Source organism: Bombina bombina, chromosome 6 (genome assembly GCF_027579735.1).
Source record: "Bombina bombina isolate aBomBom1 chromosome 6, aBomBom1.pri, whole genome shotgun sequence".
Lineage (NCBI taxonomy): Eukaryota > Metazoa > Chordata > Amphibia > Anura > Bombinatoridae > Bombina > Bombina bombina.
Genome location: NC_069504.1, coordinates 1,075,733,932 through 1,075,878,110, shown reverse-complemented (window position 1 = coordinate 1,075,878,110; position 144,179 = coordinate 1,075,733,932).

Here is a 144,179-nt window from a genome sequence, read left to right as displayed (position 1 = left end):
TCTCTCTCTCTCTCTCTCTCTCTCTCTCTCTAACCCACTGTGTGTGATTGTGTCTCTTTCTCTCTCTCTAACCCTCTGTGTGTGATTGTCTCTCTTTCTCTAACCCTCTCTATGTGATTGTGTCTCTCTCTCTTTCTCTCTCTCTAACCCTCTGTGTGTGATTGTGTCTCTCTCTCTTTATTTCTCTCTCTCTAACCCTCTGTGTGTGATTGTGTGTCTCTTTCTCTCTAACACTCTGTGTGTGATTGTGTCTCTTTCTCTCTCTCTAACCCTCTGTGTGTGATTGTCTCTCTTTCTCTAACCCTCTCTATGTGATTGTGTCTCTCTCTCTTTCTCTCTCTCTAACCCTCTGTGTGTGATTGTGTCTCTCTCTCTTTATTTCTCTCTCTCTAACCCTCTGTGTGTGATTGTGTGTCTCTTTCTCTCTAACACTCTGTGTGTGATTGTGTCTCTCTCTCTATCTCTCTCTCTAACCCTCTGTGTGTGATTGTGTCTCTCTCTCTCTTTCTCTCTAACCCTCTGTGTCTCTCTCCCCCGTCTCCCTCTCCCCCCGAGTGCTTTTCTGTGTTTCTGTCTACCTTTTATTTATTTAATTATTTAATTGGTAGTGCCATCTGATGATGTGACTTTATTTAAAGGGGTGGGGTCAAGCGCCCCACCATCTTTAAATTTCACCAGCCGCCACTGGATCAAGACATTTTTATATTTACTGAATAATGAAAGAATCTATAAGCATAATATGCAGCATTAAAGTAAAAAGTATGTTTTAAAGATATTTTAATGGGCATGGATTTCTAGATCTCATAATCAGAGCAAGCATTGTGTTATCTGGCAAGAGTTTCTGTTACAATCCTTTTAGACTAAAATCAGATGTTTACTAAGTTGAGCAGTTTTCCAAGACACCATTAAAAGGGACATGAAACCCATATGTTTTCTTTCATGATTTAGAAAGAACATGCAATTTTAAATAACTTTCCAATTTACATCTAATATCTAATTTTCTTCATTCTTTTGATATCCTTTGTTGAAAATCATATCTAAATATGCTATGTAGCTGCTGATTGGTGGCTGCACATAGATACCTCATGTGATTGGCTCACCCATGTGCATAGCTATTTCTTTAACAAAGGATATCTAAAGAATGAAGGTGTATCCTAGCTACTGACTCACCAGCCTCTGACGTCACAGCACATCACTGAATTAGGGAGCATGTAGGGAGCTTGTAGAGTTAATTTTAGCATAAGTGTAGTGTAGTAGACAACCCAAAGTATTGATCTAGGCCCATTTTGGTATATTTCATGCCACCATTTCACCGCCAAATGCGATCAAATTAAAAAAAACGTTAAATTTTTCACAATTTTAGGTTTCTCACTGAAATAATTTACAAACAGCTTTTGCAATTATGGCACAAATGGTTGTAAATGCTTCTCTGGGATCCCCTTTGTTCAGAAATAGCAGACATATATGACTTTGGCGTTGCTTTCTGGTAATTAGAAGGCCGCTAAATGCTGCTGCGCATCACACGTGTATTATGGTTAGCAGTTAAGGGGTTAATTAGGTAGTTTGTAAGGAGCTTGCAGCGTTAATTTTAGCTTTAGTGTAGAGATCAGCCTCCCACCTGACACATCAGACCCCCTGATCCCTCCCAAAAGCTCCCTTCCCTCCCCTACCCCACAATTGTCCCCACCATCTTAAGTACTGGCAGAAAGTCTGCCAGTACTAAAATAAAAGGTTTTTAAATTTTTTTTTAGCATATTTACATATGCTGTGGTGTAGCATCCCCCCTTAGCCCCCAACCTCCCTGATCCCCCCCAAAACAGCTCTCTAACCCTCCCCATCTGCCTTATTGGTGGCCACCTTGGGTACTGGCAGCTCTCTGCTATTATTTCACAGCCAAAAAAGTGTTGTTTTTTTTTAAATGTACACTACTGTTACACCAGATATGAGTGGTGGCACTGGGCAAGTGGGCACAGTATACGATGTGAGCCTGACACACACGCTGGCAGACAGGCAACTGCAATTTGATTACACAGGGAAGAAAAAAAAAAAAAGCAGACTGATGTTCTAGCCCTAAAAAGGGCTTTTTTGGGTGCTGTCCTTACAGCAGAGATCAGATGAGTCTTCAGGACTGTAGTGGACACTGAATACACTAGCCTAGCTATCAATATCCCTATTAAATCAGCAGCAGCTACACTATCCCTCCTCTCACTAAGAATGCAACTTCCAAATGAATCTAAAATGGATGCTGTGCAGGAGGTGGGAGGGTCTGGGAGGGAGTGTCTGCCGCTGATTGGCTGTAATGTGTATGCTGACTGTGAGGTAAAGGGTCAAAGTTTACTCAATGATGAAGAACATGCTATGTTCGCCGGGAACTATTCGCCAGCGAACTATTCGCGACATCACTAATGATAAATGTAAATTGGAAAGTTGTGTAAAATTTCATGCCCTATCTGAATCATGAAAGTTTATTTTTGACTAGCCTGTCCCTTTGAAGGACTAGTAAACCTTACAAGAGATTTCTTTTGTGTTGCTATAGAATAACACATCAGCCAAGTCTTAACATTTTAATAACAAATTACCTTTTTAGTGCAATTGATTTTCAATAGCCAAAATCCACCCACAATTTGCCTTATTTGGGGGAGCACATCTGGGCTTTAGTCCACAGACTACAAGACTAGTCACTGTAATACAGTTAGTATAAAGTGAATTGTTTTGCAGATGTTATCTGATAAAGCCAATTAGGTACCGATGTGTAGCAGAGTTAGTATTGAGCCAGCAGGTTCCTTTCAAGTTCTGAGACTTTTTTCAGAGCTAAATTGCATAAAAGGGGGCAAAATAAATAATGAAAACATATCGCAAAGTTGTTTCATTACACATAACTAAGGCCTAGATTTGGAGTTCGGCGGTAGCCGTCAAAACCAGCGTTAGAGGCTCCTAACGCTGGTTTTGGCCGCCCGCTGGTATTTGGAGTCAGTGATTAAAGGGTCTAACGCTCACTTTTCAGCCGCGACTTTTCCATACCGCAGATCCCCCTACGCCATTTGCGTAGCCTATATTTTCAATGGGATCTTTCTAACGCTGGTATTTAGAGTCGTTTCTGAAGTGAGCGTTAGAGCTCTAACGACAAGATTCCAGCCGCCTAAAAATAGCAGGAGTTAAGAGCTTTCTGGCTAACGCCGGTTTATAAAGCTCTTAACTACTGTACCCTAAAGTACACTAACACCCATAAACTACCTATGTACCCCTAAACCGAGGTCCCCCCACACCGCCGCCACTCGATTAAAATTTTTAACCCCTAATCTGCCGACCGCCACCTACGTTATACTTATGTACCCCTAATCTGCTGCCCCTAACCCCGCCGACCCCTGTATTACATTTATTAACCCCTAACTTGCCCCCCACAACGTCGCCGCCAGCTACTGAAAATAATTAACCCCTAATCTTCCGACCGCAAATCGCCGCCACCTACGTTATCCCTATGTACCCCTAATCTGCTGCCCTAACATCGCCGACCCCTATATTATATTTATTAACCCCTAATCTGCCCCCCTCAACGTCGCCGACACCTGCCTACACTTATTAACCCCTAATCTGCCGACCGGACCTGAGCGCTACTATAATAAATGTATTAACCCCTAATCCGCCTCACTAACCCTATCATAAATAGTATTAACCCCTAATCTGCCCTCCCTAACATCGCCGACACCTAACTTCAATTATTAACCCCTAATCTGCCGACCGGAGCTCACCGCTATTCTAATAAATGTATTAACCCCTAAAGCTAAGTCTAACCCTAACACTAACACCCCCCTAAGTTAAATATAATTTTTATCCAACGAAATAAATTAACTCTTATTAAATAAATTATTCCTATTTAAAGCTAAATACTTACCTGTAAAATAAATCATAATATAGCTACAATATAAATTATAATTATATTATAGCTATTTTAGGATTAATATTTATTTTACAGGCAACTTTGTTATTATTTTAACCAGGTAAAATAGCTATTAAATAGTTAAGAACTATTTAATAGTTACCTAGTTAAAATAATAACAAATTTACCTGTAAAATAAATCCTAACCTAAGTTATAATTAAACCTAACACTACCCTATCAATAAAATAATTAAATAAACTACCTACAATTACCTACAATTAACCTAACACTACACTATCAATAAATTAATTAAACACAATTCCTACAAATAAATACAATTAAATAAACTAGCTAAAGTACAAAAAATAAAAAAGAACTAAGTTACAGAAAATAAAAAAATATTTACAAACATAAGAAAAATATTACAACAATTTTAAACTAATTACACCTACTCTAAGCCCCCTAATAAAATAACAAAGCCCCCCAAAATAAAAAATTCCCTACCCTATTCTAAATTAAAAAAGTTACAAGCTCTTTTACCTTACCAGCCCTGAACAGGGCCCTTTGCGGGGCATGCCCCAAGAAGTTCAGCTCTTTTGCCTGTAAAAAAAAACATACAATACCCCCCCCCCAACATTACAACCCACCACCCACATACCCCTAATCTAACCCAAACCCCCCTTAAATAAACCTAACACTAATCCCCTGAAGATCTTCCTACCTTGTCTTCACCATACCAGGTTCACCGATCCATCCTGGCTCCAAGATCTTCATCCAACCCAAGCGGGGGTTGGCGATCCATAATCCGGTGCTGAAGAGGTCCAGAAGAGGCTCCAAAGTCTTCCTCCTATCCGGCAAGAAGAGGACATCCGGACCGGCAAACATCTTCTCCAAGCGGCATCTTCGATCTTCTTCCATCCGGAGCGAAGCGGCAGGATCCTGAAGACCTCCAGCGCGGAACATCCATCCGGACCGACGACTGAACGACGAATGACTGTTCCTTTAAGGGACGTCATCCAAGATGGCGTCCCTCGAATTCCGATTGGCTGATAGGATTCTATCAGCCAATCGGAATTAAGGTAGGAATTTTCTGATTGGCTGATGGAATCAGCCAATCAGAATCTAGTTCAATCCGATTGGCCGATCCAATCAGCCAATCAGATTGAGCTCGCATTCTATTGGCTGATCGGAACAGCCAATAGAATGCGAGCTCAATCTGATTGGCTGATTGGATCAGCCAATCGGATTGAACTTGATTCTGATTGGCTGATTCCATCAGCCAATCAGAAAATTCCTACCTTAATTCCGATTGGCTGATAGAATCCTATCAGCCAATCGGAATTCGAGGGACGCCATCTTGGATGACGTCCCTTAAAGGAACAGTCATTCGTCGTTCAGTCGTCGGTCCGGATGGATGTTCAGCGCTGGAGGTCTTCAGGATCCTGCCGCTTCGCTCCGGATGGAAGAAGATCGAAGATGCCGCTTGGAGAAGATGTTTGCCGGTCCGGATGTCCTCTTCTTGCCGGATAGGAGGAAGACTTTGGAGCCTCTTCTGGACCGGATTATGGATCGCCAACCCCCGCTTGGGTTGGATGAAGATCTTGGAGCCAGGACGGATCGGTGATACCTGGATGGTGAAGACAAGGTAGGAAGATCTTCAGGGGATTAGTGTTAGGTTTATTTAAGGGGGGTTTGGGTTAGATTAGGGGTATGTGGGTGGTGGGTTGTAATGTTGGGGGGGGGGTATTGTATGTTTTTTTTTACAGGCAAAAGAGCTGAACTTCTTGGGGCATGCCCCGCAAAGGGCCCTGTTCAGGGCTGGTAAGGTAAAAGAGCTTGTAACTTTTTTAATTTAGAATAGGGTAGGGAATTTTTTATTTTGGGGGGCTTTGTTATTTTATTAGGGGGCTTAGAGTAGGTGTAATTAGTTTAAAATTGTTGTAATATTTTTCTTATGTTTGTAAATATTTTTTTATTTTCTGTAACTTAGTTCTTTTTTATTTTTTGTACTTTAGCTAGTTTATTTAATTGTATTTATTTGTAGGAATTGTGTTTAATTAATTTATTGATAGTGTAGTGTTAGGTTAATTGTAGGTAATTGTAGGTAGTTTATTTAATTATTTTATTGATAGGGTAGTGTTAGGTTTAATTATAACTTAGGTTAGGATTTATTTTACAGGTAAATTTGTTATTATTTTAACTAGGTAACTATTAAATAGTTCTTAACTATTTAATAGCTATTGTACCTGGTTAAAATAAATACAAAGTTACCTGTAAAATAAATATTAATCCTAAAATAGCTATAATATAATTATAATTTATATTGTAGCTATATTAGGATTTATTTTACAGGTAAGTATTTAGCTTTAAATAGGAATAAGTTATTTAATAAGAGTTAATTTATTTCGTTAGATAAATATTATATTTAACTTAGGGGGGTGTTAGTGTTAGGGTTAGACTTAGCTTTAGGGGTTAATCCATTTATTAGAATAGCGGTGAGCTCCGGTCGTCAGATTAGGGGTTAATAATTGAAGGTAGGTGTCGGCGATGTTAGGGAGGGCAGATTAGGGGTTAATACTATTTATGATAGGGTTAGTGAGGCGGATTAGGGGTTAATAACTTTATTATAGTAGCGCTCAGGTCCGCTCGGCAGATTAGGGGTTAATAAGTGTAGGCAGGTGTCGGCGACGTTGTGGGGGGCAGGTTAGGGGTTAATAAATATAATATAGGGGTCGGCGGTGTTAGGGGTAGCAGATTAGGGGTACATAGGGATAACGTAGGTGGCGGCGGTTTACGGAGCGGCAGATTAGGGGTTTAAAAAAATATGCAGGGGTCAGCGATAGCGGGGGCGGCAGATTAGGGGTTAATAAGTGTAAGGCTAGGGGTGTTTAGACTCGGGGTACATGTTAGAGTGTTAGGTGCAGACGTAGGAAGTGTTTCCCCATAGCAAACAATGGGGCTGCGTTAGGAGCTGAACGCGGCTTTTTTGCAGGTGTTAGGTTTTTTTTCAGCTCAAACAGCCCCATTGTTTCCTATGGGGGAATCGTGCACGAGCACGTTTTTGAGGCCGGCCGCGTCCGTAAGCAACTCTGGTATCGAGAGTTGCATTTGCGGTAAAAATGCTCTACGCTCCTTTTTTGGAGCCTAACGCAGCATTTGTTTGAACTCTCGATACCAGAGTTAATTTTATGGTGCGGCCAGAAAAAAAGCCTGCGGAGCGTTAACAGCCCTTTTACCGCCGAACTCCAAATCTAGGCCTAAGCATTTTATATGAAAATCTGAGTTTTTACTGTCCCTTTAATAATCAACAGGTGAACTATTTTAGATGCATTTGCCACTTTTAGATGTCATTTCTCTTATAAGCGCTCTTTGTTTCTGATGAGCAATATTAGTTTGAAACATAGGTCCCCTTTCTTCTGACCTTTAGAAAGTAAAATTCAGATAGCATTGTAGATAGATTTGCTCTAAAATATAATGTTATCATTAACTGTATAAAGTGTGATGCTTTATAGGCAAGATTTAGAAAAGGAAGTTAAATGAGAAAAAAAACATAACATCGTATGAGTTAATTGGACAGAAATGCTAAGGGCTGTATTTTGTTACCATATTTTATTTATAAACAAAATAATTTTTTACTACCATAGATTTAATAAAGATCTGCCTCTGGTATTTTGCCCCAAGACATGACCATGAGTTAATCTATTTCACATATTGCTGTGTAATTCATGCTTTTTGATTCATATTGTATTCCAATATTATTATTACTATTATTAAAATGACTATATTTTATTTGTATAGGGCTGGATAGAGGACTCGACTCACTGCATGAAAACCATGTAACAGCTGGCTTGAATATTTGCTTGAAGACCATGCAAATGCTTGAATCTTTGGGCCCCAATTTCACCCAATGGAAATATAGAATACATGCACATTGCATATTGCTTTCCCTACAATAAATGGAACCTGATGATCTAACAGTTTTCTTTTCCAATGAACATTCCTCCTTTTATTATCACTCTATCTTTATTTATTTTTTTCAACATCCTATGGTTTAGAGCAGGGTTCTTCAAACCACACACACTTTCATACAATACACACACCACAAACTCTCATACAACACACACACTCATACAAAACACACACACACCACACACTCTCATACAACACACACACTCTTATACAAAACAAACACACTTTCATACAACACACACAAGACTCAGACTTTCATACAACACACACACCACACACTCTCATACAACACACACGCTCATACAAAACACACACACACCACACACTCTCATACAACACACACACTCTTATACAAAACACACACACACCACACACTCTCATACAACACACACACTCTTATACAAAACACACACACGACACAGACTTTCATACAACACACACACCACACACCTCATACAACACACACCACACACACAGTCATACAACACACACACACCACACACACTTTCAAACAACACACACACACACACACACAAACCACACACTTAAGTACAAAACACACGCACCACACACACTCTCATATCACACACACACACACACACTCATATAACATACTCACACTCTCATATAACACACACTTATGTAACACACATAAGAGCATATTTATGATTGTGCAAGCGGACATGATACAATATAGCGGATCATGTCCGCTGCACATCGATAAATGCAAACAGCATATGCTCTCGGCATTTATCATTGCACCAGCAGTTCTGGGGAACTGCTGGTCCAATGCCGCCCCCTGCAGATTTGCGGCCAATCGTATTCGATCGGGTTGATTTCTGTTGATGTCTGTCCGCCGCCTCAGAGCAGGCGGACAAGTTATAGAGCAGTGGAGCTTGATAAATATGCCCCCATACACTCTCATATAACACACACACCACACATGCTCTCCTACAACACAACACACACCACATAAACAAGTCGCAACTCCGTAAACATGGTGTGGCGATCCAGTAATGGGTCCCGACCTGTGGTTTGAAGAACACTGGTTTAGAGGGTCACACCCGGCATAGGTATTTCACCTTATAATTCCAGAAGTTTGAGAGGATGTATTGCTCAAAGAGCTACATTGTATACAATATATGTAGTTTGATGTCCTCTCAATAACGATATTTGTTTAGTTCAGTGAACTTTGTTTTAGTGTCTCCACTAACATATATTTCAGAGCAGTATGTAGCAATACTCAGTTACAGGATAGGAGTAACCATAACTTGGGAATCATCAGTGTTTAAGTACTTTCGTTTTCTTAAAACAGTTTTTTTCAAGTTGGAGAAAGTAGCTCTGAACAATGTGTGATACTTAATAAAAAGAAAATGTCCAATATCTAGAAATAAAATTAAGATTAAAAAAAGGAGGAGCCAAGAAATTTTGAATCTGATTTGTGGTTTCTGAGTTTCTTCATGGTTCTATAACTAACACAAATAAATAGATCAACTTTTCTCTTAGGAAATATTTTTAATCCAAAGAGAAAAATACACTGGATATGTGGCTGACTTTATTGAAACCATTTATTACAGCATATGACTTGTGTTTTGTATCCACTGCAATCCCTTTAGTGTCTTAAATCTGATTAAGTAATGCATGGAAGATTAAAACATTTGGCAATAACTAAAGTCAGGCTTCTAAAATAAAGCACTGTCTCCAGTGATTGTTGGCTAAATCTTGTTGGGAATAAAACAAAATAAAATATAAATCCCAGATCAACAAAATAGCTTAAGGGATTTGATGCAAAAAAGAGAACATGATTCACAATTGTAAAAATGTAAGAAAATTACACTAATACTCTTCCAAAGTGGCTTATATAATATTATTGTATATTTTATCTATCTATCTATCTATCTATCTATCTATTTATCTGGCTGGCTGTCTGTCTGGTAAGAGAAAAAGGGAAAGATAGAAAGAGAAAAAGAATGAGTGAAAAATATATGGCAGTAGACTTTAGATGAGTAATGATTGAACCCATGCAATATCTTCTGAGCTCCTTTAGTTGGGTGACAACAATAGTACTTGTATTTTTTACTATTACTGTTCTCTAATAATTTGTGCAGCCTTAGAAGTGTCTTGTTCTCTCTTTCATTTAGGCAAAATATAACCTAGATTACGAGTTTTGCGCTAAACAGGGTGCGAAACGAACGCAACAAAAGTTACATTATTTCACCCCCCATATCGTTGCCATTACAAGTTTCTGAAAAGCCTCCTTGTGCGTGCGATATGGTGGCATTAAGCTCCATACCACACAAAAGCCAAGGGCTGCTTTGACGTACTTGTGCACGCTTTCTCCCATAGACATCAATGGGGAGAAAGTGTTAGAAAAAAAACTAACACCTGAAGTGCGGATTAGAGATCGCCGTAATGTAACCCCATTGATGTCTATGGGGAAAAAAAATTACGTTTAAACCTAACACCCTAACATAAACCCCAAGTCTAAACACCCCTAATCTGCAGACCTGACATCGCTGACACTAATAAAAGTTATTAACCCCTATTCCGCTGCTCCCGACATCGCTGCCACTATAATAAAGTTAACCCCTATTCCGCCGCTCCCCGACATCCCCGCCACTATAATAAAGTTATTAACCCTTAATCTGCCGCCCGACATCGCCGCCACTAAATAAAGTTATTAACCCCTAAACCTCTGGCCTCCCACATCTCCACCATTAAATAAACCTATTAACCCCTGAACCGCCAGCCTTCCCCCCACATCGCAAAACACTAACTTAAACTATTAACCCCTAAACCTAACACCCCCTAACTTGAAATTAAAATTACAATATAACTCTATTTAAATAAATAAAAACTTACCTGTGAAATAAATATAAACCTAACATTACACTATAAATTAACCTAACATAACTATTCTAATAAAATAAAAAAAACTACCAAATAAAATATCTAAATTACAAATTTAAAAAAAACTAACTACAAAAAATAAAAAAATTAAAAAAGTTTATCAATAATAATAATAAACAACACTAAAATCACGAAAAATAACACTAAGATAAAAAAATAAACAAAGTTATAAAAAAATAAAAACAATTACACCTAATCTGATAGCCCTATAAAAATAAAAAAGCCCCCCAAAATAAAAACACCCCCTAGCCTAAAATAAACTACCAAGCAATATCCCTTAAAAGGGCCTTTTGTAGGGCATTGCCCTAAATAAATCAGCTCTTTTACCTGTAAAAAAAATACAAAGTTCCCCCCAACAGTAAAACCCACCACCCAACCAACCCCCCAAAATAAAAATCCTAACTCTAAAAAAAACCTAAGCTACCTATTGCCCCTAAAGGGGCATTTGTATGGGCATTCAGCTCTTTTCCAAGTGCCCATCCCTAATGTAAAAAAAAAAACCCACCCAAAAAAACGCTAACCCCAGGAGATCTACTCACGGTTTCTGAAGTCCGGACATCCATCTCCATCTAGGCGGCGAGGTCTTCATCCAGGCGGCGAGGTCTTCATCCATCCCGGGGCTTCTTCTATCTTCATTCCTGTGGCATGGGGCGGAGCCATCCTGGAAGCTGATAATATCCTCCGTGGAGTGTCTTCTTCATACGGTCGCTGCCGTACACTGAAGTTGAATGCAAGGTAGCCGTTTCAAAATGGCATCCCTTGCATTCCTATTGGCTGATTTGAATGTTCAAATTCAAAACAGCCAGTAGGATGAGAGCTACTGAAATCCTATTTGTTGTTTAAATCAGCCAATAGGATTTCAGAAGCTCTAATCCTATTGGCTGAATTGAATTTGAAGAATCAAATCAGCCAATAGAAATGCAAGAGACACCATTTTGAAACGGCTACCTTGCATTCAACTTCAGTGTATGGCGATGTCGGGGAGCGGCGGCTTAGGGGTTCATATATTTAAATAGTTTTGGCGATGTGGGTGGGTGGCAGATTAGGGGTTGATAACTTTATTAGCCGCGATGTGGGTGGTTGGCAGATTAGGGGTTAATAGTTTTAATATAGTGATTGTGATGGGGGAGGGTTGTGGTTTAAGGGTTCATAGGTAGTTTATGGGTGTTAGTGTACTTTAACAGTTTAGTTATGAGTTTTGTGAAACATTTTTGTTACACAAAATCCATAACTACTGCTCTCAGATGGCGGTATGGATTGTGTTGGTAGAGGCTGTAATGCAAGCATTTTAGCCTCATCGCACAACCTGTAATACCGGCGCTATAGAAATCCTACGCAAAAACATAATTTTTTTGAGTGCAGGATTGACGTTGCGTTACAGGCTAAAATGCTTGCGGTATAACTATACCAACACGAATAGTGCGTTCCTGCTTTTACGCTGAAATTGCCATTTTTTTCAGCGTTAAAAGCCACAACGCAAAACTCGCAATCTAGGTGTATATTATTAATCTGATTTGGTAATCTTTTAGTATATTTTCATATTGCTTTTGTTATTGCCTAAAGCAGTGATGTCCAACTTCCTAACACATATGGGCTGTAGATCGAAGCCTTAAGGCTATATGGCTATTTAACCCACAAATAATGACATATTTCCTAAAAATGTCCAGTGGAACAGGATAAAATTTTAGTAAGGTACCAGGGTGCCCCTAAAGTGCCAATGACTAAGGGGTGAGCCCCGAAACGTTGTGTTTTGTTTCTCTTTTGTCCTAAATAAAGGATTATTTTTCTCTGGTGCTGCTGCCTTTTGTTTGCTTATATTGTGATTGGGACCTGTCTCTATCCCTGCAGCCTGCACAGTGTTGGAGCTGGTGTGTGCTGATCTCTCACACACTTTCTGTACCTAAAGTGCCAAAATGTGTTAAGGGCAATAAGTGATTTTTTATTGGTATACTGCTAGTTCAATCCTACCATTCATTGTTTTAACAATTATGCTACTGTGGAGCTTGTTAGCTGCATAATGACAGCCTTAAATTAAAGGTGACAGCATTTAAATGTCAAATTAAAAATAAAGTGTCAACATCCTAATCCTGCTATTAGGGTCCTGTTGTTATACCAATGCCACCAAACTTTCAGTTATTCTTTCTTTGACCTGGTGTAAACCATCCTTAAAGGGATATAAAACTGCTGTGTACAACTACAATAGAATAGTAAATACGCACTATCTCATTGCATTTTATCCTGTTCCTGCAGCTCTTTGTAAATCTGTTCTGTTCTAATACAGTAGCTTAAATGTGCCAGATACTGAGGCCTATATTTAACAAGGTCTGGCGGACCTGATCCGACAGTGCGGATCAGGTCCACCAGACCTCGCTGAATACGGAGAGCAATACGCTCTCCGTATTCAGCATTGCACCAACAGCTCACAAGAGCTGCTGGTGCAACGCCACCCCCTGCTGACTCGCGGCCAATCGGCTGCCAGCAGGGAGCTGTCAATCAACCCGATCGTACTCAATCGGGTTGAATTGCCGCAATGTCTGTCCGCCTGCTCAGAAGACTGAAGACTCGCCAGAAATACGGACCCACAAGCTCCCTACGGAGCTTGTTAAATGGGCCCCTGAAGCTCTACCTCTTTTTAATAGAGTCTGCCATCTTGGAGCTCTGGTTTTCTCACAGCCTGTGACATAAGCTGTACACATTTACAGATCAGTATTGTCTATTTATTTACACCTGTATAAAGTGCTTCAGGTTAGGGTGCATGATACAAAGCATGAGCTGTACATGGGGAAATAGGTTATCAGATGAACGATATTGTAAGTTCAGCTTTTTGCGCAACCCGACGCGTGCAAAAAGCTTACTTCTAGCACAATTTGCTCTCTAGCGTAAGAGCTACATTGTGCTCCACTCGTATTCTGGCCCTAAGTGTTTAAAATGACATGCTCTGAGCATTTTTCCTGCTGCTTTGGAGACCTTGTGGGCCAGGCTTATACGACCGCTGCTTTTTAACCTCTCTACCATTTCACTTATTTGGGTGATTAACAGACCAATCATGCATGAGCAGGGGGCAATGCTGCACAAGAAAATATGTACAGTGTCTGCTGCCTGCTCCCCATGATCAAGGGGAGACTGGTTCCCAAGTACGGTATCCTGTCCATGATTTGCTAAATGTGGCTCTCTATCTGCAACAAGCAAGTTTAATTTTAACTTTATTCTCGCTTTAAAGGTTATTATTTATATATGAATCAAAATAAATCAATGCACAAAAATACATCTGCAAATAAAGGAAAAGTTCTATGGAACTGTTGTTAGCTAATGTACATTGGTTTGCTGGTCATACTCACACCTTTTGAAAAAAAGTATCTTCAGTTTATGTATCTTATATGATTTGCAGTGGTTAATACGGATTAGACATGTGTGTTTTGTTTCAGACAAATTTGGGATTCGGACGAATTTTGGCTGATTCGGGGGTTCGGTTACGAAAATGAATAAATATTTTTCTGAATTTTCAGATCCATTATTCATATCCGGAATTTTTCATTGTTCCCTCCTAAACCGCAGTTCCCCAAAATTAACTCTAAGTCTATAATAAAGGTATTAACCCCTAAACCACCGTTCCCCGACATTACCGACACTAACTAAACCTAATAACCCCTAAACCGCCATCCCGAAACATCGCCGACATGAACTAAACCTTTTAACCCCAAAACCGCACCACCCCACATTTCCGATATGAACTAAAACTATCAACACTGCAACCCTGCCACTAAATAAAGCTATTAACCCCTAAACCGCACCCCCACATCGCCAACACTAACTAAACCTATTAACCCCTAAACCGCCGTTCCAAAACATCGCTGACACAAACTAAACCTATTAACCCCTAAACCGCACCACTCCAGATCGCCAACATGAACTAAAACTATCAACACCGCAACCCTGCCACTAAATAAAGCTATTAACCCCTAAACCACCCCCCCACATCGCCAGCACTAACTAAACCTATTAACAGCGCTGCGGAATCTGTTGGCGCTCTACAAATAACCGATAATAATAATAATAATATTAAACTCCTAAACCGCTATTCACAAACATCACCAATACTAACTAAACCTATTAACCCCTAAACCACTGGTCCCCTCATCGCAACAACCAAAATTAAACTATATTAACCCCTAAACCTAACACCCCATAACTTTAAACCTAACCCTAAGCCTAAACCTAACACCCCCTAACTAACATAATTAAAATATAACTAAATTAAAATGAAAATTATTAACTAAAAATACCTATTTAAATCTAAATACAAAGTAACTTACCTATATTAACCCCTAAATAGTGATGTTGCAAATTGTTCGCCGGCAAATAGTTCCCGGCGAACATAGCATGTTCGCGTTCGCCTCGGCGGGCGAACATATGCGATGTTCGATCCGCCCCCTATTCGTCATCATTGAGTAAACTTTGACCCTGTACCTCACAGTCAGAATACACATTACAGCGTAGCTGCTGTTGATTTAATAGGGAAATCGATAGCTAGGCTAGTGTATTCAGTGTCCGCTACAGTCCTGAAGGACTCATCTGATCTCTGCTGTAAGGACAGCACCCCAAAAGCCCTTTTTAGGGCTAGAACATCAGTCTGCTTTTTTTTTTTTTTCCTGTGTAATCTAATTGCAGTTGCCTGCTAGCCTGCCAGCGTGTGTGTCAGGCTCACAGCGTATACTGTACCCACTTGCCCAGTGCCACCACTCATATCTGGTGTAACAGTAGTGTACATTTAAAAAAAAAAAAACTTTTTTGACTGTGAAATAATAGCAGACAGCTGCCAGTAACCAAGATGGCCGCCAATAAGGCAGATGGGGAGGGTTAGAGAGCTGTTTTGGGGGGGATCAGGGTGGTTGGGGGCTAAGGGGGGATGCTACACCACAGCATATGTAAATATGCTAAAAAAAAAATAAAGGGATACTAACCCCTCATTTTTTTCTTTCATGATTCAGATAGAGCGTGCAATTTTAAGCAACTTTCTAATTTACTACTATTATCAATTTTTCTTTGTTCTTATGTTATCTTGATTTGAAAAGGCAGTAATAAAAGGTTATCAGCCGGCCCATTTTTTAGTTTAGCACCTTGGTAGAGCTGCTGATTGGTTTGCTACATTTAGCCACAAATCAGCAAGTGCTACCCATGTGCTGAACAAAAAATGGTCTGGCTCTAAAGCTTACAGTACTGCTTTTTCAAATCAAGATAGCATGAGAACAAAGAAAAATTGATAATAGGAGTAAATTAGAAAGGTGCTTAAAATCTCAGGCTCTATCTGAATCATGAAATAAAAAAATTGGGTTTAGTATCCCTTTAAAAACCTTTTATTTTAGTACTGGCAGACTTTCGGCCAGTACTTAAGATGGCAGGGACAATTGTGGGGTGGGGGAGGGAAGGGAGCTGTTTGGGAGGGATCAGGGGGTCTGATGTGTCAGGTGGGAGGCTGATCTCTACACTAAAGCTAAAATTAACCCTGCAAGCTCCCTACAAACTACCTAATTAACCCCTTCACTGCTAGCCATAATACACGTGTGATGCGCAGCAGCATTTAGCGGCCTTCTAATTACCAGAAAGCAACGCCAAAGTCATATATGTCTGCTATTTCTGAACAAAGGGGATCCCAGAGAAGCATTTACAACCATTTGTGCCATAATTGCACACGCTGTTTGTAAATAATTTCAGTGAGAAAGCTAAAATTGCGAAAAAATTTAAGTTTTTTTTTAAATTTGATCGCATTTGGCCGTGAAATGGTGGCATGAAATATACCAAAATGGGCCTAGATCAATACTTTGGGTTGTCTACTACACTACACTTAAGCTAAAATTAACTCTACAAGCTCCCTACATGCTCCCTAATTAACCCCTTCACTGCTGTGCATAAAACACGTGTGGTGCGCAGTGGCATTTAGCAGCCTTCTAATTACCAAAAAGCAACCCCAAAGCCATATAAGTCTGCTATTTCTGAACAAAGGGGATCCGAGAGAAGCATTTACAACCATTTATGCCATAATTGCATAAGTTGTTTGTAAATAATTTCTGTGAGAAACCTAAAGTTTGTGAAAAAGTGAACAATTTTTTTTTATTTGATCGCATTTGGCGGTGAAATGGTGGCATGAAATATACCAAAATGGGCCTAGATCAATACTTTGGGTTGTCTACTACACTACACTTAAGCTAAAATTAATTCTACAAGCTGCCTAGTGCCTACATGCTCCCTAATTAACCCCTTCACTGCTGGGCATAAAACACGTGTGGTGCGCAGTGGCATTTAGCAGCCTTCTAATTTCCAAAAAGCAATGCCAAAGCCATATAAGTCTGCTATAATGGCATGTCTGGCACACAGTGTTGGGGCAAGGGTCCATCTGACCACTGATACCTGGTCTGCAAAGCATGGTCAGGGCAGGTATATCCCCTACACTGCGCACTGTGAAGCGGGCGTAACCCTTACACGTAACCCTTACACTACCTGATCGATACATCATACCTGATGTTTTAAAGCACGTTATTCCAAACAATTTAGGAATGTTAGGTGATTTATGCCCTTTATGGATTAAAACCAGACTCTGCATCAACTATGTAATTTTCCATGGGAGTTTTGCTATGGATCCCCCTCCGGCATGCCACAGTCCAGGTGTTAGTGCCCTTGAAACAACTTTTCCATCACTATTATGGCCAGAAAGAGTCCCTGTGGGTTTTAAAATTCACCTGCCTATTGAAGTCTATTGAAGTCTATGGCGGTTCGCGACATCACTACCCCTAAATCTAACACCCCCTAACTTTAAACCTAACCCTAACCCTAAACCTATCCCTAAACCTTAACACCCCCTAACTTTAACATAATTAAACTTTAACATAATTAAACATAATTAACTAAATTAAAGTTACAATTATTAACTAATTGTACTTACCTGTGAAATAAAACCTAAGCTAGCTACAATATAACTAATAGTAATATTGTAGCTAGTTTAGGTTTTATTTTTATTTCACAGGTAAGTTATTTATTTTAACTAGGTAGATTAGTTAGTAAAAAGTAGTTATTATTAACTATTTACTACCTAGTTGAAATAAATACAAATTTACCTGTGAAAAAAATAAATCCTGAGCTGCCTTACACTAAAACATAACATTACAAAATAAAAAAAACCTACCATAACAAAAAATAACAAAAATTATCCAAAACAATAAAAATTATTCCTATTCTAATACACCTTTTTTTAAAAAAAAACCCCATCCCAAAATAAAAAAAAATCCCTAATCTAAAATAAAGTAACAAGGGCCTTTAAAAGGGCCTTTTGTTGGCCCTTAAAAGGGTCTTTAGTAGGGCATTGCCCTAAAGCTAACAGCTCTTTTGCTAAAAAAGAAAAACACAAAGACCCACTAACATTATAAACCCCCACCCCCAAACCCACAAAATAAAAATCAAGTTAAACCTAATCTACCCATTGCCCTGAAAAGGGAATTTGTATGGGCATTGCCCTTAAAAGGGTAATGAGCTATTTTACTGCCCTTAAAAGGGCATTTAGCTCTTTTAAGAGTGCCCACCCTAATCTAAAAAAACCCCACCCCAAAACGAAAAAAAAAAAAAAAACCCATTACACAAAATAACAAACAAATTATCAAAAATAATAAAAATTATGCCTATTCTAATACCCATTTAAAAAAAAAAAACACCCCAAAATAAAAAACCTAATCTATAATAAAATACCAATAGTCTTTAAAAGGGCCGTTTGTAGGGCATTGCCCTAAGTTAAACCTCCACCCCCTCAAACCCACAAAATAAAAAAACTATCTAAAAAAAACTAATCTACCCATTGCCCTTAAAAAGGGCATTTGTATGGGCATTGTCCTGAAAAGGGCATACAGCTCTTTTACTGCCCTTAAAAGGGCATTCAGCCTTTTTTAAAAGTGCCCATCCTAATCTAAAAACAAACACCCAAAAAAACCTTAAAAAAAAACCTAACACTAACCCCTCTTTAGGTACTCACAGTTGTTGAAGTCCCGCTTGAACGATCTTCATCCCGGCGGTTCCATCTTCATCCAGACGGCTCCATCTTCATCCATCACGGGACCGGCATCTTCTTCATCTCTGCAGAGGCAGAGCGGCGATGCGTGGAGGCGGAGGTCCAGGCCGAAGTCCGGGAGGAGGTCCAGGCGGAGGTCCATCAATCACATGTGGAGGTCCTCTTCATGCGATCGTCCGTCGCACACTGAGGATTCAAATGCAAGGTACCCCTTTTATACTGGGGGTACCATTGCATTCCTATTGGCTGAAAAATTTGAATCAGCCAATAGGAATTAGGGCTGCTAAAATCCTATTGGCTGTTCAAATAAGCCAATAGGATTTAAGCAGCTCTCATTTTATTGGCTGATTTGATTGCATGAAGAGGACCTCCATGTTGGATCGATGGACCCCCGTCGGGACCTCCTCCCGGACTTCGGCCTGCAACTGCGCCTCTGCTCATCGCCGCTCCACCTCTGCAGAGATGAAGAAGATGACGGTCCCTAAATCCTGGAAGAAGATGGAACCGCCAGGATGAAGATCATTCAAGCGGGACTTTAACAACTGTGAGTACCTAAAAAAGGGTTAGTGTTAGGTTTTTTTAAGGTTTTTTAGGAGTGTTTTTTTTTTTAAATTATGGTGGGCACTCTTAAAAGAGCTGAATGCCCTTTTGAGGGCAGTAAAAGAGCTGAATGCCCTTTTCAGGGCAATGCCCATACAAATGTACTTTTCAGGGCAATGGGTAGATTAGGTTTTTTAGATACTTTTTTTATTTTGTCTAAGTTCTATTGGTAGTTTATTATAGATTAGCTTTTTTATTTTGGGTTTTTTTAAAAAAATGGGTATTAGAATAGGAATAATTTTTATTATTTTTATAATTGGTTTGTTATTTTGTATAATTTCTTTTTCGTTTTGGGGTGGTTTTTTTTAGATTAAGGTGGGCACTCTTAAAAGAGCTGAATGCCATTTTAAGGGCAGTGCCCATACAAATGCCCTTTTCAGGGCAATGGGTAGATTAGGTTTAACTTTATTTTTATTTTGTGGGTTTGGGGGGTGGGGGTTTGTAATGTTAGTGGGTCTTTGTGTTTTTCTTTTTTAGCAAAAGGGCTGTTAACTTAAGGGCAATGCCCTACAAAAGGCCCTTGGTAGTTTATTATAGATTAGGGATTTTTTTTATTTTGGGGTATTAGAATAGTAATAATTTTTATCGTTTTGGATAATTTCATTTGTTATTTTTTGTAATGGTATTTTTTTTTTTAATTTTAGTGGGATTTTTTTTTGTAATGTTAGGTTTTAGTGTAAGGCAGCTTAGGTTTTATTTTTATTTCACAGGTAAGTTTGTATTTATTTTAACTAGGTAGTTAGTAAATAGTTAATAATAACTATTTTTTTTACTAACTAGTTTACCTAGTTAAAATAAATAACTTACCTGTGAAATAAAAATAAAAACTAAGCTAGCTACAATATAACTATTAGTTATATTGTAGCTATCTTAGGTTTCATTTCACAGGTAAGTTACTTTGTATTTAGATTTAAACAAGTATTATTTAGTTAATAATTTAAACTTTAATTTAGGTATATTTAAATTATGTTAAAGTTAGGGGGTGTTAGGTTTAGGGGTTAATATAGTTTAATTTAGGTTGTTGCGATGTGGGGGCCGGCGGTTTAGGGGTTAATTAATAGGTTTAGTTAGTGTTAGCGATGTGGGGGGTGCGGTTTAGGGGTTAATAGGTTTAGTTAGTGTTGGCGATGTCTGGGAACTGCGGTTTAGGGGTTAATAGGTTTAGTTAGTGTTGGCGATGTTTGGGAACTGCGCTTTAGGGGTTAATAGTTTTAGGTAGAGTTGGCGATGTGGGAGGGGTGCGGTTTAGGGGTTAATAGTTTTAGTTAGTGTCTGCGATGTTGGGGAACAGCTGTTTAGGGGTTAATACTTTATTTAGTGATTTATTTAGTGTTGACGATGTTTGGAAATGTCGGTTTAGGGGTTAATAGCTTTAGGTAGTGTTGGCGATCTGGGGGGTGCGGTTTAGGGGTTAAAAGGTTTAGTTCGTGTCGGCGATGTTAGAGAATTGCGGTTTCGTGGTTAATAACTTTATTTCGTTATTTAGTTAGTGTTGGCGATGTGGGGGTGGCGGTTTAGGGGTTAATAGGTTTAGGTAGTGTTAGTGATGTGGGGGCAGCAATTTAGGGGTTAATAGCTTTATTTAGTGGCGGCATGGGTGGCGGCAGCGATTTAACATAATTTTGTTTCGGTAATCGCCAGAACATAAGTTAGAAATAATGATTCGGTCCGTAATAAAGATTCGGTCTGACATTAATAATAATTTGGTAACGGTTTCAAAGGCATCCGAATTTCAAAATTTAGTATGACACAAATAAATCCCAAAACCGAATTACCGACACATACCAAATTATGCTGAATGTCTCGAACTGAATTTTTTTATAGCCCGAATCAAAACAAAATAAAGCGAACCGAATTTATCGATCAATCTAGTACGGATACAAAACTGTACTTCTGCACATATCAAGCAATTATTTTGCAGCGTGTAGGAAGGTCAACTTTCTTATGCCCCAGAATGCACTTCATCCTCTCTAGGTGCAGTAGAAAAACTATGATTTTCAGATTTAAGATAAAAGACAAATAAATACTGAAAGTTTTAAAGGACAACAGCCATTTAGCATCAGCAGTGCTGAGGTCATGTTTTGCTTTGCTGTGATCTCATGAAATTTCACTGAAATCTTGTGAGATTTCATAGTAAACTTCCTTAAACTGAATAGGAAAAGAACATGGCTGTGCCTGCACAAGACCAGATGCACACTCCCTTGCAAGTCCTGGGACTAGCATCCTGGTTGGCTGCTTAAAGTTTCTTTACAATGGTGGGTGAACACTTAGTAAATTTTGAGGTAAAATAGCTTACTTTTTAAATAGAGATGTTCAGGTGATATTTTTAGTCATTTTTTTACATCTATGCTGCACCCCTTTCAAGTGCTTTAATAGCTGTGTATCATGTCCCTTTAAACATAATTTAACTTATTAAGAGGATGTCAGTTCCGAGTATTTTTACCAGCCAGTAAGTTTTCCATTAAAGAGTAGTTAACTGCATTGCTTAATGGGAAAGTTGTCACTGATATCAATGGAATGCAGTTATTAACTTTCTTAAAAGTAGTTTCAATCCATTCATCTAAATAACCAATTATACTAATTTTAGATGCAATGGGGGCGAATTATCAAGCTTGATGCCCTTGTTTCCGCGCAAGCCTTTAGTCTTCCGCGGAATTGACCCCCCTAGCCGCGAATCTGCAGGAGGCGGCATTGCACAAGAACTGCTTGTGCAATGATAAATGCCGACAGCGTATGCTACATCGTATCATGTCCATCCGCACTTTAATAAATCGGCCCCAATGAATCAACTCCATACAAGTTTTAAGATATATTATTGGTTTTCTACTTTAATTAGTCACTTAATTAATATAGCACCCACAAGTAGTGATGTCGCGAATAGTTCACCTGCGAATAGTTCCCGGCAAACATAGCTTGTTCGTGTTCGCCGCGGTGGGCGAACATATGCAATGTTCGATCCGCCCCCTATTCGTCATTATTGAGTAATACTTTGACCCTGTACCTCACAGTCAGAAGACACATTCCAGCCAATCAGCAGCAGACCCTCCCTCCCAGACCCTCCTACCTCCTGGACAGCATCCATTTTAGATTAATTTGGAAGCTGCATTCTTAGTGAGAGGAGGGACAGTGTAGCTGCTGCTGATTTAATAGGGAAATCGATAGCTAGGCTAGTGTATTCAGTGTCCACTACAGTCCTGAAGGACTCATCTGATCTCTGCTGTAAGGACAGCACCCCAAAAAGCCCTTTTTAGGGCTAGAACATCAGTCTGCTTTTTTTTTTTTTTCTGTGTAATCTAATTGCAGTTGCCTGCCTGCCAGCGTGTGTGTCAGGCTCACAGCGTATACTGTGCCCACTTGCCCAGTGCCACCACTCATATCTGGTGTAACAGTAGTGTAGATTTAAAAAAACACTTTTTTGACTGTGAAATAATAGCAGTCAGTTTCCTTCACACGTGTGCGTTTCAGTGCCTGCCTGCCAGGGCACAGTGTCACCCCAGTGCAACTCATATCTGGTGTAACAGTAGTGTAGATTTAAAAAAAAACAACACTTTTTTGACTGTGTTAAATAATAGCAGTCAGTTTCCTTCACACGTGTGCGTTTCAGTGCCTGCCTGCCAGGGCACAGTGTCACCCCAGTGCAACTCATATCTGGTGTAACAGTAGTGTATATTTAAAAAAAACAACACTTTTTTGACTGTGTTAAATAATCGCAGTCAGTTTCCTTCACACGTGTGCGTTTCAGTGCCTGCTGGCCAGGGCACAGTGTCACCTTAGACCTTGAAGCCCACCTTAGACCTTTAAGCCCACCTCTTTCAGATTGCATTTTAACAGTTTTTCACCACTAGAGGGTGTTAGTTCACGTATTTCATATAGATAACACTGTGCTCGTGCACGAGAAGTTATCTGGGAGCAGGCACTGATTGGCTAGACTGCAAGTCTGTCAAAAGAACTGAAAAAGGGGCAGTTTGCAGAGGCTTAGATACAAGATAATCACAGAGGTTAAAAGTATATTATTATAAATGTGTTAGTTATGCAAAACTGGGAAATGGGTAATAAAGGGATTATCTATCTTTTGAAACAATAACAATTCTGGTGTAGACTGTCCCTTTAAACGGGGAGTTTGGTCTGTCACTGTGAAGCGGGCGTAACCCTTACACTACCTGATAGATACAACATCATACCTGATGTTTTAAAGCACGTTATTCCAAACAATTTAGCAATGTTAGGTGATTTATGCCCTTTATGGATTAAAACCAGACTCTGCATCAACTATGTAATTTTCCATGGGAGTTTTGCCATGGATCCCCCTCCGGCATGCCACAGTCCAGGTGTTAGTACCCTTGAAACAACTTTTCCATCACTATTGTGGCCAAAAAGAGTCCCTGTGGGTTTTAAAATTCGCCTGCCTATTGAAGTCTATGGCGGTTTGCCCGGTTTGCCTGTTCGCAAACAGTTGCGGAAGTTCGCGCCCGCCGTTCGCGAACGGAAAAATTTAGGTTTGCGACATCACTACCCACAAGTAATTGTGTTTAAACTCTCCCAAGTCAAAATGTATGAAGATAATGATCTAGATTCCAAGTGGAATACAATCAAGTGCCTGGTTCATTATACTTTGACCTGGTATTAAAGAAAGGTTTACCAAAAAAAGTTCTCCCCTTTAATTTGTTCCCAATGTTCCATTTAACTTGCTGGAGTGTATTCAATTGATTACAATTCCATCCTTTAAACTTATTTCAGCATTTGAAACAGTAGATTTAGGGCTAGATTAATAGTGGAGTGCTATCTGTTGCGCGCAAGCATTATCAGGTTTTTGTCTGCTTTTTGCACACATCGGAAATAGCAGGCTTATTACGAATTGAAAGTATACGCGTTCGCTTGATAGCTTGCATAAAGGGTAGGGGAGGATTAAAGTTGCACTAAACACAACATAAATACACTTAAAAGTAAAATTACACTTAAATGAACACTATCTGATGAAAAAATTATATTAAAAAAGTTATAAGTTCACGAAGATATATGGTATAAGGTGATTGAAACAAACAGGGCTGCAAAGGGATTTGACATATACTGTATATGTCTAAATATGTGTATATATGTATGTATATTATTATCGGTTATTTGTAGAGCACCAACAGATTCCGCAGCACGAATGTGTACTGTATATGTGTATACATGTGCGTACATATGTATTTAAGTATTTATGTGTTTAACGTTATATGTACTGTACATATTTTGCATTCCAGTGTTCTTCGTTTACATGATAATGTCCTTTTTATTGTAAATGTATATATATATATATATATATATATATATATCTGTGTATACCTATACCTGTAAATCTATTCCTATAGCTATATAGGTGTAGCTATCTATTTTATATTAACTTTATCACATATATAAATAAGTATATAATTAATAATGAAAAATATATATTTTTATATGTAAAGAACACAGCTATGTAAAAAATATAAATATATTATATGAATTATTTAGAATATTTTACAGTATGTAAAATATTTTTTTTTTTTTTATTTTAAATTCTTTAATTGAGTATTTTTAAAAAGGCACAACAAATATTGACTGCCAAGTTACAAGTGGCACATAGTCATGTACAGACTTACATAGAAATGCATTTACAGAGTATACCAAAATTAATGGATAATATAGAGAGTAACATGGCATAAGCTTATGTATCCTCCATTTCTTTCATGTAATTAGCAAGAGTCCATGAGCTAGTGACGTATGGGATATACATTCCTACCAGGAGGGGCAAAGTTTCCCAAACCTCAAAATGCCTATAAATACACCCCTCACCACACCCACAATTCAGTTTTACAAACTTTGCCTCCGATGGAGGTGGTGAAGTAAGTTTGTGCTAGATTCTACGTTGATATTCGCTCCGCAGCAAGTTGGAGCTCGGTTTTCCTCTCAGCGTGCAGTGAATGTCAGAGGGATGTGAGGAGAGTATTGCCTATTTGAATGCAGTGATCTCCTTCTACGGGGTCTATTTCATAGGTTCTCTGTTATCGGTCGTAGAGATTCATCTCTTACCTCCCTTTTCAGATCGACGATATACTCTTATATATACCATTACCTCTGCTGATTCTCGTTTCAGTACTGGTTTGGCTTTCTACAAACATGTAGATGAGTGTCCTGGGGTAAGTAAATCTTATTTTCTGTGACACTCCAAGCTATGGTTGGGCACTTTATTTATAAAGTTCTAAATATATGTATTCAAACATTTATTTGCCTTGACTCAGAATGTTCAACTTTCCTTATTTTCAGACAGTCAGTTTCATATTTGGGATAATGCATTTGATTTAATCATTTTTTCTTACCTTCAAAAATTTGACTCTTCCCTGTGGGCTGTTAGGCTCGCGGGGGCTGAAAATGCTTCATTTTATTGCGTCATTCTTGGCGCGGACTTTTTTGGCGCAAAAAATTCGTTTCCGTTTCCGGCGTCATACGTGTCGCCTGAAGTTGCGTCATTTTTTGACGTTATTTTGCGCCAAAAATGTCGGCGTTCCGGATGTGGCGTCATTTTGGCGCCAAAAAGCATTTAGGTGCCAAATAATGTGGGCGTCTTATTGGCGCGAAAAATATGGGCGTCGCTTTTGTCTCCACATTATTTAAGTCTCATTTTTCATTGCTTCTGGTTGCTAGAAGCTTGTTCTTTGGCATTTTTTCCCATTCCTGAAACTGTCATTTAAGGAATTTGATCAATTTTGCTTTATATATATATGTTGTTTTTTCTCTTACATATTGCAAGATGTCTCACGTTGCATCTGAGCCAGAAGATACTACAGGAAAATCGCTGTCTAGTGCTGGATCTACCAAAGCTAAGCGTATCTGCTGTAAACTTTTGGTAGCTATTCCTCCAGCTGTTGTTTGTATTGATTGTCATGACAAACTTGTTAAAGCAGATAATATTTCCTTTAGTAAAGTACCATTGCCTGTTGCAGTTCCTTCAACATCTAAGGTGCAGAATGTTCCTGATAATATAAGAGATTTTGTTTCAGAATCCATAAAGAAGGCTATGTCTGTTATTTCTCCTTCTAGTAAACGTAAAAAATCTTTTAAAACTTTTCTCCCTACAGATGAATTTTTAAATGAACATCATCATTCTGATTCTGATGACTCTTCTGGTTCAGAGGATTCTGTCTCAGAGGTTGATGCTGATAAATCTTCATATTTATTTAAAATGGAATTTATTCGTTCTTTACTTAAAGAAGTACTAATTGCTTTAGAAATAGAGGATTCTGGTCCTCTTGATACTAATTCTAAACGTTTGGATAAGGTATTTAAAGCTCCTGTGGTTATTCCAGAAGTTTTTCCTGTTCCTAATGCTATTTCTGCAGTAATTTCCAAAGAATGGGATAAATTGGGTAATTCATTTACTCCTTCTAAACGTTTTAAGCGATTATATCCTGTGCCGTCTGACAGATTAGAATTTTGGGACAAAATCCCTAAAGTTGATGGGGCTATTTCTACCCTTGCTAAACGTACTACTATTCCTACGTCAGATGGTACTTCGTTTAAGGATCCTTTAGATAGGAAAATTGAATCCTTTCTAAGAAAAGCTTATCTGTGTTCAGGTAATCTTCTTAGACCTGCTATATCTTTGGCTGATGTTGCTGCAGCTTCAACTTTCTGGTTGGAAACTTTAGCGCAACAAGTAACACATCATGATTCTCATGATATTATTATTCTTCTACAGCATGCTAATAATTGTATCTGTGATGCCATTTTTGATATTATCAGAGTTGATGTCAGGTTTATGTCTCTAGCTATTTTAGCTAGAAGAGCTTTATGGCTTAAAACTTGGAATGCTGATATGGCTTCTAAATCTACTTTACTTTCCATTTCTTTCCAGGGTAACAAATTATTTGGTTCTCAGTTGGATTCCATTATTTCAACTGTTACTGGTGGGAAAGGAACTTTTTTACCACAGGATAAAAAATCTAAAGGTAAAAGCAGGGCTAATAATCGTTTTCGTTCCTTTCGTTTCAACAAAGAACAAAAGCCTGATCCTTCATCCTCAGGAGCAGTTTCAGTTTGGAAACCATCTCCAGTCTGGAATAAATCCAAGCCAGCTAGAAAGGCAAAGCCTGCTTCTAAGTCCACATGAAGGTGCGGCCCTCATTCCAGCTCAGCTGGTAGGGGGCAGGTTACGTTTTTTCAAGGAAATTTGGATCAATTCTGTTCACAATCTTTGGATTCAGAGCATTGTTTCAGAAGGGTACAGAATTGGATTCAAGATAAGACCTCCTGCAAAGAGATTTTTTCTTTCCCGTGTCCCAGTAAATCCAGTAAAAGCTCAAGCATTTCTGAAATGTGTTTCAGATGTAGAGTTGACTGGAGTAATTATGCCGGTTCCAGTTCCGGAACAGGGGATGGGGTTTTATTCAAATCTCTTCATTGTACCAAAGAAGGAGAATTCCTTCAGACCAGTTCTGGATCTAAAAATATTGAATCGTTATGTAAGAATACCAACGTTCAAGATGGTAACTGTAAGGACTATCTTGCCTTTTGTTCAGCAAGGGAATTATATGTCCACAATAGATTTACAGGATGCATATCTGCATATTCCGATTCATCCAGATCATTATCAGTTCCTGAGATTCTCTTTTCTGGACAAGCATTACCAGTTTGTGGCTCTGCCGTTTGGCCTAGCTACAGCTCCAAGAATTTTTACAAAGGTTCTCGGTGCCCTTCTGTCTGTAATCAGAGAACAGGGTATTGTGGTATTTCCTTATTTGGACGATATCTTGGTACTTGCTCAGTCTTTACATTTAGCAGAATCTCATACGAATCGACTTGTGTTGTTTCTTCAAGATCATGGTTGGAGGATCAATTTACCAAAAAGTTCTTTGATTCCTCAGACAAGGGTAACCTTTCTGGGTTTCCAGATGGATTCAGTGTCCATGACTCTGTCTTTAACAGACAAGAGATGTCTAAAATTGATTGCAGTTTGTCGAAACCTTCAGTCACAATCATTCCCTTCGGTAGCCTTATGCATGGAAATTCTAGGTCTTATGACTGCTGCATCGGACGCGATCCCCTTTGCTCGTTTTCACATGCGACCTCTTCAGCTCTGTATGCTGAAGCAATGGTGCAAGGATTACACAAAGATATCTCAATTAATATCTTTAAAACCGATTGTTCGACACTCTCTAACATGGTGGACAGATCACCATCGTTTAATTCAGGGGGCTTCTTTTGTGCTTCCGACCTGGACTGTAATTTCAACAGATGCAAGTCTCACAGGTTGGGGAGCTGTGTGGGGATCTCTGACGGCACAAGGAGTTTGGGAATCTCAGGAGGTGAGATTACCGATCAATATTTTGGAACTCCGTGCAATTTTCAGAGCTCTTCAGTTTTGGCCTCTTCTGAAGAGAGAATCGTTCATTTGTTTTCAAACAGACAATGTCACAACTGTGGCATACATCAATCATCAAGGAGGGACTCACAGTCCTCTGGCTATGAAAGAAGTATCTCGAATTTTGGTTTGGGCGGAATCCAGCTCCTGTCTAATCTCTGCGGTTCATATCCCAGGTATAGACAATTGGGAAGCGGATTATCTCAGTCGCCAAACGTTGCATCCGGGCGAATGGTCTCTTCACCCAGAGGTATTTCTTCAAATTGTTCAAATGTGGGAACTTCCAGAAATAGATCTGATGGCGTCCCATCTAAACAAGAAACTTCCCAGGTATCTGTCCAGATCCCGGGATCCTCAGGCGGAGGCAGTGGATGCATTATCACTTCCTTGGAAGTATCATCCTGCCTATATCTTTCCGCCTCTAGTTCTTCTTCCAAGAGTAATCTCCAAGATTCTGAAGGAATGCTCGTTTGTTCTGCTGGTAGCTCCGGCATGGCCTCACAGGTTTTGGTATGCGGATCTTGTCCGGATGGCCTCTTGCCAACCGTGGACTCTTCCGTTAAGACCAGACCTTCTGTCACAAGGTCCTTTTTTCCATCAGGATCTGAAATCCTTAAATTTAAAGGTATGGAGATTGAACGCTTGATTCTTGGTCAAAGAGGTTTCTCTGACTCTGTGATTAATACTATGTTACAGGCTCGTAAATCTGTATCTCGAGAGATATATTATAGAGTCTGGAAGACTTATATTTCTTGGTGTCTTTCTCATCATTTTTCTTGGCATTCTTTTAGAATACCGAGAATTTTACAGTTTCTTCAGGATGGTTTAGATAAGGGTTTGTCCGCAAGTTCTTTGAAAGGACAAATCTCTGCTCTTTCTGTTCTTTTTCACAGAAAGATTGCTATTCTTCCTGATATTCATTGTTTTGTACAAGCTTTGGTTCGTATAAAACCTGTTATTAAGTCAATTTCTCCTCCTTGGAGTTTGAATTTGGTTTTGGGAGCTCTTCAAGCTCCTCCGTTTGAACCTATGCATTCATTGGACATTAAATTACTTTCTTGGAAAGTTTTGTTCCTTTTGGCCATCTCTTCTGCCAGAAGAGTTTCTGAATTATCTGCTCTTTCTTGTGAGTCTCCTTTTCTGATTTTTCATTAGGATAAGGCGGTGTTGCGAACTTCTTTTGAATTTTTACCTAAAGTTGTGAATTCCAACAACATTAGTAGAGAAATTGTGGTTCCTTCATTATGTCCTAATCCTAAGAATTCTAAGGAGAAATCGTTGCATTCTTTGGATGTTGTTAGAGCTTTGAAATATTATGTTGAAGCTACGAAATCTTTCCGTAAGACTTCTAGTTTATTTGTTATCTTTTCCGGTTCTAGAAAAGGCCAGAAAGCTTCTGCCATTTCTTTGGCATCTTGGTTGAAATCTTTAATTCATCTTGCCTATGTTGAGTCGGGTAAAACTCCGCCTCAAAGAATTACAGCTCATTCTACTAGGTCAGTTTCTACTTCCTGGGCGTTTAGGAATGAAGCTTCGGTTGACCAGATTTGCAAAGCAGCAACTTGGTCCTCTTTGCATACTTTTACTAAATTCTACCATTTTGATGTATTTTCTTCTTCTGAAGCAGTTTTTGGTAGAAAAGTACTTCAGGCAGCGGTTTCAGTTTGAATCTTCTGCTTATGTTTTTCGTTAAACTTTATTTTTGGGTGTGGATTATTTTCAGCAGGAATTGGCTGTCTTTATTTTATCCCTCCCTCTCTAGTGACTCTTGTGTGGAAAGATCCACATCTTGGGTAGTCATTATCCCATACGTCACTAGCTCATGGACTCTTGCTAATTACATGAAAGAAAACATAATTTATGTAAGAACTTACCTGATAAATTCATTTCTTTCATATTAGCAAGAGTCCATGAGGCCCGCCCTTTTTTTGTGGTGGTTATGATTTTTGTATAAAGCACAATTATTCCAATTCCTTATTTTATATGCTTTCGCACTTTTTTATCACCCCACTTCTTGGCTATTCGTTAAACTGAATTGTGGGTGTGGTGAGGGGTGTATTTATAGGCATTTTGAGGTTTGGGAAACTTTGCCCCTCCTGGTAGGAATGTATATCCCATACGTCACTAGCTCATGGACTCTTGCTAATATGAAAGAAATGAATTTATCAGGTAAGTTCTTACATAAATTATGTTTTTACAATAATAAACTCTCCACAGGTCACTAGAGGTCGCTTTTGAACCCAAGACAAACATAGCCGTCAGCGAGGAGAGCTGAAAAAATATAAATAGAGCAATGATATAGGTGTGTGTTATATCGTTAATAGCTTTCATAAGGGACTAAATAGTATTATTATACAACGGGACCAGTGAAGATAAAAGCCTCATACCTCTAGGAGGCCCAACCCCTAAACATAGTGGAATGCTGGTGATGGGTTTTCAACATAAAAAACACCCAAGTGTATTTGCCCTAAAAGTAGGTCAACTCTCATCAAACCAGAGATGCTATAACACGAAGTGAGGAGCTTAAATAAAAGATAACATTTGGGATGACGCTCACTATTATGATAAGCGCTAAGATATTCAAGGTAACTCTTTTAAGGTATCTTATGGCCATCATTTAACAAAATATTAAACAAGATAGTCATATCATGAACCCCTAAAGGTCTAAATGTCACTGAATAGATGCCATATCTAATGGTCTGAGGGGGGGGGGGGGGAGGGGCAGATTGATAAACCTAAGAGGGTTAGTTAACAGGTTTGGCAGAGGATAGACACCATTTGGGGAGGAAATTAACTTGTTATATATAATAAAAACAGAATCAACAACATAGCCAACCAAAAGATCATACAATTATTCCAATATTAGTTAAAGCAACACCTACCAGTTAGGGAGACATTATAAATAAATGAATAGAGAAATCAGAAATAACCTATCATGGGTATGTGCCCGGTCTAGCGTTATTAACACAGAAAGAACATATTCTAAAAAAGGACAGGAAATATGAGAAAACAGACACTTTTGGGTTATTGTATGACTCAACCCAGTACCCATGACAGGACACCATAATTGCAAGAGATATAATTAATAAGAAACACCATAGTTAGTCTAAACTAAGTGATGTTACACTAAATTTCGACACTTTAGGACATTAGTAAATAGGCACTATGAGAGCTAGGATGGCAATTATTTGTATGCTAAGTATGAGTGCTCTCTAGTGTTGGTTGCTAGGATTTATCAGAACAATGAACACCCACAATTAAGAGCTCATGTGTACTAGGATTATATCTACATTATATCTAAAAGCATTTCTTCAACCAATGTGAAAGGAGAAGGCGTATATACTCAAATGGCATACTGAGAGGAGGCTCTGTCGCCGCACTACTTCAATTGCCAAGAACCTCCTACTATATATGATCCTCTAATTCCCTCACCGGCTGAGGGGAAGAGAGGGAAAAATTGACTAAATACTATGTAGTCACACCAATCTGATTACCTGTAGACTTGGTATATATATATATATATATATATATATATATATATACATATGAACAATGCTTATAGCTAAACACAAATAATAGTATGTTCAAATCAATGCTATGAGAATAGAAAAGAAAACAAAAAAACAAAAAATACAAAAGCTTTGTGGCTGCTTAGGGAAAAGAAAGACATTAGAAAAAGCCAACACACAAGTTAGGTATGAATGTTAACATCGCTAAGTGTGCCCTTTAGTGTAGCAAGGGAAAATACAAATCCTAACTCTCGGTAGAAGATAATGTCCACAAATAAAACAAGAGAGTAAACTATGAGCCTATAATAACTAATTTTGGCCTCAATATGCAGAAGGCACAGACATTGGAGTGAGAGCTGATCACCTATCCCACCCCTACTTTTAGGCCATAAGTTCCCATTGCAAACTGACAGCCAGATTACGAGTTTTGCGTTAGGAGCTATGCGGTGCTAATGAGCAGTTTTTTCTCACCGCTCACTTACATGCATCGCTGGTATTACGGGTTTTTACAAACCCGGCGTTAAAAGCCAAGAAGTGAGCATTGAGCAAAAATGTGCTCATTACCGCACTCCAATACTAGCGCTGCTTAAGTCAGCGGTGAGCTGGTCGTACGTGCTCGTGCACGATTTCCCCATAGGAATCAATGGGGAGAGCCGGCTGAGAAAAAGTCTAACATCTGCAAAAAAGCAGCGTAAATCTCAGTAACGCAGCCCCATTGATTCCTATGGGGACATAAAAGTTATGTTTACACATAACATGAACCCCGAGTCTAAACACCCCTAATCTTACACTATAAACCCTAAGATAGCTACAATGTAACTATTAGTTATATTGTAGCTAGCTTAGGGTTTATTTTATAGGTAAGTATTTAGTTTTAAATAGGAATTATTTAGGTAATAATATTAATATTTATTTAGATTTATTTAAATTATATTTAAGTTAGGGGGTATTAGGGTTAGGGTTAGACTTAGGTTTAGGGGTTAATAAATTTAGAATAGTGGCGGCGACGTTGGGGGTGGCAGATTAGAGGTTAATAAGTGTAGGTAGGTTGCAGCAACATTGGGGGCGGCAGATTAGGGGTTAATAAAAATAATGTAGGTGTCGGCGATGTTGGGAGCAGCAGATTAGGGGTTAATAAGTATAATGTAGGTGTTGGCGATGTTAGGGGCGGCAGATTAGGGGTCAATAATATTTAACTAGTGTTTGCGAGGCGGGAGTGAGGCGGTTTAGGGGTTAATATGTTTAATATAGTGGTGGCGATGTCCGGAGCGGCAGATTAGGGTTTACAAATTTTATTTTAGTGTTTGCGATGCGGGAGGGCCTCGGTTTAGGGGTTAATAGGTTGTTTATGGGTGTTAGTGTAGTTTTTAGCACTTTAGTTATGAGTTTTATGGTACAGCGTTGTACCATAAAACTCTTAACTACTGACTTTAAAATGCGTTAGGGATCTTGGAGGTAGAGGGTGTACAACTCACTTTTTGGCCTCCCAGGACAGACTCGTAATATCAGCGCTATGGACGTCCCATAGAAAAAAGACTTTATGAAGTTTACGTAAGTCGTTTTGCAGTAAGGCCAAAGAAGTGTGCGGTGCCCCTAAACCTGCAAGACTCGTCATAGCAGCGGTAGTGAAAATGCAGCATTAGGACCTGTTAACGCTGTTTTTTCAGCCTAACGCACAACTCGTAATCTATCCGTGAGTCTCCAAACTTTCGTTGCTAGATCCTCCGAATCTCCCATAGGGAAGAACTTGCGTGTAGTGAATCAGTGATGTCTCCCAGAGTGTTCCGCTGCTCTCACAAATACATATGTCCTCATAGACTGCCGCAGCTTCTCTGATAATGCCAAAGAGTCTGCAGTACATGTGAGATGGGGAGCTTCCGATGACCATTTCCACAACGCTCACCCAGGTGTGTAACGTGACTTTGCTGCTAGTAGGCAAAACTTCAGGAGGCATAGCAATGGAGGGTAAGTTGACCACAGTCCGCAGTGTAGCCTTGCAAATCGCCTGATGATAATCCAAATGAGTGCCCAGATCCTTCAATAAAGAGATAATTGCCTCCTGAGTGTTTGTCGGGCCTACAGAGTTATAAGACTCCTTTTTAGTGTCTCTGGCTGGTTTGATGACGTAGATGAAGGGCAGCAGCTGTCACTTTAACTGCAAGTCTTTGTCAGAGGATCTAGTCTCAGTTGTGATGTGAACACAGGCTCTCAGAGAATGTCCCGAATTTTCCAGTGCAAGCTTCTGCAAAATCAGGTCTAGGAGTGCCGCATAGGCCTCAGCATACAGTGTTGTTATGTGGTAGTCTCAGGGAATATTTGATCCACAAAAGGAAAGTTAAGGGTTCCACCGACCTCCACGATGTTTATACTTAGTAAAAGTATCTTGGCTATAGCTGGAGCTCAGTATAGATGCGACTGCTTGGTGAACTGCTGGTGCAATACAGCTCCCTGCAGATTCGCGACCAATCGGCCGCTAGCAGGGGGGTGTCAATCAACCGTGATCATATCCGATCGGGTTGATTTCTGTCCGCTGCCTCAGAGCAGGCAGACAGGTTATGGAGCAGCGGTCTTTAGAAACTTGTGTGACATCAAGCTCCATACAAAGCTTGATAAATAGGCCTCAAAGTTTATATACTCAAAGGGACACTGAACCCAATTTTTCATTTCATGATTCAGATAGAGCATGCAATTTTAAGCAACTTTCTAATTTACTCATATTATCAATTTTTCTTTGTTCTCTTGCTATCTTTATTTGAAAAAGAAGGCATCTAAGCTAAGGAGCCAGCCAATTTTTGGTTCAGACCCTGGACAGCATTTGTTTACTGGTGGGTGAATTTATCCACCAATCAGCAAGAACAACCCAGGTTGTTTACCAAAAATGGGCCGGCATCTAAACTTACATTCTTGCTTTTCAAATAAAGATACCAAGAGAATGAAGAAAATGTGATAATAGGAGTAAATTAGAAAGTTGCTTAAAATGTCATGCTTAATCTGAATCCCGAAAGAAAAAATGTGGGTTCAGTGTCTCTTTAAGTGTAGCCTATTGACAAGCTGTGTAAACATAGCAAGCAGAAGAAATTACACTTTTAGTTGGGTGTACTAGAGATAAATAATGAAATGTTAATTTTCCATTGTTCTCTCCAAGCCCCTGATTTTTTAAAGTTCTCTGAGCTGGTGAAATTCTATAAGAATGCTCGCCAGCCCTTCTATTTCCCTGGTCCGATTATACAAAATTACTTTTTACTGTGAAAACGCTAATGGGCGCATTCTGTAATTTCTTATTGGGAGGAGATGCATACATTACTAAAGTGCCCAATAAATTGGTATTTTAAAGATCTTACAAAACAAATAATTTAACCATTATAACACAACAAAATAGGCAGGGGAAAATTGTATTGTTAAGGTGCATCAAAATTCATAAGGAAATTGTTAAAAAAAATAGTTTTTTTCTCAAAAACTTAATGTGTAGATAAATCCCACATTAATCATATTTGCAGCATAAACCATAATTTAAGTACACTGGCTGTGCAAAAAAAAAAAAAAATTAATCAAGAAATTCATACTTAGAAGTACAAAATACAAAGTGTAATTGTTATGTTTTTACGTAAAATAGGCTGAACATGTTCCATGGGCATATATACAATTTTCTCTCAAGTCCCAGTGTAATTCTATAACCATTTTTGCACTACAGTTCTCACTGCTTTTTTTTCTGCCAGTTAAAAAGTAACGCGTTTTCACCAAAATACTCAAAGCACTAATTATTCTAAAAGAAAAATGTATGCATACAAAAATGACAGCAAATGTAAGGTACAGTGCACTGAAAACAGAGTAATTTTATTTGTATTAAGCATAATACATTTTTTAAAACACGCCACTCTCCCCCCGCAGTACGTCACCCTCCATTACAATACAAACGTTTACCTCTCATTATTTGTATGGGATTCATCTCTCCACTCACAGGGACAGAACCTTTTTTTTATTGAATTTCATGTCTAGACTGGCAATTTTTTTTTAATCTGGGCTTAAGTATTGGGCTTTGGTTTACAGACAGATATAAGATAAGGAAGCATGTGTGTGTACACAAAGTGATAGAATAAAGGGATCTAATTTTACCTACAAGCTCAACCACAAATCCAGGTATTTTATATAAACAAATAACCCTGAAAATGTAATGTCTCATGCATTTTATACTCTACAGCTAATATAACAAGTCCTTTGAAATTGCATTAAGGGAAAAAAATCAATTTAAAAGTATTTGGTTAAGAAGATTAAAGCATTTTTACAGACTGAAAGTTATTTTGCATGCCCTATACTTTATAGCAGCACTGTCTGCGCTCATATTACATGTAACTGGTTAAGTTTTGCTTCTTCAACAAAGGATATCAAGAAAAGTAAGCAAATGTAATAATAAAAGTAAAACGGAAAGTTGCTACTGTTTTTTTTATTTTTTTGTACTAGAAAAAGACAAGTTTTAATTTTAACTGTGCGTACAGCTCATGACAAGGGGAAAACAACTATTTGATTAGTAATTTTGATAACTGTTTAGTGAATCTACACCAGTGTGTGTATATCCATAGTGTCAGGATCATGGATCTTTAAACACAGGGAGTTTTTGGCTTACTAAATCTATTACAAGTCCTGCGAATGTGGATGACTCTTAATATATATGTATTGATGTATTTATACACTGTTCTCCCCCTCTCCCTCAAAGTGGCAGTCATCTATCACCCTCCTGGACCGACCTCCCAATTCATTGACAACTTTGCCACCTGTCTTCCCCACTTTCCCTCTACAAATATACCAACCCTAATTCTTGGGGACTTCAACATTCCCATTGACAATCCATCTGCCCCTGCTGCCTCTAAACATCTTTCACTCACATCCTCCTTCGGTCTCTCACAACCCACCCTATTCCCTACTCAGTGTGATGGACACTCCATCGACCTGGTATTTCCTACCTCTGTTCTATATCTGACCTCACATGTCGCCCTTTTCCCATTTCAGAGCATCACCTGGTCACCAACACCGACCTGCAATATTCCAACAACTGGCCCAGTTAGTCCCTCTGCCACCCTCTACATCTTCCATCCAGTCACTGAGAATGAAGTTTCTTCCTTATCGTCTTCCTCACGCCTCACTACATGCCCGCTCAACCCTATCCCTTTCCATCTAATACCCTCCCTATCTTTCAACCTCACTCCTGCTCTTACTCACATCTTTAACCTATCTCTCTCTACCGGCTCATTCCCATCTTCTTTCAAACACGCAAAAGTCACTCCCATACTCAAAAAACCTTCCCTCAACCCTAATTCTCCTGAAAGCTACCGCTCTATATCACTGTTTCTACTAACATCAAAACTCCTTGAAAGACTAGTTTGCAATCTGGATTCCACCCCAAACACTAAACTGAGACTGACCTTACCTTGGTTACTAATGATCTTCTCTCTGCTAAAAATATTGGCCACTACTCTTTTCTCATCTTACTTGACCTCTCAGCTGCCTTCGACACAGTTGACTACCCCCTGCTCCTACAGACCCTTAGCTCTTTTGACCTCTGTGACACTGCTCTTTCCTGAATTCACTCCTATCTTTCTCACAGGTCTTTTTCTCTGTCATTTGCTGTTGACTCCTCCTCTCCAATGCCTCTGTTGGAGTACCTCAAGGATATGTTCTGGGTCCACTACTCTTCTCCATTTATACTTCTTCACTAAGTAAACTTATCAACAGTTATGGCTTTAAATATCACCTCTATGCTGATGACACCCTGATCTACCTCTCCACCCCTGCTCTCTCTCCCTTTGTCCTTTCTCATGTCAATAACTGCTTATCTGGTATTTCTTCCTGGATGGCTCTCACCGCCGAAATATTAACATGTCCAAGACTGAGCTCCTTCTTATCCCCCCTCAAGTTTTATGCCGACTTCTAACTTCTCTATACCTGTTGACGGCATCACCATTTCCCCAACTCCCCAAGGCCGCTGCCTCTGAGTTACACTTGACTCAAATCTATCCTTCACTCCCCACATCCAATCGATTTCTACATCCTGCCGCAACCATCTACACAATATTTCCAAGATTCACCCTTTTCTGAGCTCTAACACCACAAAGCAAATAAACCACTCCCTTGTTTTTTCCTTACTTGACTACTGCAATAACCTACTTACTGGCCTTCCTCTTTCCCACCTCTCCCCCTCTCTGCGAGTCCCAGGGGTGTATTAAGGCATAGGCCAACAAGGCCGGTGCCTAGGGCAGCAGATTTTTTAGGGGCAGTAGAATTTTGAGTCCCTAGGGCCACTCTACTGAACTCAGGGCCGGGTGGCTAAATCAACCAATTACTAATGACTTAAATGGCTGACCCGGCTATTGCTATCCTATGGGATTGTATGTGGGTGCGCATGACGTGGTGACAGTGGAGGCAGAGCTCACTTGCGCAGCCTGGCCTGGACTGAGAGAGAATGCAGTATTCTTCCACCGCATGATTGAGACTCACACAGACTACACAGTGCAGTGTGCACTACACCGTGACAACTGTGAGACAGCATATGCCTTTCTCGCTTCAATACATCTTCATTAGGTATTAAAATACTTAAACGGATTAGTCACTACATACTTGTACACTTACTGTTTGTCTATCTGTCATACATGCAAAGAATAAGTATTTATTGAAAATATGTTGTATGCATTTAATACATTCAGAAACAATACAAGTATATACTTTATTATGATTGTATCATGTGACTTTATCCCCTAGGATACAATTCCTAAACCTATCATAACTACTGTTGTATTTTTTAAGTACTTTTAAAGGCCAGTTTGTATATTCATTACATATGTATCCAAGCAGATATTTTGCTTAAATAACTGTCAATCACCAAAGAAGATGTTTAAGGTTAAACAACTACCTACTGACAAACTATCATACAGTGAAGGATATTTTTTTCTGATATAAACACTTTAATCATCTGACTTGCAAAATAATGTCTTTATATATATATATATATATATATATATATATATATATGTGTGTGTGTGTATGTGTGTGTGACCCTGGTGAACATCTACTTAAAAATACATAATTTTTTTTATTTTTTACACTCTGCCCCAAAAATATTATGTCTAAAAAAAGGCCTTAAACCTGGGGTGGGGTGGGGCAGCAGAATTTTGAGTGCCTAGGGCAGCACAAAACCTAAATACGCCCCTGGCGAGTCCCTTCATTAACTCCCCATTCACAGCAGAATTAAATTCAAAATTCTTACCCTTGCATACAAAGCTTTCACCAACGCCGCTCCCCTCTAACTTTCCTCTCTAATACACAAGTATACTCCAGCCAGCCCACTAAGATCCAACAATGACCTGCTCCTTGCATCCGCGACTATCACCTCTTCTCATGCTAGACTGCAGGACTTTTGTCATGCAGCACCTACCCTCTGGAACACTCTCTCTTGTGCTGTCAGGCATTGCCCTAATCTTTCTTCCTTTAAATGCTCTCTGAAGACTTTTCTGTTCAGAGGAGCCTACCACCCAACTCAATAATACATTAATTTCACTTACCTAACATTTCCCTCATCTAACTCTGCATTAACATGTTTCTCAATCTTGCAGTCCTCACCTCCTGTTCCTCAACCTCCTACCCTTCTAGATAGTAAGCTCCCATGGGAATAGGGCCCTCAATTCCTCCTGTAGGTGTTTGTAAATTTTGTCCTGCCTATTACAAGTTTTATATCATTGTTTTATTGAAATGAATTGTATCCATAGACAGCGCTGCGGAATATGTTGGCGCTTCATAAATAAAGTATAATAAATAATAATACACTGGGATTCAAAAGTTTGGGGTTGCTTAGACCTTTCCTTATTTTACATGCAAACATACATGAATTGAGTTTGAATAGGAAATATAGTCATTGACAAGGTTAGAAATATTGAATTTTAAAGTGAAAGTCAATTCCAGTGTTTTACAAATGCTAGGATTGACTATTGAAACAAATAAAGGGGACTTTCATTCATGAAATATAAGATACTTCATGAAGAAAGCTCCTTTATTTGCGTCAATCGATCGCTGATCTTAGCTGCTACAGCAGCCCACGGCAAAATATTTTTTTGCTAGGAGGTGACGTTTTCACCTCTTAGCCAATAGCTGTGTTGTAAATCCATCTCCCAAGGGCCCCAAGCCGGATTTGACACACAGCTATTGGCTAAGAGGTGAAAACGTCACCTCTGAACAACAATTTTTTTTTTGTTGTGGGCTGCTGTAGCAGCTAAGAACGGCGATCAATTGAAACGAATAAAGGAGCTTTCTTCATGAATGAAAGTCCCCTTTATTTTTTTAAATAGTCAATCCTAGCATTTGCAAAACGCTAGTATTGACTTTCACTTTTAGAGTCCTTCAAACTTTGCTTTCGTCAACAAATTCTCTATGTGCAGCAATTACAGCCTTGCAGACCTTTGGCATTCTCGTTAATTTGTTGAGGTTATCTTAAAAGATTTCACCCCATACTTCCTGAAACACCTCCCACAAGTTGAATTGACTTAATGGACACTTCTTACGTACCATACGGTCAAGCTGCTCCCACAACAGCTCAATAAGGTTGAGATCTGATGGAGTGCTGGTCACTCCATTAAGACAGAATACCAAATAACTGATTATTCCCTTAAATAGTTCTTGCATAGTTTGTGCTTTGGGTCATTGTCCTGTTGTAGGGGGAAATGGGCACAATTAAGCACTGTCCACAGGGTATGCAATGGCATTGCAAAATGGTATAATAGCCTTCCTTTTACAAGGTCCCTTTTTACCCTGTATAAACCTCCCACTTTACCATCACCAAAGTATCCCCAGACCATCTCATTTCCTCCACCATGTTATACAGATAGCGTCAAGCACTCCTCCAGCATCTTTTCATTTGGTCTGTGTCTCATAAATGTTCTTCTTTGTGAACCGAACAGCTCAAACTTAGATTTGTCTGTCCATAACACCTTATTCCAATCTTTCTCTGTCCAGTGTCTGAGGTCTTTTGCACATCTTAATCTTTATTGGCCAGTCTGAGATATGGCATTTTCTTTGCAACTCTGCTTAGAAGACCAGCATCCCGGAGTCGCCTCTTCACTGTTGATGTTAAGAAGGTGTTTTGTGGGTGCTATTTAATAAAGCTGCCAGTTGAGGACGTGTGAGGTGTCTTTTTCTAAAACTAGACACTCTAATGTATTTGTCCTCTTGCTCAGTTGTGCACAAGGGTCTCCCACTCCTCTTTATATTCTGGTTAGAGCCAGTTTGTGCTGTTCTGTGAAAGGAGTAGTACACAGCATTGTACTAGATCTTTAGTTTCTTGGCAATTTCTCGCAGTGAATAGCCTTTATTTCTCAGAACAAGAATAGACTGACGAGTTTCAAAAGAAAGTTATTTGTTTCTGGCCATCTTGAGACTGTAATCAAACAATTGCTAATGTTTCAGATACCTAACTAGTCTAAAGAATGCCAGTTATATTGCTTCTTTAATCAGCACAACAGTTTTCAGTTGTGCTAACATAATTGCAAAAGGGTTTTCTAATGATCAGTTAGCCTTTTTTTTAATGATAAACTTGGATTAGCAAACACAATGTGCCATTGGAACACAGTTCAGATGTTGCTGATAATGGGTTTCTGTACGCCTATATATATAAAAATCAGCTGTTACCAGTTACAATAGTAATCTACAATACTAGCAATGTCTATACTGTATTTCTGATCAATTAAATGTTATTTTGAATGAGTGACCCCAATCTTTTGAACGCCAGTATATATATATATATATATATATATATTTATATATATATATATATTTATATTTATAGATAGATAGATAGATAGATAGATAGATAGATAGATAGATAGATAGATAGATTGTAGGAAAAGACAAAGCAGCATTTCTACAAAATATTTATCAAGGTCAAATATATTATGTTTAACAAGGGATTTAATAATATGTATTTATTTTCTTACAAGATAAATCGTGGACATGGATTTATTTTAATAAAGTTTCAGGGCACTGCATGAATCTATCCCTGGGTGACTACAAGGAGATGAAGAAAAAGACAGTACATTAAAGAATAAAAATCAAAGAAGTGAAACAGAATTCAAGTAAGCCTTGCAGAAGAAAATTAAATGCAAGAGAACATTCTGGTATATACTGTTGGGACTAACTCACCAAAGTAAATGCTATATAACTATTCAATTTGTGTGAAAAGAAGAAAAAAGGGAGAAGGGAGAGAAGTGATGAATGAATGGAGGGAGTAGAAAAGAAGAAAAACAAGAAAGAAAAGTTTAGAAATAAATATTAAAGGGACATAAAACCCAACGTTTTTCCTTCATGATTCAGATGGAGGTTACAGTTTTTTTAAAGTTTCCAATTTTTTTCTTTTACCAAATCTTCATTGTTCTCATGGTTTTTCTTGTTGAAAAGAATATTTAGCTAGGTCACATGCATGTGCCTGGACCACTTTATGTCAGCAGTTTTTCAAAAAGGCTAGATGGCAGCAGTGATAGCTAACGTATGATATTGTTACAAGCAATCTTTATAAACTGCTGACATATAGTGCTTCAGACTCATGCATGCTTCTGAGCCTACCTACCTGAGTTGCAACAAAGAATAGTAAAAAATTAGTTGTACTCCCTTTTTGAATCATGAAAGAAAAAAATGGGTTTCATGTCCCTAAACTTTTATGATTCAGTACAATGAATTCTTCATCTATTATACAATCTATGCGGCCTATCTATCAAGCTCCGAATGGAGCTTGATGCCCCGTGTTTCTGGCGAGCCTGCAAGTCGCACAGCGGTCACAAAGACGGCTGCTCCATAACCCTGTCCGCCTGCTCTGAACAAGCGGACAGACATCACCGGAATTCAACCACATCGAGTATGATCGAGTTGATTGACACCTTCCTGCTGGTGGCCCATTGGCCGCGAGTCTGCAGGGGGTGGCGTTGCACCAGAAGCTCTTGTGAGCTGCTGGTGCAATGCTGAATACGGAGAGCATATTGCTCTCCGTATTCAGCGAGGTCCGGCGGACCTGATCTGCACTGTCGGATCAGGTCCGCCAGACTTTGTTAAATAGAGGTCATAGTCTTTCTTTTTGTGGGCAATTACTATTTCCCGTCTCTTCCTACTTTCTCTGGGGGGGGGGGGGGGGTGAGGAAATAACAGCAGCCAATCAGAATGATCTTGCTTTTCTGTGATCTTGTGGTTTATGCAATAATCTTAAAATGTTGGAGTAAAAGTTTTTGGAGCTGAGAAAGAAAGTAAAGTGGTTGTGCCTGCTCATGTCAGTCGCACACTTGTTGGTCCAAGGACAAGCATCAAGGCTGGATATTTAAACCCCCTCATTTGGATGGGATTTGTTGTATTAGATATTTTTCTTTTTTTTACATAGAAATGTTTATGTGATTATTATTATTATTATCATTCATTTGTATAGCCCCCACCCACTGGGTACAATGATAGCGGTATACAATGACAACATTTTGATAAAAATAAAAAAACATAAAACTAAACAAATCTGGTACAGGAGGAAGAGGGCCCTGCTCTGGAGAGCTCACAGTCTACAGGTTTAGGTTGCATATAAACCCCAAAGGTTTTATTTTATGATTCAGATAAAACATGTACTTTTAAACAACTTTCCAATTTACTTATATTATCTCATTTGCTTCGTTCTCTTGGTATACTTTTATGAAAAGATACCAAAGTAGGCTCAGTAGAAGCAAGGCACTACTGGGAGCTATCATCTGATTGATGGCTGCATATATATGCCTCTTGTAATTGGCTCATCGAATGTGTTCAGCTAGATACAAGTAGTGTATTGTTGCTCCTTCAACATCGATACAAAGAGAAAAAGCTAATTAGATAATATACGTTAAATGAAAAGTTATTTAAAATTGTATGCTCTATTTGAATCATGAAAGTAAAAATTCGGGTTTCATGTCCCTTTAAGCATGATAATGGCACCCCAGCTTCTGGAGGGAGTGGAACAAGCACCATTATAATAATAATTGTATAATTATATGATGTTACATTTTTCTTAAAAGGACAGTGCACACCAATTTTCATATAATTGCATGTAATAGACTCTACTATAAAGAAGAATATGCACAGATACTGATCTAAAATACATGATTAAACCTTTTAATAACTTACACAAGCTCTTAGTTTAACACTGTTGATGAGGTTAGGCTGGGACACCCAGTAAAAGTGGTTGAGAAAGCAGTAAGAGCAGTCACTGCCCTCCCCACTTCCCCACTTATGAAAAAAACTGATTACATAAACAGGAGTCTGGAAGTGGAAGGCCCTCTAGTGGGCCTGTAGCAAAATTAAGGGATAACTGAGTTGAAGCCTGGAAGGTACTAGATGTTACAATGTTGCATGTAGGGGGGCGGTGTTTCTGCTTACCTTTATAGGTCCTGGCTGCAGTGGATCCGGCCCTCTTTTCTTCCTGGTTCCAGACTTCAAGCAAGCTTTCTTCTGCTGTGGTGATGGAGCGTGCTAAGAGGAAGTCCATTCCGCCTAAGCGCTACAGCGAAGTGGTGAAGGTGGTTCCAGGCATGAGAGGAGCTGCAAGAGACAATGAACGATCAGGCTCAGAGGATGTGGTGACCCCCTCCCCTGTTGTTAGGCCTAGGGTTTCTCCTGTGCTGCAAGCAAGGGTTTCAAGGGCCAGGGGGAAGCTGGGAGCCAGGGCCCCTGCAGCGGGCCCTGGAGCTCAGGGTTCCTCTCCTGTCCCTCCTGTTATCCCCCCCCATGGTGGTTTGGGGGCCCAGACTGAGTTAGTTAGTCCTAGGGGAGCGGGTCTAATTGAGGTGGCTGGCCCTTCCCATATTACTTCATCTACCCCTATTGGGCGGGTACCTCCCCCTTCCGATTCCCCTCCGCTATTCCCAGAGGTGCAGGAGCCCTCTTGCCCCTTAGATGCTGAGACCCGGGAGGAGTTGCCGCAGGGGGACCAGGCTGCTGCCGGTCACGTGTCTTGGCAGCAGCTTGGGGCCCTGTCTCTCGTGGCCTTGGCATCGGTGCTTTCGTTGGCTCAGGCCCTCTGGGGTGATACTCCCCACGGGGGCCTGGGTATAGTGGGAGCAAGTTCGGAAGGCCGCCCACGTGGTCCGGGCTCTTCAGGTGCCTGGGCTCACGTCGGAGCGTAGCTCTGCCCCTTCCGCCGTCACGTTGCGCGCTTCCTCCCTCAGTGATGAGTCAGTTGGGGAGGAGCGCGGATGTGCACGGCTGCGGGCAGCGACCAGGAGCAGATCACCGCACGGAGCTCGGACTAGTAAGTTGGGGAGTCTCCGTGCGGGTGGTCGGGCTCCTGAAGCAGCCGGGGGGGGGCAATGGTGGGCCGCGAACAGGCCAGGCTAAGAAGGCTACAGGCAAAACAGTGGGCGGTAGGCGGGCCACTATTGCAAAACTCAAAAGGAGGGGCATTTTGGGCAATCGCACTACACAGGGCCCTCCGGGTGGGCTACACATGGGTATGGCTGTTCAGGGTGTGCCTTTGGGTGTGTCGCACGGGGGTATAACTGTGCAGGGGTCCCCTGCTGTTGCTCATGGGGGTATGTCTGCGCTAGGTGTAACTCTGGGTGTGTCTCCGGGGGTTCAAACTGGGCAGGGTGTGTGTATGGGTGCGAGCCACAGGGGTATAACTGTGGTGGGCCAAGGGGATTCTGTGGGCGACACGGAATTCTTGGACGTTGTGGGTACTGCTTCAGGGGTAGCTAGGCAACGGGATACTGGGTCACATGTTACGCAGGGCATTAGGGGTGAGTCTGTGGGCCCTGTGAGTGGGCTGCATGGTCAATCTGCTGGTGTGACAGAGGAGAGGCTGTGTCTGCGGCGCTAGGTGTGTGTTTGTCCAGGGAGCAGGTTGGGGGCCCCTCAGGGGCTCAGTCATCAGCGCGGAGTACTCCCCAATCTGTTTAATTTCCACAGGAGCTCGTTATGGATCAGACGGTGTCAACTGTGGCTGCTTCTCCCAGTCAGGGTCCTGTGCCGGCGGCAGTCTCATCCACAGCGGCTGTAGAGGACAGGAGTCAGCGTTTGCCATCTGGAGCTGCGTCACCTTTGGCCCCCAGCAGTGAGTTCCTTTTGCACACATCTGCACACACTGGGCTAGGATCATCCTCTAGTGGGTCTGGTTCTGAGAGTGTGGGTGACTTAGGGCTAGTGGGTAAGGGGCAGAAGGAGATGTTCAAGATGATTAAGAAACTTGTAGCGGCGCAGGCGAAAGGTAAGGGGTCATCGGCTGAGCGTAACCAAGGGGTCCCTCCCCCTCAGGATGCTAGCTTTGCGTCCATGCCGGTGGGAGACCTTCCTTTGCCCAGGAAGGTAGTGTTGCACGGGGACACTTATCCGTGCTTGGTGCACTCTTTGTATGGGCACCTGAAGTCTAAGGTGCTTAAGAAGATTCAGAATGGACAATATGTCAACAAATTTGAACTCTCGCCTGAGGCCTGTAGGGCTCGGGAGCGCGCCGCAGACGGCACGGGACCTAAGAAGGTTCAGAGGCCGGAAACATTTGAGGAATGGCAGAGGTGCTTTCGGGTGCTAGCTACTTGCTATATTGACAAGTGGCCATCGCAAGGCCATATAATCTCTTCAAATATGAGGATACGATCGATGATATCCGTGCCAGATTTAAGGAGGGTGCATGGCGGGAATATGATATGGCTTTTCGCAGGAAGATGGTGGGTAACCCCCTCCTGCATTTCGGGACTAAGGATCTTGACCTGTGGTCAAAGCTGGGTGTGGAAGGGGGTGCGTTAGGCTCCCCTGTTCCTCGTCAAGGTCCTAATAGAATGGCGCCGAAACAAAAGAGGCGTGGCAGGGAATGCTGGAAGTTCCAGGATAAGCAATGTGACAGGGGGGCTGGCTTCTCCTTTTGTCACATCTGCAAATTCTGTAGCGGTCCACACCCAGGGGCAGATTGCAGCAGGCGCAGGGAGTCTGGGGCAGATAAGCCTGCCCCCAGAGGGGGCCCTGGGTACAAGGGCCCCAACCCCTCTTAGAGCGGAAGCCATGGAGCCTTGGCTGGCTCGGTACCATGATCAAAGGGCAGTGCATTTGCTCTGGTCGGGGTTGAGGGAGGGGTTCCATATTCTGGTAGAAGGGGCCGTGCGGGGTTCTGTAATACACAGAAACCTCAAGTCGGCTTACGAATTTCCGGGAGTGGTCCGGGAGAAGCTGGGTAAGGAGGTAGCCTTGGGGAGAGTGGTTGGCCCATTTTGGGCAAAGCCATTGGCGGATTTAGTGGTGTCTCCATTGGGGGTGGTCCCCAAGAAGGACACGGGCAAGCTTAGGCTCATCCATCATTTGTCTTTCCCGAGAGGGGGGTCGGTGAATGATGCCATTGACCCTGAAGCGAGTTCAGTGCATTATCAGTCCTTTGATGACGCGCTTGGGATCGTCAGGGGCAAAGGGGCGAGGGCCTTAATGGCGAAACTTGACATAGAGTCAGCGTTTCGTTTACTCCCCCTGCACCCGTCGGCCTTCAGGCTTATGGGCATAAAGGTGGATGGGGCATTCTATGTGGATAAATGTCTTCCCATGGGATGCTCGCTTTCGGGCGCACTGTTCGAATGCTTTAGTTCCTTCCTGCACTGGGTAGTGCAGAGGGAGTCTGGGGGTGGGGCCGTGGCTCACTACCTGGACGACTTCTTGCTGGTGGGTAAGGCAGATTCGGAGGAATTCGCACGCATGATGGTGGTCATGCAAGAGATGATGGGTAGATTTGGGGTGCCTCTAGCTGACGACAAGACACAGGGCCCCTGTACACGCCTCACTTTCCTCGGTATCGAAATCGATACCGTGGCTGAGGTTTGTAGATTGCCACAATACAAGGTCGACCGCCTGTTGCAGGTGGTTTTGTCGGTGCGTAAAGCCAGCTCTATCTCTCTCAAAGAGTTGCAGTCTTTGTTGGGACTGCTGAACTTTGCTGGCAGGGCTATACCCATGGGGAGGGTATTCAACAGACGGTTGGAGAGTCGGCTGCAGGGCCCTAACGCACGGCGCTCGAGGATAGAAGTGTCCGCCGAGATGAGGGACGACCTCAGCGTCTGGGAGGAATTTCTAAAGAAATTTAATGGGGTGTGCATATGGAGGGAGGGCCCTATTTCCAATCAGGTGTTGCACCTATTTACGGATGCGGCAGGGGGCTTTGGATATGGGGCTTACCTTGCGGGTGAATGGAGCGCGGCTCCATGGCCTGAGGATTGGGTTTCGGCTGGTTTAACCAAAAACCTAACTTTATTGGAACTTTTTCCAATCATTGTAGCAATAGAACTATGGGGGCAGCAGCTGGCTAATCGGGCGGTGGTTTTTTGGTCAGACAACATGAGTGTTGTTTATGCCATAAACCGGTTATCGGCTTCGTCACCCAGGGTAGTCACGCATCTGCGACACCTGGTGTTGCGCTGCTTGCAGTTGAATGTACGATTCACGGCACGTCACGTTCCGGGGTTCACAACGTCATAGCCGATACTCTCTCTTGATTTCAGTGGGATCAGTTTAGGAGGGTTGCGCCATTGGCAGCAAGCACAGGTCTAATTTGCCCTCAATTTCTTTGGCAGATGGCGGGGGTTGGGAAAGTGTCCTTCCCCTAGTGCGGGCATCCTTGGCACCTAAGACTTGGTGTGCTTATGAGAAACACTGGAGATCGTGGGTCTGCTTCACTGGCCAGCAAGGGTTCTCCGTGCAGAGGGCTACGCAGGTACAGGTGCTGGAATGGCTAGCGGGGTTACATAAGCAGGGTGTAACTAGGCTGTCGGTGCAGAGTAAGTTAACGGCCGTCTCTTTCTTTAATAAGACACTCGGTATAGCGGATTTCTCGAGGTCATTCCTGGTGAAGCAGGTAATGAAAGGATGGGGTCGGTTGTCCCCTCGAGTAAGCGATCGCAGGGAGCCTATCACACCCTTACGGTTGAGGGCATTGGTGGGCACTCTGCAGTCAGTGTGCGCTTCAAAGTTTGAGGCTTTGTTATTTAGGACCGCATTCTCAATTGCTCTAGCGGGGGCTTTGAGGATTGGTGAAGTGGTGGCTTCATCAAAAAGCGATACCAAGGGTGGGATTCAATGGGAGCACGTTCGGCCGTCGGAGGATGGTCTGTTGCTCCTTGTACCTAGGTCTAAAACGGATCCACTAGGTAGGGGTGCATGGCTTCCTTTGAGGAAGCATGATTTTCCGGAGTGCTGCCCGGTTCGGAACTATGAGGCTTATTGTGAGGTTCAGCCGAAAAGTTTTCGGCAGCTCCTTATCCACGAAGATGGCTCCACCTTTTCTTTATTCCAATTTAAGAAGGTTCTAGCCAGGGCAGCGTCCGCTGCGGGGCTGGATCCTTCGCGAATAGCCCCCCATTCATTTCGGATCGGGGCGGCTACTAGCGCAGCTAGCAGCGGGGTGTCTGAGGTGGGCATCAAGAGCTTGGGGCGCTGGAAATCAGGGAGATTTAAGTCATACATTCGCCCCTTGGCAGGTGAGTCATGTTAGGTGTTGGAATTGTTGTTTTTCCTGTTCCCTGGAGTTTTGGTTCAGTTGTGTATCATGTGTTTGCTGGTAGGACTGCACCCACGAAGCGTGTCTGGATAGTGGGTCATTCCTTCGTGCACTGGGCATCCATCAGGGCGTCGCAGCGGCCGGATGGACAGCAATTGGGGATTTCAAGATCCAGAGCTAGTGTGCGGTGGCTAGGGCGCAGAGGGTTAACATGGGAAGAGTTACCTGATTTGCTCCAGGATGCACATAGGAGGTGGGGTCAGCCCCATATCATTGTTTTGCATCTGGGTGGGAACGACATGGGGTCAGTTCCTGTATTGGATTTGATCAGGAGGATGGCTTCAGATGTACGCTGGGTGTGTGCTTGGCTCGCTGATGTCAAGATTGGTTGGTCCAACGTGGTTGCACGACTGCGTTGGAGATACATTGTGAATCAGAGGGCTGCGTACAACGTAGGAAGAAGCTTAACAGGGAGATGGGGAGAACGGTCACGGCGTTAGGTGGTTTTGCCATTAGGCACGATGCAATAACGGCTGACAATAAGGCTCTTTACCGCCCTGACGGCATTCACCTCACGGAAGAGGGTCTGGACATCTTTCTAGCTGACATTCGCAAAGCACTTTGGGAGATGGGGAGAACGGTCACGGCGTTAGGTGGTTTTGCCATTAGGCACGATGCAATAATGGCTGACAATAAGGCTCTTTACCGCCCTGACGGCATTCACCTCACGGAAGAGGGTCTGGACATCTTTCTAGCTGACATTCGCAAAGCACTTTTATTGTTTGTTTAATTGTTTAGTTTATATAAAAAAATAAAAAAAAATAAAAGAATTTTGGTTAGGTATATTTATATGTTGTATAGGAGCTAGTCAGTTGTGGCGGCAAGAGGCGTTGACTCTTGTGGCGGTCGGTCAGGGCCTAGAGAGCGGGCAGGGGGCGAGATGAGTGATGTCATGGGATGGGGGAGGTGACACCCACTAGGTGCCGACCTAGGGGTTACTCCCCCCTACGAATCTTAGGCAAATACCTCTATAGCTTACAGCTCTCTCTCCCTGCCAATTGGGCGTGGCAGCCTGCCACGTTGCAAACACTGTGTAGGGCCCTGGCCGTCTGTCAGTAAGGGTTAATTTAGCTAGTCTCGGCCGCCACCAACGAAGAACTAATATAGTTCTTTATATATCTATTTAAAGTTGCCTATTTGGCATAGTTGAATAAGCCTAGTTTTAAAGGCTTATTGTTATTAATAAATGTGACCGTGACCGGTCTTTAGCCCATATAACCTGTTGTCAAGTGTCTTTATTTATTCAGTTTGTTGGGTACAAGAAAGACATAATAGGAGGTTTATCCCTTATGGAAGTGGAAGGCCCTCTAGTGGGCCTGTAGCAAAATTAAAGGATAACTGAGTTGAAGTCTGGAAGGTACTAGATGTTACAATGTTGCATGTAGGGGGGCGGTGTTTCTGCTTACCTTTATAGGTCCTGGCTGCAGTGGATCCGGCCCTCTTTTCTTCCTGGTTCCAGACTTCAAGCAAGCTTTCCCCGTCCGCCCGGCCCCGGCAAGGACAAGTGGCGGCGTTAGGTAGGGTTAGGGTCTTATCCCCTGGCGTGGGTAGGTTTAATTGAACTAGCTCAATAAGCCCAGGGGTGTAATTTAGTCTTCCACCCACCTAGAGCGTGTTTTTACGACCCGTTCTGGGGGGGATTGCCTTACTGGGCTGGTTGTATGCCCCAGCTGGTTGTCGGTCAGGGCGTAGAGAGCGGGCAGGGGGCGAGATGAGTGATGTCATGGGATGGGGGAGGTGACACCCACTAGGTGCCGACCTAGGGGTTACTCCCCCCTACGAATCTTAGGCAAATACCTCTATAGCTTACAGCTCTCTCTCCCTGCCAATTGGGCGTGGCAGCCTGCCATGTTGCAAACACCGTGTAGGGCCCTGGCCATCTGTCAGTAAGGGTTAATTTAGCTAGTCTTGGCCGCCACCAGCGAAGAACTAATATAGTTCTTTATATATCTATTTAAAGTTGCCTATTTGGCATAGTTGAATAAGCCTAGTTTTAAAGGCTTATCGTTATTAATAAATGTGACCGTGACCGGTCTTTAGCCCATATAACCTGTTGTCAAGTGTCTTTATTTATTCAGTTTGTTGGGTACAAGAAAGACGTAATAGGAGGTTTATCCCTTATGTAAACTCAAGTGGACATCTGACACTTTGGGGCTTGGTTAGAAGTTTGAAAATCAGCACAATGTTATTAAAAAATAATCAAAACTATACATTGTAACAAAAAGACTCCCAGGTAGGCTATATACTTTAAATGTATCATCTACACAACATACATTCAAAGAACAATCTAGTGTACAATGTCCCTTTAATCAAACATGTGTAATGTCTCTTAAAAACAAACAAACAGGAAGGGTAAGATTCTTGGTTTAGGTTAGGAAAAGACAAACTAGCAATTTTCTCAACTAGGGCACCTATCCATCTATCATCTCAGTGAAAGGGCAGCGGATGTTGTTGATCCACTTCCTGAAGTTACTATACCATATAGACCAGGGCCTGTCAATCGCCCTGACTAAACAAGCTTGGGATGATTTATCTCAGCTACCTCTTAAGTGGTAGATAGTTTTAAAGTTTAAAATGGTTTTATGACTGTTTCTTCTAAACTTATGGCAAGCAGGTTCACATGAGCCATGAACAAACCTGCAACACAACTCTTCCTCTGCTGAGAAAATTGAGCCATCTGTGTAAATATTTACTAAGAGGTCTCAACAACCTTACCAGTCTCTCCAGGTTATTTGATATTTGATAAAGATGATTAACTAATTAATGAAGATATGAGTACATTTTAGTGAATGAACTGTATAAGATAATGTGGAGATTGGTGAGGCGGTAAAGGGTGGAAAGATCAATTAGTGAACTTGTCTACTGTATGAAATCTGAGTGTAACAGAGGGATGTGAACCAAAGGTGATGTGAGAGAGAAAGAAGTGAAAATATGTGATATAGATCATTGAGAACTAAATGGAACTGAGAAGGGCCAAAAAGTAGATAGAAAAGAGAGGGAGAAAAAAGTAGAACAAGAGAACATGATAGAAAGAGGAGAAAATGTAGATTAGAAACATGAGGGGAAATCTATTGATACTAAAATAATTACACCAGTAATAGCAGTAGTGTCATTAAAGGGGGCCTTGGAGATCACATCCACCCTACATGATGTCTGTCCCCCATGTGTCCCCAATAAAACTGCTCCCTAGTGGCACAAATGTGTTAGGGGAAGTCTCAGAGTCTATTTGCTACTTTATATATTATTTTAGCTTCAATCACAATCTATCAGCAATTTCCTTCCAAAAAAGGCTTTTTGCTTTCTGATTGAATTGGTAGCTGAGTTTCTCGAGTGATCACAATGCTATATATTTCTTAAAACACTGTCTCCGCAAATATGTTTTTAACTGGAAAAGCTCCAGAAAAGGCCTTTTCATGTGTTAAGTACCTGTTTTTTAAATAGAGACTGGGAGGTCTCCCCAAATCGACTTATACAATAGCCCATTCACACCTCTTAAGGTTACAGAAAAAATGTATTCATGTAACCCCTTTGTTCGGCATAGAAAATACTCATTTACATGTGTGACATTCACCTATTGTCATCAGAATATATCCTCATCACTCATTAACCATTTGAATGCCATATGTATCTTGGCATGGTGGGCATACCTTTATAACCCCTTCAGGACCTCAACATCTACAAATAGTGTTTTTTTTAATTACATTTTAAAGTCTCATTTATACTGTTGTGATTGTCACTAGCAGTACTGGCAACTTTTAAATTCTGTTTTTAAAGGGGATCTCTTAATTGCAACTTTCATAAGAACTTATTGTAATCAGTTTTCATCCACACCCCTGCTAACTCATCTGAATGCATCTTTTAGCTTGTCAGGATGAGCAGACTTTGCACTATTTTTATATCACTATATGGCTGCTTTTCAATGTTCACAAGTATTGTTTTTGACAACATTTACATTTAATGTTAGAGCACCATTTCCATTAAGCTGTGAACTGAAAACAAAATGGCGACTATGGGTTTCTATGAAAAGGACTTATATTATCTTCTTTTACTGAATTTCAACATTATTTAAATGGTACATTTTGATCCTGCTGCCTTGATACATTAGAATCTTCCTTGAAGACCCTTAAAGGGACACTGTACCCACATTTTTTCTTTTGTGATTCAGATAGAGCATGCAATTTTAAGCAACTTTCTAATGTACTCCTATTATCACATTTTCTTCATTCTCTTGGTATGTTTATTTGAAAAGCAAGAATTTAAGTTTAGATGCCGGCCCATTTTTGGTGAACAACCTGGGTTGTCCTAGCTGATTGGACAGCACCAATAAACAAATGCTGTCCATGGTTCTGAACCACAAATTTGCTGGCTCCTTAGATGCCTTCTTTTTCAAATAAAGATATCAAGAGAACAAAGAAAAATTTATAACAGAAGTAAATTAGAAAGTTGTTTAAAATTGCATGCTCTATCTGAATCATAAAATAAAAAATTTGGGTTCAGTATCCCTTTAAACAACATTGGGCCCTCGTGACCTGGTATCCTAGTTTGTGGATCCAAGCACTCACTGTACGTAAATATGCCTGGGTGCACTCTATGGTAGATATACATTACATAAATAACATAATATTTATTTCATAAATTCAGTCAACGTTTCGGTCCTCGCAGGGACCTTCATCAAGACTGTTCCCAGTGGTAGGCTGTGTTGTTCACACCACTGACTATACAACACAGCCTACCACCGGGAACAGTCTTGACAAAGGTTCCTGCGAGGACCGAAACGTTGACTGAATTTATGAAATAAAGATTATGTTATTTAAGACATGTATGTGCCTCTTTTCCACTAAAGTTTCTATATATATATATATATATATATATATATATATATATATATATATATATATATATATATATATAATCTGAATAGGAATAAGCACTCTCTGGATTTCAAATCAACAAATATTTATTCGGCAGTAGACGTTTCGGGGCATTCACCCCTTCCTCAGACAACCCAAAATGTGATACAAGCAGTGTTAATATACCTATCCAAACCCCTCCCCCTTCTATTTTCAGCCAATCAAAAATACATCAAATCAAATCAAATAGGAGATGTATGTCAACAAAACAAATCCACTTCTGTGTACTTCACAACAATAATATAAAATAAGTGTAAGATACATACATCGTTATAAGATGTTATTGTGAAACAGTGACAATATAATAAGTGGCTATGGAACATTAATTAAAACAGCCTATTGTTCATTAAACCCTGTTCAGCCCACAGCATAAGTTTATCACATAAGGCATTACAATAATATCATCTAACAGTGAATTCAATATAATGATTAGGGAGGCTTACTTTTTAAAGCTTATTTAGCAGTCGTGAATCGGTACAAACAATCCGCCATTCTCTACCACGCTCAGTGCAGCGTGGTCTGTGGGGGGCGTGTTCCCTTCCGGGCTACCAGCCAATCTTGTTCACAGATCGTCATGCCGCGAGCAGTGTTAGGCGTTGCCATGGCAACACATAGTGACGCAACAGCCTGCACCAAAGAGAGGCTAACGTTGCAAGTTGTCAATAGGTTGTCATGGAAACACCCAAAACAATCTATCCAATCATACACACAGTGCCCCAACGATCCAATGGTAACTCAATCTAGCAGCTTATAAAGTAGACTGATCAGTTAAGACATACTGCGTGACTATGTGAATTACAGAGGGATCGTAGGGCACTGATACATGACATCTCTGTTAGCTGTTCCCTAAGGACGATCCAAAGAACCAGCCATCATATATTAAAAATAACAGTGAGTAAAAGGTTATGCAGCTAGATGACCCAAAGTATCACAGACGCAGCACTAATGGGACCATAATAGATACATAATCTAGTATCACAAGGGGATTTATATATCCAAAACCAAGGCACGTTAATAACTGTGTATCCAACAACCAAAATCTATCAATGGCTTGTATTCATAGTACACTGTCTGTTCTATTACTTATGACGCCACATACTTGAAATATCTAAGTATTAAGTCATACCATGTCCTACTACTAACCGATGTCTATTACTCACTGCCAGCTTAAGACTGACAGTGGGGAACCACAGTATATTATGGGTAACTTCTAGACCCTATTTTACCAATAAGGGGCCACGCCATTTAAGTAAGAATGATGTCATGGGCTCTATACCTACCAAAATCGCAGCAGGGCTAAACTAACCAAGACAGCCATATATTTAAAAAAACTTCAGTTAGGCTATTAGTCACTATGGCCCCAAAAATTGGAAGACTGAACTTCATGCCACCTAGAGTATGGTGTTACAAGATGAGTAGTTAATGGATGAGTTATACGTGGACTCTCAGTATACCCACAAGGGCACGATAGGATGTGTATGGACTCTCATTAGTAGTTAATGGTTGGTATATTTGGAGACTTCATATTGGTTATGACCCCAGAACCGATCTTATAAGAAACAATGCCAGTCCACATTTGCATTCAATCCACCTGGTTGCACAGTTCCAAGTCTATGGATCCACTTAGCCTCAATTTGTAGGAGCTTCTTCTTCCTGTTGCCTCCCCGTGTCAAAGGTGGTACATGATCAATAAGTATGAAGCGCAAGTCCTTCACAGTGTGGTTCATCTGTAAAAAGTGGCGTGCCACTGGTTGTTCTGATGTGCCATCTTTGAGCGCAATCCTGATGGCACTCCGATGGTTAGCCATCCTCTTCTTAATGTCGTCATCCGTCTTACCGACGTAATACAACCCACATGTACAATTCAACAGGTAGACCACAAATGGGGTGGAGCAAGTAAGATGATGTTGGATCTTGAAACTCTGATTGGTATGTGGATGATGGAAGGTTTTGCTCTGTATCATCGAATTGCACGTTGTGCATCCAAGGCATTTAAAGCATCCCTGTCTCTTCGATTTCAGCCATGTTTCCTTGGTGTAGGCATGTCTTGGATCAGTGATCATCAGCATATCTTGGAGGTTACGCCCTCTTTTATATCCCATCCTTGGTGGGGAAAATTCTTTAAAGGGTAGTTGTTGGTCTGTGGTCAGTAGATCCCAGTGGTCCTTCACTGATTTTGCTACAATCCCAATGTTGGGTGAATATGTCATAGTACAAGTCATCCGTTTTTCAACTGGTTTCATTCCTCCTGTTTTCAGTAGGGTACTCCTTTCTGTGTCTTTAGCTATTCTATGAGCTTTTTGAATGGTTGTGTAGGAATAACCCCTCTGTAGAAATTTGATGGACATTTCTTCAAGCTGTCTTTCGCCATTACTCTTTATAGAGTTATTCCTCACTACTCGGTAGAGTTGTGCCAATGGGATGGCTCTGATGAGAGATCTCGGGTGACTACTACTTGCCAGCAGTAGGGAGTTCCTGTCTGTAGGTTTTTGATACATGGTGGTTTCTAGTTGCCCATTCTCCTTAAGTATTCTCAAATCAAGGAAATCAATGGCTTCTTTGCTGGCCACCATCTTAAATTTCACCGGATGTGGTAGATCATTGAGGTCATGTACCCACTTCTGTAGATGTTCTTCTGTGCCTCTCCACACCAGTAGCACGTCATCAATGTATCTCATATACTTGATGATTTCAGGAATCTCATAAACCTTCATGATGTTGGATTCATAATCCTCCATAAATAAGTTCGCATAGGACGGGGCCATGTTTGACCCCATGGCGGTCCCCGTAATTTGTTGGTAGTACTTCAATTCAAATCTAAAGAAGTTTAGTGTCAAACATACTTCAAGGATCTTGATAATGTAGGTACTGCTAGGCCCGATATAGGGATATCTAGAGAGAGCCTTTGCGACTGCCCTCATTCCATCTTGATGTGGGATGATGGTATATAGGCTTGTGACATCCATAGACACCAAGTAGTCATCTACAGCCAGATCTTGAACCTGTGACAGATGTCCCATTACGTCAGTCGAATCTTTAACATAAGATTTCATGTGTCCCACCAGTGGTTGGAGGAATGAGTCAATCCACTTTGCCAAAGGACTCAGCAAGGATCCCCTTGCTGACACGATTGGGCGTCCAGGGTTTTTTTCAGGCCCTTATGTACTTTGGGCAAGGTATACAGAATAGGGCAAATAGGATATGTCACTCGCAGCCACTCATATGTATCTTTATTGATCCAACCTTCCGCTACACCTTCCAGCAGTAGATTATCAATTTTTTCTTGAAATAGATTGGTAGGATCCTTCTTAAGGGGTAAGTATATGATTATGTTATTTAAGACATGTATGTGCCTCTTTTCCACTAAAGTTTATATATATATATATATATATATATATATATATATATATATATATATATATATATACAGTATATACATATATATATATATATATATATATATATATATATATATATATATATATACATATACAGGCATACCTTGTTTTATTGCGCTTTTCACACATTTTTCTGGATGCTCTTTCACAAACCTGTTTACTGGTTATAGCAGCTGAATACTAAATCTTGGTGATATAAACAGCTGAATCCTGTACCCTTATATAGCAAGATAGAATCCTGGTTCTCATCAGTAACATACATATTGGTTCTCAGAAGCAGCAGGAGCCTGTATCTTCAGAGCAGGCCTGTGTAGCTGTTGTCTCCTAGCCAGTAAACCATGTCTTCTGGCTTCTCTACAAAAATGCTGGTGTCTTTTGGCCTCTCTACAGTATGCCATGTCTTCTGGCTGCTCTACAAAAATGTTGGTGTCTTCTGTTTTGTGGCCTTTCTGCAACTACTACTGGCCTATCAGAAAATAGTTGGCATCTTCTGGTCTCTTGGTAACAAGCCTTAGTATCGTAGCCTTTAAGTAGCAAGTCTGTATCTCCCAGCCTCACTGCAAAAAATGTGCATATCCTGTGTTTTCCACAGTAGCTGGGTTTTTTGATCCCTCTGTACAAAACATAGGTTTTATGACCACTCCAGAGCAAGCTGGAGTCTCCAGGCCCCTCCACAGCAAGCTGGAGTTTCCTGGCCTCTCACAAGAAAGCTGGAGTCTCTTGGTCCCTCCACAGCAAGTATGGATACCCTGGCCTTTCAGTAGTAAGATGGAGTCTCCTGGCTTCTCAGTAACATCCTGCAGACATGGAAAGTTTTAATGAATCAAGGCCATCACTTCTCCAAACTTAGCAGTGCATTCAACTTTTGAGTTCTTGGTTTAAAAAAAGAAAATAATTTGGGGCATAAATATGCTCATGCATGTAAAATACAATATTCGAGTTCACAATTATTGCAATAAAAAGACTATTTACTAAATGTTTTGATCATCACAATTGAGCAGGCATATTATTAATAACATGGGTGATGTTTGCTGTTGTTAAAATGTATAGCTTGTTCTAGATGCATGTAATTGGAAAGAATCTGGTGTAACTTCACAAAAAAAATGTAATTTCAATCACTACCAAACTCAATATTTTGAACGCATTAAACATCAAGTTATACATTATAAGTTCCAAAACATCTGGATTTCCCACAGTCCAGGGAGTCAGGAGATGACAAAGACCGACAACTTGAGATAATACAGGAACGATTGTTTAACCATTCATACTTTGGGGCCTATTTACTATGGTGCGAGCGGACATGATCCAATATATCCGATATAGCGGATCATGTCCACTGCAAATTGATAAATGCCGATAGCATACACTGTCAGCATTTATCATTATACCAGCAGTTCTCCCTGCAGATTCGCTAGCAGGGGGTGTCAATCAACCCGATCGTATTCGATCGGGTTGATTTCTGTCCGCCGCCTCAGAGCAGGCTGACAGGTTATGGAGCAGCGGTGTTTAGACCGCTGCTTAAAAACTTCTGTTCCCGGCGAGCCTGATAAATATGCCTCTTCATCTTTATTGGTTTAACTATTAAATCATACCCGTTTAAAAACAACTAAACTAAGAGTGATACATCTGTCTCAACATACTCTTAACTTCAGAGCACTATAACATTCTCTCTGAAGGTTTAACATTTTGTCCAACCAACAGATTAAACAAATTTGATCTTATCAAAGATGTACACCTTTTCTGTAGAAAACTATTGTTAAAAAAGTTCTATGCTGAAAAAATTGACCACATTTAGAGTGAAGAAAAATTATCATCCATACAGGATCTAGAAGAATTGGCAAATGAAAATCTGCTCAACACAGATGAAATATCTAACACTAACTCAGCTATGTGGCAAGAAAGTATAAAACCCAAATCAGATTTTGTACCATCTCCAAAAATTTCCCCAGAAATTCAAACATTTTGCAAAATTGTATGTAACCAGATTGAAAAACTACCATCAATCTGAGGACAAAGCAATATTTCCAAACCAGAAATAAAAGCACTTGAGGAAATCAAAACATGGTCAGATGTAGTGATAAAACCGTCTGACAAGGGCAGGGATATTGTTCTATGGCCTAAAGACAAATATTTAGCAGAAGCACTAAAATAATTGAATAACTCAACATGCTATAAACAATTAATGTTCAATCCACATGAAACATATACCGAACAATACAACAAAATGGTACTAAAAACTTGGAAAGACGGTATTATTACTAAAACAGATAAAAAAGTATCTGATAAAAACAATCCAAAATGGCCACAATCTACTTCATACCAAAAGTACATAAAAAAGTCTGAGCCACCAGGAAGGCCCATAGTATCAGGAAATGCAAACTTAACTGAATTAGCCAGTAAATACATAGATTTGAGACTGAGGGGCCTAACTATCAAGCTCCGAATGGAGCTTGAGGGCCCGTGTTTCTGGTGAGTCTTCAGACTTGCCAGAAACACAAGTTATGGAGCAGCGGTCTAAAGATCGCTGCTCCATAACCTGTCCGCCTGCTTTGATGAGGCGGACAGAGATCATCACAATTCAACGAAATCGATGACCTGCTGGCGGCCGATTGGCAGTGAATCTGCAGGGGGCGGCATTGCACCAGCAGCTCACAAGAGTTGCAGGTGCAATGCTAAATACAGAGAGTGTATTGCTCTCTGCATTCAGTGAGGTCTGTCGGACCTGATCCGCACTGTCGGATCAGGTCCGACAGATCTTTGATAAATAGGCCTCTAAGAGAATACCTAACTATGTTACCTTCTTACATTCATGACACAATGGAAGTGTTACAAGTACTACGAGATCTCAAATTAACAGATACATCCTGGCTAGTAACTATGGATGTTGAATCATTGTACAGCAGCATTCACCATAATGATATTTTAAAAGCAATCAGTTATTTTTTATCGACTAATACCATTAACAACCAACAACATAATGCCTTTATTCTTCAAATGCTAAAAATTGTACTAACACACAACATATTTACGTTCAGGGATCGATATTATCTCCAAGTCTAAGGAACAGCCATGGGGACAAATCTGTTCCTTGCATTTTGGGAATCATTTAATGTATTTACTGTGGAAATTGATCGATATACACAGCAAATACCATTATGGGTTAGATATATCGATGATGTGCTCTTCCTATGGGAAGGCACAAAAACAGAATTGGAAAAATTCATACAAATACTCAATATTAATGATAAAAATATCAAACTGACATATTAAGTAGATTTGAGTACTGTGAATTTCTTAGATCTTACCATCAGAAAAAAATGAAGATGGCAGCATTGACACACAAATGTATTGAAAAGAAACATCTACAAATACCTTATTGCACAATACCAGTGCCCACCCTCCAAGTACACTCAAAGCAATACCCAAAGGGAAATTCATTAGACTGCAAAGAAATTGCTCCAATGTACAAACATATTTACAAGAAAGCACTGAAATGATAGAAAGACTAATCCAAAGAGGATATAGTAAATGATCAGTGAAAACAGCCAAAATGGCAGCTTTAAAACAAGATAGAAACTACTTATTTAAACTTAAAGCTAAAAATCAAGAAGAAACATGTCCAAGATTAATTACCACATATAATCCCCAAATACAAAAGATAATTGGGATTATGAATACAAATTGGCACATACTACAAAATGATATCACACTTGCAGCTATGATAGGACATAAAATAACCACAGGGTACAAAAGACCCAGAAATCTAAAAGACCAATGGGTTCAAAGCCACTACATTCATATCCCAAAGAAAACACCAAAAGACCCAGGAATGTATTCATGTGGTTCATGTTCAGCATGTATATATGTAACTAAAATCAAACAAATCACTGACAAAACAGGCAAAATTCACAAATTAGAACAACACTATAGACAGGAGTGATCTATGTTCTTTTTTGTTCATACAAGAAAGTTTACATAGGCATGACAACCCGTGAGTCAGGGCAAGAATTTTAAAGCATGCCAATAACATAAAAAATGCCACAAAAGATGTATCAAAAGGTAAAGGTAAAGCAGTGGCACAACATTTTCTAAAAATTCACAAAAGTGGAATCACTGACTTGAAATATGCTGTGATACAGAAAATCTCTCTGGGCATAAGAGAAGGAAATCTGGAAGAAGTACTTTTAAAGTCAGAATGTAGATGGATATAGCTATTAGACTCCATACAACCAAATGGACTCAATGAATATAACAATTACTTTGTATACCTATAATTATAGTACATCACAACCAAATATATTTAATTTTGCACATTAACCCAGCTCATTACTACTTACTTAATAATGTTTGATTAAGGATTCCATCCCTTTCCTAGGCACTTTTCACCTATTTTCTTAATAATTATTTGTGTTAAAACACTTTATTACTTTGTATGCATACTTTGTAAGCAACAATACACAAAATGTAATAATGCAATTAATTTTTTCTTTTCAACACACATTTAAGTAACAAATTCATAGAAACTGACTTCACATAATATTTAGAAACATCTATACCTGCACCCTTAGAATTTAAACACACCAAATGTGAACCAAATTAAACTACTTTCCTCTTCAAAACATTACTGGTATATATAACCCTAGAAATCTATAATAACCCATTTAACTCTAGAGAAATACTAACATTAATAGACCATACCCCAATGGCACTCTATTAAAATATGTCAGAAATTGTATACACAGTGTTCTGCGTAATCTTGCTTTTGTCATTAAAACATCTGTCATTATTGTCATGCTACTGATGTATTTAATATTTTCATTATAATACTAACCTTTAATAAATAGATCAAAAACCCTGCATATGGTCATATTACCAAATAATATCTCTGTGGTATAATACAAAGTACACAGAACAAGTGAAAGTATGTACAATAAGAAAATGTAGAACTTATTCTTCAGCAGATTTATTAATAGCCAGCTACAAAATATATTGTTTGTATCTGACTGCTTGATATTATACAAACCAATTACAATGTTTCGCATCTAGATACATGATTCTCACAGGAATTATTCATACACCTATGCTATATATTGATATCTAGAGAGTTTAAGTGTTTTTAAATGTGTATGATTGAATAGTTAAACCAATAAAGATAAAGTATAAAGGGTTAAACAATTGTTCCTGTATTCTTCAGTGAGAATTTCTCCTATACAATTGTAGGGGTAAAGCACTCTTTTTTGTTACAGACTTTGTAACTCATTTTTTTATGAAATTCTTTAGTGCTATATTGCCCCCTAACAGGTGCTTGTTGATAACAAAAATATTTGGCACCTATAGGTACTTACCATAGTACTACTTTACCTACTATCTTGTTACTATATATAACTTGCGATGGCTTGACCTTTTCAGTCTTCAAATTCCGGCCCTTTACTACCAACCACCAACCACCACCATCTCTTTCTTATCAACTCTCATCCCCCCAATTAAATACATGCACAAGACTTCCTTTTTGGTACAAATTGGCCACAGTTCCTTTATTAAATATATAAACCTTTCATATAACCATATAAATAGTAATATAAATTAAAAAAAACACCTTGACAAACATCAACATGCTATAAGCTAAACCAACGAGCTGTGCTAGTACGACCTTTTTTGACTGCTCAAATATTAGTAATATGGCTGTCACACAACTCGACACAACTTTACACTTGTTGAGCACATTTTAACCAACATTTATGGCATCAATGCTAGATAAGCTTCCTGTAGAGACCACAGCCTCCTTTTAGGGCTGTGACAGGAAGAAATGGACACTGCACAAATGAAGTTTAAAAAAAGGTAAAATCCATTTAAATAGATTAATAATACATATTGCATATTAAGTATATATCACTGCTTAGTGCTTTTATTTAATTACAACAAAGAAACAGACTGTTTAAATATCCCTTTAAGATAAATATACTAAGGGGAACATAATACATGTATTACAATGGCATTATTAAATACTTTTTGCAGAGTTAAACACATAGGGCTGATTTATCAAGGGTCGAATGACCTCTGATGCACCTGTTCAGGCTTGCCAGAAACAGCAGTTATGAAGCAGCGGTCTTAAGATCGCTGCTCCTTAACTGGTCTGCTGCCTCTGAGGCTGTGTACGATCGGGTTGATTGACACCCTCTGCTAGCGGCCGATTGGGCGCAAATCTGCAGGAGGCGGCATTGCACAAGCAGTTCACTAGAACTGCTTCTACAATGTTAAATGCAGACAGCGCATGCTGTGGACATTCAGCGATGTCTGGCAGACATGATGCACTACAGCGTATCATGTCCGCCAGACTTTAATTCACTATTGTATAGTACGATCAGGGGTTGAGATTCTGTTGAGACATGTAAATTGTATTGTCCTACAGTACTTTGTAAAGGGATCATTTACATTAAATATACAATGCAGGTGATGATGCTGCTTTGAATATATTGGAGGTATCAGAGCAGCATAGTCACCCAGTGAAATATATGGTAAGATGCCTCTCTGCGATGTTGCCTTTAAACAGTACTGTCGGCCCTTTGGAATATTTTGAAAGCTTTCTTGACGTTGTGACGGATACCTTTTGAATATCTCACCGCCTCGTGGCACTTTCAATCATTTGGGCCTCAGACAGAGCATACAAGCTTCAGTTTTACTTCTAGTTTTAAAATTACTTCATTCCCACAGTATTCTTTGTTGAAGAGATCCCTGGAACACTATATGGCAGGAAATATTGCTGTCATTTTTATTGCTCTTGCAAATGGATAACAATCTTGTAAAACTGCTGCCATATAGGCCTCCAGACATGTGCACACTCCTTAGCCTAAGTCCCTGCTTTTAAATAATAGATACCAAGAGATAGAATAAAATTTGATCATAGAAGTAAATTAGAAAGTTGTTTAAAATTGTTCTTTCCCAATCATGAAAGAAAACTTTGGGTTTCATATCCCCTTAAGATAGCTTTCTCATTTTTTTGCATTAATACACTTTATTTGTAATATATTGTAGAATACATTTATATTTTAAATATATTAACATTTTAGGCTTAAAATTGAGTGTTGGAACATTAATTACATTTTCTTCCCCATCTTTGGGATTTTTGATTTTGAGCACAGTAAATTTAGATAATATTTGCTGAATATTTCCCCTCTTTTTTAAAAAAATCAGTCTGTTTGACCATGTTTGCTTTGGATTACATACAGTTTTCACTATAATAATACTTGGTATGCATTTTAATTACTAGGCAATAAAAGAAAACAGAATCTCAGATGACTTATAATTAAATAATGTTAGGAATAAAGTACTAATTATTTTATTACCATTTTGCTCTTCCCAGAACCTTCTACAGTCTCCAGACCCCTCTGCCATAGACAATATTATACAAGCATTTGCAGAGCAGCTGTATCTAACCTTAACAGCGGTAAAATATTAGCCGGTGTTCAATTATGTATGAAACAGCGCACTGTCAGGCCACGGTGAAAGATTTTCTGTGGGTTGTTTTAATTATATCCTCGTGTCAAAAAATCCCAGCCTCAGAATCATAGTGCTCTTAAGAGACCATCTGCAATATTAAATCTCAGCCATGTAAGCATGAAAGTTGCTTAATCATCTAGTGCAATCCTTGTCTCGCAGTCTCATTTAATTTATTTTTGTATGCAAAAGAGTTTATCCAACAAATGAGTCCAGGGAAACTCAGTTTCCAAAGCAAGATCTTTGAAAAAAAAAAAAAAAAAAAAAGAAATTTGACTGATATAAACCCCCCTTTCGTCTCGGTGTTGTCTCATAGGCTTAGGATTTATATATGCCTTGTAAGCTGTATTCATTTTTCTTTTATGAACGAATCATGTACTGCAAAGCATTTCTCCAGGTCCCTCAGCCAGCAAGTAGTTTAATAAACTCACAGCTTTATGTAATGTTTCCAAAATCTGCATTGACAGTATAAAGAATTAGGCTATCACAGGTTTAAAATGCTATAACATTTTAATTATTATGTATTTATTTTTTTGGGTCTGATACTTGGCTCAAACTGGTTAACAGCATTTTAAGGCTTTGGCAGGCAGTGAAACCTTGACCTGAAACTTAGAATAACTCAGTCTCAAGAAGCATTTGGAAAATATATTTTGTTTTATTTTTAGTAACTTTGCTTTGTTGAAAGCTACAGGGCTGGGTCAAACCTTAACATGCACAATGTATTTACTGCACATTATTAAAACTAGCCCAGTGGGCTTATATTGTAACAATAGGATGATTGGATATTTTTTCTGCTAATCAAACTTTAAATATACATTTAGGGCTAGATTACAAGTGGAGCGAAAACTCAGCTAGGATTTTAATTTTTGCGCTAGACGGGTTGCGATTTTATTACAAGTTGAAAGTAAATTGTTTTTTCTCTAGTGGTAACCCAAATTGCGAATAAAGTCAAAATTCAAAAATCATGTTCAAGCATTCCCCCCAGAGAAGTCAGTTGAGATCCCCATCTCACGCAAACACCATAACATATTCTCATTAGCGCTAACATTCATATTTCAATGTTCTTTACATAATGGAATATGTTCTAATTATTCATATGTACAAAAATGTGTGTGGCAAACAAATAGATGTTAACAAAAAACAAATATGCTCAACACAATGTGCTAAAAAACAATACTCTCCTTATTAAATGAAGTGACCGCTGCCCTTCCTCAGTCTCTCCCCAAGGACTGTATAAGCAATAGACAAAACGAAATGGATGGCGCTGGTCTTGCAGAATAGTTAGTTTCTAATGATAGATAGAAATGGACTTGATGTGCAAGTTAAATCCGTTGTAATAATGTGCAATATACTCACTCCTTAAGTAATGTGAGTCCTGCTTCTATGGTATATCCCTCTGCGGTATGTCCCTCTCCAAAGGAAACAACAAGGTGGTTTTCAACAGGGCTGGAAAAGGATTAGAAACCCATCAGCAGTAAAATGTTATGAATGTATATCTTGCAGCGCCAAGATGTCAACCATACAAGCTGTGCTCTTGTTGCGGAATCTCCCAACCAGATCCCAAAATGTCAATAGATTAAAAGTGCTTAGTGAGTACAGCGCTACAAAGTCCTAGAAAAAAGGGTTTGTGGCTAAAGATGGTGTCCACGATTGGTATAACTATAAGTGACGAGTGTAATCGTAATGCAAATAGCCGATAAGTCTAAGTGCATAAATATTACAGTGTATGCGAAAAAATAATAATTTATAATGGATCAAAAGCTCCTCTATGTTTTGCTAAAACCATTTATTCCGTTTTGCTAATAACATTTTAATATGACATATGTAGTTAAAAATCCTTGACAATGTGTGTATACATAAAATACATAAAAAATCCTTTAAAACACAATTCTATAACAGGATATTAAAAACAAATCTATGGTACCAATATGTGCACATAAAAAAGGGGGGATTTATAGAATATAGTCTTAAAAATCTGAGGAATAGTCGTGTGATCCTATGGTATATCGACTTTTTAAAGTGTCCCAATGCTGGTGTGTTCAAATATAGTGAACCACTCAAAAATATGAAAAAAAAGAAAATGTGTGAAAAAAATTGTGAAAAAATAGATTAAATGCCTCTCAAAAATGAAAAATATTAAAAAATTATTCAAAAATACAATTTGTGATATCACAACTGTGAAAAATAATTGCAAAAATAAAAATAAAAATAAAAATAAGTGGAGTGTTTTCCAAAAATATGCCTTAGTGAATGTCAAATATATCCTTAAAAATAGTGATATATAATAGTATAACAAATGATCCCAAAAGGTATAACAAATGTTCCCAAAAGGTAGTGATAACTCCAAATGCAAATGTTGTTAAGAAGTCTGTTGAAACTCAAATGTATCCAAAATATATCCAGACAAGTGTAGTAATATTGTGGTTCCTATGTGTGTTAGAACTTCAGTAATATCATCTTGAACCTAGACAGTCTTGAGAAAGGTTCTATGTGAACCGAAACGCGTTGGCTAACTGGTATTACGGCTCAGGATCTCATTGGTGAGTTTATTACTTTTACCATTATCTTTTAGTAGCTTTATTGCACTATGTTCGCTTTTCTCATCACTTTATAGGTTCAAGATGATATTACTGAAGTTCTAACACACACCTCAAGAAGAGGACCTACACATAGGAACCACAATATTACTACACTTGTCTGGATATATTTTGGATACATTTGAGTTTCAACAGACTTCTTAACAACATTTGCATTTGGAGTTATCACTACCTTTTGGGAACATTTGTTATACCTTTTGGGATCATTTGTTATACTATTATATATCACTATTTTTAAGGATATATTTGACATTCACTAAGGCATATTTTTGGAAAACACTCCACTTATTTTTATTTTTATTTTTGCAATTATTTTTCACAGTTGTGATATCACAAATTGTATTTTTGAATAATTTTTTAATATTTTTCATTTTTGAGAGGCATTTAATCTATTTTTTCACAATTTTTTTCACACATTTTCTTTTTTTTCATATTTTTGAGTGGTTCACTATATTTGAACACACCAGCATTGGGACACTTTAAAAAGTCGATATACCATAGGATCACACGACTATTCCTCAGATTTTTAAGACTATATTCTATAAATCCCCCCTTTTTTATGTGCACATATTGGTACCATAGATTTGTTTTTAATATCCTGTTATAGAATTGTGTTTTAAAGGATTTTTTATGTATTTTATGTATACACACATTGTCAAGGATTTTTAACTACATATGTCATATTAAAATGTTATTAGCAAAACGGAATAAATGGTTTTAGCAAAACATAGAGGAGCTTTTGATCCATTATAAATTATTATTTTTTCGCATACACTGTAATATTTATGCACTTAGACCCATCAGCAGTAAAGTAATAACTTAAGTTGAAAAAACAAGTAGTAACTTACTTATCCAAAAAAGCAAGTCCGGCTCGTCACAGAAAAAGTGATTCAAATGTAAGAGATAAAAAGGGGTTTATTGTAGCTCTACTCGTTTCAACGCTCAAGCGTCTTTTTCAAGAGCAGTAAAAGACAATAAAAACAAGTAACAGTTTGTATGTTTCTAATTATTCATAAATATCTTTCTTCATATATCTGATGGTTTTTATAACACATATATATTTATACCTATTATTTATAGAATTATATATAGGTATAGCTATATACAGATATATATAGGAATATCTATTTAGAAATACATATCACATATTTCCCCATGTACAGAACATTGGAATGTGAAATATTTACAGGTTTTTATTTACTTAACTGTAAAAGGCTGTAATACACACACGCACAAATATATTTATAGATTATTAGTTAGGCCTCATCTTGAGTATTGTGTGCCATTCTGGAGGCCATACCTTCAGAAGGATATTAGCAAACTTGAATCTGTGCAAAAGAGGGCTACCATAATGGTACATGGTTTAAAAACTAAAACTTACTAGGATAGGCTCAATGACCTAAATATGTATAGCTTAGAGGAGAAAAGGGAAAGAGGTGATATGATAGCAACTTTCAAGTACATTAAAGGGCAAGTACTACATTAACTAAGATTTGCAATTGGTGCCTGTGTCCCCTCACCTCCAAAAGCTTTCTTTGCTAGTTGGCAGCCCTGGCTGCTTCACGACTTCTGCAGCATATATATAATGCCTCTTCTTCTAGTCTTAACTTCTCCTCTTGTAAGGCTGTGTATGCACGAGACAATAAGGGTTAACAAATGCCTCCCAAAAATAGGGGGCTGAAAAACCAAATCCCTCAGGCAGAGAGGAGGTGGTCAGCACAGTTATAAATGGAAAGAGACATCAGGGAGGTGCCAGTTAGCACTTTACAGAGAGACTGACTGTGCTATGTAAAGTAAAGAAAAAGAGAACCTCACATATGAGATCGGTTCTTTCTCTCTTCACTTTACAGATCATAGTCAGTCTCTCTGTAAAGTGCTAACTGGCACTCTTTCTATTAATAACTGTGCTGACCACCTCCTCACTGCCTGAGGGATTTGATTTTCAGCCCCCTATTTTTGAGAGACATTTGTTAACCCTTATGCTGCACAAATCATGAAGCATCCAGGGCTGCCAACTAGCAAAGAAAGCTTTTGGAGGTGAGGGGACACAGGCCCAAATTGCATATCTTAGTTCATGTAGTAAAAGTTCTGGTATCCTTTCATGCAACCCCTAAGTCTTGTGCTGCCCACTGCATGTTGCTTCTTTTATTGTCAGCTCAAGAGTATACTTTTGACCTTTTGTTCTCCCATGCTTTTATGGAACCATATCTGTATTGGTTTGGTATATGGACACTGGATTAGGTACTAGGAATTTCCTACCTAATCCAGTGTCCATATACCAAACCAATACAGATATGATTCTATAAAAGCATGGGAGAATAAAAGGTCAAAAGTATACTCTTGAGCTGACAATAAAAGAAGCAACATGCAGTGGGCAGCACAAGACTTAAGATTTGAATGAAAGGATACCAGAACTTTTACTACATTTACTAAGATATGCAATTTGGATTATTGGGGCCTGTGTCCCCACTCCCCTCACCTCCAAAAGCTTTCTTGGAGTTGCCAGCCCTGGCTGCTTCATGACTTGTGCAGCATAAGGGTTAACAAATGTCTCTCAAATATAGGGGGCTGAAAAAACAAATAAAATCCCTCAGGCAGTGAGTGAGGATGTGGTCAGCAGTGGCACACCGTTATAAAAAGGAAGAGACATCAGGGATGTGCCAGTTAGCACTTTACAGAGTAGTCTGGCCGGCTGCTATCTAGATAGATACAATGAGTCACAATCACATACATCACATGTGAAACTAACAAAAGTTAAAAAAAATGAAGGTAAAAGTAGTACTGTACTGCATGAGCCACGTACTTTACCCACTTACCCTCCAGGGCAGGTCCTCAGCCTCACTCAAGTCACACAGTCGACAGTGCATGCCACTCACTACACAGTGCACTCAGTCTCCTAGTAGTCCCGTCCTCCTATCTTGCTGCTGCCTATTTCTCTCTCACGCCCGCATCTCATCTGTCTCCGACTCTCCAGCGTCACACAGTCACACATGTGACTCTCTCTTCCCTCCAGTCCATGTGACTCGGACATCACTCCGCTGATTGGCTCTATAGCAAGGGCAGCTGCAGATCTGGGCACCTCTATTAGGAAGAAATGAGCCGCAAAGAAGCACCACTAGGTGGCGTTGGTTTTTGTAACTCATTACAATCAGTCTAAATAGCCATGTAGAGGGCAGCTGGAGAGCCGGTCGCCTCTAGGAGCATAATGAGCCGTGAAGAAGCACCACTGGGTGGCGCTGGTTTTCACGGCTCATTAAAAATCAATCAGATCAAGATCATTCAGACGGACCTGGGGGGGCATGAGGGTGTAGTACAAATTTATGCATGACTATGATGCATCGTTAAAAATAAGACCACATTAGCAGGTGAAGCACTGCCTCACCTGTCTCCTATGACGGCACGTCACTTATATATATATATGTGTCTAAATATGTATACATATAGATTTATATGTGTTTATATGTATGTAAATGCATATATACACATATAAATAAATACATATGTACACATAGACATATGTATATATATATATATATATACATACATATACATTTCAAAACCTGTATATGTATGTATCTCAATGTTTTGTTTTTTTGTAACACTGAGATCTTATATCTTTGAGCTCTTACATGTGTGCAATATTTTTTAAAATATTTTTTATTAGACAGTGTTAATATGAGTGTAACTGTACTTTATACTGTATTTTTGAAGTGCTTTGTGCAACTTTTCAATTTCGCAAAACAGTTAACTATAGCTCTGAAATCGCAGTAATGATCCTCGCGTAAATCAAGATTGTGCTAGCAAAATCATGATTTCACTCCACCAGGAATATCAGCGCAATTGAAACGGGTACAAACGATTGCAAAAACGCTAGCACAATAATTTGCACACCACTTGTAATATAGCCCTTAATTGGGTCTCAAATACTATATAAATGGTTTAAGCATTAAAAAATCTCTAAAGAAGATAATTTGTACTGAAAGCTCACTTGTTATTAACACATCTTAACTTTGTACTATTATCCGTGTACTTTATGTGTCAAAGGAATTGTCAGTTGTATGGATAGCCTGATAGTATAGCTATAGATTTAAGCATTTTGGGTTTAATTTTCAGTGGAGATACAGATTTATTTTCAAGTAGTCAGGTACTGGAGCTTAAGTTTAAATTTCCTTTAAATATCCTATCCTCCAAGAAACCTGCATGTTAGCTTATGCTAAGTGTTATGCAGCTTCTGTTAAATAAAATGATACAAATACTTAAGACTGGGCTACAATCACACAGATTTGTGTTACAGTAAAACATAAATTACAGTCAGAATTTATGTTCTTATAAAAACAAAAAAGGTTGGGACATTCAATGGGTTAACAAATTACCATTTTGAATAGAAAATGTATACTTCATTTTGTTAAGTAATGCTTAATAAAATGTAACATTTGCTACAGAATATAAATTTAGGTGGACTGAGATTTTTTTGCTTAAAACTGGTTACATTTTGCAAGTTTAAACCTGAATTAGTTATTAGTAACATTTAATGTTAAAGTGATAGTAAACCCTCACATAAATCCTAGCGTTTGTGAAATGCTAGAATATATCAGTGAAACAAATAAAGGGGACTTTCAGTCATGAAGTATAAAATACTTTGTTTATACAAACAAATTCACAGCGCAAAAGGTTCTCATGAAAAAAGCTACTATAGATTTAAACTATATGTTACAAATAAAGAAAGTGAACAATATATCCAAATATGACAGTTTAAGGAAACACTTAGCTCCGTCCTAAATCTGTATTCAATATGCAGATCACCCTCCGATTTTCTTCAGTGCAAATCTATTCAGTCGTTGGTCTCCCCAGCACAGTGTATATTCGATCATCAAACAGGGAAACTCCGCTGTGTGCAAACAGCTTCTTGTATGTGAGACTACTCCAGCAGTGTGTGGCCTCAATCATATATTATATTGAAGAAAAAACACTGCACATCTGCGACTCACAACTTTATTTTAATTCAGATCACAACAACACAATTTATTCTGCACTTACAGAATAAAAGATAAACTCAGTCTTACTTACTGCCGACCAGCGGCTTCTGGATATGCTTAGAGATACTCCTGTACCGGAGGCTCCTCCTCACTTGGCAACGTCCGCGCGTGCACAGTCCTCAAGCTCCTCCTATCCTACGCATTTCATCCACTCACAGACAGACTTTATCAAGGGTTGATGATAACGGAATACAACTTGAGACTACTTGGACGTTTTTAAACTTTCCTAATGTTGCTGCCTTTTGCAACGTCATTATATACGTCATTACACCAGCTTAAAGGGACACTGAACCCAATTTTTTTCTTTTGTGATTCAGATAGAGCATGACATTTTAAGCAACTTTCTAATTTACTCCTATTATCAAATTTTCTTCATTCTCTTGGTATCTTTATTTGAAATGCAAGATTGTAAGCATAGATGCCGGCCCATTTCTGGTGAACAACCTGGGTTGTTCTTGCTGATTGGTGGATAAATTCATCCACCAATTAAAAAGTGCTGTCCAGAGTCCTAAACCAAAAAAGCTTAGATGCCTTCTTTTTCAAATAAAGATAAAGAGAACGAAGAAAAATTGATAATAGGAGTAAATTAGAAAGTTGCTTAAAATTACATGCTCTATCGGAATCACAAAAGAAAAATTGGGTTCAGTGTCCCTTTAAAAATAATTCATACATGGCCAGCTTTTACATATATTTACACAATCACATTTGAGAAATATATCTTTAAATATTTACATATACAAATTATCACATTCTTTATAGCACCTTAACCTGTGCTCTATTAATCACAAATATGACAATTTCTTCCCAAAAGACTTCTATTATCATTAAGATAGACACTCATATATGTAGTTGGGGGGCAAGATATTTCATATATACTAATCCCTGCTAACACGTCTATTGCTTGGAAATAAACTTTATTTTTATACCTACTGTTTCTTATTACTTTTAAAAAAAGAACCAAAGTATTACAGGGAATCAGAGTACATCTTAATCCATAAGGGATTATACCTATTCATTACATTTTATATGTTGGTCTTCTTATTTAACATACAATCAGTTTTAGGCATACTGGATTATTATAGCCACAACTTATATCACTATTTGACCCTACCTAATTAATAAAAGCTTGCAAATCTAAATCTATATTTAACCACTTCAGTTCCAGACACTCTAAATGGTGGATCCATTTAGTCTCTCATTTTCTTAATAATAATAGTCAACTATTCTCACAAGGACTGGGTGCAATCTGTTCTAGCACTCTAATTTTAACTTCTGATGCATCTTTGTTGTGTTTAGTGTGGTAATAATTGGAAACACTTTCGGCTAGATTACGAGTTTTGTGTTAAGATGAAAAAGCAGCGTTAACAGGTCCTAACGCTGCTTTTTTACCACAGCCGCTATTACGAGTCATGCAGGTTTGGGGGCACCGCACACTTTTTGGCCTTACCGTAAAATGACTTACGTAAACTTCGTAAACCCTTTTTTCTATGGGACTTCCATAGCGCCGGTATTACGAGTCTGTCCTGGGAGGCAAAATAGTGAGCGGTACAGCTTCTACCTCCAAGATTCCTAACGCATTCTAAAGTCAGTAGTTATGAGTTTTACACTACAATGCCTTAGCATAAAACTCATAACTAAAGTGCTAAAAAGTACACTAAACACCCATAAACTACCTATTAACCCCTAAACCGAGGCCCTCCAGCATCACAAACACTATAATAAAATTTTTAACCCCTAATCTGCCACTCCGGACATCGCCGCCACTAGAATAAACATATTAAGCCCTAAACCGCTGCACTCCCGCCTCGCAAACACTAGTTAAATATTATTATCTCCTAATCTGCCGCCCCTAACATCGCCGCCACCTACATTATACTTATTAACCCCTAATCTGCCGCCCCCAACGTCGCCGCATCTATATTAAATGTATTAACCCCTAAATCTGTTTAACCCTAACCCTAACACCCCTTAACTTAAATATAATTTAAATAAATCTAAAAAAATTACTATAATTAACTAAGGCCTAGATTTGGAGTTTTGTCGGTAAAGACCCGCGTAGCTAACGCCGGCTTTTTTCTGGCCGCACCATAAAAATAACTCTGGTATTGAGAGTCCACATAAAGGCTGCGTTAGGCTCCAAAAAAGGAGCGTAGAGCATTTTTACCGCAGCTTCAACTCTCGATACCAGAGTTGCTTACGCAAGCGGCCAGCCTCAAAAACGTGCTCGTGCACGATTCTCCCATAGGAAACAATGGGGCTGTTTGAGCTGAAAAAAAACCTAAAACCTGCAAAAAAGCCGCGTTCAGCTCCTAACGCAGCCCCATTGTTTGCTATGCGGAAACACTTCCTACGTCTGCACCTAACACCCTAACATGTACCCCGAGTCTAAAAACCCCTAACCTTACACTTATTAACCCCTAATCTGCCGCCCCTGCTATCGCTGACCCCTGCATATTATTATTAACCCCTAATCTGCCGCTCCGTAAACCGCCGCTACTTACATTATCCCTATGTACCCCTAATCTGCTGCCCTAACATCGCCGACCCCTATATTATATTTATTAACCCCTAATCTGCCCCCCAAAACGTCGCCTCCACCTGCCTACACTTATTAACCCCTAATCTGCCGACCGGACCTGAGCGCTACTATAATAAAGATATTAACCCCTAATCCGCCTCACTAACCCTATAATAAATAGTATTAACCCCTAATCTGCCCTCCCTAACATCGCCGACACCTAACTTCAATTATTAACCCCTAATCTGCCGACTGGAGCTCACCGCTATTCTAATAAATGTATTAACCCCTAAAGCTAAGTCTAACCCTAACACTAACACCCCCCTAAATTAAATATAATTTAAATCTAACGAAATTAATTATCTCTTATTAAATAAATTATTCCTATTTAAAGCTAAATACTTACCTGTAAAATAAATCCTAATATAGCTACAATATAAATTATAATTATATTATAGCTATTTTAGGATTAATATTTATTTGACAGGCAACTTTGTAATTATTTTAACCAGGTACAATAGCTATTAAATAGTTAAGAACTATTTAATAGCTACCTAGTTAAAATAATTACAAAATTACCTGTAAAATAAATCCTAACCTAAGTTACAATTAAACCTAACACTATACTATCATTAAAATAATTAAATACAATACCTACAATTACCTACAATTAAACCTAACACTACACTATCAATAAATAAATTAAATACAATTCCTACAAATAACTACAATGAAATAAACTAACTAAAGTACAAAAAATAAAAAAGAACTAAGTTACAAAAAATAAAAAAATATTTACAAACATAAGAAAAATATTACAACAATTTTAAACTAATTACACCTACTCTAAGCCCCCTAATAAAATAACAAAGACCCCCAAAATAAAAAATGCCCTACCCTATTCTAAATTACTACAGTTCAAAGGTCTTTTACCTTACCAGCCCTGAACAGGGCCCTTTGCGGGGCATGCCCCAAGAAGTTCAGCTCTTTTGCCTGTAAAAAAAAAAACATACAATACCCCCCCCCAACATTACAACCCACCACCCACATACTCCTAATCTAACCCAAACCCCCCTTAAATAAACCTAACACTAAGCCCCTGAAGATCTTCCTACCTTATCTTCACCATACCAGGTTCACCGATCCGTCCTGAAGAGCTCCTCCGATGTCCTGATCCAAGCCCAAGCGGGGGGCTGAAGAGGTCCATGATCTGGCTGAAGTCTTCATCCAAGCGGGAGCTGAAGAGGTCCATGATCCGGATGAAGTCTTCATCCAAGCGGGAGCTGAAGAGGTCCATGATCCGGATGAAGTCTTCTATCAACGGCATCTTCAATCTTCTTTCTTCCGGATCCATCTTGCAGACCTCCGACGCGGAACATCCTCTTCTCCCGACGCCTACTAGCCGAATGACGGTTCCTTTAAGGGACGTCATCCAAGATGGCGTCCCTCGAATTCCGATTGGCTGATAGGATTCTATCAGCCAATCGGAATTAAGGTAGGAATATTCTGATTGGCTGATGGAATCAGCCAATCAGAATCAAGTTCAATCCGATTGGCTGATCCAATCAGCCAATCAGATTGAGCTTGCATTCTATTGGCTGTTCCGATCAGCCAATAGAATGCGAGCTCAATCTGATTGGCTGATTGGATCAGCCAATCGGATTGAACTTGATTCTGATTGGCTGATTCCATCAGCCAATCAGAATATTCCTACCTTAATTCCGATTGGCTGATAGAATCCTATCAGCCAATCGGAATTCGAGGGACGCCATCTTGGATGAAGTCCCTTAAAGGAACCGTCATTCGGCTAGTAGGCGTCGGGAGAAGAGGATGTTCCGCGTCGGAGGTCTGCAAGATGGATCGGGAAGAAAGAAGATTGAAGATGCCGTTGATAGAAGACTTCATCCGGATCATGGACCTCTTCAGCTCCCGCTTGGATGAAGACTTCATCCGGATCATGGACCTCTTCAGCTCCCGCTTGGATGAAGACTTCAGCCGGATCATGGACCTCTTCAGCCCCCCGCTTGGGCTTGGATCAGGACATCGGAGGAGCTCTTCAGGACGGATCGGTGAACCTGGTATGGTGAAGATAAGGTAGGAAGATCTTCAGGGGCTTAGTGTTAGGTTTATTTAAGGGGGGTTTGGGTTAGATTAGGGGTATGTGGGTGGTGGGTTGTAATGTTGGGGGGGGATTGTATGTTTTTTTTTTTACAGGCAAAAGAGCTGAACTTCTTGGGGCATGCCCCGCAAAGGGCCCTGTTCAGGGCTGGTAAGGTAAAAGAGCTTTGAACTGTAGTAATTTAGAAAAGGGTAGGGCATTTTTTATTTTGGGGGTCTTTGTTATTTTATTAGGGGGCTTAGAGTAGGTTGTAATATTGTTGTAATATTTTGTACAATTGTTGTAATATTTTTCTTATGTTTGTAAATATTTTTTTATTTTTTGTAACTTAGTTCTTTTTTATTTTTTGTACTTTAGTTAGTTTATTTCATTGTAGTTATTTGTAGGAATTGTATTTAATTTATTTATTGATAGTGTAGTGTTAGGTTTAATTGTAGGTAATTGTAGGTATTTTATTTAATTAATTTAATGATAGTATTGTGTTAGGTTTAATTGTAACTTAGGTTAGGATTTATTTTACAGGTAATTTTGTAATTATTTTAACTAGGTAGCTATTAAATAGTTCTTAACTATTTAATAGCTATTGTACCTGGTTAAAATAATTGCAAAGTTGCCTGTCAAATAAATATTAATCCTAAAATAGCTACAATGTAATTATAATTTATATTGTAGCTATATTAGGATTTATTTTACAGGTAAGTATTTATATTTAAATAGGAATAATTTATTTAATAAGAGTTAATTAATTTCGTTAGATTAAAATTATATTTAATTTAGGGGGTTGTTAGTGTTAGGGTTAGACTTAGCTTTAGGCGTTAATACATTTATTAGAATAGCGGTGAGCTCCGGTCGGCAGATTAGGGGTTAATAAGTGTAGGCAGGTGGAGGCGACGTTGTGGGGGGCAGATTAGGGGTTAATAAATATAATATAGGGGTCGGCGGTGTTAGGGGCAGCAGATTAGGGGTACATAAGGATAACGTCAGTGGCGGCGCTTTGCGGTCGGCAGATTAGGGGTTAATAAGTGTAGGTAGGTGGAGGCAACGTTGTGGGGGCAGATTAGGGGTTAATAAATATAATATAGGGGTCAGCGGTGTTAGGGGCAGCAGATTAGGGGTAGATAAGTATAACGTAGGTGGCGGTCGGCAGATTAGGGGTTAAAAAAATTTAATCGAGTGGCGGCGATGTGGGGGGACCTCGGTTTAGGGGTACATAGGTAGTTTATGGGTGTTAGTGTACTTTAGAGCACAGTAGTTAAGAGCCTTATAAACCGGCGTTAGCCCAGAAAGCTCTTAACTACTGATTTTTTTCCTGCGGCTGGAGTTTTGTCGTTAGATGTCTAACGCTCACTTCAGACACGGCTCTAAATACCGGAGTTAGAGAGATCCCATTGAAAAGATAGGATACGCAATTTACGTAAGGGGATCTGCGGTATGGAAAAGTCGCGGCTGAAAAGTGAGCGTTAGACCCTATTTTGAGTGACTCCAAATACCGGCGGTAGCCTAAAACCAGCGTTAGGAGCCTCTAACGCTGATTTTCACGGCTAAAGCCAAACTCCAAATCTAGGCCTAAATTATTCCTATTTAAAACTAAATACTTACCTATAAAATAAACCCTAAGCTAGCTACAATATAACTAATAGTTACATTGTAGCTAGCTTAGGGTTTATTTTTATTTTACAGGCAAGTTTGTATTTATTTTAACTAGGTATAATAGTTATTAAATAGTTATTAACTATTTAATAACTCCTAGCTAAAATAAATACAAATTTACCTGTAAAATAAAACCTAACCTAAGTTACAATAACACCTAACACTACACTAAAATTAAATAAATTAACTAAATTAAATACAATTAAATAAATTAAATTAGCTAAATCACAAAAAAATCCCCCACTAAATTACAGAAAATAAAAAACAAATTACAGATCTTTAAACTAATTACACCTAATCTAATAGCCCTATCAAAATAAAAAAAGCCCCTCCCAAAATAAAAAACCCCCTAGCCTAAACTAAACTATCAATAGCCCATAAAACGGCCTTTTGCGGGGCATTGCCCCAAAGTAATCAGCTCTTTTACCTGTAAAAAAAAAATACAAACAACCTCCTCCAACTGTAAAACCCACCACCCATACAACCAACCCCCCAAATAAAATACTAACTAAAAAAACCTAAGCTCCCCATTGCCCTTTAATTTAACATTAATCCCCGAAGATTCACTTACCGGGAGAAGTCTTCATCCAAGCGGCAAGATGTCCTCAACGAAGCTGGTAGAAGTGGTCCTCCAGACGGGCAGAAGTGGTCCTCCAGACGGGCAGAAGTCTTCATCCAGATTGCATCTTCCATCTTCATCCTTCTGGCGCAGAGCGGATCCATCTTCAAGACATCCGACAAAGAGCATCCTCTTCAAACGACGGCTTCTTCGTAATGAGTATCTCTTTAAGTGACGTCTTACAAGATGACGTCCCTTAGATTCCGATTGGCTGATAGAATTGGATCAGCCAATAGGAATTAAGGTAGAGAAAATCCTATTGGCTGTTTGGATCAGCCAATAGGATTGAACTTCAATCCTATTCGCTGATACTATCAGACAATAGGATTGAGCTTGCATTCTATTCACTGATTGGAACAGCCAATAGAATGCCAGCTCAATCATTTTGGCTGATTGCCAAGAAGTGTAAAAGAGCTGATTACTTTCGGGCTATGCCCCACAAAAGGCTCTTTTAAGGGCTATTGATAGTTTAGTTTATTTTGGGGGGATTTTTATATTTTGATAGGGCTATTAGATTAGATATAATTAGTTTAAATATCTGTAATTTGTTTTTTATTTTCTGTAATTTAGTGTTTTTTTTGTGATTTAGCTAATTTAATTTATTTAATTGTATTTAATTTAGTTAATTTATTTAATTGTATTTAATTTAGTTAATTTATTTAATTGTAGTGTAGTGTTAGGTGTTATTGTAACTTAGGTTAGGTTTTATTTTAAAGGTCAATTTGTATTTATTTTAGCTAGGTAGTTATTAAACAGTTAATAACTATTCTACCTAGCTAAAATAAATACAAACTTGCCTGTAAAATAAAAATAAACCCTAAGCTAGCTATAATGTAGCTATTAGTTTTATTGTAGCTAGCTTAGAGTTTACTTTATAGGTATTTAGTTTTAAATAGGAATATGTAGTTAATGATAGAAATTTTATTTAGATTTATTTAATTATATTTCAATTAGGGGGTGTTAGGGTTAGGGTTAGACTTAGGTTTAGGGGTTAATACATTTAATATAGTGGCGGCTACATTGGGGGCGACAGATTAGGGGTTAATAAGTGTAGGTAGGTTGCGGCAACATTGGGGGCGGCAGATTAGGGGTTAATAAGTGTAGGTAGGTTGCGGCGACATTGGGGGCGGCAGATTAGAGGTTAATAAATATAATGTAGGTGTCTGCGATGTTGGGGGCAGCAGATTAGGGGTTAATAAGTATAATGTAGGTGGCAGCGGTGTCTGTAGCGGCAGATTAGGGGTTAATAAGAATAATGTAGGTGTTGGCAATGTCGGGGGGCAACAGATTATGCGTTAATAAATGTAAGATTAGGGGTGTTTAGACTGGGGTTCATGTTAGGGTGTTAGGTGTAAACATAAAATGTGTTTCCCCATAGGAATCAATGGGGCTGCATTACTGAATTTTATGCTGCTTTTTGGCAGGTGTTAGACTTTTTCTCAGCCGACTCTCCCCATTTATGTCTATGGGGAAATCGTGCACGACCACGTACGACCAGCTCACCCGCGCTGGTATTGGAGTGCGGTATGGAGCACAATTTTGCTCTACGCTCACTTCTTGTCTTTTAACGCCGGATTTGTAAAAACCTGTAATACCAGCGCTGCAGGTAAGTGAGCGGTGAGAAAAAAACACTCGTTAGCACTGCATAGCTCCTAACGCAAAACTCGTAATCTCACCGTTTGTTTCTTATACCCCACTCTAATGTTTTCCATATGTTCATACCCCCTTCTTTGTATACTTCTCATGGTACGGCTAACATAGGTCTTACTACATTTACATATTAATTGTTACTCACCATAAGTTTCTTGACATGTCCCCTTGAATTCTAACTTAAAAATATGTGTTCCATCCCAATTTTGTACCACATTGCCTCTGACAGTAAACCTAGAAAATAATGTTATATAATTCTGCACATAGGGCAGAATTATATAACATTATCTTAGCGCAAACTTTATGCAAACCAGACCCACTCAGTAGAGCATAGAGCGGCGGTCTGAAAAACCCTCTTTTTTAATCAAATTTCTATGTGCAGAATTATATAACATTATTTTCTAGGTTTACTGCCCCTTTAAGGACAGAATCTCCTAATAACATTTTTCAATGTTTATTTAGTATTGATTTTGCTACCTTGGCGCCTTTACTATAGGTGATTATCAGTGACGTGCAGTGAGGTCAGAGTCTGGTGAGGCACTGATTATGGTTTGTCCGAGAAACACATAGAGGTAGCTTAAATTTACGATTAAAGGGCCATAATACCCAAATGTTTAAACACTTGAAACTGATGCAGCATAGCTGTAAAAAGCTGATTAGAAAATATCACCTGAACATCTCTATGTAAAAAAGAAAGATATTTTACCTCAAAAGTTCCTCAGTAGCCACCTCCCATTGTAAAGGATTTCTAAGCAGCATTTTAGTGTGTTTGTCCTGGGACATCTGAAGGGACTAGCATCGTGCACTCTCATATTATTTCACCAATCAGGTAAAGGAAGCTTACTATGAAATCTCATGAGAGTTAAGTCAAATCTCATGAGATCACAGTAAGAGTTCATGACCTCAGCACTGCTGATGCTGATTGGTTGCTGTTCATTTCTTCATTTTTTTAAATTTGTTTACCTGCAGCTGGAAGCAGCTGAGTATAACTTTTTACACAGAACTTACTCTGCTGAGCTGAGGAGATTGTGAGGTAAAATATCTTTCTTTTTTAAATAGAGATGCTCAGGTGATATTTTCCTGCCAGCTTTTTACAGTTATACTGCATCAGTTTCAAGTGATTTAGCATATGAGTATTATGTCCCTTTAAATTAGACTGTCACACAGTCTCATATTGTCACACACACACTCTCACAGTCACACACTATCACATACACTCTTTTACACTGTCACACACACACAGTCTCACGCTGTCACATACACTCTCTCACACTGTTACACACACTCTCGCAGTCTCACATTGTCACACACTCACACAGTCTCACATTGTCACACACTCAGTCTCACACTGTCACATACACTCTCACATAAACACAGTCTCACACACTCTCTCCCACTGTCACACACACTCTTACAATCTCACACTGTCACACACACTCTCACAGTCTCACATTGTCACACACACTCACAGTCCCACACACAGTCTCACACTGTCACATACACTCTCTCACACTGTCACACACACTCTTACAATCTCACACTGTCACACACACTCTCACAGTCTCACATTGTCACACACACACTCACAGTCCCACACAGTCTCCCACTGTCACATACACTCTTACAATCTCACAATGTCACACACACACTCACAGTCTCAAATTGTCACACACAGACTCACAGTCCCACACACAGTCTCACACTGTCACATACACTCTCTCCCACTGTCACATACACTCTCTCCCACTGTCACACACACTCTCCCCCACTGTCACACACACACACTCTTACAATCTCACACTGTCACACACACACTCACAGTCTCACACACAGTCTCACACTGTCACATACACTCTCTCACACTGTCACACACACAACCTCACACTGTCACACACATAGTCTCACACTGTCACACTGTCTTACAGTGTCATCACACACTCACACTCTCTTGAACACTGTCAAACACATACTGTCACAGTCTCACACTCTTTCACACACTGTATGCATATGCAAGTGTGCTCAATAAAAAAAAGCTTATCAATGGTATGGTGAATAAACCTCTGTATAACCTGCTCATCTGACAAAGAAATGCATTGCCACAAAACAACATAACCATACTCAATTAAAAAAAATAACTTTACTCAAATACAAAATGTAATATTAGCTGATTAAAAAAAAAACAATAGTGCTTAAAATATTTCATTTAAGCTCATATAAAACTTATGTAGTACTACATTCACAACAACTCTATACACCATTTTCCCACACATTCTCACACTGTCACACACACAGTCTCACACTGCCACACACTCTCACAGTGTCACATTGTCACACACACTCTCACAGTCTCACATTGTCAGGCACACTCTCACAGTCTCACATTGTCACACACACTCTCACACTGTCACACACAGTCTCAAACTTCACATACACTCACACTGTCACATACACTCTCAGTCTTACACACAATCTCACACTGTTACATACACTCTCACACTGTCATTAACACTCTCTCACACTGTCACACACTCACAGTCTCACACTGTCACATACACTCTCTCACACTGTCACATACACTCTCAGTCTTACACACAATCTCACACTGTTACATACACTCTCACACTGTCATTAACACTCTCTCACACTGTCACACACTCACAGTCTCACACTGTCACATACACTCTCTCACATGGTGACACACAATCTCACACTGTCACATATACTCCCACACTTTAACACAGTCTCACACTGTCACACACATAGTGTCACACTGTCTTAGTGTCATCACACACTCACACTTTCTCTTGAACACTGTCAAACACATACTGTCACAGTCTCACACTCTTTCAAACACTGTATGCATATGCAAGTGTGCTCAATAAAATAAAGCTTACCAATAGTATGGTGAATAAACATTGGTATCACCTGATCATCTGACAAAGAAATGCATTGCCACAAAACAACATAACCATACTCAATTAAAATAAATAGCTTTACTCAAATACAAAATGTAATATTAGCTGATTAAAACAAAACAAAAAAAATAGTGCTCAAAATATTTCATTTAAGCTCCATGCTTATCAACATGTGCTTGCAAACAAAGCTTCCCCCTTCCACTAGAAAGCAGAGCCCCGGACGCAAGAATTAAGGTAGGGGTAATTGACCCCTATTGGCTGAATGCAGTTCAGCTCCAGGTCAAGTAGGCGTGGCTGGAGGCAAAGTTTTAAATTCGTTGGTGCATAGTGGATTCGCGCTCTTTTTCATTTACTTAACTGAGCGGGAGAAGAACGGCTTCAGTGCTTACCTGTCATGGACGCGCTGCTACAGGAGCTGACGGCGATGGCCAGAGGAAGAGGAGTGGAGTGGATCCGGGAGCAGCTGAAGTCGGTCGAAGAGCCTCGAGCAGGGACGTCAGGAGTTGCAGGTGTCAGCGGTTCCAGGAAGAAGAGACCGGTGAGATCAGCTGGGCCCCCGTCAAGGTTGAGTCCTGAAGCATCCAGCTCGAAGAGGAAGTCGTCGGCGAAGACCGGGCAGAGAGGTTCTTCAAGCAGGAGGACGGCGGCAGAGAAGGCGACAGGATCCGGTGCAGTAACGGCGCATGGCGGTGACGTCATTGCGCCCCGGAGACCCGGTGGGACTGCAGGAGCGGAGAAGACGGTGTCGGGTAAAGTGGGGTATGGTGGGGGCAATGTGGAGGTTAGTGTGGCGGTATTTAAGAGGCCAGGGAGATATGTTTTATGGCGCCTATGTGTTTGTGGGACATGTTATAGAATTATATATAGCTATCGGGTAAGTTTGTTTGTATTCTTGAGGGGAATTAGATGTTAATTCCCTGCATGGCGGTGAAGGGGTTAATATTATGGGGCCATTCAGTTTGTTCCAACATAGTTTAGGTTGTGGAATGTATTGGGGTACGTTATTTATAATCGTTTAAAAGAAGGGGTTCATTGCTAATTTTATGCCGGCTGTTTATTAAAAAAAAATATATATATATTAAATTCAATTTGGGAATATCATTATTATTTAAAATTGTTGAATGGTATGTTGAAGTAAAAAAATAAAAAAAAAAAATAAAAGGGGAATACATATGAAATGCTTTTATACTTGTTTATTTGCTTTTCCTTGCTGTAATGTTTTATTGGGGTTGCATGGCTGTGGGTTTTTGTTTGTCATTATGTAGGTGAAGGGCTTTATTAGTAATTGTAGGGCAGGTTTTATGCAAAAAAAAAAAAAAAAAAAAAGTGGGAAAGGGGAAAGAAAGTAAAAAAAAAAAAAAAAAATATTCCTTCTTTAATGGTTGCAAATTTAGTTTTTTTCCTCAAATTTTATAGGTGTTCCTGTATAGGTAGGTACTAATTTGGTTTGGGTTATTGCTTACGCAGGTTGCTGAGTTTAGTGTTTGCAGTATATGTAGATGATGGTGGTTTAAGAGGTTGTTTTTTGTTTAAAAAAAATAAATAAATAAATAAATTAAAAGAAGAGAGCATAGTTTAAAGGTGTTAATAGGTTATATAAAGGTTAGTAATTTGGGGCTGAGAGCTAATGTCTCTAATTCTTTCACGCAGTGGTCTACCAGGAAGCACACAGCCTTTCTAGTGGAGGAGAAGAGGCCCCTACACCTCAAAGGGACCCGATTACGGAGCCGCTGCTGGTACTGGACGCTGGCAGCGACTTTGAAGAAGATGAGGCGATAGAGGAACCCGAGTTACCTGGACCGTGTACGGCTGGTCAGGTAGGCGATGCGTCTACCCTGGCGCAGCTTTTGAAATTATTATCTCCTGAGAAGGGTGTAAGGGTTTCAGGGGGGAGCAGGGCTAGTGAGAGTAGGGTTAGAGTGGGGGAAGGGGTGCATGGGAGTAGGTCATCAGGGGGGGGTCAAGCACTCACACCTTCCCGTGCTTTGCAGTCCCCAGGATCTGGAGATATTACGGTGCCCAGCAGGCATCAAAGAAGGAGATCAAGGTCGGGTCACGGCCGACGGAGATCACGTTCACCTTTAAGAAGATCTGCTGCTGTTCATTCTCCTACTTGGGCGAGGGTCGAGAGTTCAAAGAGCAGTGGAAGAAGAGAGAGAGGTCGTTCGCCTTCTAGGAAATCGAGTGGGAGCAAGAGGTCAGGCGAGAGCGGTAGAAGGAGAGAGGAGGTAGTGACAGCTCAGGACGTTCCTAGTGTTGGAGCAGATAATCGGGAGAGTTCAAGGACGGCCCCCCAGTCTTCAGGTGAGTCAGCTGGGGGTGCTGTGGTGGAAGGATCGGGTTTGAAGGATGGAGAACGTGAGAAGCTGCTGAATGGTTTGAAGGCTTTGTTGGCGAGTTTGGAGGCTCCAAGTGGGGGGGAGTCGGCCGAAAAGGCATGGACCCCGGGAGCCATTGCGGCTCCGGCTGAGTCAGTTGCGTTGGTGAGTGGAGCTGCTTCGGTTTCTCAGGTGTCGGCTGTTTCGGTTTCGGGTAGTTCAATTAAGGTAGCTGAGGAGGCCTTGAGGCGTCCGTGCTTGTGTTCCATCGGCCCTTTGGGGATTCATCTAGCTGTGGAGGTTAAAGAAAAAATATGGAAGAGGGAATTCCTAGAAATTTTTTCTTTGTTGCCGCTGGACCAAGTTGTGGAGCTAAAGGAGGATGATAAATCCGATAAAGGCAAGAAGGAGGAAGATGAAAGGAAAAAGAGGTACAGGAAGTTACCTAAGACCCTAGGTAATTGGTCGAGAGCCTTTTGCATTCTTGCTAGTGTGGTAACGGAGAAGTGCCCGGATCAGGGTGGATCTTTATTTTGTTATTTCGATGAGATTTCGAACGCTTACCGTACTTATGGAGGTATGGCATGGTGGCGTTATGACGAGAAGTTTCGTCAGAGGCTGGCAGTGAGACCAGAAATGCGTTGGGACGATCGTGACATGGGCATTTGGCTCGAGATCATGACTCCTTTAAGGGGTCAGCCTTTTCGTGGTTCAGGGGTCGGTTACTCCGGCCCCTCGGTTAGCTCGGGATCTGCGGTATCAATGCGTAAGGGATTATGCTTCCAATTTAATGATGGAGCATGCCGGTTTGGAGCAAGTTGTAAATTCAAGCACGAATGCTCTGGGTGTGGCGGCAGCCACAGTTTTTCAAGGTGTTTCAAAAAAGGAAAGATTGTTAGCAAGCAAGGGGAAGCTACTCCTGCTAGCTCAGACCCCGGTGAGGGTAGGAAGGATGGTGGTTTGGTTAGAGGCTTACGCCAGTAAACGTGGAAAGCGAGATGATGCTGAGCTGCTTCTTTCCGGCTTCAGCTCAGGTTTTGTAATTCCTTTCAAGGAAGGTTCTGGTGGGAAATTTAGTGGGAATTTGAAATCAGCCAGGGAATTCCCTGAGGTGGTTAGAAGGAAATTGCAAAAAGAGGTTTCTTTGGGGAGAATGGCAGGCCCATTTGTTTCTCCTCCTTTGGAGAATTTGAGAATTTCTCCATTAGGGGTAGTTCCTAAGAGGGTGAAGGGTCAATTTCGTTTGATCCATCACCTGTCTTACCCAAAAGGTTTTTCTGTCAATGATGGAATTGATCCGGAATTGGTTTCGGTTAATTATGCTTCATTTGACAAAGCTGTTGATTTGGTTCGGGTTGCTGGCCGGGGAGCTTTGTTGGCTAAGGTTGACATCGAATCGGCATTCAGGCTGTTGCCGGTCGACCCTCGGTGTCATCATCTTTTAGGTTGTAAATTTGATGGTTCCTTTTTTGTGGATTTGTGCCTTCCAATGGGGTGCTCTATTTCTTGCTCTTATTTCGAGAAGTTTAGTACATTCATTGAGTGGGTGGTCAAGGAGCGAGCGGGGTTGTCATCTTTAGTTCATTACTTGGATGACTTCTTGTTTGTGGGCCCTGAGGGTTCAGAAGTGTGTAGGAGACTGATGTTGACTTTTGGTGTTGTTGCATCTGATTTTGGTATTCCAATAGCTGAAGAAAAATCGGAAGGTCCGATAACTTCTTTGTGTTTCTTGGGTATTGAGATTGATTCAGTGGCTATGCAATGCCGTCTTCCTTGGGATAAGGTCATTGACTTGTTTCAGTGCATCCAAGGGGTTTTGTCGTCTGAAAAGATAACTCTGCGGTGTCTTCAATCTTTGTTGGGCAAGCTTAATTTCGCGTGTCGAATTATCCCAGTTGGTAGGGTTTTTTGTAGAAGACTGGCATTGGCGACGGTCGGGGTAGTTGCTCCCCATCATCATATTCGTTTGACAAAGGTCATGAAGGATGACCTTCGAGTATGGTCGGCCTTCTTGAAGGATTTCAATGGTCGGTTGGTGATTCAGGAAGTAGATTGGTCTGATGAGCGTTTATGCCTGTTTACTGATGCTTCTGGTTCTTGCGGCTTTGGAGCCTATCTGAACGGAAAATGGTGTGCGGAGGCTTGGCCTGAGGATTGGGAACCTTTGGGTTTAACAAGAAATCTAACTTTTTTAGAACTCTTCCCTTTGGTGGTCGCTTTAAAGATTTGGGCTTCTGAGCTCCGAGACATGCGGGTGTGTTTTCACTCGGATAATTTGGGAGTGGTATTTTCAATTAACAACTTGACTGCAAATTCCCCCCCTGTTATCAGTTTGCTGAGAGAATTTGTGCTGGAGTGTTTGAGGCTTAACGTAACTTTTAGAGCTGTTCATGTACCGGGCAAGGTGAATTCTATTGCTGACGCTCTTTCCCGTTTTCAGTGGGAGCGGTTCAGGTTGGAGGCTCCGGACGCGGAGACGGAGGGTGTGAATTGCCCGAGGGAATTGTGGCTCCTGGGGTATCCTTAGTTTGGGACCTTGTGAAAGGGGCTCTTGCCCAGTCCACATGGCGGGCTTACGCCCGGGTATGGAAGTCATGGATATCTGTGGTGGATGGTAGGGAATGGTTGGCCTCTAGGGAATCCTGTCGTGAGATACTTTTGGGTTGGATTATGCAGTGGAGGACTGAGTCTTTATCATCAGCGGAAATTCGCAGGAGACTTGCAGCTTTGGCTTTCTTGTTTCAGTTGGGTGGTGTAGAAGATGTAACCAAGAATTTTGTAGTAAGAATGGCTGTTCGTGGTTTGTGCAGGAAGAAGCCATTAATGGATGGTAGAAGGCCGGTTATTTTCTCATTGTTAAAGAAGTTAGTGGGTATTCTTCCTCAGGTCTGTTATTCTGATTTTGAATTTTTATTGTTCCGGGCCGCTTTTGTTCTGGCCTTTTTCGGGGCTTTTAGAATCTCTGAATTGGTAGGTAAGAATAGGAAATGTGCTAGTGGCCTTCGGTGGAGGGACATTTGCTTGAATAACGGGAGTTTGGACATTTGGTTAAGAAAGTCTAAAACTGACCAGTCTGGAAAGGGTAAATTGTTTATTTTAAGGGAGGTTGGCGGCCCGTGTTGCCCAGTTGGGGCGGTGTTGGATTTTTTGAAGGTTAGGAATGGTGTTAATGAGGCTTTATTGATCCATCAGGATGATTCTGTGTTATCAGTTTTTCAATTTGTATCTGTTTTTAAAAAGTGCCTTGTTTTGTTAGGGTTCTCATTCATTCCGAATCGGTGCTGCGACGGAAGCTCAGCTCCTGGGTTTGGAGCCTCAGGTGATTAAGAAGATTGGTAGATGGGAGTCTGACCGTTTCAGAGTGTATGTGAGGCCGGGGTTGGTAGTTTAAAAAATTATAAAAAAATAAAAAAATAAAAATAAAATAAAAAAGTTTGTTTTCTTTGTGCTTCTTTTCAGGTCCTTTGAGATGTTGGGTTATCGGCCATTCTTACGTTTATTGGGCCAGGAAGGCTGCTGCTGTAAAAAAAGATGGTGCCCAGCTGGGTTTTTGTAAGGATAAATTTGTTTTGAAATGGTTCGGGATTAGGGGCATGAGGTGGTGCCAGCTCTTGGAATCTGTAGTTAATTACGCTAGGTTGTTTTCGCCTCCTAATATCTTGGTTATTCATCTCGGAGGGAATGATCTGGGTTTTATGGCGCAGAAAACATTGGTAGACAAGATTAAGTGGGATTTGGACCGGTTACATACTTTGTTCCCGAATTTGGTAATTGTGTGGTCGGATATTGAGTGCCGGCTGGTTTGGAGGGCAGCGTGGGACTGTGTTAAATTGGAGAATTCGCGGCGTAAAGTGAACCGTATGGTGAGTAGTCACGTTAAAAAGTTGGGGGGCCTCACCTTGAGGCATTCAGAGTTTGAAGGGGAATCGGGTAAATGTTTTTTCCTCCGAGATGGTGTTCATCTCAATGAGGTAGGTTTACATTTATTCAATTTTACCCTAAAGGAAGGTATTGAGTTGGCCGCAGTCTTGTTGGGCGGTGCTCGATGTTAGTTCGAGCTGTGGCGGGGTGCTTGCCCTGGGTGATGGCTTACGCCATGGTTGGGGTTCATGGTACCTCCTGGTGGGATAGGCAGGAGAGGTGATTCTTCATGGGGAAGCGTGCCTTATGGGTTCAGGCACGGAAAAATATTTATTTGGTAGGGCAAGCCCTGGTTTTATGGTTTTAAGTTTTAAATAAAAGTTATTTATGTTGTTAATAATAATAAAATATGCTGCGGCCTTTTTTACCCCAACTTTGGTGTTTGTGTCATTTATTTGGGTTTGGATTGTTGGGGGACGGAATGTATAGACAATTTGGGGTCAAGCAGAGCCCCGGACGCAAGAATTAAGGTAGGGGTAATTGACCCCTATTGGCTGAATGCAGTTCAGCTCCAGGTCAAGTAGGCGTGGCTGGAGGCAAAGTATTAAATTCGTTGGTGCATAGTGGATTCGCGCTCTTTTTCATTTACTTACCTGAGCGGGAGAAGAACGGCTTCAGTGCCCACCCTCCCTCCCTGTTTTTTCTTCTTTAAAAATTTTTTCTTTGTTTATTGATAAATAATTTAAAAAAAAAAAAAAAGAAAAAATAAAGTTTAAAAGGGTAAAACGTGTTCATATTGTGTAGTATATATGGTTGTCGCAGCAGGGGCGGGGTGCTTGCCCTGGGTGATGGCTTACGCCATGGTTGGGGTTCATGGTACCTCCTGGTGGGATAGGCAGGAGAGGTGATTCTTCATGGGGAAGCGTGCCTTATGGGTTCAGGCACGGAAAAATATTTATTTGGTAGGGCAAGCCCTGGTTTTATGGTTTTAAGTTTTAAATAAAAGTTATTTATGTTGTTAATAATAATAAAATATGCTGCGGCCTTTTTTACCCCAACTTTGGTGTTTGTGTCATTTATTTGGGTTTGGATTGTTGGGGGACGGAATGTATAGACAATTTGGGGTCAGATGATTTACACTAGCTTTTTAAATAAGCACATTAGCAGTTTAGCAGAATAACAAAGACAACCCTGATTTTATCATAGAGTCCTCTAGGATCCTGCAATCCTAAATGTACCTGAGCTTCCCCTGCAGCATGGCTATCTTCAAGCAGACTGCAGTATTTTCAGACCTCTGTGCGGAGCTTGAGGGCGGGGTTTACACGGAGCTCCAGGGCTGAAGTTCCTGTAACTCAGTCTTAGGCTGCCTGTGAGCTGCACTGTGCACGCTCCCTCTGCCCTGCATAATATTACAAATACAATGTTTTTGAGGAACAAATCATCACACATGATTTTTATATCTTTAACCATTTATTTTATTTTATTTAAAGACTCACTAAATCCTTTGCTAATTACATTAAAGACTTACACTTCTTCCCAGGACCCCAGCCGGTGCTATACTGAGTCTGTGGAGTTACATACCTAATCGCACTGAGTGAAAGAGCTATGACACAGAAAACTGCAGGCTCACGTTAGGCATGTCACTGGCAGATTCAGTTTAGTACCGGCAAAAGTAGTTTTGGGAAAGTAAATCAGACATTGTGGGGACAGTGAGTTGAGAGTTATGACAATAAATAATGTTATTTATATCCGGTACATAAAAGGGGGAGGCCACTACTCTGCCTTATATTTAGTGCACAATTAATTACACGATGGCTGCTCATTCTGTCTGACAACTTACTTGTGTGTGTGCACTGCACTGTACTGTGTTTGTGACTCGGCTCCTCAGTCCGGGCAGGCAGGACCAGAGGGTAGTAGCTGCGATTAGCTCAGGCTCAGCAATCCACTCGCTAACTTGGCTCAGTGACAGTCAGTTCCAAACAGGCAGGAGTGAGTGTCTGTCACTGACTGTTTTGTTGCCGCCAGACTGCTCCTTCGTTGCGCATGCGCAGTAGACAGTACAGCAGGGCCAGGGAGTCAAGACCGGTGTTGATTGGCTGAGCCTGGCTCCCAGGGAAAATACGAGGTCTCATTAGAGATGCCTCTTTAACAGTTTTTTCAGCCGCGCTGCTGCTGCAAATCACCATCGGGTGGTGCTGCAGAGCGGCTAGTCCTAAAATTCCATGTAAAAATATTGCGCAATAGAGAAAAACCAGAACCCAGTGCCTCTATTGCGCAATATTATAGATTTGGAAATGTAAAAAAAAACAAAAAAACATTTAACTTTTTTTTTTAATAAAATTACATTTTTTTTTTTTTCATTTGCCCCAAATGGCAGGTGCGGCAGTGCCTCACCTGCCTCCTATTAGTGCACGTCACTGGTGATTATGAAGTTTACTTTATTCTCCCAGGAGTTGTTATTGGACTGTTTTCTATCAAATTTAAGGATATAAGACCATTTATCTTTAGCTTTATCTATCAAGCTCTCACTGTAACCTTTTAGGAGAAATTTATCTCTTAGGATCATAGCCTCTAAATGGTAGTCCTCATCATATGTGCAGTTTCTACATAGCCTTCGAAACTGCCCATATGGAATGTTATTTTTCCAGCTTTTCATATGGCCACTATTAGCATTTAGGAAGCCATTCCTATCTGGAATGACACAGGACGACTGATCCATGTACATGAAAGAATGAATGGGGCCATGTATTGTGAGATTTTGAGTGCAAACCTCCTTCCATCAGCAAGGGCATTGGAAATTAAACGTGGCTGGGTCTTTCAGCATGACAATGGTCCCAAACACACTGCCCGGGCAATGAAGGAGTGGCTTCGTAAGAAGCATTTCAAGGTCCTGGAGTGGCCTAACCAGTCTCCAGATCTCAACCCCATAGAAAACCTTTGGAGGGAGTTGAAAGTCTGTGTTGCCCAGCGACAGCCCCAAAACATCACTGCTCTAGAGGAGAACTGCATGCAGGAATGGGCCAACATACCAGCAACAGTGTGTGACAACCTTGTGAAGACTTACAGAAAATGTTTGACCTCTGTTATTGCCAACAAAGGATATATAACAAAGTATTGAGATGAACTTTTGATATTGACCAAATATTTATTTTCCACCATAATTTGCAAATAAATTCTTTCCAAATCAGCCAATGTGATTGTCTGGATTTGTTTCCACATTTTGTCTCTCATAATTGAGGTATACCTATGATGACAATTACAGGCCTCTCTCATCTTCTTAAGTGGGAGAACTTGCACAATTGGTGGCTGACTAAATACTTTTTTGCCCCACTGTATATTGTGTGTGTGATCTGAATTAAAACAATGTTGTGAGTCGCAGATGCGCTGTGTTTTTTCTTCAATATAAAATACTTCATGCTTAAAGTGCCTTTATTTGTCGGAAGCGTTCACCTTGCTGAGCTCCTCAGGCAGCCCACGTCAGAACGCTATTTTTCAGTGAGGTGATGTTTCCACCTTTTCATCAATAGCCGTGGGGCACAGTTGGCCTTGTGCCAGATAGCTAGCATGCTATTGGCTCACCTCACTGAAAAATAGCATTTGACTGTGCACTGCCTGAGGCACTCATCGCAGTGAGCGCTGCAGACAAATAAAGGAACTTTCAGCATGAAGTATTTTACACTTCATGACTGAATATCCCCTTTATGTGTTGCACTCGTAAATCCTAGTGTTTCACAAACGCAAGGATTTACTATCACTTTAACAGTCATTGAGGCCCATTTATCAAGCTCCGTAAGGAGCTTGAAGGGCTGTGTTTCTGGTGAGTCTTGAGACTCACCAGAAACACACGTTATGGAGCAGCTGTCTAAAGACCGCTGCTCCATAACCCTGTCCGCCTGCTCTGATGAGGCGGACAGGAATCGCCGCAATTCAACCCGATCGAATACGATCGGGTTGATTGACACCACCCTGCTGGCGGCTGATTGGCTGTGAGTCAGCAGGGGGCTGCTGGTGCAATGCTGAATACGGAGAGCGCATTGCTCTCCGTATTCAGCGAGGTCTTGCAGACATGATCCAACAGTGGGAGGATCAGGTCCGCAAGATCTTTCATAAATAGGCCCCTAGTCTAAAACTACCAACAATGTAAATGTAAAAAATAAATTTGAATTTTAATATTGGTTCCCATAGACTTATGTTAAAAGCCTGTTAGAATTACCATTCAGATGTTAATATCTAAATATTTAAAGGTGACAATAAAAAATGTTGCATTCAATGAAGGAAAACATAATTTGAAAAAAGCATTATGAAAATAGAGTGAACCTTTCACATTCATTTAAAAGGAATGACTACATCCAATATTCTTTATCATGAACAAATCTGCCAAAACATTTGTTAAACCTGATTACTGTGACAAGCAGGTTTAGAGGCTCTTACAAGTCCAGAGTCATTTGATAAAGAAGTAATAGAAGAGATTATGAGTAACTGCTACTAAGGAAAATTCATGTTTATATTGTTTATATGTTTTCTTTGATCTTGAGTATACCAATGGTTAAACGGTTACTGATAAGCTTAGTGGTTTCATTTCAAAATTACTTTTGGAGCTCATGCAGTCATATTTATGTTAGTTTATGGATGTTGAGAGGGACTGATGAAAAAGTATAAGCTTAAAGGGACACTTAAATTAAATTTTCATGATTCAGATATAGCATGCAATTTTAAACAACTTTCCAATTTACTTCTTTTACAGTCTTTTATATTTACAATTTTTGATTCAACCGATCCTACTGAGCATGTGCAAGAATTCACAGACTATACGTATATGCATTTGTGATTGGCTGATTGCTATCACATGGTACAAGGGGAGTGGAAATATACATAACTTTGAAATTTGTTATAAAAAAATCTACTACTCATTTGAAGTTCAGACTAAGGCGCCCATTTAACAAGCTCTGTAGTGAGCTTCTGGGCACGTGTTTCTGGAGAGCCTTCAAACTCGCCAGAAACAGCAGTTATGAAGCAGCGGTCACAAAGACGAGTATGATTGGGTTGATTGACAACCCCCTGCTGGCGGCCCATTGGCCGCGAGTCTGCAGGGGGCGGCGTTGCACCAGGAGCTCTTGTGAGCTGCTGGTGCAATGCTGAATACAGAGAGCGTATTGCGGACCTGATCCGCACTGTACTGCAATGTACCTGCCTCGCCATAGCATTAAATGGGGGGAAAATGGTGATTTTTTTTTTTTTATTAAAATTTAATTAAGCTTTGGCCACATATGGCAGGGTAGGCACTGCCTCCCCTGCCTCCTATGAGTGCACTTCCCACTGTTACAGTTACGGTCACTGTAAGAGTAAAACCACATTGTGCTAATTCTACCCATGACAAGTATGTGTGGTAATGGGTTTGTGTGAACACAGTAAAATGGTTGATGCAATAACATGGTATTACTGACACTGCATGAGTAACACCACATTGCGCTAATTCAAACGACAAGTATGTGTGGTATGGGAAATTAGTATGTAATTATGTATGTATATGATTGTGTACTGTGTTGTATTTGTTCTTTTTTTAAATAATTTGTAACCTATTAGCTTCACTAATAGCTACAAAGGAGGACTCAAACTTGACAGTTATAAGATCAAAATATTTAGGCATAGCTTACAAGTAGGCTGTCTAGAATTCACCCGAACAGTCCAGTATTTTAACTGCTTGTCCAGTATACTCTACAGAAAAATACTGGATACTTAATTTTCCAGTTTTTTTAAAGTATCTAAATGTTAGCTAAATGTAAATGGACTCATATGCCTCCACACATTACAAATATGAGGCAGAAAAAGCATGTGGGGCACTCAAGGGTATTAAATAGCGTCTGTTTATGTGTTTTACTGTCAGCCACAGAGGTACAATTATTTATTTGTATATTACTGGCAGCCAAAAGGTCAAAATAACTGCTTGGTTGTGAAAAATATGTATAATGGGATCAGAAATGGCAGCTAAGGTAGAGCTGTTGGGGAAAATTGTGTGACACTATCTGCCATCGTGCTCAGTATTTTTGTGTAGGACTGCTGGCAACCCCAATTACAATTAGAGTGCTATTGAACAGGGTGCATTATCAATATCTTAGGCCTGCACACAGAATAGCAAACAATCTGATATTACAAGTCCATGGTAAACCAGAATTACCAGATAAAATGTTTAGTATGGCCGATATCTCTTTAACGCGCCCTATACTTTCAATTGAGAGCACAGCCAAGCTAAAGATCACTCATTTTACAAGTTGTCAGCTGCGTGTTGAACAAGGGGAGACCTGTAGTAAAGTGTTATGGCTAGAATAAAAGTACATTAAAACACATGTAAAAACATATTAGAACAAATATTTACAAACACACACATACTGTGTGTATATATATATATATATACATATATATATATATATACCATATGGTTACAACTCACTGTAGTGTGCGCTCTTTCATAAAGTCCGATACTAACACACAGACCCGGCACGATAGAGAGTGGGCGGGGACACACCCCCTTCGTTGATCCAGCGTATTGGCTGCCACCACTACGGGGCGAGACTGCTGTGCACACCCCAAACACAGACAATTTAGTAATACAGGATTCGAGTGGCACTCAATCACCAAATGAGGATTCCAAAGTAACGTAAGACAGTTTGTGTAGACAGAGCAAAAAAGAGCGTTCCAGGCAGCGGATTAAAAGTTAAATAGGACGTACTCCAAAACGTCCCACACAAAAGCTAGCAGTGACATAGGCAATCAGGTAGATGAGCTGATCTCCATGCAGACACGTTTCGTGCGCATGCGCACTTGTTCACTGCAAACACATGTAAAAACATATTAGAACAAATATTTACAAACACACACACACAAACACACACATACTGTATATATATATATATATATATATATATATATATATAAATATAAAAATGCACTCTCACTTAAGAAGCATATGCCAGAGTGCCCACATGAGTTCATATATCGAATGATTAGGCTTGTACTTCTTTTCAAAAACCATGAGCTTTATTAAAGTGATGTTTCAGGGATAATCTGAGGTCTGAAAAAGGGGAAATTATCCCTGAAATGTCACTATAATAAAGGTAATGGTTTTTCGAAAGAACAGCGAGTCCCATCCTATTTATTCCATATATATATACCAACAGATGTTATATATATGTATATATATATATATATATTAAAGGGACATGAAACCCAAAAAAATTATTTTATGATTCAGATAGAGAATACAATTTTAACCAACTTTCCAATTTACTTCTATTATTAAATGAAATGTTTATCTAAGCAAGCTCAGGAGCAGCAGAGAACCTAGATTCTAGCTGTTGATTGGTGGCTGCTTATATATACTGATTGTGATTGGCTCACCAATGTGTTCAGTTAGAAACCATTAGTGCATTGCTGCTAGTTCAACAAATTATACCAAGAGAATGAAACAAATTAGATAATAGAAGTAAATTAGAAAGTTGTTTAAAATTGTATTCTGTATCTGAATATCCAACTGATCTCTTGGCTTAAGTGTCCATGTATGTTATATATTTACTTACCTGCAAATGTGGGGTTAAGTACGTAGGACGCACTTGTAGATGCCTCAGTTATAGGTAGTCGGAGCATTTTAGAAATATGAAAAATAATTTTTTTATATCATAGTGTATCTAGGCATTATAATGCTAGACATGGTGGTGATCTTAAGAGTTTCAGCATTACTCCCATTGAACATCTCACAGATATAATAGATTCATGAGGTTGCGCCAGAGGGAGACCTTCTGGATTTATAAATTGAACACTCTTCACCCATATGGACTAAATCTTAATATAGATTTAGACGCTTTTTAATTATAATTCACTAAAACAGAGCATACACTGTAATATGTAATATATGGTGAATGTTTAGTATTTCACTGAATTATGAGTGCCAATGGCAACACTTATTATATTTATGTTTAGTATTTTCCACTTCTTACGCTAATCTAGTTAAATTAATTGAGACCTAGTTTAGATTCTTTTTTGGGGTTGAAAATGTACTGTTAGACATATTGCTCTCCCTTATATACCACTATCATATTGGTTTTATTGAACACGCACAATATGTACTTTTCACTTCATATTACCTAACAAGCAGAACATAGACTTTGATTATTTAAATAGTAGAATAGGGAAGAGTCTAACAAAGTGATCGTATACTGCTGAATTAAAAGAAAAAAAAATGTATTCCAAAATTTAATAAATCCAGCACACGTGTAGTAAAAAAGATAAAAACAAAGAGCACACAGACATGTAAAGTCAGGCTGATGCGTTTCGGCTGCTGACAGCCTTAATCATAGACTCAATCTATTATTAACACCTGTGGAGCTATATACGCTCCCTCACAATCTCATTGGATATCTGTGTTTGTGTGTGCCCCTCCCATCTACCTGTGTATAGAGTATTACCCATCAAATTATAAACAATCGTAATTCCTTTAGTTGTCAATTTCCTTATGCTATAATAAATTATGGACCCTCTTACTAGAGATACAAAGCTAAATATTGACATGAAATGATAATTTATTAAAGAACCACTTTATATAAGTGTGCAGTATGAATATTTCTATAGGGACAAGTATGATATAGATTCCCACTAGCCACTGCGACCACACATTTCGCAGTGAGTCAGTGAGTGTCTAAATCACAAAGATCCATTCCTCTTATAACACATTGTACCACTGGTACCCCACCTGGGTCTATATAATACTAAAATAGAAAGAATGGATAAAAATCTGCACAGTGCTATATCATTCAATGCTCCCCTCAATTTGTCATGTGACCTATTCAAAAGAGCCATAATGTAATACCCAAGTAGCGTCTCTAGTGGTTATTAACATTGGCTGACTAGGTACTCTTTATATATGTGATGATCTCATTCTTAGTAACAGCATGATGCAAGGAATGGGGCCAAATATACCATACAAATGATTGCATATACATAAGGCCATAGGCGCCTTTATATCCAGATTGTCACAAGTTAAAGGGACAGTCTAGGCCAAAATAAACTTTCATGATTCAGATAGAGCATGTAATTTTAAACAACTTTCCAATTTACTTTTATCACCAATTTTGCTTTGTTCTCTTGGTATTCTTAGTTGAAAGCTTAACCTAGGAGGTTCATATGCTAATTTCTTAGACCTTGAAGGCCACCTCTTTCAGATTGCATTTTAACAGTTTTTCACCACTAGAGGGTGTTAGTTCACGTATTTCATATAGATAACACTGTGCTCGTGCACGAGAAGTTATCTGGGAGCAGGCACTGATTGGCTAGACTGCAAGTCTGTCAAAAGAACTGAAAAAAGGGGCGGTTTGCAGAGGCTTAGATACAAGATAATCACAGAGGTTAAAAGTATATTATTATAAATGTGTTAGTTATGCAAAACTGGGAAATGGGTAATAAAGGGATTATCTATCTTTTAAAACAATAAAAATTCTGGTGTAGACTGTCCCTTTAAGTTGAACATAGATACATAAATAAAGACAGAAAATACTCATGTCCCAATCTATGTCTGACTTATTACTCTTTAATGTAGACCTAGGTTACGCAGTTCTTAGTCAAACAAATCAATAAAGTTATTGATGTCGTCAACAAGAAGCCAAGGGGGGGGGGGGGTAATAGGATCCAAGAGATGTTTCGGAGAGAAGCGAATTGGATCTTTACCCTTAAAACACGTAGACCCTTAGGCATGAATATTGAGGGTGACATCATTCATTTCTGGCAATAATAGTGATCGTGCAGAGTAAACTAATGTTATATATAGTTATCTTTCTTCATTAATTTGTAACAGCACCCACTCAATAGATAATAAGGGATTTGACTAAGAAATGCCTAACCTAGGTCTACATTAAAGAGTAATAAAGCCTCATGATACTTGTAGTATAATTTGTACACAACACATAGTATGAAACAGTGTATTGATTGGGAGTGGTGCTGAAATTTGATTATTTGATAAGTCGGGTGGATTTCCCATGTGTAAAACATATATGTGATTTTAGAGAATTATTTGTTTTAGGATTTGCCTTATGTTTGTCAGATATAGTTTTATATATGGCCATTGTCATTGCATGAATTTCAGATGTATAATTACTCATACACAGTAGTGTGTGATTTACTGACGTGAATAGAAGACAGGGGCCTGTAATATATCCTAGCTCTGCTACTAATTGTAACAATGGGTCCAGTAGAGAGGCGCACCACAGAGTCAATCACTCCAAAGTAAAAATAACTGTTAGTTTATTTCGGCACATCGTTAAAAGCATATAACAGGGCACACAGGCCCAACAGGCTCACAGGTAAAAACACAACACAGGTGTGTCAGATAGTTACGCAGACATGTTTCGTGAGCATGCTCACTTGTTCACTGCATATATGAGCATGTTTTTACCTGTGAGCCTGTTGGGCCTGTGTGCCCTGTTATATGCTTTTAACGATGTGCCGAAATAAACTAACAGTTATTTTTACTTTGGAGTGATTGACTCTGTGGTGCGCCTCTCTACTGGATCTATTTGTATTTACTATTAAGTTGGCAGACTTAATTTGGGGCCGCATAACAGGACTTTCCATATTTGCACCCACTCTCCATTGAGCCGACAGGAGGATTTGTTTCCCCACCCCCTGCAGCAATTACGCTGGGAGTGAACCGAGCGCTACACACACAGAACCCCTTGTGTACTTTAATTGTAACAATGGTTGCATACGTAAGATTATATGCGTAAAGCAAATTATTCTTTACGTAAATGGACGGCCTGTATCTTTAATTTATTTTATAGCCTTGCCACTAATTGTATAGTGCTGAACATGTTTGAAATTATGGGTGTGAGTCACTAACAACTACTATCCAATAGTATGATATATTTTTCTGTATACCTGGATGATGTCACAGGGGGTGTGTATCAATTCTCATTCTTTGATTGGAGCATTTATATAGGTAGCAAATAAGGAGCATGATAGCAGTCTGAGGAAACAGCGTTGACTGCTGAGAAACGCGTCACTGTTTTAAATTGTTTTTAAGCAAAAAATTATTTTTATATGCTACCGCTCTGATTCTGTGATAATTTGTCATGATACCCGCACACCAGGATCCTGTGGCCAAGGATTGATACCGCATATTAGGAGACAGTATCACCAGGAGAGTGACATCACTACCTGCTGGGAACCTGTGCCTAGGAGAGCTGGATGTTGAGTCAGCAGAGCGGCTCAGAAGTCTCGGCCTGCCCCATTAGCACTATTGTGTGCTTCACCGCATGTGAGTGGTTTTCTTATATTTACAAGCTGCTTTTGTTATCTGATGATACTACACTTAAAGGCGTCTCTGTTTGTTTCCTTTCCTAGGATTCTCATCTGTGTTTAACCTACTTGCCAGAGAGCAGCCAACCTCATCACCCTACACTTACTTAGATTTTTGGAATTTAACCTGTTGGGACTTTTTCAATTATTGTGGTGTTGTGGTTTCACTAATTATACTGGTATAATTTGTATACCCGTTTTTTGTGGTTAAAGAGTGATACGCACATTTAAAATATAAATAGTTTTGTTCTTCATTCATTTAAAATGCTATATATATATATATATATATATATATATATATATATATTTATATATATCATATATATTTAAAATAAAACAATAATATTTTCTTCTGAGTGAAGAACAAAGCTATTTAAAATATTTCTTAACGCACCAGCTTTGTAGAGCGCTCCATAGAAGTTTCACCTAGATTACAAGTTTTGCGGTATTGCGCGCGGAATAGATCTCCCATATTACAAGTTGGGGCGGTATAGTTATATCACAAGCATTTTAGCCTGTAACTCAACGATCCATTCTGCACTCAAAAAATGAGTGCAGGATTTCCATACTGCTGTATTACAGGTTGTGCGGTCCGGCTAAAATGCTTGCATTATAGCCAATACCATCGTGATCCATTCCGCAATCTTAGGCCAGTAGTTATGGATTTTGCAAAACAAAAAAGTTTCACAAAACTCATAACTAAAATGTTACAAACTACACTAACACCCATAAATACCTATTAACCCCTAAACTGCCACCCTCCCACATTGCAAATACTATATTAAACTTATTAACCCATAATCCGCCGCCCACCCACATAACCAACATTAAATAAACCTATTAACCCCTAAACCGCCGGCCCCCCACATCACTACTACTATAGAGCTACTGAAATCCTATTGGCTGATTTGAAAAGCCAATAGGATTTCAGTAGCTCTCATCCTATTGGCTGATTTGAAAATGTCAGCCAATAGAAATGTAAGGTACCCCATTTTTAATAGGGTACCTTGCATTCAAGCTTCAGTGTACGGCAGTGATGGTATGAAGAGGATCCTCCCCGCTGGATGTCCGTGCTGCCAGTGAAGATGATCTGCGCCTCCACAGCTCTATGCAACCTGGATAAAGACAGGAGATGCCCCTCCTGGATGAAGTCTTCTTGCCGACTGGATGAAGATGGATGTCCGGACTTTAGGAACTGTGAGTAGATTTTCTGTGGTTAGCGTTAGTTTTTTTTTTAGTTTAGGGATGGGCAGTAAAAGAGCTGAATGCCCTTTTAAGGGCAATGCTCATACAAATGCCCCTTTAGGGGCAATTGATAGCTTAGGTTTTTTTTAGACTTAGGTTTTTATTTTGGGGGGTTGGTTTGATGGGGGGGGTTTACTGTTAGGGGGACTTTGTAATTTTTAGGTAAGGGCTATTGGTAGTTTATTGTTAGGTTAGGGGGTGTTTTTATTTTGAGGGAGCTTTTTTGTTTTTATAGAGGTATAAGATAAGGTGTAATTTTTATTATTTTGGATCATTTCGGTTATTATTTTTGTAATCTTAGAGTTTTTTTTTTTTTGTAATGTAATTTTTTTTTTTTCGTAGTGTTAGGATTTTTTTTTATTTGTAAATTTTTTTTATTTTTTTTTATGTTAATTTTATCATTTTAAAATAGTAAAGGTTACTTTATAGTTTAAACTTTTTTATTTCACAGGTAAGTTTTTAAAACGTGGGGGTGGGTTAGGGGTATTTAGACTATGGGTTTATGCTAGGGTATTAGGTTTTAACATGACTTTCTTTCTTTTCCCCATAGACATCAATGGGGTTGCGTTACGATCGCCATTCCATGATCGCAGGTGTTAGTTTTTTCTAACACTTTCTCTCCATTGATGTATATGGGGGAAAGTGTGCTCGTAAAGTCAGGCCTTATCACACCATACCACACAAGAGAAGGTTTTGGCTTAACTTGTAATGGCAGCGCTATTGGAAGTGCGATAACGCTAATTTTTTTGCTTTATTTATACACCTGGTATAGCGCAAAACTTGTAATCTTGGTGAATGTGAGGAGAGGGATTTTGCAAGATCTTGCATTCAGACAAAATTAAGGGTAAACTTAATATATATGCAACCCGAAGGAAGGAAAATGGGATATGATGGAAACCTTCAATTATATCAAATGTTTTCTTGTACGTTTTAGTTTTAGACCATATGGCTTTTTGGAAGCAGTCATTTTGGTCCTATAACTTCAGGGAATGTCCATATTATTCAAGGTTAGGCCTTACTTCTCTACTTCTTAAGAGTTTTTCATAAAAAGAGAAATACCAGAAAAAAGGGTCAGGATTTCAAATTGGAGAGTAGCAGGTTCTAGAGAAAACGTGGTTAATTTATTATGTAGACTTCTACGCAAACTAGTAAGGATTTTCAAGTATGCCTGGGATATACATAAAGCAATCCTTTTTGAATTCAGGTGAGATAAAGAAAGACTAGAGGTCAGATTATCTAAAGCTCTCAATACAGCAAGGTCCCTCAAATAATTTTAGAAGCAAATATTTTACCTGGAGAGATGTTTATCTCACTATACATGGGTTCCGCATGTGAAGGAGGAACTCCTATATTAAAATCTAAGGTCTATAAAAAAAAATCCAAAAGTTTTTCAGTCATTTCTCTCCATGTCGAGTACTTGATCCTTAAGCCCTAGATGAGGTGTTTGGTTCTTATCTGCATCCAAAAAAATTCTATGTTAAAAGCAGGTTATTTAATACTTCACATCCAAGCCCCTCTTTTATTTTCAACAAAAGTTGCAATATTTTTATGTAAACTCATTTCAGCTGTACAGCAATCGTACTTTTAGAGATTTAAATAGCTTTGTTACTCCAGTACATATTATACCATTATCTGAAAGAGACAACAATGCTATATATTTTAAGGATCACTAAATATTTTAAATTGAGGGCCAAAAAAATGTTTATTGGATGGACAGTTTAGCTGCCGAATTCCAATGTGACATCAATAAATCATTAAAAACCTAATTTCTCTATGTTCAAGGCGGCTAATTAACACATACTTAATTTAACTGTAATTATCAGTTAGAAAAGCAGGATTATCAACAGAGCAGCAAAAAAAGAAAATGAGAAACAGGCAGATGATAATAATCTGTTTTGTAAAAAAAAAAAAAATGTTTTGTATTCTAATGCAAAATTTTAAATGTGCCTTTACAGATCATGATTGGAAATACATTTAAACAAGTGCGTGATTAGGTAAAATGTTCCAACTAAAATAAGTATTTATAATCGAATGGAGGAAGAGCTTAATAAAATGAGTTGGAGGTGTATTTCTGCTGCCCTGTGTGTAAAGTGGGGCTTTACACAGGAATGCTTAGTGTGGCTAAAACTGGGGGCAAAGATTAGTTGTTTGCTTATTCCCTTAGAAAAATGGTAAGATTTAAAATTACTTCATTAGAAAAATACTAAATAAACATGAGACACAGAACTTGGAAGAATGGCCAAGAATATGGTTGTGTTTATTAAACCAGGTAACAATGTAAAATATATTTATAACATATTGCTTAAATTTAGAAAATGGATGGCGGCAACTGAGCTCCCTATATCCCCAAGCACACGGAGGTCAGCGGCCCAACATAGGTAAATATAAAGCCCCTGCTGAGCTCTGCCCTTCAAATAATTTGGGAAAGCCCATTAAGGATTTACTGGTTAGCAGGCTACAAGCTCTGACCTGCAGCACTATGCCCCTCCCATTAGCTCGGACATACCCATACGGACTCACACATTGATCTGGGCCCTGACTCCTGCCGTGCCAGGAAGAAAATACTGAAACCCCAAAACCTTAAAGGTCTTATTTTTGCAAGACCTCACAACATTCACCACTAAGGGGGAGCCAAACAAATTACAGCTTTGGGCTTATGAATGCTAGCTTGTCCTATAACTTGTCTTACGAATGGCGAAAAAGTAGAATAAGAAATAATTAAAATATAAGTCCTGTAAATTATTCCTGACTAAAAAATATACGCCTAGATTTAGAGTTTTGCGGCCAAAAAGGGTGCGTTAGCTACGAGTGTTTTTTTTCCCCCGCACCTTTTAAATAACGCTGGTATTGAGAGTTCTCTGAAGGGCTGCGTTAGGCTCCAAAAAGGGAGCGTAGAGGCATATTTACCGCCACTTCAACTCTCAATACCAGCGTTGCTTACGGTAACGGCTAGCTGGAAAAACGTGCTCGTGCACGATTCCCCCATAGGAAACAATAGGACAGTTTGGGCTGAAAAAAAACCTAACACCTGCAAAAAAGCAGCGTTAAGCTCCTAACGCAGCCCCATTGTTTCCTATGGGGAAACACTCTCTAAGTCTGCACCTAACACCCTAACATGTACCCCGAGTCTAAATACCCCTAACCTTACACTTATTAACCCCTAATATGCCGCCCCCGCTATCGCTGACCCCTGCATTTTATTATTAACCCCTAATCTGCCGCTCCGGACACCGCCGCAACCTACATTATACCTATTTACCCCTAATCTGCTGCCCACAACATCGCTGACCCCTATATTATATTTATTAACCCCTAATCTGCCGCCCCAACGTCGCCGCTACCTTACCTACACTTATTAACCCCTAATCTGCCGACCGGACCTCGCCGCCACTATAATAAAAGTATTAACCCCTAAACCGCCGACTCCCGCCTCGCAAACCCTATATTAAATAGTATTAACCCCTAATCTGCCCTCCCTAACATCGTTGACACCTAACTTCAAGTATTAACCCCTAATCTGCCGACCGGACCTCGTCGCTACTCTAATAAATGTATTAACCCCTAAAGCTAACAATAACCCTAACCCTAACACCCCCCCTAAGTTAAATATAATTTTTATCTAACAAAATACATTATTTCTTATTAAAAAAAATGAATCCTATTTAAAGCTAAATACTTACCTGTAAAATAAACCCTAATATAGCTACAATATAAATAATAATTACATTGTAGCTATTTTAGGATTTATATTTATTTTACAGGCAACTTTGTATTTATTTTAACTAGGTACAATAGCTATTAAATAGTTATTTACTATTTAATAGCTACCTAGTTAAAATAATTACAAAATTACCTGTAAAATAAATCCTAACCTAAGTTACAATTAAACCTAACACTATACTATCAATAAATTAATTAACTAAACTACCTACAATTACCTACAATTAAATCAACTAAACTAAATTACAAAAACAAACAAACACTAAATTACAAAAAAAAAAATTACAAGAATTTTTAGCTAATTACACCTACTCTAAGCCCCCTAAAAAAATAACAAATCCTTGAATTCCGATTGGCTGATAGGATCAGCCAATCAGATTGAGCTCACATTCTATTGGCTGATTGGAACAGCCAATAGAATGCGAGCTCAATCTGATTGGCTGATTGGATCAGCCAATCCGATTGAACTTGAATCTGATTGGCTGATTCAATCAGCCAATCAGATTTTTCCTACCTTAATTCCGATTGGCTGATAGAATCCTATCAGCCAATCGGAATTCGAGGGACGCCATCTTGGATGACGTCATTTAAAGGAACCTTCATTCGGTGTTAGGACGTCGGAAGAAGAGGATGGATCCGCACCGGCTGCTTCAAGATGGACCCCCTCCGCTCCGGATGGAAGAAGATAGAAGATGCCGTCTGGATGAAGACTTCGGACCCTCTGGAGGACCTCTTCTGGCCGGATAGGATGAAGACTTCGGACCCTCTTCTGGACGGATCGGATGGTACCCGGCTGGGTGAGGACAAGGTAGGAAGATCTTCAGGGGCTTAGTGTTAGGTTTTTTAAGGGGGGTTTGGGTGGGTTAGATTAGGAGTATGTGGGTGGTGGGTTGTAATGTTGGGGGGTATTGTATGGTTTTTTTTTACAGGCAAAAGAGCTGATTTCTTTGGGGCATGCACAGCAAAAAGCCCTTTTAAGGGCTGGTAAGGTAATAGAGCTGTTAACTTTTTATTTTAGAATAGGGTAGGGCATTTTTTTTATTTTGGGGGGCTTTGTTATTTTTTTAGGGGGCTTAGAGTAGGTGTAATTAGTTTAAAATTCTTGTAATCTTTTTTTTTTTTAATTTAGTGTTTGTTTGTTTTTTGTAATTTAGTTTAGTTGATTTAGTTGTAGGTAATTGTAGGTAGTTTAGTTAATTAATTTATTGATAGTGTAGTGTTAGGTTTAATTGTAACTTAGGTTAGGATTTATTTTACAGGTAATTTTGTAATTATTTTAACTAGGTAGCTATTAAATAGTAAATAACTATTTAATAGCTATTGTACCTAGTTAAAAAAAATACAAAGTTGCCTGTAAAATAAATATAAATCCTAAAATAGCTAAAATGTAATTATTATTTATATTGTAGCTATATTAGGGTTTATTTTACAGGTAAGTATTTAGCTTTAAATAGGATTCATTTTTTAAATAAGAAATAATTTATTTCGTTAGATAAAAATTATATTTAACTTAGGGGGGTGTTAGGGTTAGACTTAGCTTTAGGGGTTAATACATTTATTAGAGTAGCGGCGAGTTCCGGTCGGCAGATTAGGGGTTTATACTTGAAGTTAGGTGTCGACGATGTTAGGGAGGGCAGATTAGGGGTTAATACTATTTATTATAGGGTTTGCGAGGCGGGAGTGAGGCGGTTTAGGGGTTAATACATTTATTATAGTGGCGGCGAGGTCCGGTCAGCAGATTAGGGGTTAATAAGTGTAGGTAAGGTAGCGGCGACGTTGGGGGGGCAGATTAGGGGTTAATAAATAGTATGTAGGTGTCGGCGATGTTAGGGGCAGCAGATTAGGGGTACATAGGGATAATGTAGGTGGGGGCGGTGTGCGTTTGGCAGATTAGGGGTTAAAATATTTATTATAGTGGTGGCGATGTGGGGGGACCTCGGTCTAGGGGTACATAGGTAGTTTATGGGTGTTAGTGTACTTTAGAGTACAGTAGTTAAGAGCTTTATAAACCAGCATTAGCCCATAAAGCTCTTAACTCCTGACTTTTTTCTGCGGCTGGAGTCTTGTCGGTAGAGGGTCTACCGCTCACTTCAGCCAAGACTCTAAATACCGGCGTTAGGAAGATCCCATTGAAAAGATAGGATACACAATTGGTGTAAGGGGATATGCGGTATGGAAAAGTCGCGGCTGGAAAGTGAGCGTTAGACCCTTTCCTGACTGACACTAAATACCAGCTGGCGGTAAAAAGCAGTGTTAGGACCGCTTAACGCTGCTTTTGACAGCTAACGCAGAACTCTAAATCTAGGCGATAGCCTTTTATGTTTAACAATACATGGACAAGTAGATTGTTTTCTCTAAACTATGAACTTTTCTCCCCTGACTAGTAAACTGTTGTGATATTTTTCTACCTTTAGATATAAGTTGTTATAAGAGTTAAAATGTCCTATAACTTGTCTTATGGATGGCGAAAAAAATAGAATCCTGTAATTGTTACCTTTTGCACCCTGAGTAACATGCACCTTAGAAACATTTGGGGCCTTTGAATTATCCTTTAATTTTATTACCATTGCTTTTAAAAAAGTGATAAATACACTTAGGGCCCAATGATCTAAACCTCTTCACTATGGAGAGATGATCTAAGATGTCTCATCAGTAATGCAAGGGCCCTCAAAGTCTTTTAAAAAGGCAATTTTTCTCTTGAGAGTTGTTTATCTGTCTGTTTTTGATGTGAAGGAGAGACACCTACATTACAAAATAATTCTCAAAAAAGCCCCCAAAGATTTGGGGAGAACTCTCTCCATGATGACGCAATTTTGTTCATCAGGCCCTAAGTCCCTACACTTTTCAACTTTGTATATACCTTTATTTAAAAAGAAAAAAAATATATAATGACTCCTATTCCAGTTTATAATAATTCCTGTGCAAAGTACCTAAGTTTTCAAATTCTACACCATTCAAATAAATTTGAAAAACACAAGTCAACCCAATTATAATACTTATAATAACCTGCTTATATGTATATGTATCAAGGTAACTCCCCATATACCTACCACCTTTTCATGGATTGTATTTAGACTGGGAAGCTGGGAGCAGGAAGACATAGACCCAACCCTAATCTGTCACATTTCCTATACATTTCCTAAGTGCCTCAAATTTTTTTTTTGGTAGAGTTTTCAAATTCCACACCATTCAAATCTGTTTCAAACCCCTGTTAACCCAATTACAATACTTTTAATAACCTGTATATGTAACATGGTAACTTTCTCTATGCCATACCTCCTGGATTGTATCCAGACTGGTGGTGAGGCTGGGTGATGAATCAGAGAGATATGTGGTGGAGTTGCAACAAACCAGGGGAGGAGTTACAATGGGCAGAATTCAAGTTAGAATGTTTAATAGTATTATCTGAATGTTTATTTATGATTGCCGCTAATCACTAGGGCATTTAAAAATGTTATAAAATTATATGAAATTGTTAATAATTACACACTCTTATATTGACATTATTATTGTCATTAAAGGGACAGTATAAAGTTAAACTTAAAGGTTCATGATTTAGATACAGCATTCAACTTTCCATATTACTTCAATTATTAAAATTGCTTCATTCTCTTTTTTGAAGAGTAATGCTAGGTAGGCTGATAGGAGATCAGGAGCGTGCTCGTACGGCAGAAATGTTTCCAACTATGTATAACATTGATATAATCATTGTTGCAAACACTGCTGCAAGATGGCTAAAGACACATGCACGCTCCTGAGCTCACCTAGGATTATTCCTTAACAATGGATAGCAAAAGAACAAAGCAAAATTAATGATAGAAATAAATTGGAAAGTTGTTTAAAATCCCATGCTCTATTCAATTCATTTAAGTTTAAAGGGACACTGAACCTAATTTTTTTCTTTTCTGATTCAGATAGAGCATGCAATTTTAAGCAACTTTCTAATTTACCCTTATTATCACATTTTCTTCATTCTCTTGGTATCTTTATTTGAAATGCAAGAATGTAAGTTTAGATGCCGGCCCATTTTTGGTGAACAACCTGGGTTGTCCTTGCAGATTGGTGGATAAATTCATCCACCAATAAAAAAGTGCAGTTCAGAGTGCTAAACCAAAAAAAGCTTAGATGCCTTCTTTTTCAAATAAAGATAGCAAGAGAATGAAGAAAATTGATAATAGGAGTAAATTAGAAAGTTGCTTAAAATTGCATGCTCTATCTGAATCACGAAAGAAAAAATGTGGGTTCAGTGTCCCTTTAATGTTGACTTTACTGGCCTGCACTCAGGGACTGGATACACTTACACAATTAGTTATGCTTAGTAAAACAACTTTGCAATAGACTTTCATTATTTTTGCACCTTTTTCAATTTAGCTCTGGAAATGGCAGCTTTTCTAATTCTCCAAGCTGATAATTTACACTGCAGACTTCTCAATGCTAAACTTGCTACATATATGTGTCCCCAATTTGATTTAGAAAATAAGAACTGAAAAAACAATGCATTGTATTTTTACATAATGACTGTGGCTAGCATTGTGTTCTGCAAACTCAAGCCCGGATTGGCTCCTGCAAATGAGGAAAGTAGTGGATGCTGGTCAAACCCGGCAGCATTTTGTGTGATCTGAAATGGGTATTTCAGTCAAGTCTGAAATCAAGGGAGTAACTAAACCAGCTAGGCCACAAAGCAAAAGCTGTTACAGTGCCCCCCATTTCAACAGTGCCATTTCTGGCTGCTTGCATTCTTGAAACAAAGTATAAGTAGCACCAATCCTGATCCTCTAAACAGGTACAAGGATTATCACTTCCCAATTTGCGCAAACAAGCCAATCCAGCCACAGAATTCACACTGATTGTTCAACCATTAGGATCCACACTGAAATGATAAAGGTGCACAATATAATCAGGGGGAGTAATGCAACTTCTGATTGCAGGGCCAAGATAGGCCCCCTATAGGTGTGAGCCTGGTCTCAATTGATACTTCTGAGACCCCCTACTAATAGCAGATTGTGCTCTATTGGTTTTGCAAGGCTGAGTGCTAAATAACACACTGCACGCTATTGATTGCTCTTCACTTGTAATCTATCCATGCTTTTCATGTTTTTTTCATATTTGTTTCTGAATGTAAATTCTCTTATTAGTGTATTACTGCAGGTTTTAAAGGGACAGTCAAGTATAAATTAAACTTTCATTATTCAGATAGGACTTTTAATTTTAATTGACTTTCCAATTTACTTTTATCATCAAATTTGCTTTTTTCTCTTGGTATTCTTAGTTTAAACTAAACATAGGTAGACTCATATGCTCATTTCTAAGCCTTTGAGGGCTGCCTCTTATCACATTCTTTTTAAATCTCTTTTCAACACAAAGAGACAGAAAGTACACGTGGGCTACATAGATAACACTGTGTTCAGACACAGGGGGTTATTTAAGATCTAGCACAATACAATGCTAAATTTAAGACAATAGATAATAAATAGTCACAGTCATGTGATCAGGGGGCTGGAAGAAGATTCCTAGATACAAGGTAATAACAAAGGTAAAAAGTACATTAATATAAGTGTGTTGGTTTTGCAAAACTGGGGAATGAGTAATAAAGGGATTATCTATCTTTTAAAACAATAACAATTCTATGGTTGACTGTCCCTTTAGGCCTTTTTAACGTCCTGTTTTTTTTTTAGTATAAAAAAATAAATATGTGTGTGTGCGTGGTATTTGAAAAACAGTGTTTATCATTAAACAGATGGAACTAAAATATTTACAGTATATATTATATAGACACGTGCATATTGCCCTTCTGACTATATTTCTGCATTACTTTTGGGCTTATTGAGTTATTGTGTTTACAAATGCTAAGAGATTGCTGTTTATTGCAGTAAACTTTTATTTAAACAGAAAATTACTATTTTGCTAAATAATAGCGGAACGTTGAAAAACAAATTGCAGTACTGAGAATCATAAAACATCTCTTAAATGTTGCACTGGAATTCAATAATAAAAAGTGGATACTAAAATCAGCTTTAATCTTTGGTTTAATCTTTGCTGTCATTAAATAAACAAGCTAAAATAGATTATTCTTGTACTGCTTAAAGGAACATATTACAGATAGAAAACCCTTTATCCAAACTGCTTGAGATTTGGAGTTTGGAATTTGGGATATTTGTTTTTTTGCATCTGTAAAATGGCACCGTTTAGAGAGTGACTGGGATCAAGTGTAAACAATATTGTCATTTAAGCAATATGTACATGTCATAATACAGCTTATACATGTAACATAGTTTTACATAATTTTTAATACTTTTGAATACATGGCACCATCAGAAGGATATCACAGTGCTGTAATCAGAAAGGTAATACAGTATTTGTTGTTTTAAAAAAAATATAGACTATCATTTGCATTCAGTGGTGGGTTGAGAACAACCAGGGCCCCCAAACAAAAATTACGGAAGGCCCCCCTACCCCCTATGCCCCACCCTTCCTCCTATATCCCTCTATCAACACATCATCCCCAACATGGCCCCCAACCTCTAAAGACAGGGCCCCCAGTATCAAGGGCCAGGAACCCTGTATTCAAGAGCCCCTACATCCACAAACCCTCCCCAGGGCTCCCACTTTCCAGGGCCAGACCCCCACAGACCTCCTATCCAGGCACTGGGACCGCCCTCCAGGCACAGGGTCACAGCTCACAACCACTAGTGCAGCTGTTCCTTACTAAAATTTGTCTGCCTGCTGTCTTCTGCTCCCTCAAAGTCACAACCACTAAGTCAAGTGTCACTGCTGCGCCAGCTCATTTAACAAACTGTGAATGTGAGCATAAGCAGCACACCATGAGACGTCCTTTGAAGACCCTTTTGTGTCAGATCCTCATTGCAGGTTCTACCGTTAGACTGTTCAGTCTGCCTCTGATTTTAAGTATGCGCAAGTTTACCTGACCCAACTAAGGGCTTGCTTCCATTGAGTCGTTAAAAATGGAGCTGTAAGCTACCGAAGCGGACGACAGCTAAAAGTAATTTACGGCTCCATTTTAGTACCAGGTTTCCATTGAAAAGATTAGCGTGTTGCGCGCAGTCGCTCTTTTCGGCCGTATGTAAGTTTGCGTTGCCAACCGATGTCGGATTTGTCAAAAAGAGCGCCATAACAAGTGCATTGCCATGGTAACCCGACCTCTGTCTATAAGAATGACGGGTTGCGCCTGCGCTCTTTACCTGTGATCGCCTCTAGAGAGAAAGACACGGGAGCTAGTTGCGTTGGTAGGAGTTTTGGATTTTTGAGAGTTGTTTGAGAGTTAGTGGAGAGTTTGATATTTTATTTTCATATATTCTTATTGTAGGCCTCATATAATATTAGGAACACACACACACACATAATTAACACACATTAGTTTATACACACACAAACACACACACACACACTTTTATTTGATACAAACACTTTCAATTTTTTTTTATTTTATTAACCCCCCATATCCCCATCTTCCTTTATTACTCCTTTCATTAACCCCCTTATCCCACTTCCCATCCCCCCTTTGACTGCCCTTCCCTACCCCACTATATAACTTTTTTTTTTATATATACATTTTGCCCATCCTTTTTTTTTTTTACATCCCATATTTTTTGTTTCATTTGACTATATAGCCCACCCCTTTCTTCATTTGCATCCCTTATTATTTTTCGATAATTTTGTTATAATCCTCTTTTTTTTAATCTTTTTTCATTTACATCCCTTTGTTTATTTTCACCACCACATTTTATTTTTATTTTGAGGGATATAGAATAGAGATAGTTAGGGTCTAGATAGGTTAGGTAGTTAGTTTTGGGGATATTTAATTTAGGGTTTAGTTAGGTGAATTAGTGTAGTTAGGTAAGCTAGGGATTTTAGTGTTAGGTTAGAGTTAGGGAGGAAGGAGAAAGGGATGGATAGGCCTAGTGGAGTTGGGAAGGGGGTGGCTAGGGGGAGGGCAGTGGAGAGGGTGGATAGAGGGAGGGGGAGGGGGGAAGTAGGGAGTAGTATGGGCAGGAATAGGGGCCGAGGTTTGGGTGGAGGATTTGTCCTTCCTCAAACCTCGGCAGAGGAGGGAAGGAGAGAGAGTGGAAGAGGAGTGGAGGTGGGAGGAGTGAGGAGTCAGCCTCAGCTAGGCACAAAAAGAAAAGGGAAAGTGTGGAAGACTGTGGCAAGTGGGAGTGGGGCTGGTGGTAGCCTGTCACAGCCTGCAGGGACAGAGGAGGGAGAGAGGGCTGGTCCCCAGTCACAGGAGGGAGAGTCTGTGTCTGCTGGCCCTTCAGGTGTGAAGGGCAGGCTTAGAGAGGAGAGGTACTCTGAGGAGGAGAAGGAGGCTCTTGTTGAGGCCTACTTGGAGAGGGCACCTCAGCTGGAGAACCCTAACTTGAGGGCGGGTGTCCGGAATAAGCTGTGGGAGGAGATTCGAGTGGCAGTCAGCTGCTTAGGACGTAATCGTTCTACTGCTAGTATAAAACATCGATATCATGATTGCAGGCGAGAAACAAAAGCGAAGCTGGCACAGCAGGCCAAATATGCACGTGGGACAGGTGGTGGTCCTAGAAAGAGAATACATCTAAGGTCATGGGAGGAGATGCTGTCCAATGTCATCTCGGATGAATCTGTTCACGGATGTAAGGGGACAATGGACACCTCTGTGCCACCTGAAGAGGTGTATGAAGGTGAATATTCAATATTAAATATAACCATATATGTGACGTATATATGTTGTATATCATAAATACCATCTGTGTTTAGCTATGAATCTAAATTTACATAGTTGTATTTAATATGTTCAGCAAGCACTCGGTATTGTATATCTGCTCCGACAAGCAAGAATATTGATAATATAATATCCAAGAATATTAAGCATTTCATATAAATCATGTGTCATTGTCCTTAAAGGGACACTGTACCCAAATTTGTTCTTTTGTGATTCAGATACAGCATGCAATTTTAAGCAACTTTCTAATTTACTCCTATTATCAATTTCTCTTCGTTCTCTTGCTATCTTTATATGAAAAAGAAGGCATGTAAGCTTTTTTCTAGGTTCAGAACTCTGGACAGCAGTTTTTGATTGGTGGATGCATTTATCCACCAATCAGCAAGGACAACCTAGGTTGTTCACCAAAAATGGGCCGCCATCTAAACTTACATTCTTGCATTTCAAATAAAGATACCAAGAGAATAAAGAACATTTGAAAATAGGAGTAAATTAGAAAGTTGCTTAAAATTGCATGCTCTATCTGAAGCACAAAAGAAAATATTTGGGTACAGTGTCCCTTTAACAATGTTCCTTTAAGACACAGTCTATAAAGATTAATCAGTTATGGTCATATATGCTTGGATTTTATCCCAAACACACTATATGTGTGTGTGTGTGTATGTGTGTGTGTGTATGTGTATGTGTGTATGTGTATGTGTGTGTATGTGTGTGTGTGTGTATGTGTATGTGTGTATGTGTGTGTATGTGTATGTGTGTATGTGTGTGTGTGTATGTGTGTGTGTATGTGTGTGTGTGTGTATGTGTATGTGTGTATGTGTATGTGTGTGTATGTGTGTGTGTATGTGTGTGTGTGTGTGTACATATATACACATAATATGGAATATAATAGTCTGTATTGTTATGCTACAAAGTAATATATTCTATTAGATAGATAATGTAAACATACCGTATATTTATTTGTAGGTTCCGAACAGAAGGAGTATGAAGCTGCACCAACACCACAGCAGGATGTTCCTACATTCACTGAGGAGGATGAGGATATCTATGGTGACACTACCTCCTATATCAGCCTCTTAGAAGATGATATGCAGCAGCCTAGGGCATATGAGGTGGAGGATGTATCATGCCCTTCTCCATCTACCTCAGAGACAACATTTCATGTTCTGGGTTCTGAACTCCAGCAGACTCATCCTCCTCAACACTGGCAGTTCATGCATACTTCGCAGCAACAAATGGCACAGCCCCCACAGCTGCACCCACCGCAGCAGATGATGCACCCCTCACAACATCCTCCTCAGCAGCAGATGATGCACCCCCCACAACATCCTCCTCAGCAGCAGATGATGCACCCCCCACAACATCCTCCTCAGCAACAGATGATGCACCCACCACGACATCCTCCTCAGCAGCAGATGATGCACCCACCACGACATCCTCCTCAGCAGCAGATGATGCACCCACCACGACATCCTCCTCAGCAGCAGATGATGCACCCACCACGACATCCTCCTCAGCAGCAGATGATGCACCCACCACGACATCATCATCCTCAGCAGCAGATGATGCACCCACCACAGCAGCATACAGATCTGCATAATCTGTACTATATGCCTCCCACTCCTATGGCACAACAGGAATCCACACCACCACCCACTGCACCCACCAATGTATTGCCAACAGTGCCATCACAGACAACCTCCCAGTCACCAATACGGAGAGACAGCCCTGGAACCAGCCAATTATTGGTTCCTGAGACACCAACTGTACAACAGGGTCCGGCACAGTCCCAGCAGGATGATCTACTGAGGCTCATACATAGAGAGCTTAGGCTGTCCAGGCTCCAGCAGCAGCAGGCTTTCAGGAGGATACAGAGCCAAATGGACATCGATAATGCCTCACTCGTCCGCCTCGCAGAGGCAGTGGAGCGGCTCGCGGATAGGCCCCAAACTCCATCCTCGCTTGCATCCTCTGTCATCTCCCTGCAGGACCCTGAATCTCGGTTATTAGCCTCACATTCAGCTGGTGGGCGTCGCACAAGACGCCACACTTCCCCCCTAAGTACCTCTCCTCCAAAGTCAAAATCCTGCCGCACAGAATTAATTAATATTATTTTTTTTCCACCCAAGATATATCTTATCTAATTTTTGCACTAAAGCACTTTTTTAAGTGCGATTTTCATCTCATAAATATGCATCCATTTTTCTAATCCAAATTTGAACATATATCTTAATATTATTCTAATAGCTGTTTATCTGCTAAAAATTAACAGCTTTATTCATTTTTATTTCACATGATGTCAATTAATATGCAGGTGTACATTGTTAATACATGTATGTGTCCTTTTATTGAGGATATTATGCCGTTTAAGAATACTTGGGGATACGTGTCTGAAATTTATACAGTATATGCTATCTAACATTAGTCAACATGACATGTGTAAATGTTATGATTTATATTCCACAAGCATATGTTGTTTGCTCCTTCAGATGAAGCTAATAAGGGTTATACAGTTATAGAAGAGTTGAAAAGTAAATACTCCTTCCTGTTGATATGGCCAAATACCTTGCATTCATTCTTATAGTCCTATGTGGAATGTAATATCTGAAATATATACCTATCATGACTAATGCACTCCTTTTTGTCAAGATTATTATTCAATATTTAGAATAATTAGATAAATGTATCTTTATGATATTCAAGCACTGATGTATACACAACATATATGTGATTGCCATGATATAGAGGTGATTAATACATTTTAATTGACATCATATGAACAGACACAGGGCTCCATGTACTAAGCTGTCTGCGAGGTCTTCGTGACTATTTTCGTCTAAATAACCGTATGTACTATCCCACGAATCCATTGAAAACCTTATATTAAAAAACGGCGAGCGAACTTGCCCGCAAATCTTGAATTCTCGTCTTTTTTGTAGCTAGAAAATACTCGCTCGACATAAATCTCGCACAAAACAGGAATTACTAAACTATCTATTTCTACGCTCGTGAAATTCTCCGCACCTACCTCGTTAAAAATCCCTCGCCAGCTAATAGATGGCGAGCACCATAATAAACAATAGGGTCTATCAGATCAACGCCTACAACTGATTTAAAAGAGGTGTACAATTGAATGTTTACTCACTTTTGATCCTGTTAGCCATATGGAGACACTTCTTCAACTTTATATTGTTCGTCTGATGCAAATGAGGGGTAGAAGGCAAATTCGTCAACCTGATGCCCCAAATCCGTTTCGAAGAAGGCGATTACGAGTACAGCGGGTATTCCTTCCTCGGGTTCCTTTAGATGCCCTTTCCTATCGAGAGGTTATTCAAAGGTTCCGTCTGGATCGACATTCAATATTGTCTTTATATTCTCAAATAGCACATTTTCTAGAGCCTGTGACGGCTCGTTCAAGGGCCATTCCCGGAATACTAAAGTTTCTTGCTGCCTTGCACTTTTTTGCCACCGGATCATTTCAGGCAGTGTCCAGCGTCATCATTGGTTTCAGTCAGTCTGCCTTTTCTCGTCATCTTTCCAAAGTTATCGATGCACTCATGCATATATTCCCCGAATATGTTTGTCTACCATCTACCACAGAAGAGTGGCAATCGATAAAGTCGCAATTCTACAGTGTGGCTGGAATGCCAAATGTTCTTGGGGCAATAGACTGTACCCATATTGCAGTTCGACCGCCACGGTTACGGGAGGAGATTTACCGCAACCGAAAGTCCTGCCATTCCTTGAATGTACAGATGGTTTGTGACCCCAAAATGAGAATTATCAGCGTGAGATCAAATTACCCTGGCTCCTGCCATGACGCTTATATCCTGCGGCAGACTGGACTGTACCAAAAATTCGAAAATGGGGAAATGCCAGAGGGATGGTTATTAGGTAAGCTTGAATTGAACTCAACAAAAAATTTTAAAGGTTTTCTAAAGAGCATGTAATTTTAAACGACTTTCAAATTGACTTTTTATTATTTTTATATCAATTGTTGAAAATCATATCTAGATATATGCTCAATAGCTGCCGATTGGTTGATGCACCTAGAGGCCTTGTTTGATTGGCTCACATTTGTGCATTGATATTTTTTCAACAAAGGATATATAAATAAATTCTGAAAAAAAAAAAAATTATATAATTAAATTTTTAAATTGTTACAAATTTATACTAATTTGACGCTAGCCTCAATAACTAATAAAAATTATTTTGTCTTTTTGGAATGACTTACATCAATATTTTTTTTTTTTTAATTACAGGGGATGCCGGTTACCCTTGTTATGAATGGCTTCTGACACCCTATAATAACCCCCAACTCCGGAAACATATTCGTTTTAATGAAGCACACAAGAGCACAAGGGGTGTCATCGAAAGGACTTATGGATTATTGAAAATGAGGTTCCGATGTCTGGACAGATCTGGCGGTGCAATGCAGTATTCTACAGAAAAAGTTGCAAGAATCATCTTAGTTTGCTGTGTCTTGCATAATATTGCCACCAAAAGAGGATGCCCCATTGATGACGATATTGCCATGCCTTTTAATGACTTTCCAGAAGAAATTTTCAGAGAAAACACCAATAGACGTGGCATGGCCACAAGGGATATGGTTTCTGACCAATATTTCGAAGTTTGATCTTTCTCTAACAATTTGTTCATCTTATGTAAATTGTGTTCTGCATTTTTTTTTTGTTTTTTTCAAATAAAATTTGTGTGCAACATCATCATATTGTTATTTATTTGTAGCCCTTTTTCTAAACAAACCTTATTTTCATTGTTCACACCACAAAAATAAATGAAACAGATTTTTTTTTAAATGAAAATAATATAACAATTTATTTTAAGTTCAAAAGGCAACAAGAATAAGAATTATAACTATTTCTATCCTAATACAACTAATATATTTACATAACTAAAAAAGTTCAACATTTATCTATTCAAAAGGTTACATATTAGACTTACTATTCTACATTTAACCAGTGATTTTGTTACATAGTAATTGTATCAAATATAAATGAATCACAAAATTTGAGAATATATATATTGGTAGTGTTATCTGTGGTCAATGACCTAGGATATAGTGATGTACTAAAAAAAAGATTATCCCTGACGATATATTTATATCGTCATTGTTCATTCCTCATGCAAAATTTATCGTTCCAACAGAAATTTAATATATTATTGGTTATTAATGGTTAGTCGGAACAACAATATTATTCATGTTACATAGTATTAGAAAAATAAAGATTCAACAAAAAAATGATACATTGTAAAAATAGTCATGCGTCAATTTGATTGACAAGTATAGTTGTGACGTCAGATACTAACATGTCGCTAACGGAGCCTTTCACAGCTGGAGAAATAGTCATTCTGGTATATGCAATGGAACGATATTTTCCTCATCGTATGGGAGGAGTTCGATTGGTAAAGCAGGACAGTCGTGATCATATTATATACGAAATGATAAGAAGGATGTATAGAGTATCAAAGATAAAAAGGACAAGACGTCAATGCGTAAGAAAGTACAGCGATTTGAGGCGTAGGGAAACTAATTATTACAATTCAATTAAACGACTAATAAGAAACTGTAAGTATAAATGTTTATTGTTACTTATAGTAACTTTCAATTTTAATAGTTATTGATAGTAAGTCCAATAACTGCGTCATCTTTTACCTTTCACCATTGATTGATTTTCAATAATAGTAGGAACAAGGGACAACACATTTGACTTTCAGTATTCCGTTATACCTTTTCTATCTGAACATTGAAAGAGAAAAATTATGTTCATTGTTCCTTTAGCTTTAATAAACTGTTATTTATAGTATCTTATTTTTTTATAAAGCTATTCACCTTTAAGTAAGCTATATACTTGTTGATGAAACTAGAATGTAGTGTTTAATAATCCTTTAATTAATAGAAATCTCAAAATCCAATTTTACATTGATAGTAGCATTCGATAATCGATTTAATCATATATTTTTAGTATTATTAATACAGAAAATTTTTTTTTTTAGTATATCTTCAACTTGCATATATGAAATGAAAACTAACATCTATTAATCATTACAACTATAAAAATAAAGTCAATTTTTACAAACAGATATGAAAAAATCAAAATCAAAAACTCAAAAAATTCCACGTTATTTAAGAGAAATAAGGATTGAAACGCCAAATAGTGGGATCACTTCACCACCCCTTCCTTTGACACTTATGGACATACCAATGACTCCCAAAAATAACAGAGCAGTGAAAAAAATGGCTGTCAACACTCAAAAAGGTACATAACTATAGAACAGCGTTAACAAGGTTTTATAAATTGTAAATAAAATAAATAATAATTAAAAAAAAATGATGTTTAATGATCTAATGCACATTTAGATATCCCTGGATGTTCTTATGAAGAAATTCCATCCTTTGAAAAAGAACCTAATTATTATTTTGATCTTGAGGTCGATGAGCCATGCACAAAATATGATGATACTAATCTTGGAAGAGGTATTAGAATTTTTGTTTTTTAGGGAAGTGAAATATAGAAAAAATAATTTAATTTTAATTTTAATTTTTTATATATTTATAAAAAGGTCAACCTTTGGACAAAGCGGTACAAGTTGAAATAGAATTGGATGGCATGGTATATGCAACAAGTAATGATATTGGACAAAACATGTTTCCTCCTAAAAAAAATCTGATAGACAAAGGTATTTTATTTAGTTACCTTTGTCAAAAATAGAATAATTTTAAAAAAAATAAATTAAAAATTAAAAATGTTATTTATTTATTTTACTTTAGCCTCCGGTTCAAGCGATGCTTACACATTAGAGGAAAAAATTGTGCAGACAGAAAATGATATGGATATCATACCTCCCAAAGAAAATGAAGGTATATACAGATATCAATATATTATTTATATTTTGTTATGTGATTAATATGTGAATTTAATTTATTTTTATTTATTTTAAGGTATAGAAGTTTTTGAAGAAAAAATCGATGAAAGCACACAAACTTTTTTGGATGATAACTTCAAAATTAAATTGGCAAAAATTAGGTCTATAATGGGAATGTTGATGGAGCAAGTTGATTTTTTGTACCAGAAATATGGCATTTAGTATTTTTTTTTTAAATAAATCTTTTAAAACACTTTCTATTGTTTTGAGAAAAAAAATTACAAATTTAGAAACATCCAAAATAAAAAAGGGATGATGAGTGTTTGTTATAAAAATTGAAATTTTTTTTTTATTTTTTTTTACCATTTCATAAAAAAAAAATATATTGTAAGCAATAAAAACAAAAATTCAATGAAAAAAAATTTGTATTCATTCTTTTTTCAAAAATTTTAATAAAAAACACAAAAATTTTTTTTTAAAAATATTAGTGCAACTGGAAAATATAAATATATTTTGAACAAAAATATAAAACAAATCAAAAAGTGCAACATCAAAAACAGTATAAACTCAAGTTATTAAAAAATTACAAATTTAGAAACATCCAAAAAAAAAAGGGATGATGAGTGTTTGTTATAAAAATTGAATTTTTTTTTTTTTTTTATACCATTTCATAAAAAAAAAATATATAGTAATCAATAAAAAAAAAATTTCAATGAAAAAAAATTTGTATTCATTCTTTTTTCAAAAATTTAAATAAAAAACACAAATTTTTTTTTTAAAAAATATTAGTGCAACTCGAAAATATAAATATATTTTGAACAAAAATATAAAACAAATAAAAAAGTGCAATATCAAAAACAGTATAAACTCAAGTTATTAATACAATTAATAAAGATGTCTATCACTACTGTCCTGGCCTATTTGGTTCAGAAGGACCCTGTCTTTCACGAATAATGGACAGGAGAGAATTCATTGTTTGTTCTGCGAGGCGTAATGAACGGTTTATCTGTTCGTTGTGCTCCTCGTCCATTCGCCTCTGCCAATCAAACCTCTCTCTGTCTAACTGCAATTGTCTTTCTGCTAATGATGCACTTCGGTCCAGGTGTGCGATTAAAACATTCTGTAACTCTCTATGATCCACCCTATATTGTCTAGCAAGAGAGATCATTTCATTGAGACAGACATCATCCACTTCTTCAATTTCATTGTTGCCAGGTACCACAGGTCTTTCATTAGATTGTGTTTCCGCTGGCTCTACATTTCCTTGAATTGTTTGTTCTTGTACTTCTGCTTCATCAGGGACAGGTTCATGGATCTCCATTGGTTGAGCATCCATGATATCATCCAACAAATCTGGGGTCTCACTTCCATGATCCCTGGATTGAAGTTCCTCCTCCTCAGGTCTTTCTGGTTGTACAGCAACCAGGTTTAAGATGACCTCCCTCGATGACTCCTCTGTATCTGTGAAAATTAAAAATAAAAAAATAAATATATATGAATATATTAAGATTTTAATATCTATATAAAAATATAATGTAGATATATAAATATATATATATAAAAATATATATATATATATATCTATATATATATTTTAAAAAAAATGTAAATTTTTTTTAACGATTTTAAAATATTTAGTAGCAGCTGTGAATATGTACTATGGAAAAAAGGCAGCACTCACATGTCATTTGTAACTCAAATTCAACTGTTCATAACACAAAATTAAATAATCTTTTTTTTTTTTTTTTTTATAAAATTTAATGAAGCTTTTGTATTATTAAATGCTCTTTTTAATTTTAAATGACGAGTGATTGATGCCTTTTTATGATCTAAAATTCTAAATATATCTATCTATATATATAAATGTGTATATATATAGATATATTTATATATATATATATATATATATATGTATATATATATATATATATAGATAGCAATATATATATTTTTATTTATATAAATATATATCTTTATATATACTAAAAATAAAAATATATATGAAGATGTTGATATCTTGATATTTATGTATAAGAAGAAAATTTAAAAAAAAAGGAATGTATTAATAGTACAGATTCTCACCATCAAACAACCGTGGAGAACTTCCCGTCATGTTCCGAAAAAGATGTCCAAGGTCAGCTATGATAAAAAAAAATATATATATATATTAAAATAAAATTTCTTTAGTGAAAAATCCAAAATAAAAAAATTACAATAAAGCAATGTTATCTATATGGCCTAAGTGAGCAAAAACTACCACGCTTTTAAAAGAAAAAAAAAAAAAGGGAATTCAAGTAATTAGATTTTTTGAGAGAAAGCGAATTTCGGTTAGCTTTGACCAGTATGACCAGAGGAGAATGGAAAAAATGAAAATATATTGTTTACCTGTACCTCTACCAACACTGGTTTCAGGGGTGCTGGTACGGATATCTGGAAGTGTATCCGCTGATAAAAAGGTATGGCTAGCAGATGATGTGCTTCTTATCGTTTGCCCAATAACGACACCACCACTAGTCATCGATGTCCCAGAGGAGGTTGATGGAATGGCTGAAGCAGGGTCATCACCACCCCTAGCTGTCACGGATTGTGGTCGAGCTGTTAAGAGATAAATAAAATCAATCGTTATTCATGTTTCGATCCATAGAAGATTAATAAATAACTAATATTTAAAATTTTAAATAGTGGTTATTGAAAGGGACAGTGTAGCACACACAATAGTAACCAGGTTGAAGAATTTGAATGTAAAAATTAAATTTTTTTGTAGACACTCAAGGTTGTTTGTATTGAAACTGTTTTGTAAACCTTGTTTCTAGTATTTAAAAAGTGTTGAGTACTTTGTTTGACATAAAACAATAGTCCTGTGTTTATGTAATCTTTCATTCTATTCATTATTCATTCTATTATATTCTTTAATTCTATTCATTCATTGTATTATGTATCAACAAGCTGTTATAAGTGTTATTTGAACTTGTCATTTAATTACCTTGTTAACAATTAACTGTAAACGAAAAAGAGTTGTCTGCTCATTTGCTAATTAAATGACAAGTTCAAAGAATACTTATAAGAGCTTGTTGATACATCATAAATTAGTTGAATGAATGAATAGAATGAATAGAATGAATAGAATGAAAGAATAATGAATAGAATGAAAGATTACATAAACACAGGACTATTGTTTTATGTGAAACCAACTATTCAAGTTTTTTTTAAATAATAGCATTTAAACACTCATTAATCCGCTTAAAAAACAATATCTTGATATTATATATACACTAATGTTGAGAGTGTGAGTGTGTATCTGCATGTGTAAGTGTATAATATTAGTGTGTGTGTATCTGCATGTATAAGTGTATATTTTTTGGTCTGTATACATGCTTGTCTAATGTATACTGTAACGTTTGTTTTTGTGAATTTGTCTACAAAAATATAGCACTGTATTTTCAAACGATCCTTGAATACAGAGCTCACATAGCAATAACAATATTGTTTGGCGCAGCTTTTGATTTGTTGAATAGGGACATTAAACCACAAAAGATTTGTTCATCAGTCATAAAGAAATTAAGATTTTAAAATAGATCGAAATTTACTTCCATTAAAGGCGTCTATTAGCTAGTAAGCTGTTCTAAATATGCTTTTCATCAAAGGATATCAAGAAAATGAAGTAAATTAAAATAGAATTGTTATTTAGAAAGCAATACAAAAATAAAGCAGTAATAGGACTATAATCAAAATTGGCGCCAATAAATATTGATTTTCCAAAATATAATTAAATGTTAAATATTTTTATAAACCGACTCCACTGGAAAATTACAATATGATCATCATTCAATTTAAAAAATAGTAATTATATTAATGTTTTACATCTTCGGTCGCTATCACAATCATCTGTGATCATGAATATTACATTACATACGTTATTGGTTAAGCTATACAAAAATCTAACAGTAATCTGCATTGATGTAACGTAATCAAAATTGACGCACCAAAAAATTGATTTGAAAAAATATCTTTACAAGATAGATATTTGGATAAACCGACTCTAATGGATAATTACAATATGATCATCATTCAATTCAAATAATAGTAATTCGATAATTGTTTTACATCTTCGGTCGCTATCACAATCATCTGTGATCATGAATATTACATTACATACGTTATTGGTTAAGCTATACAAAAATCTAGCATTAATCTTCATTGATTTAACTTAATCAAAATTGACGCACCAAAAAATTGATTGGACAAAATATCTTTACAAGATACATATTTGTATAAACCAACTCTAATGGATAATTACAATATGATCAACATTCAATTTAAATTATAGTAATTCGATAAATGTTTTACCTCTTAGGTCGCTATCACAATCATCTGTGATCCCGACGATTACTTCTGGGCCTAGACGCTGCACCAGTCTCTGCTCGTAATCATTAAGATCAGCGACATAAGCTGTTCCACCTCCGGTAGCACGGGTTGAATTTTTTTCTTTTGCCAATTTGGCTTTTGCAAATCTTTTGATGTCGTTGTACCTTTTTTTAATTTGATCAACGTCCTTTTTCCCAGGTCCCTGAGCACTGACAGCATCACTTATCCGGGTCCATATACTTTTTTTACGGATACTAGACGTTTGCTTCGAACGACAACCAAATAAATAGTCATATGAGTCTAGCACCATATCGACAAGAACCAGGTTCTGCTGATGTGAGAAGTGGGGATTCTTCGATTTGGACTGTGAATCAGATCGAGAAGTAGCCATACTTAATTTATCGATAACAATAAAAGTCAGTAAAGCTTCAAGTTCTTGAAATATGCAGTCTGAAAAACTTTATTAAATAGAGCTTATATAGTGCTGCAATATGTTCCCGCGACAAAGCTGACGTTTCTGACACCTTGCAGTCACGTGGGACAAACATGACTGACAGTTTGTAAGCGATTAATAGTACATTCGCAAATAGCGAGGCGTCATATGTATGAATCATTCGCCAGTGCTCGATGCGGATTTGACGCGCCTTTTTTTTTAATAGTTTTTAGTACATATGGCGGGCGGGCAACATCTCGCTAGCTGCGAGTTAGAGCGAGTCGAGCAAACACGTTGTCGGCGAAAAAATTGATGCTTTAGTACATGGAGCCCACAGACTCTCCCTGGGACCAATGCACAATGCACTTTTAAATTGTTTCAATAACTCCATTTTAAAGACAATACTTCATATCTCTTGAAGTATGTAATATTAAGCACTTATGTATTTTGGTTAATTGTCTAAATATTGCAAATGTATTATCTGCTTTAGCAGACATGACATTACATATATTTTATAAATATTAGTACTATGACACATTATTTATAACTTTAATGTGTCATCGTTTTGTATTGAATAAATATGATTTTCACATTGAAGATTACATTTGAATGAGGGTAAATCTGTAATAATAAAACTCATCTTCATGATAAACAACTTATTTCCTTTGAATTATTTTTCTATATGTATTGAGATTATATATAGCATCCCTAGGCATATGTTTAATTTTGAATAGGTAGATATTTTATTTATTTTTATAATATTTTACCAGGAAAGATACATTGAGATTTCTATAGTTTTCAAGTATGTCCTGGGTACACAAAACATTGCATTGATACAATGGGTACAATCAAATAAAAAACAATAATAATACATATGCCCAAAAATTTAACATAGAACAGGTAGGAAATATATAATCAACAATGACAGGTGCATTCTGTTTTGAGATATGTAGAGAGGGATCTCTTAAAGGATATTAGGCATGGGGAAGGTTTGAAAGTGTGCGGGAGGTCGCTCCATAATTGTGGTGCTTGCATATATTTTTATATATACATACATATTGATATTTCTATGACAACATGGGTGCAAATATTCCTATACATAGGACCAATAAATGTAGCATATATAATGTTATTTGTACATTGAAACACTCATAATTTCTTTTGGATTTGCAATTTCAATGAGAAACAGGCCACAAAAAAAATCTTTTTCCTCCTTTACACCTAGTTGAGCTGGGGGTAATATTTCTCAATGTATCGACAGCCTCCGACAGTGTATTATCGGTTAGCGCTTTCATTGGAAACCTGGTTTAATTTATCGATTAACGGCTTCTATTACTTTCTATGGGACGCGAAGATCTTTTCGGCAGCCGAAGTCCGGCTGCCGATATTGAGGTATAACGCGCCATTGGAAACAGTCGATAAACGATATTGCTTTCGACAGCATATTTAACGGTTTGCGAGTGCACGCAAACTGAATAACGACTCAATGGAAGCGAGCCCTAAATGCTACATTATTCTTAAGAAATCTTGTACATCTATGCTTTCCAGGTCACAGCATTGTAGGTAGACAAGATATACATACCCAATATGCTTTTCAGGGAGACTATAGATATCCTGCTCTGAAACAGCAAAATCATGCAAATTCTGCCAAAAAAAAAATCCAGTTTTAAATTATTATACAAGGTGTTTGTATACAGACATTTTACTAAACAGTCCTCAATTTAATAAATATTTTGTACATATTAAACACGATCCACCAGCCCCGCACAGGATTGTAAAGTTACTAGCATTACAGGTAGATGAAGTAAAGTTGCTGCACATGAGCAAACACACATCAGCACTGAAATGCAGCGAAAGCTAGATTTCAACATGACAGTGCCCCTGGGAGGTGGAGAACAACCTCAATAGTTTGTTTATAAAATGCCTTTAGTGTATAATGTTCCATTAATGCTGTCTATACATATGTCCCAACATTGAGCAATCTCTATCCTGGGACTATAAAGCAGGGGTCATTCAGGCCAGGGTAGGGAAATAGTTTGAGCAGTCTTGGGGTAGGCTTGGGTGACACTTTGTAGAGGTACAGTTGAGACTGTGGACACAGCTTGTGGGCAAACTATGGGCATGACTTGGTGGATCAAACGTGGCACAGTCCATAGACATAACTAATCAGTTAGGAGGCTAAGTCAAGACAAAGCATGGGCATATTTAGATTGTGAAACCAGGTTAAAGCTAGGATAAGAGAAAAGAGCAAGAGGGACAGTGGGGCTAGCTGGTGACAATAATACACAAAGCAGTGTAGACGTAAGGATGTGAAACCTGGCCAATAAGTCACTTAAACTAAATGAAAACAGTGGGTATTTCAAAATTCTAGTCATACCCAATACAGTCCCCACATTACCACAAGCAATCCTTTATAGGACCTCTAAACCCAGTGGAATAGCATAATCAATACATGCATAACAAAAACACAATGCAAAACACTTACACCTAGATTACGAATTTTGCGTTAGAGGCTGTGCGGTGCTAACGAGCAGTTTATGCTCACTGCTCACTTACCGACAGCGCTGGTATTACTGGTTTTTGCAAACCAGACAAGAAGTGAGCGTTGAGCAAAATTTTGCTCATTAACGCACTCCAATACCAGCGCTGCTTACGTTAGCGGTGAGCTGGTGTAACGTGCTTGTGCACGATTTCCCCATAGGAATAAACGGGGAGAGCCGGCTGAAAAAAAGTCAGCCTATTTAAAACTAAATACTTACCTATAAAATAGACCCTAATATAGCTACAATATAACTAATAGTTATTGTAGCTATTTTAGGATTTATATTTATTTTACAGGCAACTTTATATTTATTTTAACTAGGTAAAATAGCTATTAAATAGTTATTAATTATTTAATAGCTACCTAGTTAAAATAATTACAAAATTACCTGTAAAATAAATCCTAACCTAAGTTACAAATACACCTAATACTACACTATCAATAAATTAATTAAATAAATGACCTACAATTATCTAAACTCAAATACAATTAAATAAACTAAACTATAATACAAAAAAACAAAACACTAAATTACAGAAAATAAAAAAAAAATACAAGAAGTTTAAACTAATTACACCTAATCTAAGCCCCCTAATAAAATAAAAAGCCCCCCAAAATAATAAAATGCCCTACCCTATCCTAAATTACAAAGTAATCAGCTCTTTTACCAGCCCTTAAAAGGGCTTTTTGCGGGGCATTGCCCAAAATAATCAGCTCTTTTACATGTAAATAAAAATACAATACCCCCCCCCAACAATACAACCCACCACCCACATACCCCTATTCTCAAACCCACCCAAACCCTCCTTAAAAAAACCTAACACTAACCCCCTGAATATCTCCCTACCTTGAGTCGTCTTCACTCAGCCGAGCCGAATTCTTCATCCAAGCGGGGCAGAAGAGGTCCTCCATCCGTTTGAAGTCTTCATCCAAGCGGGCAGATGAGGTCTTCCATCCGATTGAAGTCTTCATCCAAGCGGGGCAGAAGAGGTCTTCCATCCGATTGAAGTCTTCATCCAAGCGGAATCTTCTATCTTCATCCATCCGGAGCGGAGCATCCTTCCAGCACAACGGACTAACGACGAATGACGGTTCCTTTAAATGACGTCATCCAAGATGGTGCCCCTCGAATTCCGATCAGTTCTGATCAGCCAATAGAATGCAAGGTCAATCCGATTGTCTGATTGGTTCAGCCAATCGGATTGAACTTCAATCTGATTGGCTGATTGAATCAGCCAATCAGATTTTTCCTACCTTAATTCCGATTGGCTGATAGAATCCTATAAGCCAATCGGAATTCGAGGGACGCCATCTTGGATGACGTCATTTAAAGGACCCGTCATTCGTCGTTAGTCCATCGTGCTGGAAGGATGCTCCACGCCGGAGGTCTTCAGAATGCTGCCGCTCCTCTCCGGATGGATGAAGATAGAAGATTCCGCTTGGATGAAGACTTCAATCGGATGGAAGACCTCTTCTGCCCCGCTTGGATGAAGACTTCAATCGGATTGAGGACCTCTTCTGCCCCGCTTGGATGAAGAATTCGGCTCGGCTGAGTGAAGACGACTCAAGGTAGGGAGATCTTCAGGGGGTTAGTATTAGGTTTTTTTTAAGGGGGGTTTGGGTGGTTTTTAGAGTAGGGGTATGTGGGTGGTGGGTTGTAATGTTGGGGGGGTATTGTATTTTTATTTACTGGTAAAAGAGCTGATTACTTTGTAATTTAGGATAGGGTAGGGCATTTTATTATTTTGGGGGGCTTTTTTATTTTATTAGGGGGCTTAGATTAGGTGTAATTAGTTTAAACTTCTTGTATTTTTTTATTTTCTGTAATTTAGTGGTTTTTTTTTTTGTATAATAGTTTATTTAATTGTATTTGAGTTTAGATAATTGTAGGTAATTTATTTAATTAATTTATTTATTGTGTAGTGTTAGGTGTATTTGTAACTTAGGTTAGGATTTATTTTACAGGTAATTTTGTAATTATTTTAACTACAGGGAGTGCAGAATTATTAGGCAAGTTGTATTTTTGAGGATTAATTTTATTATTGAACAACAACCATGTTCTCAATGAACCCAAAAACTCATTAATATCAAAGCTGAATAGTTTTGGAAGTAGTTTTTAGTTTGTTTTTAGTTATAGCTATTTTAGGGGGATATCTGTGTGTGCAGGTGACTATTACTGTGCATAATTATTAGGCAACTTAACAAAAAACAAATATATACCCATTTCAATTATTTATTTTTACCAGTGAAACCAATATAACATCTCAACATTCACAAATATACATTTCTGACATTCAAAAACAAAACAAAAACAAATCAGTGACCAATATAGCCACCTTTCTTTGCAAGGACACTCAAAAGCCTGCCACCCATGGATTCTGTCAGTGTTTTGATCTGTTCACCATCAACATTGCGTGCAGCAGCAACCACAGCCTCCCAGACACTGTTCAGAGAGGTGTACTGTTTTCCCTCCTTGTAAATCTAACATTTGATGATGGACCACAGGTTCTCAATGGGGTTCAGATCAGGTGAACAAGGAGGCCATGTCATTAGATTTTCTTCTTTTATACCCTTTCTTGCCAGCCACGCTGTGGAGTACTTGGACGCGTGTGATGGAGCATTGTCCTGCATTAAAATCATGTTTTTCTTGAAGGATGCAGACTTCTTCCTGTACCACTGCTTGAAGAAGGTGTCTTCCAGAAACTGGCAGTAGGACTGGGAGTTGAGCTTGACTCCATCCTCAACCCGAAAAGGCCCCACAAGCTATCTTTGATGATACCAGCCCAAACCAGTACTCCACCTCTAACTTGCTGGCGTCTGAGTCGGACTGGAGCTCTCTGCCCTTTACAATCCAGCCATGGGCCCATCCATCTGGCCCATCAAGACTCACTCTCATTTCATCAGTCCATAAAACCTTAGAAAAATCAGTCTTGAGATATTTCTTGGCCCAGTCTTGACGTTTCAGCTTGTGTGTCTTGTTCAGTGGTGGTCGTCTTTCAGCCTTTCTTACCTTGGCCATGTCTCTGAGTATTGCACACCTTGTGCTTTTGGGCACTCCAGTGATGTTGCAGCTCTGAAATATGGCCAAACTGGTGGCAAGTGGCATCTTGGCAGCTGCACGCCTGACTTTTCTCAGTTCATGGGCAGTTATTTTGCGCCTTGGTTTTTCCACACGCTTCTTGCGACCCTGTTGACTATTTTGAATGAAACGCTTGATTGTTCGATGATCACGCTTCAGAAGCTTTGCAATTTTAAGAGTGCTGCATCCCTCTGCAAGATATCTCACTATTTTTTACTTTTCTGAGCCTGTCAAGTCCTTCTTTTGACCCATTTTGCCAATGGAAAGGAAGTTGCCTAATAATTATGCACACCTGATATAGGGTGTTGATGTCATTAGACCACACCCCTTCTCATTACAGAGATGCACATCACCTAATATGCTTAATTGGTAGTAGGCTTTCGAGCCTATACAGCTTGGAGTAAGACAACATGCATAAAGAGGATGATGTGGTCAAAATACTCATTTGCCTAATAATTCTGCTCTCCCTGTAGGTAGCTATTAAATAGTTAATAACTATTTAATAGCTATTGTACCTAGTTAAAATAAATACAAGGTTGCCTGTAAAATAAATATAAATCCTAAAATAGCTACAATGTAACTATTAGTTATATTGTAGCTATATTAGGGTTTATTTTATAGGTAAGTATTTAATTTTAAATAGGAATAGTTTATTTAATGATAGTAAATTTATCTCTTTTAATTTAAATTATATTTAACTTAGGGGGGTTTAGGGGTTAATAAATTTATTATAGTAGCGGCCATGTTGGGGGCAGGAGATTAGGGGTTAATAATTGTAGGTAGGTGGCGGCGATGTTAGGGAGGGCAGATTAGAGGTTAATACAATTTATTATAGTGTTTGCGAGGCGGGAGTGCGGCGGTTTAGGGGTTAATACATTTATTATAGTGGAGGCGGTGTCCGGTCGGCAGATTAGGGGTTAACAAGTGTAGTTAGGTGGCGGCGACGTTGGGGGGGCAGATTAGTGGGTAATAAATATAATATAGGTGTTGACGATGTTGGGGGCAGTAGATTAGGGGTTCATAGGTATAATGTATTATTATAGGGTTTGCGATGTGGGGGGGGCTCAGTTTAGGGGTTCATAGGTAGTTTATGGGTGTTAGTGCACTTTATAGCACAGTAATTAAGAGCTTTATGTTCCCGCATTAGCCCATAAAACTCTTAACTACTGACTTTTTTTGCGGTTGGAGTCTTGTCGGTAGAGGCTGTACCGCTCACTTCTTCCAAGACTCATAATACCAGCGTTAGACAAATCCCATAGAAAAGATAGGATACGCAATTGACGTAAGGGGATTTGCGGTAGCCTCGAGTCGCGGAAAGAAAGTGAGCGGTAGACCTTTTCCTGCCTGACTCTAAATACCAGCGGGCGTTAAAAAGCAGCATTAGGACCCCTTAACGCTGCTTTTTAACCCTAACGCAGAACTCTAAATCTAGGCGATAGATATTTGTAATTTTTTGAAAGAACTCCGACACTTTTTGTGGAAAGGGAAAAAGCCGACGATTAGATTAGAAAAATGATATCTTCCAATCTCTAAAGGGGGATTGGCCCTCCCTAACTTAAAAAAACTACAATAATGCAGCTTTAATAAGATATCCATTAGACTGGTTAATACATGCGGATATTTTTACGAATCGTGAAATAGAGGATGCAGTTTGTGCGCCATTATCTTTGCCATTTATTCTACATGCTTCAGACAGGGAACTTGGCTTCAGAATCCAAACACACCCTCTTTATAAAGACATCATAAGGGCTTGGAGGATGGCAATGAGATCGGTAGGCCACAAGCATATAATTACTAAATACTTGCCCCTCCTAGGAAATTCTAGATTCATCCCAGGCTTAAGTTATGAGGTATTTCATCGTTGGAGGCGTAAAAATATTATATATATAAATCAACTGATTAATCCTTTATTGATACGATCATATAATTTCAGGGAGTTTCAGTTGAAATATGAAGTGCCACTATCAGACAAGTTTTACTTTTTTCAGGCAAAACACTATCTGCTGCAAATGTTAGGCAAAGAACCAAGAATTGTTCATAAACATCCGATCCTAGATTGTCCAAGAGTTAAAAAAGGTCTTTTATCTATTCTATATGGTATATTACAAACCCCAGAGACAGAGAGAGTTATTATAGAGTATACTAATAGGTGGGGTAATTATAACCTTAGTACTAGTGTGATTATTCCCAAGAGTTTTGAAATAATCAAGAATATTACAAAGTCAGCTAATTTTAGAGAATCTCACTTCGGATTAATACACTTTGATTATATTACCCCAAGAAGGGCACAAAAATGGAATAAATTAATTGACAACAAATGCGTAAAATGTGGGGAGGTAGATCCATCTATAATACACATGGTGTTTTCATGTCCCAAGGTTAGACAGATGTGGGGTAAAATCGAGTATTTCCTTTTAATGGTTACAAAGAAGAAGATTCATTTATTGGGAGAAAATTCTATCTTCTTAAATAAGGAGGTTAACTGAGGGGCAAACACTAAATTTATACAATGGGTTATAATCTTAACGAGATCCTTACTCTATGTAAACTGGGTGAATAACAAGATCCCCTCCATAGGAGCAGTTAAAAAAAAGTTACTCAGACAGGCGTTCCTGGAGGCCTATGATACTAAATTTTACAACAAAGCAAGTGTCTTGAGTTACAAGAAAACATGGCTGGAATTTACTAAGTATATGGGGGAGGATGCTGTGTTAAATATATCACAAATAATCCCACTGTTTATGGGAAGTGGGGAAGCACTGGGTTAATTTGCCCCCTCCCTTTTTTTTTCTTTTGTTTGGAGGGGTGGGGATGGGTGGGGATGGGTGGAGAGGGGACAGGTTCCATATTTATCTGAAATTATAAGACAATAATACGAAGTTAGTTAGCGTTTTTTTATCAAAGAATGTTGTTGAATTATAGTGGAAAGAGAGCGAAGTGAAAGAAGGAGGAATAGGGGGGTATTATAAATTGGTGATGGTTAATTATCTTATAGATGTAATGATATCCCAGATGATTTTTTCTTGATATGTGTGTGAAGTTTTGCTCACTTTATTATTTTTCTGTACATTTTATATAATTTTTCTAATAAAGATTTAAAAAAAAAAGAAAAAAAAAAGAGCTGTACAATTCAGAAACTTAAAAGAAAGGGTTAATGGTGAGGCACTGAAGTATAAATTTGCAGGTGAAGTAATTTAAAGTTCATATTATTATATTTTGTCTCTATCCCAATGTGTTTTATTTTCCTTTAACAACTAATGTATTTAAATTAAAATTAAATTATTAATGCAAGAACCATAATAATAAGATAAATATATATTTGACTGTTGTAAAACTTTCTCTCTTGATTCACAATTTCAGCAACAATAATAATAATAACAAAAAATACTTTTAAAATTTAATTTTGTACGCAGACCAGTAAATCTCTAGGCCACTGTGTCTTCTTCTCTTCTGTTCAATTCAGGGCTTGTGTTATGCTGCAATGCTGACAGCCTGCAAGTCTGAATAAAAATGTCTCCCCCCTCTGCTTAACAACAGCACAGACCATTAGCACAACCCTTGAGGAAAGCTAAAAGCACATTGCACTGCGAGTGACAGTAATCCAATCCAATTTCAAGAAAGCAAAATTCAACGATTTAAGGAAATCATTAAATAATATAAATTGGGACAATGTATTTTCTAATAAAAGTACAGAGGATAAATGGATAATATTTAAAAATGTGTTAAATAAATATTCATATCAACACATACCATATGGTTATAAAAATAAAAATAAAAAAACAAAGCCGTTATGGCTAAATAAAAATGTGTTAAGAGAAATTAGGAAAAAACGTAGGGCATTTAAATTATTAAAAGAAAATAGTACAGACTCAGCATACAATATTTATAAGGAATGTAACATATCATGCAAAAAAGCAATCAAATTAGCAAAAATTGAAAATGAAAAATTAATTGCCAAGGATTCTAAGTCTAACCCTAAAAGGTTCTTTAAGTACATAAATAGGAAAAAAATCTAAGAAGGATAATATAGGTACATTAAAATGCGTGGAGGGTAGCATGATAAATAATGACAGGGAGAAGGCTGAGGTACTAAACCAGTTTTTTTCTTCAGTATACACAAGAGAGGAACCATTGAATGATACTTTGGAACAGAATAGAACATGCCCGACCATACCACTAACTGGGTTTTGTTTAGAGGATATCAGGAAAAAACTGGAAAATATTAAGGTAAATAAAACTCCAGGCCCAGATGGAATACACCCAAGGGTGTTAAGGGAACTTAGCACTGTTATAGACAAACCTTTACTCTTAATTTTTAAAGACTCATTATCCTCAGGCATGGTACCCCAGGATTGGCGTAAAGCTGTTGTGGTGCCAATCTTCAAAAAGGGAAGCAGGGATGATCCAGGAAGCTATAGACCAGTTAGTCTGACATCAATAGTGGAGAAGATATTTGAAGGGATTATAAAGGATTATATTGATGAGCATATTCGTGTAAACAAGATTATGAGTTCTAATCAGCATGGCTTTAGGAGAAATAGATCATGTCAAACTAATCTAATTAGATTCTACGAGGAAGTAAGTAAAAATATAGATAAAGGGGAATCAGTTGATGTGATATACTTAGATTTGGCAAAGGCATTTGATACAGTGCCACATGAGAGATTAATGCACAAAATTAAGGGACTGGGAATAGCTGAAAATGTTAGCTTATGGATAAATAACTGGATAAAAGATAGGGAGCAACGAGTAGTAGTAAATGGATCATACTCAGATTGGACAAAGGTAATCAGTGGCGTCCCCCAGGGATCAGTACTGGGCCCTGTTCTTTTTAATATTTTTATAAATGACTTGGAGCAAGGATTAAATAGCGACATCTCTATTTTTGCAGAGGATACTAAGTTAAGTAAGGTCATTAGGTCAGAGCAGGACGAACTCTCTTTACAAAGGGATTTGCTAAAATTAGAACTATGGGCAAGTGAATGGAAAATGAGATTTAATACGGAAAAATGTAAGGTTCTACATTTTGGAAGTAAAAATAAGCAGGCTACGTATTTTTTAAATGGGACAAGACTTAGCCAAACACAGGAGGAAAGGGATTTGGGAGTAGTAATAGATAACAAGCTAAAGATGGGTGCACAATGCAGGGCAGCGGCTTCAAAGACTAATAAGATACTAGCATGTATTAAGTGAGGCATTGATTCAAGGGAGGAAAGCATAATTCTGTCATTATATAAAGCCCTGGTAAGACCTCACCTTGAGTTTGGAGTGCAGTTCTGGGGACTGATTGCTAAAAAGGATATTGCAGAACTAGAAAAAGTTCAGAGAAGGGCCACAAAGCTAATAAGGGGATTGGAGAAATTAACCTATGAGGAGAGGCTAGCCAAACTGGGTCTGTTTTCTTTAGAAAAAAGGTGCTTGAGAGGTGACATGATTACTTTATATAAATATATTCAAGGCCCATATACAGAGATGGCAGAAGCTCTGTTTATTCCAAGAAAATTGTTTCTGACAAGAGGTCATAATTTAAGGTTGGAGGAAAGGAGATTTAATCTCCTGCAACGGAAACGTTTTTTCACTGTAAGAGCAATAACATTGTGGAACTCATTACCAAAGGAGGTAGTGAATGCCAATACCATAGATACATTTAAACATAGTCTGGATACATTTCTGTATATAAACAAAATTCATGGATATGATTGCTAGTATTAAATGGGTCACATTTTAATGGGGTTATTTAAGCTTAACTGGAGCTTTTTGAAAGTAGTTTAGATTTGTATAGGTTGAACTCGATGGACTTCAGTCTTTTTTCAACCTTATCTACTATGTTACTAAAATTAAAATAATATGATTATTGGACTAGAAGACTATCACCGTGACAGTAATCCAACCCACAAAACAAAATGAATGATCTGATTGGACAAGAAGTCTGTAAAAGAATATGACAATATACTCATTTGAATAAAACCAAATTAATTTGAATAGATTTTTTGTTACTCGTTAGTTATGTTACGTCGATTCGGATTTGTCAAAAATATCCAAGTAAAACAATACATAACCATACCGGGTCCAACACCAAACTTAAAACTTTTACCTGTTCAATCTCACTCATATTTTAATTATTTGATAATAATATCTAATTTTCTAACTATTTTGCGGTTCTTTGGATTTAATAATATTTTTTTTAAAAAACAACTGCGCCACACACTTCCGAATGAAACCGAATAAGTCCAAACGATTCGAATATTTCGGCACAAATTCATTCGGATTAGTATGCTTTCGGAAAAGATTTGATTCTGAAATTTGATTTGGTCTGAAGCTCCGAATTCGATCAAATTCGTCTGAACGAAACGAAACACACATGTCTATTAAATAGCAAGCCAGGAACCGACATGCAAATAGCACGCCTGAGAAGTACTTTCAAGAAAAGATGACTGCTATGACAATGCGTTCCAGAGGCCAAGGAGCGCAAAAGAATATGATGTGCGCAACGAGGAGAGATGCCGACACACACAACAACAAGGGCACTTTAACAAGGAGCGAGGAGGACAAGAGTGTGCAAAACCTAACATGTGCAACTCGAGGGTGACAAAGTCTCTATCCTACTAGCAATTAATTCATCATCCACACTTGCAGCATATCTATTTTTCTAAAAAATGCTTAATGTGTTTGATTACTGATGAACGCCATTAGGAAATGTGATAAATGCTTTAATTTTCTTTTAATTAATTCATTATAAATATGGTCTTGAAAGGGACATTAAAGGATTTGCATATATAACAGGCCATTTGAAAGGGTATTACTTCTTTTTATTTTTCTGTTTGTGAGGTGTGCCACTGTCCGCCAATAAAACTGTAGTTTTACTTTTCAACAAATGAACAATCAATCCTTAGAAATCTAATTTCCATAGTATAATTTTAACATGTTTAAATTGTGATCTTTTATACCTATTATAGAATTATTTAGAGTTTACTATCTCTATAAATACATTAAAACACATAAAAAGTGGAAAGTGCTATTCATTTACACTGTCTATTCAAATGTAGTGGAATGACATTGAAAAGAAAGCCAAAAGTATTTTTTTTTTATTGGCAAACCCTTACAGATTGTAATGAAGGGCCACAGATTGAATGGAATAATCTGAATCCAGGGTTCATTTAGAATCAAAAGACTTTGAAAGGAGCTAAAGAAATGCCTCAAGTAGTAAAAGTCCACTCTGAGAAAAAAAGAACAGTTTTATGAAACATAATAAACAGATCATAATGAACAGAAGACTTTATAAATGCAATGTACTTTTTATAAAGCAGATTTTCTACTGTCATGGGAATGGTATGAATTCAGAAACGTGCTTTCTATGCTTTATCAAGAGATCAACTGTTAAACTACGAAGAATTGGATTGACAGATCCTGAATTATATTTTTTTGATTAGGTAATGGGGAATTGCAGCATGTGAATTTCTGGCTGTCAGGGTTTTTTCCCTCCTTTGTTTGCCATGTGCTGCTGGCAGCCATTTTACTCAACTCTCTTGCTTACTCTGGTGCATACTGTGTGATGCTGCTCATTTCCTGCACTTCCTTTTATGGCCAGACTGGTGTTCATCATTAGTGTGAGACAGGATGCAGTCTCAGAATTGTGATGTCATCACTTATTATTTAAAGGGCCTCTATTCAGTATGCTTTGCCCTTGCGTTGTCTCAGACCTGTTTGTGAGAGCTCCTGTGTATTACCTGGCTGTCTGACATCTCTCCTGGTTCCTGATCCTGGGCTTGTTCCTGACTCTGCTGTTCTCCTTGTTCTTGATTCCGGCTCGTCTGACTACTCGCTTTGGCTCCTGACTTGGCTCATCTGACTATTCTTTTTGGCTCCTGACTTGGCTTGTCTGACTACAAGCTCTGGTTTTGATTCCTGGCTTATTATTTGTTTTGTGGACTTTTTATTATTTTTTACTATTAATAAAGGTGTAATTATTTTTGCTCTTCTCGTCTCAGTCTGATTCCTGGCACCCTGACATTACGCAAGGGCTTTGAATCCTGATGGTGCTAATAATCCACCTTTACCTGCCATAATTTACAGGATGGATGAACAGGATTACCGCTTGGATCAATTTGCACTAGCCCTGCAAACCATGCTGACTTGCACTGCACATTTGGACCAAAGTGTCCCGCAAGTTATGGATGCTCCTGTTTCCGATGCTGCACCTAGTCCTACCAGGAGCATGTCTGGTTCTGGACCTCTACCTCAGCAATATGGAGGCGATCCTAATCAGTGCAGAGGGTTTTTTAACCAGGTGGGCATTTATTTTGAGATGTTACCTCAGGCGTTTCCCTCTGACAGAGCTAAGGTGGGATTTCTCATAGCGTTACTCTCTGACACAGCTCTTGCCTGGGCTAATCCCTTGTGGGAGACTAATAAACCTGTGATTTCAAATTACCCTGAATTTGTGGCCTCCTTTTGAAGAGTATTTGATGTTCCGGCTCGCTCCTCCTCTGCTGCTAAACGACTCATGTCCATTCAGCACAAGATCTGTTGCTCAGTATGCCATTGAGTTCCGTACACTTGCCGCAGAGGTAGGTTGGAACAATGAAGCCCTTGTCACCTTCTTTCATGGGCTCTCTGATGCGATTAAAGACGAAGTTGCTGCCAGAGATTTACCAGAGGATCTCGAGGCATTGGTGTCTTTTTTGATCCTAATTGACATCAGACTCAGAGAGAGGCCCTCTTTCAAGTGGAAGCCTCCTTTTCCATTGTCTCCTACGTGTTCGTTCCCAACCATGCCTCCCTCTCCTCCCATGCCTCCTGGTCCTGAGTCACCAGGTACTGCTGAGCCGATGCAGTTGGGATTCATGCGTCTCTCCGTGGTGGAGAGGGCTTTTAGGAGGAGGGAGGGGCTCTGCCTCTATTGTGGGTTACAGGGCCACCTTTTGAAGTCTTGTCCTACACGGCCGGGAAACGCTCACACCTAAGGTCCTGTCGGGGGCAGACCTTGGGTGGTTTATCCTCGTCCCCGGAATCGCTAAAAGAGAAACCTTTGGTCACGGTTGTCCTTTCCTGGGTGGACTCCTCCATAGTCACCCAGGCTCTTGTTGACTCCGGTGCTGCGGGCTATTTCATTGACAGTGCTTTTGTATCAAAGCACTCCATTCCTGTTTTGCATTGGTCCATTCCACTTGCTATTGAGGCCATTGATGGCAGGCCCCTTCAGCTCTTACTCGTTACTCACAAAACTGCTCTGTTATCCATGGCTGTAGGGGCTCTCCATTTTGAAACCCTCCAGTTCCAGGTGATAAACTCTCTGCATTGTTCTGGGTTATCCCTGGCTCCAAAAGCACAATCATAATTTTGACTGATGCAGGTCCGAAATTTTGTTGTGGTCTCCGCAATGTATTTCCACTTTTCTTCGGAAACCAGTTAAAGTCTTGTGCACTTCTTCGGTATCTCAATTGCCAGAAGAGTACCAAGAGTTCCTAGACATTTTTGACAAGTTGCGTGCCAGTATGTTGCCTCCTCACCAGTCTTACGATTGTGCCATAGACCTGCAACCTGGAGCCATTCCTCCTTCGGGGCTGGGTTTACCCTCTGTCTGTTGCGGGGAATACTGCTATGGAGGAGTATGTTGCTGATGCTCTGTCGTGGGGGATCATCCGCAAATCCAGCTCTCCTGCAGGGGCTGGCTTCTTCTTTGTGAAGGAAAAGGGTGGCGAGTTAAGACCATGCATCGATTATAGGGGTCTTAATCGTCTTACCATTAAGAATGCTTACCCTATTCAACTCATTACGGAACTCTTTGACCGCCTCAAGGGAGCTACGGTCTTTACTAAACTTGATTTGAGAGAAGCGTACAATCTTGTTAGGATCAAGGAGGGCCACGAATGGAAAACAGCATTTAACAACAGGAGCGGGCATTATGAGTATCTTGTAATGCCCTTTGGCCTATGTAATGCTCCTGCTGTTTTCCAGGAAATTATTAATGACGTCCTACGAGATATGTTGCAACAGTGTGTTGTGGTGTACTTAGACGACATCCTCATACACTCACCCAAACTTGAGGCTCATCGTTCTGATGTTACATGGGTTCTTCAGAGACTACGTGAGAATGGCCTGTTTTGTAAACTCGAGTTCCATCAGACTCAAGTAACCTTCCTAGGTTATGTTATCTCCGTTGCAGGGTTCTCCATGGATCCTGACAAGTTATCTGCAGTTCATGGATCCTGGCAAGTTATCTGCAGTTCTGCAGTGGCCTCGCCCAGTTGGTCTTCGGTCTATTCAACGTTTTTTGGGGCTCCCCAATTACTATAGAAAGTTTATTATTGTCTCCAGCGGAGTGCAATTATGAAATTGGCAACAGGGAATTACTGGCCATAATTTTGGCACTCAAGGAATGGAGGCACCTTCTTGAGGGTACTAGTTTGCCAGTGCTCATTCTTACTGACCACAAGAATTTAACTTATCTATCTGAAGCAAAAAGTTTGTCGCCCCGACAGGCCAGATGGGCGCTATTTTTGCCTCAGTTTAATTATGTGGTCTCCTAACTGCCTGGTAGTAAGAATGTTAGGGCTGATGCCCTCTCAATTTTCACCACTGTCCAAGGAGGATTCTGTACCTACTCCAGTTATACCTCCTGACCATATTTTGTCTACCATACGTACTAATTTGACTTCTCCCTTGGGGGAGGAGATCCTGGCTGCACAAACCAATGCACCGTTTGAGAAACCTAGTGGTAAGTGTTTTGTTCCTGAGAATCTTCTAACTAAACTTTTGCACACTTACCACTATCCTAAAGCCACAGATCACCCAGGCAATAACCAAATGATTTGGTCTGTCACTTGACAATTGTTGTGGCCAGGTCTTCGTTCAGATGTTGCTGCGTATGTTGCCTCCTGCTCAGTTTGTGAAGAGAATAAGACTCCTTGACGTCTTCCT